Source organism: Microtus pennsylvanicus, chromosome 6, assembly GCF_037038515.1.
Source record: "Microtus pennsylvanicus isolate mMicPen1 chromosome 6, mMicPen1.hap1, whole genome shotgun sequence".
Lineage (NCBI taxonomy): Eukaryota > Metazoa > Chordata > Mammalia > Rodentia > Cricetidae > Microtus > Microtus pennsylvanicus.
In genome coordinates, this window is record NC_134584.1 from 88,640,104 (window position 1) to 88,772,410 (window position 132,307).

The window sequence follows — 132,307 nt, forward strand, 5'->3', positions numbered from 1 at the left end:
TTACAGGAACTGGCCATCACTGGTCATTAATATCCCTTAATATAAATGGATTCAACTCACCTACCAAAAAAAACCCACAAGCTAACAGATTGGATATGAAAACAATCCATCCTTCTGCTGCATACAAGAAAAATACCTCAACCTCAAAGATAGATATCACCTCAGGGTAAACGGTTTGGAAAAAAATTTCCAATCAGATGACCTAAGAAACAAGCTGGTGTAGCTATCCTAATATCTAACAAAATAGACTTCAAACTAAAATCAGTCAAAAGGGACAAAGAAGGACATTTCATATTAGTCGCAGGAAAAATCCATCAAGAGGAAATTTCAATACTGAACATCTATGCCCCAATACAAGTGGACCCTCATATGTAAAAGAAACACTTCTAAAACTTAAATCACATGTTAATCCCCACACACTAATAGTAAGAGACTTCAACACCTGACTCTCACCACTAAACAAGTCTTCCAGACAGAAAATTAACAGAGAAATAAGGGAACTAACAAATGTTATGACTCAAATGGACTTAACAGACATCTATAGATAATTCCATCCAAACATAAAAAATGACCACATACTAGGTAACAAAACAAACCTCAACATATACAAAAAAAATTGAAATGGCCCCATGTATCTTTTCAGATCACCATAACTTAAAATTAGAATTCAACAGCAATACCAATTCCAAACGCCCACAAACACATAGAAATTAAACAATGTTCACCTGAATCATTAATGGGTCAAGTAAGAAATAAAGAGAAATTAAAGAGTTCCTAAAATTCAATGAAAATGACCACACAACATACCCAACTTTATGAGACACAATGAAAGCAGTGTTAAAAGGAAAGTTCATAGCACTAAACACCCACATAAAGAAGCTGGAAAAATCCCACACTGAGTTAACAGAATATTTGAAAACTTTAGAACAAAAAGAAGCAAACTCACTTAAGAGAACTAGATGGCAGGAAATAACCAAATTGAGAGCTGAAATCAACAAAATAGAAACAAAAAAAATACAAAGAATCAATGAGACAAAGAGTTGGTTCTTCGAGAAAATCAACAAAATAGACAAACCTTTATCCAAACCAAAAGGCAGAGAGAGAATATTTAAATTAACAAAATCAGAACTGAAAAGGAGGACATAACAATAGACATGAAGGAATACAGAAAATCATTAGGTCAAAAAACCTATACTCCACAAAATTGGAAAACTTAAAGGAAATGGACAACTTACTGGATAAATATAACTTATTAAAATTAAATCAAGACCAGATAAGCAAATTAAATAGACCTATAACTCCTAAAGAAATAGAAACGGTCATCATCCCCACTCCTTCCCTCTGAAGCCACCATTGTAACAAAGGGAGATTTCCAAATATATATATATATATATATATATATATATATATATATGTGTGTGTGTGTGTGTGTGTGTGTGTGTGTGTGTGTGTGTGTGTGTGTGTGTATGTATGTATAAAACATGCTACAATTTACACTAAAATAAAATTTAAAAATTATTTCTCTATAGGGAAATATATATATGTATATATAATATATATATACATATATATATCTCCTGATTTCTAAGGCAAACTCTTAAAGATTTTTCATTTTTATGAAAACTCCCAAAGATTTCAGTTGGCAGGTACATGTTCCTTGCTTTTCGACATCAAGCTGAAGCCCCTCGGTTAACACCAGCCCTTTGGTGTCAGTCAGAACGGGCCTGGGTTTGCATGAATTCCGTATGAATGTGGGGAGTTGCAATTTGCTAGATCAATTAAAATTTAAACTGCCTGCTTTACAGAGGTTCTTCATTATTCATGTCGCCAGTGCCTTTACTTAGTTTTGTGTGGATTTCTACAGCGTAGCCTTTTCCAACACGCATTCGCTCTTAGCTCACAGTCCCTGAATTTAGAGCAGAAAAATTGCCACCCAGGGAAAAATAACCTGAACAAGAGAGCATCTTAAAGCATAGGGCTGTCCCTCCACCAAGGCCAAACTGGCAGCGGTGGCGGCATTAAACCGGGTCTTAAGCCACAATGTTAAGCTTGCTAATGCTGCAGCAGGGTCAGAGCCTTCCCTTTGGCTCTCCATTCTCATCACTCACTGACAGGGAAATCTCTTTTTGTCTTGCTCTGGAAGTACTGAGCGTAATAAATGCATTTGCCTGTAGCACAGCGTCCATTCTTCATCCTCTGCCCTGCCTTAACCTCAGGTCTGCCCAGAGTGTGGACCAACAAAGCCTGGATCTGTCTCAGGGATGATGTGGCCTTTCAATACCATGTGGGGAATTTTCCAGACAGAAATATTTTTAAACTGAAAAGAAGTATGGGTCTCCAGTGGTTTGAATGAAGAATGTCCCCCACAGCTTTGAGCTCTTAAATGCTTGGTCCCCAGGTGGTGGAGTTGTTTGGAAAGGCTTAATAGGTGTGGCCTTGTAGGAAGACGCGTGTCACTGGAAGCCAGCTTTGAAAGTTTAAAGAATGTCTGCTTTACTATCTTTACCCCAGGCTTGCAGTTCAAGATGTGAGCATTCAGCTTCCCGATGCTGTACCTGCCATCTTTGCCCCCGCCATTGAGGACACCAACCCTCCGGAAGTGTCAGCTGGTACAAACTCTTTCTTCTGTAAGTTATCTTGATCAAGGTGGTTTAGTCATAGCAATAGGAAAGTAACTGATTGCCTTAAATCAGCAGGACTTACAGACGGTCTATAAACACGAATGGTTTTTATGGGTGTTGTCTTGAGAATCCATGTTAAATGAGTCATTCCTGGGGCAGACTTTTCAAATGTCTCAAAATTCTATTTTTAGGCTTTTTTAAGGAGGGAGCAGTATAATTTTATTATATTTTTGAAGATAGGCTCTCAGCATAGCCCAGGCTGGTCTTGAACTCAAGCTCATCCTGTCTTAGCCTCCTGAGTGCCAGGATACAGGTATGTGTCAACATATCTGGCTATGGTTGTATTATTTTTTTAAAAGAGTCTGAGATTACTATAACTAAGTGGTATCAAATCTATAAAATAGAAAGAAAAAAAACAAAATCTAATCCCCAGCACTTATGATTAAAATAATAGAACTATTTTTGAAGCTTAAAGAATGCCATTCTAAATAGATCTTCCTCTTTTTTTATACATACAAATGGGAGGATAGAAGAACTGACTAAAATACACTTCAACAAAACAGTGGGTGACTTCAGTACCCAGCTCTCATACGTAGACAGATCATCCAGGCAAAACTAAACAAAGAAATGCTAGAGATTTAAAAAAAATCACAAATAAACAGACATAGCAAACATTCATGGAATATTCCAACAAAAACCAAACCATTACATGCTTTTCTCAGAAGCTCATGGAACGTTCTCTAAAATGGACCAAAATGGAAGCAAAGCAAGTGTCAATGGTTGGAAGAAAACTGAAATAACACCCTGTATCCTATCTGATCACCATGCGTTGAGGTTGGTTACCAATAACAACAGAAAGTATACAAACTCGTGGAAGTAGAACAGCTCACCACTGAATAAAAAAAAAATGGGTCAATACAGAGATCAAGGAGGAAATTAAAAAGTTGTTTTTAGAATTGAATGAAAATGAAAAGACAACATATCCAAACCCGTGGGACACTATAAAGGGAGGAGGCAAGTTTATGGCTCTAAAGGACTACATCACAGAGCAGCATACCTGGAGGCTCTGGACAACAGGAAGAAATAACACTCAAATGGGTAGGTATAAAAATGCAATCAAACACGGGGCTGAAATCAATGAATCAGAAACAGGAAAAAACAATACAAAGAACCAATGAGATGAAGAGCTGGTTGAGATATTGAGAAAATATCCAAGATTGACAAATCCTTAGTGAAATTAACTAAAAGATAGAGAAGATCCAAATTAACAAAATTGGTGATGAACAGAGGGACATAACAATGGATACTGAGGAAATCCAGAGAATCATGAGGACATATTTTCAAAATCAGTACTCCAGCGATCTCCGCAGGAACAGGCCTGAGCCAGTGACTTCTGTGGGACTGGGCCTGGTACAGTAGGGGGTGGGGGGAATAATGACATCTTGAAATTTGCAGGCAAATGGAAGGATCTAGAAAACACCATATTGACTTAGGTAACCCAGACCCAGAAAGACAAATATAATATGTACTCACTCATAAGTGGCTTTTAGACATAAAGCAAAGAAAACCAGCCTACAATTCTCAATCCCAGAGAACCTAGACAGCAAAGAGGACCCTAAAAGAGACATACATGGATCTAATCTACATGAGAAGTAGAAAAAGACAAGATCTCCTTAGTAAATTGGGAGCATGGGAATCATGGGAGAGATGAGGGGGTGGAAGGGAGGGGAGCAGAGAAAAATATATAACTCAACAAAAACAATAAAAAATACCAGTACTCCATCAAACTATAAAACATAAAAGAAATGGATGAATTTCATGATATATGTGACTCACCAGAGTTAAATCAAATAAGCAATTTATACAGACCAACAACCCCCAGCAAAATATAATTAGCAATTAAAAGTCACTCAACAAAAATGTCCAAACCCAGGTGGATTCAGTCCAGAATTCTACTAGACCTTCAAGGAAAAGGTAATACCAATACTTCTCAAATTACTCTGAATAACAGAAACTGAAGGAACATTGCCTAATTTTTTATATAAGGCCACAATTACCCTGATACCTGTACTACAAAAATACCCAACGAAAAGGAAGATTATAGACCATTATCACCTATAAACATAGATGCAAAAAATTCTCCATGAAGCACGTGTAAAGTGAATGCAAAACACAGCAAAAAGATTATCTACCATGATCAAGTTGACTTCTTCCTGGAGATGTAGGGATGACTTAATGTATGTAAATCAATAAACACAATCCACTACATATACAGACTGAAAGACATAAACCATATGGTTTTCTTATTAATTCTGAAAAGAAGTTTGACAAACTCCATCATCCCTTAATGATAAAAGTCCTGAAGAGACTAGAAATAAAAGGGACATTCTTCAGCATGATAAAGGCAATTTATAGCAAACCACATCATCAACATCAGCCTAAACAGAGAGAAACTCAAAGCATTTTGACTAAAATCAGGAATAAGACAAGGTTGTCCACTCTCTCCTTATGTATTCAATATAGTGCTTCAAGTCTTAGATAAAGCAATAAAACAACTGAAGACGATCAAGGGGATAAAAATAGGAAAGAAGGAAACTGAAGTGTCATTATTTGCAGATGATATGATTTTATACATGAAAGACTTTAAGAACTCCACCAGGAAATTTTTACAGCTGAAAAACACTTTTAGTAGTAGCAAGATGCATTATAAGATTAATACACAAAAAATCAGTAGTCTTCTTATATACAAATGACCAACAAACTGGGATAGAAATCAGAGAAGCAGTATCTTTCACAGTAACATTAAAAAAAAATCTTGGGGTAACCCTAACCCAGCAAGTGAAAGACTTTTATAATAAGAACCTTAAGAAATAGAAGAAAGAAAATGAAGACTCTAGAAGATTGAAAGATTGTCCATGCTGCTGGATTAATAGAATTAATATTGTGAAAATTACCATCCTACAAAAAGCAATCTGCAGATTCAGTGCAATCCCCATCAAATTAAAACATTATTCTTCACAGAAATTGAATAATAATTCTCAACTTCATAGAGAAACACAAAAACTCTAGGATAGCAACATATATATAATATAATATAATAATCTACCTGAATAATAAAAGAAGTACTGGCAGTATCACTATCCCTAATTTCAAGTTGTATTACAGCGCTGCAGTGATTTACAAAAAACAGCATGGTACTGACATAAAAACAGACGTGCTGATCAATGGAATTAAACTGAAGACCCAAACATAAGTCCATACACCTACAGACAATTGATTTTTGTCAAAGAATCCAAAAACACACACTGGAGAAAAGCAAGAAGCTTCATCTCAGAGATGCAAGGATGGTTCAACATATGAAAATCTGTCAATGTAAATTCACCATATAAACGAACTGAAAGAACAAGAAGCCTCATTATCATCACATTAGGTGCTGAAAAAGCCTTTGACAAAATCCAACACTCCTTCATGATAAAATTCTTGGAGAGATCAGGAATACAATGTATATATCTGAACATAATAAAAAGTAATATACACCAAGCCGATTGCCAACATCAAATTAAATGGCGAGAAACACAAAGTAATTCCACTACAATCAGGAACAAGACAAGACTGTTTGTTTACTCCGTGAGTATCTAGTCAGTATAGTACTTGAAGTTCTAGTTAGAACAATAAAACAAAGAAAATCAAGGGAATACAAATTAGAAAGAAAGGAGTCAAAGTATGATTATTCACAGATGATATGATAGCAAACATAAGTGACCCCAAAACCTCTTACCAGGGAACTCCTACGGATGGTAAATATATTTAGTCAAGTGACTGGATACAAAATTCACTCAAGAAAATGAGTAACCCTCCTGTATACAAATAACAAACATGCTGAGAAAGAAATCACGTAATAAACACCCTTGGCAAGAGCCTCAAATAATACATCTTAGTGTAACTCTAACCAAGCGAGTGAATGACACTTATATATAACACTTATAGTACAACAAGAACTTCAAGACTTTGAAGAAAGAAATTGGAGAAGATACCAGAAGATGGAAAGATCCCCCATGCTCATGGATCAGTAAAATTAACATAGTAAAAACGGCCATCTTACCCAAAGCAATCTGCAAATTCAATGCAAGATTTCCCATTAAAATCCCAATACAATTCTTTACAGACCTTTAACGAATACTCAACTTCATATGAAAAAACAAAAAATCCAGGATAGCTAAAACAGTTCCGTACAATAAAAGAACTTTAGCTATATCACCGTCCCTTTCAAGCTGTACTACAGAGCTATAGTAATAAAAATCACATGGAATTGCATAAAAACAGACAGATGGATCAATGGAATTGAATCAAAGACCCAGACATAAATTACTTTTTTATGGACACCTGGTTTTCAACAAAGAAGCCAAAATTGTACAATGGAAAAGAGAAAGCATCTTCAACAAATGATACTGGTCTAACTGAATGTCAACATGTAGGAAAATGCAAATCAATTCACATTTATCACCCTTCGTAAGCAAACTCAAATCCAAGTGGATCAAAGATCTCAACATAAATCCAGATACACTGAACCTGACAAAAAAGAAAGTGGGGAATAATCTCAAACGCATTGGCACAGGAGACAGCTTCCTGAACAGAACAATAACACAGGCACTAAGATCAGCAATTAATAAATGGGACCTCATGAAATTGAAAAGGTATTGTAAGGCAAAGGACACCATCAGTAGGGCAAAATGGCAGCCTACAGAATGGGAAAAGATCTTCCCCAGCCCCACATCCAACAGAAGGTTGATTTTCAAAATATATAAAGAACCCAAGAAGCTAGATATCAACAAACCAAATAATCCAGTTTTTTAAAAAAAAAAAATGGGGTACAGATCTAAACAGGGAATTCTCAACAGAAGAATCTCAAATGGCCTAGAAACAATTAGGGAGATGTTCAACATCCTTAGCCATCAAGAAAATGGCTCTGAGATTCCATCTTACACCTGTCAGGATGGCTAAAATCAAAAACACAAGTGACAGCTCATGCTGGTGAGGATGTGGAGCAAGGGGAACACTCCTCCACTGCTGGTGAGAGTGCCAGCTTATACAGCCGCTTTGGAAATCAGCATTGCGGGTTCTCAGAATACTGGGAATCTAGCTACCACAAGGCCCAGCTATATGACTCTTGGGCATATACCCAAAGGATGATCAATCATACCACAAGGACACTTGCTCAACTATGTTCATAGCAGCTATATTTGTATTAGCCAGAACCTGGAAACAACCTAGATGTCCCTCAACCAAGGAATGAATAAAGAAAACGTGGTACATTTACACAACCAACTCAGTTTACTCAGCTGTTAAAAACAAAGACATCAGAAAATTTGAAGCCAGATGGATAGAACTAGAAAAAAAAATCATCCTAAGTGAGGTAACCCAGACCTAGAAAGACAAGCATGGTATGTTCTCACTCATAAGTGGATATTAGTTGTAAAATAAAGAATAACTGTGCTACAATCCACAGGTGCAGAGAGACTAGGTAACAAGGAGAGTCCATGGGGGGGCACCCAGCTCTCCCTGGGAAGGGGCAATAGAAGAGATTTTGTGAGTGGACTGAGGGTGGGTGGGCATTAGAACATGAGCAATCAGGTTGTGGGGAGTGGGGTGCAAAGGAGGAGAGTACTGAAATAGACTATTGGGAAGGAGGCACACTTTGGGATCAAGTAAAAACCCGGCACAAGGAAATCTCCCAGAAATCTACAAGGAAGACCCCAGCTTAGACTCCTAGCAAAACAGATACATAGCCTGAACTGGCTGTCTTCTGTGATCAGATTGGTGCCTAACCCAACTGTCATCTGAGAAATATCATCCAGCAACTGATGGAAACAGATGCAGATCCACAGTCAGACAATGAGTCAGCAGGAGGAGAAAGAAATGTAAGAGCCAGAGGGGTCAGGGACACCGCAAGAAAACTCACAGAATCAACTAACCTGGCCTCATAGGGACTCGCAGAGACTGAACCGACAACCAGGGAGCCTGCATGGGACTGACCTAGGCACTTTGCAAGTAAGTTACAGTTGTGTAGCTTGGTCCTCTTATGGAACTCCTAACAGTGGGAACACGGGCTGTTTCGGACATTTACTGCTTTTCCAGACCCTGCTTCTCATACTGGGTTGTCTTGTCCAGCCGTAGTACATAGTCTTACTGCAACTTGGCATGCCATGTTTGGCTGATACTCATAGGAGACCTATCCTTTCTTAAACAGAAACAGAGAAGGAGTGGATTGGGGGTTGGAGTGGGAACAGAGGAGGGTTAGGGGAGGGACTAGGAGAAGAGGAGGGAGGGGAAACTGCAGCCAGGATGTAAAATAAATAAATAGATAATTTTTTAAAAATTCTGGAGTCCCATTCAACCCTCTATAACAATTTTACATAATACTTATACACTCTACTCTAAAGACCATGAGGAAATTGGCCCTACATCTCTCCTTATTCTGGTTAGGTCTTTTGAAAATTTCAAGTTTTATGACATTTGCAGTCTATTTTGTAATATAATTTCCAATTCATTGAGCCTTGTTTTGTTTTTTTTTTGTTTGCTTTTTTATGGAGACTCACTACCTAGCATTATCTGGTTTGGAATTCACTATGTAAACCAGGCTGGCCTCGAACTACCGAGCTCCAGGATTAAAGGAGTGTCATCAGACCTGCCTAGTTCTTGTTTATATCAAAATGACTTGATGAAAATACATAACATGCCATTCCTCATGACTGTTCTGTCTGTTCATATTTCAAATTCTCCCTTGTTTTGTATGGCTTTGGGGCTGGGTCTTCTCTTCAAGGGGACTTGGGAGTATTGTTTTGATGATGTATTTCCTTATCCAGAACCTTGTTGCTGTAGCTATAACTGAGTAGCATCTTGTTAAAGGACCATAGTGTGGGGAGGTGTGTTCTAGCTATACTCTGAAACCAGAGAGCAGAGATGCTGACAGCATCTCGCATCATCCCTAGCCTGTTGGACAGTAGTGGTCCATACTGCGGAGGGGGGGGGGATAGTCGAAGAGGAGAGGGGAGGGAAGAGGAAGAAGAGGGAGAAGGGGGAGGGGGAAAAACAAGAAGGAGGGGTCCTCCTAAAAGGGAAAGTTCCTTTGGCTCTTACTGAGTGCCATAGAAAGGCTGCCCTGCAAAGGGCTGGCCCCAACTTTTTCCAGCTCTTGGATGAGCCACGCTTGATATCTGGAGGACAATGGCTCAGGTGGGAATCAGAGGTCAGGATGTGAGCAAACACTGGCCTGACAGGATACTAGGGTGAAGCATTGCTACCTGAAGCCAGACCCTCCAGGGAACAAATCTGGTAAAACTAACTGAACAAACAAACCAGAGCAAGAGTTCCTGAAAAGGGGACAGTGAACAAGGAAAAGAGAATGGCAGCCGGGGAGGCACAGCTGGCCCGTTCAGAGTAGCTTAATCTCTCTCAGTCACAGGAGGACTGCGCTCTGCCCTTCAGGAACCCTCCCACCATCCCTCACCCACTCCTCACAGCCACCCTGAGGAGCTGGCAGCACCAACCGCACTCCACAGACGAGCTTGGAGATGGCAGGTTGCTGGTGGGTGATCCTGCAGCCTTGTCTAGGAGATGCTGCCTCTGGCATATCCAAAAGACAACACTAGAACAGACAAAGAAGACAGACAAACCGGGAAAGCTCAGACATCTCTTCTCTCGGTTGCTCTTTGCAAGGTGGAAGCTGGGGTCATGTAGCAGGTGGGCACCCATCATTTTAAGCGACCCAGAACCCGCTGTTAGGAAGCTGCCTGCCTTCTGACTCTCCACTCCGGTCAGGCCGTCTCACTGCGAAAGAAAGCTAAATGATTACCGTTTGCTATAGAGAAGGCACCAGGTAACCTGGAACGGGGACTTTGTTTCTAGACGTTGGGCATTGACAGAGTACTTCAGGCAAAGGGGCGAAAGGTTGGCAGCCATTCACTGTGGCAATAACAGAGGTGACACTGGCACACTTGCCAGGCAGAATAGCTCTCCACTCTTCCACCTTGCTCAGACACCTCCATTTGTATAGAGGCCAAAGGTGGCTTTTGCAGCATGCGCCGGAAGCCCTGACTGAGGCACACTTGGAAGGATTTCCAGCCTGTGCAAAGCCGCTAGCCTCTTGCTCACCTTGGGCCATGCAGCTACAAGGGAGCAGATCCTGATTCCCGGTTGCTCAACACTCATGACTAAATCACAGGGAAAAGCCCAAGCCCTCTCGGCGGCCTTATGGCTACTACAACTCACAGGTACTCATCCCTCTAAAACTCCAGGTGTTGGCAGTAAGATACAGGCCTTTGGGAGATAATCAGCCTGGGAGGGCCCCATCCTCATGAATGGAAAGCTGCCTGACCCTGAGGACATGGGTTCTATCCCCCTTGAAGGACACACACAGAAAGATACGGTCTTTGGAAAGAGAGTGAACCCTCTCCAGACACCTAATTCACCAGCGCTATTGTCTTGGGTTTGCTATCTGCCAGGGCTGTGAGAAATGCCATCCAATTCTTTGTGAATTACCCCGTTTGTGGGGTTCTGTTAAAGCGGTAGGACCAGGCTGAGAAAGTGATGAGGCGGAAGAGTTCCCATCCCCGGGAGTGTCTGGTCTAAAGCAGCATTAACTGCCGTTGCCTGGAGAGGGGGAGGCACAAGACTGAAGAGGAAGGTCCAGAGAACCTCCCCTGTTCTTTGTGGCAAAGTGATGCTTAAAAGAGCTTGGCTGGGCAATGGCTGGGCATCAAGACTGCAGCTGACCTCTGCGTAGGCACAGGCATCCATCCCTGGGCTACGTGTCCCCTGGCAGAGCATTCCTGGGAACAGGCCCGGCGCTCGGCCTCTGGAAATCACAGACTTACAGTTTACCTTCTGCTGAGAGTCTGACTCACCGTGGGGGTGAAGCGGGGCTACCTTCTTCTTTTCCTCTGCTTCCTCACTTGTTCTAAGGGGAAAGGAAAACAGTTGCCTGGTGTGGACGTTGGCGTTAAAGGAGTGCATCTGGCAGAAAACAGAGGTTTATTTTACTTCATTCATTCTCTCCTTTTAAGAAGAATTTCCTGGCAGAAACAGAGCTGAGAAAGATGCCGCCGTGGACAGGGTTACAGCAGGGGAGCAAAACAGAGCAGCAGCAGCTCTGGTTGATGCTAGGATGAACTCTGCTCGGGAGCTAACAGCCATGGCTGATATGGAGGTGGGAGGGCCAGGAGAGGGGGCTGCCAGTGTCTCTTCTTCCTCTAGTAGCATCAGATAAACTGTGGGACCGGGGGGCTCTTACTAATGTATGCCGATGGCCTCGTTTCATGCTGAACATCTAGGAAATGAAAGAAGCTGCCTGCTGCCTTGCCACCAGCTAGCTAGGCCAGAGTCAAGCCTAGAGACTCCTGGGCAAATACATTCAAACCACAGATGCGAGCGTCCCCTAAACTCGTAGTTTGTGAGATTGCTTTAGAAACAGACATTCTGCTTTTAAGAAATGTCCAAAAAAATCTGCTTGGCGTGAGTCAGCACTGAGAGCATTGCTCTGACAACTTGAGTTAGCTAAAGACAAGATGAAGGGGTCTGGAGGTCATGGCATTTTGAGAATCGTCTGCATTCCTGGTAGCATGGAGAAGGTGGTGAGGGGGACACAGAACGGCATCTTCACCCATAGGTAGAGTGGGTATACCATAAACATTTGTGGTAAGAATGAATTAATCACTGTGCTTAGAGTCCAGGGTCTTGCTTCCCACAGCACACAGCTTCAGAGGCTCGCTATCAGCTATGATGCTGCAAAGTCTCCGGCTGGCTTTGGGGGGATGCGACTGTAAGAACAAAGGACAATTCCTCTTGATTTATTTTATTTTACTGAGACAAGGTTTTGCCATCTAGTCAAGACTTCCCTGGAACTTTCATAATCTCCCACCTCAGGCTCTTGAGTGTTGGGGTTTTAGGCCAGTGCCACCATACCCAGACAGTTTTTATTCCACAGAGATCTGAATAAGAGGCAGATCCCAATCCTTTTGAGGCTTTGATCCATTGTGACCCATCACAGACTGGGTAATCTATAAAAATAAAGAGGTAATTAAATTTCTTACAGTTCTGGAAATCAGGAAGTCCAAGGTTGAGAGGCTACATCCGGTGAGGACTTTCTAGCTACACTGTAAAGGGGCAGAAGGCATCCCATGGGCAGGAGAACATTCACAATCCAGTTCCAAACCCAAGCTCTTCTGTGATCAGCATCAATCCATTCATGAGGGTCAGGCTACTGTGGCTGAAATCACACCACACTGGGCCTATCTCCCAATTCTGCTATACTGGGGACTAGGCTTCCCACTTGCATTTTGGGGGACAAGACTTTCAAGCCACAGCACGGGATCTCCCAGGGGTACTTATTGTTCATGGGCACCTCTTAGGCAAAGTGTTTTATGTAAAAAATTCTTGGAGAGGGTGGGGCTCATAGTCACTTTGGGTCACTTCCATAGACCAGCTGAGTGCTGAGCCTTCCACACACATGAAAAGCCATAACTGAGAAGTCTGGCAGGGTGTGATTTCCAGACCCACACATTCAGCTCATATTTACGTAAATCCGGAGATCTCTGTGCTGAGAGAGGAAGTGTGCGTCTGATTTCATGCATCTCTGGTGGCTGGGATCCACCGGAAGACCTCAATGTGCGTGTGTGTGTGTGTGTGTGTGTGTGTGTGTGTGTGTGTGTGCACTCCACAACAAACTTGCTCAATTCGATGCATTTAAAATCTGTCAGATGCTTTCAAGCAGAAAATCCATGACTCATGCAGAATCCACAACACTTAGAGCCCCACCATGCTTCTCAGCAGAATTCAGTCTTCCATCTGCCCGTTCTCCATGCAGCCTGTTTCCTGGAGTTTCCAGTTTCACATTCACCCTGGTTGCATTCCTGGAGAACCCAAGGAAATTGCATTCTGGCCCCAAGAGAGCCAGATAGCAAACTTGAGGCTCACAAGTCATGCCCCAAGCCAAGTCAAGTTACTCATCCTCTACAAGACAACTAAAAGAATCAAATTAATAATGGAAAGCAGAAAAAGAGATTTATTTAATGTGGCCACATTGGGAAGAAGAACAAAGAGATCCAGCGAGCCTCTCAAGTCTGTCTCCTGAGATCCTGAAGTGAGATTAAAGTTTAAACAGAAGGCCAAGAATATGCACACCTATGCAGTCCTGTCAAGGTGTGGTCCCATGTGGTGCCGGTATGACCTGGAACCATGATCGGTCAAGGGTCTGGGGAGTAAAGGACACATAGAGACACGGGTCACTCTTGAAGCAAGATTGCCAATTTTATTACGATCCCAGGCAGCTTATACAGTGCTCTCCTTGATTAGTGGCCACACCCTAGCTCTCAGGATTTTCTACTGCAAGCCCACCAGAAACCACTTCCTTGTTATCAGGAACTCATGAGGGTTTTGTGCTCAGAGCCACCCTAAGCATAGAAAAACAAGTTGTTTACTGGGTCAGGAAAGGGGTCATAGAAAGTTCAGGGTCTGAGGGTCTGCAGCTCCCAACAGTCCCACCCACCACTGGCCCATCCTTGCCTAGGCTTCAGTCTCATTTTATGAGGTGGTCTGACACTTTTTTTAGAAGTACATGAAATCTCTTTCTGGGAGACAATCTCCCCCTCTAGCTGGCACCTTTTCCTTCTCCTAGTATGAGATTCCACGGAAATACCCATGGGGAGGGGGAGCATTCATTGTTTCAGCAGTCAGACAGTCAAGTTAAAAACACAAGTGTCTCTTTAGAATACCTTCATTTCTTCCAGGCCTATTTTAGAAGCCGACCACACTATCTTTCCTAACCTTGGGCCGCAGCCCTGAGACAGGATGTAGCCCTTCCTCACCAGAGACCAGAGCTCTGGGTCAAGAGCTCTGGATAGTGGGGATATCTGTTTACAAGGATGAATACCTGTTCACAGGAATGAGGGGAGGGGGCACTGTATTAGCTGAGCATCTCCTATGAGCTAAATAGTGGTCCAGCCCCTTGCTCTGTTTGCCCTGATGTCCCCTATGCCAATAGAGAGGTTTGGAGGGTAGAAAAGGAGAAACTTCCATACACTTGGGCATAAGAGGACCAAAAGGTTTTCCCAGACTGCACATCCCTCACAACACAGGTTCTGACTGGCTCTGTGTCTTGAAATCCTGGGGGTCTAAGACAGATGACAAAGGCTTTCTGGCTGCACAAGGACCTAGGGACCGGATCCAAGTTGTTTTTCCTCCCCTGTACTGTTTACTGCTTCCAGGGGAGGACCACAGACAGTGTAGGGAGAAATCCTGCCTGGATTTCACCTCACGAAAATTACAGACCCACTGCAGAACCCTAAAGGGCTAAACTGCCAAAGTGCCCAAGTCCATACTGAAGTCTCTGGCACAGGGCTCCTGTGGTTAATATTGTTCCTTTTGGGTCTATTTTCAACTAGTCAACATAATTTTTGTTTTGTTTTGTTTTGCTGGCCTTTTTTTTCTCTTCAGATTGCAAAGGGCTAACTTGATAAGCACTAATGCATGTCCTTTGTGGTCAATTGCTCTCCCTAAGCAAACACTGCCCGAGATAAGAATGACAAAAATAATAACAACGCCACCGTAGCCTTTCGGCAATGCGGGGAAAATCAGACTTCGGCAGGGATCCATTTTCCACTTTCACGTCTTTAAGCCACAGGAAATAAAGAAAGCACTGCACCTCACCCTCTAAATCCACTGTTGCCCCGTCCAGTTTCTACTTCCGGGTGCATTAAATAGCTGCAATGTACTAGCGTCTCTCGCTTCGCTAGCTCCCCTCTTCCGCAGTCCTCCATCCAAATGTCCAACCCTGTTTTCCTAAAGAGATCTTACAGAGCACTGCTGAACTTGAAGAGCACATCCTGCACCCAATAGGCGCTAAATAAATGCTTGGGTAGGTTGAACAAGTGCCCTATCTTGATCTTAGTCTAGCAGGGAATTACAGAATCCGAAACATGCTGTCCACACCTAGCCTTCTCACTCCCGATTATTCTCTCCCACGCTTGCTGCCCAACACCCATCACTAGGAATCAGTTTTCCATCTGAATCAGTCGCCCCGAAGGAAGAGCTCTTTCTCCCTGGGTCTTGGACGGAGACGGAAGCACGGAGAACAGCTTGCATCAGCCACACAAAGTTGCCTGTACCTGTCAACCCAAGGCCTGCAGGGCAGACAGGGGAGACCTTCAGATAGAGCCGCTGTGGCAGAACGGAGCCGCGGACTTGCCAGATGAGGGCAGGGGCCAAGTACATTACCCAAATCCTAAACCACAGAATTAGTCATGAAATGATCTTAGCTTTGTCCTGTCTTCTCCTCTTTGTAAACACCTCTGCTTTGGGCTCTATACCCTGACCACAGCAGCCCCTAGTGGCAGCAATCGGGAACACACAGGACTGCAAAGGACCCCAGGATACTGCAAGGTCTCCTTCCATAAGCAAGCATACAGGTACGCTCATGCCAGCATTGCAGGAATGGGGGAGATGTCAGGTTTTCCCCGGGGTGGGGATGTTGAGTAGGGGTAAGTAAAACAGAGAATCTTAGCAGTCTCAAAGCCACTGGTCCCCTAGGTAGGAGCGGCAGCTGGGCCCTGAGTTGAGTGATTTCCACAAGAGTCAGCTGCCGGATAGAGGGTGGGCACCAGGTTTATGCCTCTGATTTTCCGTGCCCTCACAAATAGCTGTCAGCAGCCAAAGTAAAACAAACATGACAGCATCCTTGATCAAGCAGCGGAATTTTCTCTTCCTAGGGAGTGACGTAAAACCTCAGTATCGACTGGCTGACAGCTGAAGGAACTTTTCCTAGAGAAAGCTTAGCCGCAAAAGCTCACTGGAAACAGCATGCCAAAGAATGCTATTCTCGGCCCTGAATGGACGCTGAGCCTGATTCTCTCACAAGGAGGCTCTCAGTTAGCTTCAGCTGTCAACTTGACACAAACCTAGAGTCACCTGGGGAGAGGGAATCTTAACTGAAGACTTGTCTATAGGCATGTCTGGGGAGCATTGTCTTGATTGGTGATGCAGGAGGGCCCAGCCCACTGTGGGTGGTGCCATCCCTAGGTAGGTGAGCTCCCCTGGGCTCATTGCAGAGGAAGATGATCGCCCACCAAGGAAAGTCCTAGGTTTGGAACCTGGGAGAGAGATGTGAAGAGTCCCATAAAGGAGCAGAGGATCCTTCCAGTGATGTATGATCTTGGGCCTTGATGCTCCTCAGTCACTTGAACGGTGGATGCCAGAATGAACTAGATAAACCCTCAGGACCCAGCTTCTAGGCAAAGCACCCCATGGGCCTAGGCTTTTATAAACGCTGAGCCTCCACTGGTAGCAGCCTGTCCCCCTCCCTTGATTGCTAATCTGGATGTAAGAAAGGAATACCCCTTCCAGCTGGACTTCGGATTGCAGGGCATTTGCCTCTCCCCAGACAAAGTGGGCACCCGTCAGTTGTTCCCACACCTGATATTGGGAAGCTCAGTAATGTTGCCTCAACATCCAGATCCCAAACCCTCTTCTCAGGCCTCTGGCTGTAGCTGTCCCTGAGATGTGTGTCCTTCTGGAGTCCCTCTTCTGCTTTTCCATGAGTCTCGGAGGTTTATTCTGCAGTGGTTCATTCTGGCATCTAGTCTTTACAGCCAACTGCAGGCCACAGCCGCTACCTTCATTCATCCCGGAAGCACTCAGTGGAGACTTTCCACTCGCCAGGCACTAAGGGCATGGTGTCAGCTAGCATGTTGACGCCTTATTCTGTCAGTTAAAAAATTAGACAGGAAAACAGAAAAGAAAAGGCAAAGCTTATTGGCAAGTGTCTTAGACTTCTCCATAGAGAAAGGCTCCCAGGGCTAGAGAGACCACCAGCTCTTAGGTGCCTAGGGATTTAATTTTGGGTTAGGATTTCCTAACTGGTGGTTCCCACTTCCTCCCTTTTTCTGTGTGTCTAGTGATGGCTGTGTGCCCCTTCTGGCTTGGCTTTCTGTCTCTGGAATTGTTGGTTGACTAGGGTAAGAGTGTACACCCCAAGTCCTTCTGTTTTTTGTGGTATAACAGTTAAAGAGTCCTACCCCATGTGAGAAGAATTGGTCTGCATTTGGAAAAAAACAGAAGATCACTGCTTAGAGGGAAAACCATTAGAAAATCCTCAAGCTGAGGTTTCTATGTCCCCTTCTCCCACCCTAAGGGCATACGGCCCTAGGTATAGCTTGAAGCTTACAGACGAAGAGCCCTGCTCTTTGGAACTTAATTCCTAGTGCGGACGTTGGCAGACTTTCTCTGTAAAGGCCTAGATAGTAAATATTGTAGTCTGTGTAAGCCATATGGTCACTACAACTATAGCTCTGTAGCTGCAACTCAAATAGCCCAAAACAGCACTTATGTGGACAGCACTGTGTGTGTGTGTGCGTGCGTGCGTGCACGTGTGTGTGTGTGTGTGTGTGTGTGTGTGTGTGTGCATATAGGAAGTAGATTCTGGGAGGAAAAGATCTGGCCCACTAGAAAGACACATACTTTTTCTGCTTTGATTTCTGAGTGGATAGAAAGAAGCTTGGGGCCACCAGAGCCATAGCGCATGCCTGAGTGTGTAACCACAGGAGGATGGCGCTTCTTGTCATCCATGACATCTTTCAAGCAGCTGGACTCAGCTGTGTGACCACGTGTGAGGCCACACCCTACCCCGTGTTCTTGGTTATCCCAGTTCATAAACTTTATCCCCCCTTTCTTTTCTTTTTGGTATAGGGTCTTACTCTACAGTGCTGACTGGCCTGGAGCTCACTCTGTAGACCAGGCTGGCCTCAGACACACAGAGCTCTGCCTGTCCTGCTTCCTGAGTGCTGGGATAAAAGGTGTGTGCACCAGCAAACCCGGACTTCTTTCCACTTCTTTTTAAGCAGTTGATTTGATGTTCAGCCATTTGTAAGCAGAGTTCTACCTGATTCACCACCCACAAAACGAAACAAAATGAACCCAAACCCATTCTTGAACCTGCTTGCTTCTTATCCGGCCAATCTCACACACCTCCCAAAGTTTCTGCCGGTTCCACTAGGGCACATAATTCTCAGGTCTTTATTTGTTTAGAGTCTTAGCTCTGTGCCAGGCCCCATTTCCTATTGCTGCTATATTGCTTTTTGATTTTCATTGTGTATGTGTGCATGTGTGTGCATATGTGACTGAGTGTGTGTGTGATGTATGCATGTGTGTGCATATATATGACTGAATGTGTGTGTGCATGCATGTGTGTGTGATGTATGCGTGTGTGCATATATGACTGTGTGTGTGCATGCATGTGTGTGTGTGCATATGTGACTGTGTGTGTGTGATGTATGCATGTGTGTGCATATATGACTGAGAGTGTGTGCATGCGTGTGTGTGTGTGTGTGTGTGTGTGTGTGTGTGTGTGTGTGTGTGATGTGTGCATGTGAGTCCAAAGGTGGGCATGCCGCAGTGCATAAGTAAGGAGGTCAGAGGACAACTTTCTAAAGTCAGTTCTTACTTTGGTCGTGGGATCCAGGAATCGAATGCCTTGAACTGCTCACCCATCTATCTGCCTAGCTCTACATGGTTGTTTGTTTGATTGATTGATTGATTGATTACTGATTGATTGATTATTCAGACAAGCATTGCTCTGTGGTCCAAACTGGCCTGGAGCTTACTGGGTATAGCTTCATACTCATAGCAATTTTGAGTTTTGTGTGAGGATTACAGATATAAGGCACCACAATGCCGTCCTGTTAGACATATCATCCAAGATGTCTTGTAAGCATAATATATCTAAAACACAAGTCATACCTAACGTCCAATTTGCTCAGTATGTTCTGTGTGTTATAATACTAAAAATAATACTAATTGTTAATTACTCTGTGTCAGACCCCTGTGGTGGTTTGAAAGAAAAGTGTCCCCCCAGTGGGCTTGGTGTTATTAGGAAGTGGCTTTGTTGGAGTAGGTGTGGCCTTGTTGGAGGAAGTGTGTCACTATGGAGCTGGGCTTTGAGGTCTCATATGCTCAAACCATACCCAGTGAGACAGATCATTTCCTATTGCCTGGGAGTCAAGATACAGAACTCTCAGCTCTACTCCAGCACCACGTCTGCCTGCCTGCTGCTGCCATGCTTCCTGCCATAGTGATAATGGACTAAACCTCTGAACTTTAAGCAAGTCACCACTGTTTGGAAATATTATTTAAGGTATGTGACTTCTGTTTATGCTGCATTTGATTAACTCTGTGAAGCTGTGATTCTTTGCCTGTCTAAAGCACCTGATGGTCTAATAAAGAGATGAATAGACAATAGTGAGGCAGGAGCAAGGATAGGCAGGGCTGGCAGGCAGAGAGTTTAAATAGAAGGAGAAATCTGGAAGAGAGAAGGAGCAAGCGACAATAGAACAAGGAGAAGAGGACATTGGGGGCCAGCCACACAGCCACACAACCACACAACTACACAGCCACACAGCCACACAACCACACAGCCACACAGCTACCCATTCATCCAGCCACACAACCACACAACCACACAGCCACCCAGCTACCCAGCCATCCAGCCACACAACCACCCAACCACACAGCCACCCAGCTACCCAGCTACCCAGCCATCCAGCCACACAACCACACAACCACACAACCACACAGCTACCCAGCTACCCAGCTACCCAGCCATCCAGCCACACAACCACACAACCACACAACCACACAGCCACCCAGCTACCCAGCTACCCAGCCATCCAGCCACACAACCACACAACCACACAGCCACACAGCTACCCAGCTACCCAGCCATCCAGCCACACAACCACACAGCCACCCAGCCATCCAGCCACACAACCACACAACCACACAGCCACACAACCACACAGCTACCCAGCCACACAGCCACACAATCACCCAGCCATCCAGCCACACAGCCACACAACCACACAGCCACACAACCACACAGCTACCCAGCCATCTAGCCACACAGCCACATAGTCACCCAGCTACCCAGCCACACAGCCACATAGTCACCCAGCTACCCAGTCAGCTAGGGAGTAAGAAGGAAAGTAAGATATACAGAAGTAAAAAAGGAAAAAGGCCCAGGGACAAAAGGTAGATGGGCTAATTTAAGAAAAGCTGGCAAGAAACAAGCTCAAGCTTGTTTATGGGCATTCATAACTAAGAATAAGCGTCCATGTGTGATTTGTGAGCTGGGTGGTGGGCCCCCCCAAAAAGCCAAACGAGTAAAGGAGTCAAAAACAACATTTTGGCACTCCAACATGGGGCTAGAGTAAAAGAAAAATCAATAATATTCCACAATTAAATATTTTCCTTTATAAGAGTTGCTGTGACCATGGTGTCTCTTCACAGCGATAGAAACCTGAACTAAAACACCCTAAATAATTGATCCGATGTGAGGCCCAGACACTGCCACATTTCAAGCATGCCCAGTGCTTCTAGTGTACAGTGCTGCTGGGAACTAGTGGGTTAGCACCTCAGAGAGAGCCAACAGATGGTCGGTGGATAGCTAGTTGACTGACTTGTGTACCATCACAATTATCCCATTGGCTGTCCTTACAAGATACCTGTCCTGGCTGGTATCGGTGTGGAGCTACAGATAACAATGTCAGTGACGACATGGTGATGGTGAGAGGAATCTGAAGCAGGGCTGGGGCGCTGGCTGAGTCAGTGAAGTGCTTGCTGCGCAAACATGAAGACCTGAGTTCAACACACACTACTTCTGTGAAAGCCAGGCACAGTGGTCTACACTTGTTAACTCCAGCATTGCTGAGGCAGAGACAGGAGGATCCCAAGAGCTGGCTAAACAGCCTGGCTGAATGAGTGAGCTCTGGGTTCAGTGAGAGAAGATGTCTCCAAATTTAGGGGAAAAGTGATTGAGGAGCAAGTAATGCCTCATGTCAACCTCCTGTGTCCACATGCACACACACACACATGGACACATATACACATACACACACACACACACGGACACATATACACATGCACACACACACGGACACATATACACATGCACACACACACACACGGACACATATACACATGCACACACACACACACGGACACATATACACATGCACACACACACACACGGACACATATACACATGCACACAGAACCTAAAATAAATAACTATTCCTTGCACTGCTCCTCTCAAATCCATGAAAGAATCAGCCAGTGAGAAATCAGGTCAACTCCAGTTCTAGCTCTACATTCTTTTCTTTCCTAATGGGGACCTGTGCCGTTCTAACCACTCCATCTAGGGCTCTTTGCAAGACAGCAGGCTTCCTGCATCAATGGAGCAGGCTCACTGGGAATAGCCCAGTTCCTTCTCATCCCCAAAGCCACCGTTTATAAAAAGCTTAGTTAATTTGTCATTTCGGAGAACTTTTGGAGACAACTAAGTTCTTTTCTTAATGAGGTTTGGCTCCAGGGAATGGGTAGGCACACAGATTTTTTTAGTCTGTGTCCTAAAACATTCTTAGAAGAGAGTTTATGCCAATGGGTGTCACCAGTTGTTTAAAGACATTTATTAATGAGTCCCGGCCTTCTCCCTCATCAAATCATGCTCCATCTTGTGTGGCATCTTGCAAATGCTCCCAGGTGCAAATGGAGACTGTGCATTGATTTCCCAGCTGCCCGGGCCTGAATAATCACACAGAAACTATATTAATTACAACACTGTTTGGCCATATTTCTCACTAGCTCTTACATCTTAAATTAATAATTTTCTACTAATCTATGTATCACCATGAGGCTGTGGCCTACAGGTAAGGTTCTTGAGTCTTTTTCCTTCAGCAGTTGCGTGGCCTGACTCAGCCTTCTTTCTCCTTGCATTCACTTAGTTTTTCCACCTACCTATATTCTTGCCTTGCCATTGGCCAAAGTAGCTTCTTTATTAGCCAATGTCAATAAAACATATTTACAGCATACAAGGGGGAGTTCCACATCACTCAAGATACTCACACCAGTAGGAAGAGGCTTGGTGGCTTGGAGAAGACATCTTTATCCAGGGAAGTAAGCCCTCAGTTACAGCCTAACAGTGCAGAGCAGATCTGATTGTGACTTATCTTAGAAGCCAAATGAAATTTGAAATGTGAAATCTGTATGTTTTTTTCTTCTTCTTCTTCTTTCCTAGCTTTTCTACTTGAAGCCAGAAGAAAACAGAACAGATCTGAGAAGATTCAGAGCAGAGAAACCTGGTCAGCTTTGGGGACCAAGAAGAGAAAAGGCCATGGGAATAACAAATATCAGAGTCAGGGGCACATGCACAAGTTCCAACCCTGTACAAACACTGGCCTGTTGGTTAACCTTTGGGCTTTGGTTTTAGTGAAAATTGTGGAATGTTCTGCATGAAGACGGATTAATTGTAGGGACTATGACATTGAGTGTCCTCTGTGGCTTTTGTAATGATAACATTGACACTAATTGGGGAAATTGGTTTTTCACTGCATTGGCCCATTGAGAAAAAAAAGGGGTATTTTCTGTCCCCATTTTATAGGGCAGATTATCATGTTAAATAGAATTTAATCAGAAAGGGAAAACTCCTCCAGGTCTTCCAAATGAAAGCAGTTTAATATGGAGAATTGATGAAACAAAAAGCAAGAGCCACGCAGCCCAGGAGAGAATGGTGTTGAGACAGAAACTAGCAGCATCAAGAGGCCACTGTCACCAAGGGATGGAAGAAAGATAGAGAGGGGCCTACGCCAAGCACAGGTAGCCAGGTCCCAAGAGGGACCTGAAACATTGCAAGGACTGAAGCTGACGCCAGGGAGGCGACGTCTCCTTCTAGAGATACCACAGAAGCAGAAACAGGAAGAAACCCGCATTGCTCCTAGACTCTTCTCACCTGGGGAACGAGTCAGGACTGGAAGTGTAGCTTCCTGTGAGACTGTGTGAACGACGCAACGCAACCGTGTCATGTGTACCCTAGAAAAGTGTGAGCAAACATCTGTTCACTCTAGACAGGACCCCGACAACACGCCGAGGAAACATTTCCACCCACGTCTCACTCAGCAAACAGGTGAAGGCATTGGGATTGCCTTAGGAGTGTTACTGAGAAGTTACTGACAGGAACATGGATGATTCAAAGGCGATTGCATCCCCTGAAAGACCACCCCAGCATGGGTGCAGCTCACAGAAGCTGAACTCTCCAGAGTCCCCGCTGGGAAATCAGCCAGTTGGATCACCCTGGCAATTGCCGCTACTCTCATAACTTTGGAGACGGTCTTTATGGATTTTGCAACTTTCAGGATCTTCCTGAGCCTTGTCTTTTTCTTTTATTCCCTGGGCCTTGTCTGTTTCTTCTACTTCCTGAGTCTAATGACCCTCCCACCTTCCCGCAGGAGGGAACATTTCAATTGGAAGAACAGTCATACAGTGGTTACATTTGAACAGAAGACAAGTAGCCGACAAGCTCGCCTGTCCCACTTCCTAGGTAATATGTTTCCTCCAGAGCCAACCTGAGCATTGTCTCTTAAAAAAAAAAATACACACATACACACAACCTCTCTCCTTTGATATGCCATCAGGATCTAGTATAAAGGGTTAAATGACCTGAAAACCTCAGGTGAGCTGAGAAACTCTGGACAGGGAAGATGACTCCCTGATAACAACTTTAGGTTATTAGAATCTGGAAGTTTCAGATGAGAAAATATACCAGCTGAAGGGACACTGACCCACTCAAGCTTGTAGCTCTGGCAGGCTTTACCCTTCTCTCCCATCCCCTCTGCCTTGCTAAAAAACCATTAGATGACATTCCTAAAGCTAGCCACCAAGGTCTATTCCCTTATTTGACCACTCCTCCTGAGGCTGCCTACACAGGCCCAGCTACTGAAGTATTGAAGTCTAGCAATCAAAGGCCCCCTTTGGCTCACCTAATGAACATGCCCAATTAAAATTAAATACCTCTTCCTAACATAGGGTTTTTTTATTTCATCTTTATAAACTATCATTTGCCTGTGGGCCACATCTGCCCCCCCTCTGGCTAGAGGCAGTCCTTTGTCCCTGTGGGACAAACATCCCTGCCCCCTTCTCTTGTCCCCTTTCCCTTCTCCCTCATTCCCCATCTCCTTTACCATGGCATCCGAGCCCATTCCAGCACAGACCTCCCCTCTTCTCCTCTTATGAATGACCCCTGCAAGGCCATTGCTGCTGTTTTTCTGTCTGAGTCAGAAAGCAGCTACTTCAACTTTTCATCCCAGCTGAATAAAGCATCTGTGAAAATGGGTGTTTGGTTTGTGCCTAATCCAGGATCCAGGTGGGAGCCTCTGCTGTGTCTCCTTCACCAGCCTCGCATTGGTAGTTCCAGCTTTGAGACCGCCAGTGAACAGACCTGCAGATCAAATCTTCCACCCCCATGTTCCCCTTTCCTCCCTGTAAGGCCCCAAGCACCCTCCCTGGGCATGGACCACGGATTCCACCCCCGCAGAGAGACAGCTGCCCTTCATTGCTCTGATTAGAGGACCATCTGCGTATGAAAAGTAACTTAATAAAGGAATTTAAAAGAAGGAGGGTTCAGTGTGCAAAGTCAGGGTAAACTGAGACCCAAAGTCCTAGAGCTGCACCAAGGTCCCCATGGTCATTCTTTCAAGACGGAGCAGGGCAAAGCCCTCCTGGCTTTGAAGAACCACGTTTGCTTTTGTTATATCTTCCTGGCTAGTGCCCTAGTTCCTTATACTATTAATCTGGATTTTGTTTTGTTTTGCTTTCTTCACATTCTTAAAAAGTCATTAGAAGATTAAAGGAACCAAATCTGCGTGTTCCCAGGGGGCTAATCCATTTTTCTGACTTTTTGAACAAAGAACTTGTTACCGGGGAAAGCCGGAGTCGGCATGGCCAGTCTAAGAAGCTGTGTTTAGAAAAGCCTGACTCTCTGAGTTAAGACACCAGCAAGCGGTTGTCTCCTTAACACTCTAAAGGCTTGAATAGGGTTAGGAATTTCTTCTGGGATCTTCCACATGGTGGTAGAGGAAGAACTTTTCCTCTCTCATCTAGGTTTCCTTTAGACAAATGTTAGATGTTTTTATTAATTGAACTCATTCTTTGACAATTTCACCTGTTTATAGTGCATTCTGATTATTTTTACCTTCCTCACCTCTCTCCCACAGCTGTCAAATCTCCTCCCCATTACAGATCCCTTCCCATACTCGTGTAGCTTTGTTTGGTTTAACCAGGACTGCCTGAGTAACCGTGGGTATGGAACTATCCAATGCGGTCTGGTGAGCTAGACAGTTGAAGCTAAGACTTTCCCAGTTCTTATACACTGGAAGATAAGACTTCCCCCATGCCAGAGTTTTATCAATGGCCAATAATTTACCAGAAAGAGATAAGCCCTCATGATCCCCTCCCACGCCCCTGATTGGCTGTTCTTAGGTCCAGTCTCATGCAAGCTAGTGCAGCCAACCGCCAAGGCTATGCATGCGTGATTGTAGTGGTCAGAACATAGTATTTCACCTTGGTAGTCAGTCTCAGAAGGAAGAAGTGGCTAATAATGGAATAGACCTTGGTGGCTAGCTTTAGGAATATAATCTAGTGGTTTCTAGCAAGGCAGAGGGAATGTGAGAAGGGCAAGGCCTGCCAGAGCCACATGCCCACCATGCTCAAACTGGCCAGAGTCCTTTCACGGGTGAGCAGCTAAGAAGAATGGCAAGAGACTGTTATTGTTTTATAGACCTCTGGGGCCTCCCTGGCCAACAGCTCCTAAGAAAATAGCACAGAGCTCCCAACAGATGTTTTATTTAATAATCGATGACTTTTAGGAACACCGTTATCCAGCCAAGCAGGATCTCTACCTTCTAATTCTAATTTATTGTTTTAACATATTTTAGTTGGTTTATAAAATAGTAGATTGACATTTATAAGGGTTTAGTTAGAATTGCTCTGCATGGGGATATTGTTCCTTCCAGAACATTACACAACACAGACTATTGTTCTTGTTTGCTCCCAAGGGCTTGATGACAAGACCCTGCTGCTGAGGACATCACACACTTTGGTCACAGGACAGGCAAAAATCACACTGATGCTAGCAAGGGAGCTTCCTCCCTGTTGTCTGGCTTTCATACTAGAAGCGGCTAGGCAAGCTTTAATTATGGGAACTGCAATATCGACCAGCCTGGCGAGATGTACCATGAGTGTTATAGTGGCATGAATGTTATGGGGGTAACCAAATGTTTCTGGTTGGATTTAAGTCCCACTTCACAAGAGAAAACACATGTAAATGTGACCCAGAACCCAGAACTAGGAAGCTCATAGTCCCCAGGGGTGAACTTAATTACTATTATTTTGATAAAAGAACATAGTATCAAACTACCCTTTAAATATGTATCTCTATTCATAAATTAGTACATCTGATTGGTCCCTACTTCCCCTCCCTATCCCTTCAGCCCTTTTGGTGGGGTGACGGTACAGCACATATTCCCCCAGCAGGACTGTCTCTTCCCTGTGAGCAGCCCAGACTGGATGCTTACATTTCCTGTCACAGTTCTCTCATCTGTCAGGACACGGGCACTTCTGTCCCAGTCCACGTTCTTGAGATACTCAAATTAGTCAGTTTGTGCTATAAATCTCCAAGGAAGTCTGAGTCCTTTCCCAAATGCATTTAACTGGAGAACGCTGTTCTCACAGCCCACCTTGATGGACCAAAGTCCTAGAGAATACTCTTTGAGAATAATGGTCTCTTTTAATTTACAGAACTACAAATTGAACCCAGCACCAGGCTAGGAAAGAGTGGTACCAATGAGCTACACCTCCAGTCTTTGGTTTCTTGAGACCAGGTTTTACTATGTAGTCTAGTCTCCTGTTTCAGCCTTCTCAGCTTGCATTACAGGTATGTACACCAGGCCCAGCCAGGCAGCATGGCTTGGTGTTGTTGTAGCATTCCTGAGAGGGAAGAAGCCAAGAATGGAATAGATGATCAGGATGGACAGGTGGAAAGATATTGGTGGCTAAATACCAGGCTCTCTAGAAATATTCAGACTCGGAACTCTCAAAGTTTCGGCCTCCTGAGATGTGGCTGGGGTGGGCAGTTAACGGGTTTATTTGCTGTTACGGTTTCTGCTTTGAATTCTAGCCCTCATACTTCTATTGTGGTGTGGTAATAATACGAATTCTTGGTGAATTCATACTCCACACACAACTTGAGCTGCTGTGGCAGAAGGAACCCTCCCGCTCTGAGTCTGCTGTGAGGAAGTGGGAGCAGCCTCCTAACTCTCAGAGACTTACGGAAAAAGGTATTTTAGAATGGACCGATTACATCGGGAGCTCCGAAATATGAGATGAATGGAAGGTGGCAGGGGACCTTTTCTCAACCGCTTGGTTAGAGGAGGATTGATTCCAAGCCTGGGAAGTATTCAAGCGACACAGTAATGCCCGCAATATTTCAGAATAGGATGGAGTTCGTAGTGGGGAAATTTGAAATGTGTTCTGCTGTCAAATCATGGGCAATTATTAAAGTTGGTTAAGGATGCGAGCGGGGAAATCAGCCGTGAAACACTGGGTCAAACCCACCTCTGGATTCTAGTCACCAACAGCATATGACACCCTCTGAATTTCAACATAGGCTAAGAGTCTTTGCTTCTAGAAGGACATGGAAGGTGTCCCTTCCCTAGGAAACCTCTGTGATAGTCCATAACCGGTTCAGAGAATTCTGTCTAGACACACCATACACATGCTTGGGCCTCCCCTGGGTCTCTGCATCACGTCGTTTCATAGGTGATAGACTATGATGTTTCTAAGGAGAATATGCTCCCACTTCTCCAGTCCTCACTAGTGTTGAGCATCTGGGCTGGGCCAACCTCCACCCCTCCAAGGGAAGGCATTGTATACAGACCAGCCCTTCAAACTCAGAATCTAGAGAAAAAATGGAGGCAAGAGAAATAAAAGAAGTCAGAGGACAGGGCTTAGAATTATTCGGGGGCAGAAGGAGGAGTCAGAGATGCTTCAGGAACTAAGGAAAATGGATGGTGAAGGAAAGAGGAATGTGTTGAAATGGCTGAGGTCTATGTCCGTGCTTTTTGGGTTTGGGAAAATATATATCAAGGGCAGGCATGATGACCTTGAAATGACTTTCCATGCTGGACTGGATCCTCTTGGCCTCAGCTCACCTTAGGACTGATTTGGAGGATTAGAGTTTAAGCTACACAGAGGTATATCCCGACTCTCGGTCTGTAAGCAGCTCGCCCCACGCACACACAGTGTGGCTAACAGCCAGGACAAATGGGCGTGGGACTTCCACAACAACCTACTTCAGGCTGGCTTTCCTAATTCTTCACTGGCATCTCAGCTCCTGTCTTTTCTGACTCCTGACTTCTCAGTGCTCCTTCCCTACTCTCTGCAGCAAGGGCTTCTCCAGAAGCTGAAAAGTGTCAACAGAAATCCCAGAAGGCTAGAGACACTCATAGATAAGTTAAAAATGAGAGAAAAGAGAGATGCTGTCTTCTGGTCAACAGTCAGCCCACTGATGATCAGCAGTCCACAGCTGTGGGACTTCATGACCTCACCGCAGGAAAGAGCTTCTCCTCTCTGTGCTTTCAAGAGCAGTCCCCTCCTAGCTCAGCTGAGTTCTCCCAAATGGGCTAGGTCCCTGGGCATTGCCTGGGCAGCCCTTTCTTGCCTCTCCATTATTTTTAGAAACTGAAGCCAAAGAACCCAAAACTCTGGGATGAAATTTCAACTGCTTTTAGTTGGTTTGCTCCTCTTCTTTGTTACCTTTTCATATATATTTTAGTACCTCTTACAGGACAGCATCACTGCTGGGCTTGGAAATAGAGTGGCAGGGTCGGTTCTGGAAAGGCCCCAGTGCAGCGGGGAAGACAGGGAATGGTGAGAAAACGCTACTAGAACAGGGACTCAGGTGCCCCCAGAAGCAGAGATGAAGGGAGGAGGGGGTGAGAGGAGCAGAGGCAGAAAGGCTTCCAGGAAGGGTGCTGGCTAAGGTGACTTCATGCATATGTTGTAGCATGAATTCTAATTGGCCTTACTAATAAAAACTTGGAGTCCGCTATCATGGGATAAACGCTGATCAGAGAAACAGAACAGTCAGCCACTAGAGTTCTTACCTCTACCAAAGCTCAGACCAAAGGGGCGATCCTGCCTCTACAAATCCTCAGACTGTATCCTAGACTGAATCCTCGGACTGCATCTGAATGCCTGTCTCCTTCCGCCTTATCACTCTCTCTCTCTGCCCAGCTGTATCACTCCTGTCTCCACCTCCCTAGTGCTGGGATTGAAGGCATGGGATCCCAAGTGCTGGGATCACCTTTCTGTGAGCTCTGTTTCTCATATAGCCTAGGGTGGCCTTGAACTCACAGAGGTTCCTCTACCTTTGTCTCCCAAGTGCTGGTATTAAAGGTGTGTGCCACCACTGCTTGGCCTTTATGACTAACTTCTGGCTTAGCTCTGCACTCTGATCTTTAGGCAGGTTTTATTGATTAGATCACAAGCAAAATATCACTACCATCTGTAGGAGGTATTAGCACAGGAAAGACACATAGATAGTAGATAAATGTCCTGATCCTCTGCAATCCTAAAGTCTTGAATGTTCCCCAAGCCTTCTTTGCTTAGTAAATTGCCTCCAAAGCCCAGCTCGAAGGAGGCTGCTCTTCTGGGGTCTTCCTGAACCCTGCCCACCCTCCAGCATCTGTCACGAGACTCTCTGGCTCCTCTGAAAAGACTTCTCACTCAGCACCTTTGCTTTGTTTCTGTAAACCGCCTCCCAGGTGATGGGTGGCCATGGATCTAGTTCACCACGGCGACCTGGTAAACCACAAAGCCCAGCAATCAGTTGCTTCCCCATAAACACCTACTGGGTTTAAATAATCAAATCTTGAGAGAGCTTAATCGGTGTCGTGGTTGCTTTTCAGGTGTCAGCTTGGTTAGTGGCTGGCACTTGCCAGGTGGTATGTCTGACTAGAGTGTGTCAGGCCATGCTACTGAGACCCAGTCTCAACCCAGTGGAGGTTATTCTGGGGGAGCTGGAAATTCACTTGTCAGTAATATGTTTCTTACTCACTCCTCCTGTCAGGCAGCAGTAGGAGGAAGAAGGAGAAGAGAGAATTCTTCATGTGCCTACTCATGAACTCAGGAGATTGGGACACCACCATTTAAGATGTCATCTGTGGCCAGAGCGTAAAAGTCCTCTGGAAGGGTTCCAAATGGTTCTTCCTCATAACCACCCGTGCTGATATGTCATTAATTAAGCCTTACAAAAACTGCAAGAGAGTTGTAAAAGCCCCTCTCCTGCCAGCCAGGGGCTGGAGTGGTGGCAGAGAAGTAGTTGGAGTGTCTGGTGACCTGGGGACTCTGCCACAGGTAGGAATGTCAGTCCCTTCCCTTGTCTGTGAAGTGGTGGGGAAGGAGACACCAAACTGTGCTGTCTGGCTTAGGATCAAGTCCTCTGGCTGGAACGAACTCAGTTTCTTGTGAGGCCTGGAGTCTGGGAAGCACTCGTGATCCATTTCTTTCTCCATGGAAATGCTTCAAGGCCAGCCTGACTGGTCCTGGCTTTCTTCTCCGGTACAGTACCGTCTCCATAGCAAGCCAGGCGCTGCGGTGCCTGGGCAGCGCTTCCACACCCACGTGTGTCTCCGGAGGACACCTGACCCCAGAGACCCTGCTCAGAGGCGAGCAGAGAGGCACGATTATGCAGCATCGCGTTGGCTTTCCGTTCACATTTTCTTTTGTTCTCAGCCTTATTCTCTCTGGTGCCAATTCTTTGAATTACTGCCACGTTGTGTGTTTCCGTTTAATCAGCTAGCTCATCTCTGAGATTGCTGTCACCCTGGGCTTCAAATGAAGAGCTTTGGGTAATCATTTCTCAGTGTCTTCCCACCTCTCCTAACACCTCCTCCCACCCACCTATTATCCTATGCATCTCCTTTTTGCCCTTCGCTTCCACTCATTGTTGAAAGTCAATTTAGCTTGCTTTCTGCTTGGGGCTATTAATGCGGTGCATTTCAATGCTATTGCCTTCTTTAATTCTCTGTGTGCTGCAGACTGACTCAGGAGATGCCTGTCCACCCACGTGTGTTCACTGTTCAGAAGGGAGAGAGCAGTGCCTGCCTTAGACGCCAGCTTTGTGCAGCTTCTGCTGAGTTCCTTCCTCGTCATCTCCAGGGCACCGAGTTTCGTTTCTCTGGCTGACCTCTTCCCACCAGCTCACCCAGGCTACAGTCTCTATGGTTCTGCTTGCTAGCAATGGGGGGAGGTTCACACTCCAGCTCCCAGTCTGTCTGACTGAAGGAACCTTCCACTCAAATACCTTGTAAAGTCTCCCAGTCTGTAAAGGGCAGGGGAAGACAAGAGTCCTCAGGTCTCTTCTCTAAAAGTCTTATTGTTCCCTGGAGATGCTGATCTCTTGACCGTGCTCTTGCCTCCCTCCTTGGCTTTCTATTCCTTAAAATGTCAGGGAAACATAAAACTCCTTCTGACATTTCCGTTTGAGCTGTGTGTTGTTTAGTTTCTGTCCCTATAACCAAAATACCTGATGAAATTGCTCAAGATGGGAAGGGATTATTGTGGCTCGCAGTTTCAGAAGAGCTGGTCCATCATGGTGGGGAGGTAGTGGCAGAGCAGAACAGCTCACAGCATGGTAGGCCAGGAAGCAGAGAGAAGAAAATAGCAAACTAGCTTTCTTTTTCCTTTCCCTTATTCTGTACAAGCTTACAGCCCAGAGGATGATGCTGCCCACATTCAGAGTGGGCCTTCCCTCCTGAGTTAATCCCCTCTAGAAAAGCCCTTAGACATACACACAGAGGTTCTTCTACGTGGTTATGGATACAGGCAAGCTAACAATGAAAATTAATCATTACAAGCTGGCACTCACCTAATTCTTCAGAGGTGAGTGTAGCTACCATGGATCCTTGGTATCTTTGAATTCAGGAGAAAGTCGTTTTGAGGCAGGGAGTTGGGAATGAGTGGAGATGAAATTGAGATGGAAGAAGGGAGGGAGGGAGAGAGAGAGAGAGAGAGAGAGAGAGAGAGAGAGAGAGAGAGAGAGAGTCACAGAAACATAGTAGAACATGAGGAATGAGAAGATTAAGACTCCAGGCCTCAAACTGCTCAACTTCCTTCCATCCAAACGTCAATCTTCTTCTGTTAGGAGCTGTCTGTCGACTAGTTAATGATCAAAGAGGGAGCCAAATACTTTAAACATTCTTCACTTCTGCGCTTTTATTGCTTCTCAAATGAATGCTGACTAGGAGAAGTTTGGCTAAGGGCAGCTTATTTCAACTTTTTACGATTCACATTTTAAACATTAGCTGGAGGAAGATAATCCCAATTCAAGAGATTGTTGAGGTATAGGAAGAAGCTAAAGAAGTAAAAGCACTGAAAATACTTCACAGTATTTTAAAAATGTGAGCTCCTTAGGCAAGTTACTGAGCTTGCCTGTGCCTCCATGTTTGTCTGTCCAGGCCTATCATAAAATAAACAAGTCATGAAAACTATAAATTTATTGTCCATAGGTCCAGAGGCTGAACATCTAAGATCAAGACAAATCAGGCCTAGTGTCTGGTGAGGATGCTTCCTCATAGAATGCCCTCACGTGACAGAAGGGCAAACAAGCTTCTTTACAAGGGTTACTTTTGTATTGTAGTGTCAAAACTATCTGACATACAGAGCAGAAAGGCAGATTTATTTCAGCTCACTATTTCAGTGGCTTCAGTCCATCATGGTGAGCTCTATTGTGTATGGACCACGTGAGCATCATGATGTGAAGTGTACAAAGGAGAGTCCATCCGGGAAGCAGAGAGAATGGGACCAGAACTGGGTACAATCTTTAGGGCTGCCCCTCCCCCAACACTCTTCCCCACTGGCCTATTTCATCCAGCTATGCCATACCTCCAGAATTTCCTACCATCACCCAAAATAGTGCCACCTACTGGGGAACACATTTTCGTTGTGTAAGCCTGTGGGGGACATTTCATACTCAGACCATAATGGGACTTATCCCATAAGAGAGAGAAGACATGAATCTTGAACCCAACCAGATAGCTGCATACATAACATCCTCACTAATCAGTAAAGCCCACACACTTCCTGCACTGCTCTGGAATCAGTGATGGGGTCTTGTAAAACAGTGTCTGACAATGGCAAGACTCTAAGGACACTCTGACAGCCCCAGAGTGCCTCCAAGACTGATTTATGTAAGAGGATGAGCAGGGATAATCAGGGGAAGCCTGAACCTGAACCAGCACTTAGCTCCCACCCTGGCCCCATGGGCTAGCCTGGGCATCCAGAGAGGATCCTTTGTCCCATTCAGGGTACAAAATATCATGCTCTGCACAGTAAGGGGATGTGGTATGGGGGCATGGTGCCAGCAAGCTCTGAGGGTCACCATGAGTTAGCATCCTGGGGCAGACCAACGGCAGCATTGACCGTCTGGATCTCAAGTGTCTTCAGTGGGGCCAGTGTGTAAAAGGATTAGTTCTCAGAGTGTAAGTTTGAGAATGGTATAACCTTCAGAGTTAGAGCCCAAAGGAGGGCTTTAGGTCATTGAGGGTGTGCTCTTGAGGAGCCTGTGGATCTGTGATTCCTCTCTATTTGCCTTTTGTTTGTTTCCAGACCATTACATGAACAGTTTTGCTCTGTCTGACATCCCCAGTCATGACGTGCTATTGCTGTGCCAGCAGCCCAAAGCAGCGGAGCCAACCAATCACGGGCTGGATGCTCCAAGGTTAAAAGCCAAAGTCAACATTTTCTTTTCATTAATTGATTGCCTTGGGCATTTTGTTGTATTGATGGAAAGCTGGGTAGCAACCTACCAATAAGAAGAAGACTCTTTCGAGAGAGGAAGGAAGCCCACGCACATAGTAGCTCATTCTCTTTTTCTCCAGTGTGCTGTCTTCTGCATTGGCCTGTCTTTTAGACAGTGTCCCTGTGACATTAAAAATGGCATCTAAAATCTTAAAGCATCTAATTTATCCATTAAAGAGAGATAATACATCTCCTCCAGTTAGGGTCAGCTAAGGTCTTTTTTTTTTAAAGATAGCACAATTTGGATCATATGACCATGATGCCACAGAGATGGGATTTTCCAATTGGCCTGGTTCAGATCATGGGCCCACTCCGGGGAAAGTTGATAGTGTCAGCAACATAGCTTCAAGCTGGAGGATGGGGAGTGTAGTCTCCAAGGTCCTAGAAACTTGGAAATGGTGGACACGAATTGGAGCTCAGATTTCTGTCTTTGACCCAGTGACAAGTCCGAGTTTCCAGAAATACACTTGTTTAAATGCACACAATTTATCAAGGAGGTTTTCCCAGGGAAAATGTAAAAGGATCAGGGCACTGAAGGACAAGGATGAAGAAGATGGAAAGTCTAGAAGGAGAACAGTTTCCGGGGCTAACTAGCCTGAACCCACAGAGCAGTCTGAAGTGAAAAGCACATTTCACAGTGATCCCCAAACTCGGGCACCTAGCCAGTCTGCCAAGGTGCCCTGCAGAAACAGAAGTGTTTAGGACAGCTGCCTCCTCTTGACTCTGGGCAATCTGGCTCCAGCAGGCCACTGGGAAAACTTAAAAGGTCTCAACAGCAGGGAGCAGGAGTGCATTGAAGCGCACTACACTGGAGGACAAGGACCGAGGGCCTCTAGTGTGTTTGCTGGCATCATAGAGGCCTTCCGGTCCATGCCCTGCTTCCCAGGCTCCAGTGCATCAGTCCAGACTGATATGCTGCCTTTGCTTAGAATGAGGACACTTGGCTCGAAAATCCCTACATTGAAGAAAACAGAGGAATTTAATGAGGATTGCAGTGCTGTTATGACCACTTCAAAATAATCCGTTTGGTTGCCAAGCCAAATGTGCTCTCTGCAGAGAGCGGCCTGTGGATCCTGCTATGCAGATGATCTTTGATTCAGTCACAGCAGAATCGAGCAGCAGACAGTTTAGACGGCTGCATGCCCCACAAGCTCGACAAAGTGCTGCTTGCCCCGCAGGGGTCGCATGCACCATTAGGGGCTGGCAGGTGCAATTCAGATGTGTCCCTGCACATCCGGTCCTGAGACGTGTGACTGATCCTGCCAAAGCAGAACTTGCCTGGACCTTCACTGGGCCTGCTACAGGGGGATTGTCTGGATGTTTCCTTGGCTAGACTCTCTTTATTGCTAACGGGCTCTTATAAGCCACTGTGCTAATGATGCCCCAGCAAGCTGTCCTCCCACCACTGGCTGGATCTAAGTCGTGATGGCTACCAACTGTGTTTGGGGAAGCAGACAGTGGAATGCCTGACAGGTTTCCAAAAGTCCTCAACCTTTCTGGGGCAGTCACTGGCTCTCTTCCCCCACCAGGTTCCCTTCTAGAGAGCAGTCAGAGACCAAAGTATGTGGAAACAGGAACATGGAAGCTAAGATCCCCTTTCTCCCTGCCAGTCTTTGGATGAGTTTGGGACTGTTGTAAACTTTCTGAGCCCATTTCCAGGTTTGAGAACCATCTCTTGAGTAAGAATCCAATTTCCTCCGCCTGATGTTTGGACAAGCTGAGGCTGACATACCATCTCTCCCAGAGAAAAAAAATCACTGGTACCTCCATGAGGTTGTTTCCCATCGTGTATTGGTTTGTTTGGGCTTTCTTCTTTGTTTTTGGTGGTGGTGGTATTTTTGTTTTTCCTTTCTGAGGCAAGATATCATTCTATACCCTGGAATAGTCCAAACTTGTGGTTCCCCTTCCTCAGCTTCCTGAATGCTAGGATTGCATGCCTGCACTGCCATGCCTGGTGCTCATGAGCTGTTTAAAAAACTTAATAATAGGCCTCCCAGGTGCTTTGCCCACAGTTAATAATCACAGTCTCTAAGTCCTTATTCAAATTGACACCATGAAAATTCTCGTTCAAGAATGCTGCATGCAGTTTCTCTTTTAAAGAAATGCAAAACCAATAGACCCATGGGGGGAAATTTGTTCATTTCTTTTTTTGTTTTTGTCTTTCAAGACAGGGTTTCTCTGTAGCTTTGGTGCCTGTCCTGAAACTAGCTCTTGTAGACCAGGCTGGCCTCAAACTCACAGAGATCCGCCTGCCTCTGCCTCCTGAGTCCTTTGATTAAAGGCGTGCGCCATCACGGTCAGCCTGAAATTTGTGTATTTCTGCTAGTCATCGAGGAAATATAAGTCAAATTTATGGCTTCACTGACTGCTTGTTAGAGTAACCTGGGCAAAAGAGGAAATTCTAACACATGCTGAGTGAGCCTTAAAGACACTGTGCAAACCGAAACGCGCCAGGTAAAACAAACATTGTATGATTCTCCTTAGGTGAGCAACTAGACTTCAAGTTCATAGGGACAAGAATTACAAAACGCCCATGTGGGTTTCTCTGTCTATTGCTATTACTAAATGCCAAAAAAATAGAAAGAATAAATGTATATTCAGTGTAATCAGTTAATAATTGGGTCAGGGAGTCCAGGGCCAAGAGGCCACACCTATTAGAGGTTTCTTTGATGATGCGACCTTACAGTAATCTGTTGGATGATCAAAGAGCAGAGCTGTCCTGGCCACATGACCTCTGAAACCCACCCCCTCCACCACACACACATGAAAGCATGGGGTTAAGTTTCAACATAAAATCTGGTGCCAGCCTACAAAGTACAGCCTGAGGGGACATTTAGCCGGGGACAGGGTTTCGGTGTGGGAAGATTGAAAAGCCCTCAAGACGTCTGCACAATGAAGTGAACTTGCTGACAAGGAAGATGTATGGACTGTCTTAAAAACAGCTGCCATGGCCCACCTGAGCTTAGGTTTGTGCCACATGCCTCTAGCCAGACGAAGGAGACCAAACGTTCTAGGTGTACATGGAGTGGAGAGTCAGGACCAGTCCGGCCTCATCTTGTGCTAAAACTGCAGAAGCTAACTTGGCTTGGCCCTTTCATGCTGCTTCCTCCACAGCTCTTTATCAGGCGCCACGAGCGTACACACAGTGACATCATGCGGGGCCGCTCGGTGGAGATCGACATTCATTTGAAGATCTTAGTGCTCCATTTAGCCTCTCCCAGAGGTGACCTTCTGCACAGCGCCAAAAGAAAAGTGGTTTCTTTGTTCATCCATCTGACCCCAACTGACCTCTTGCATTTTTCAATTCTTTTTAAATCGTGCTGCACCAGCCAGTGTGATTCCAACTCTTAGCAAACAACAGCTCATGGCTTTCCCAATGATCCTGGGCCAGCTTCAGAATCGTTTACTTGATCAGAAGCAGAAAATCTGAGCTGTCTCTCTGGCTGGGAGCAACGAGGAGGGCAGAGCGGGGACAGTGGGGAGGGCGGTGGGGAGGGCAGAGCAGGGACAAGCTGATGACCCTTTAGACCACATCTAAGTTGGAGGAAGCCGGACTTGCGTGCAGAGTAGCGGCTGTGGTTTCCTCTGGTCACTATCAGCAGAGCCCCAGGAAGGACAGGCTGAGCCCTCTGCATTGTTTGTGATACTGGGAGCTGCAACCTAAGATGGCTTGAGCAATGGAGAAGCAATGGCTTCTCTCAACAAGGCTGGAGGCAAGGGGACTGTGTGGCTGGTAATCTGCACGTCAATGTCATAAGCAAGGGCCTGCCCCATTGCTCCATGTTCCCGAGATAGCTGCCAGAGCTTCAGAACCCCATGCAGACTGGGTGATGGAGGGCAAACTTTCCAGGACCCTCCACAACAGCCGGGACATTTTCCTCTCACATGCCCACACCAGGAGTCCGTGAACTGACTTTGTATAAAGCCATAACGGCAAACGTTTCTGCTTTGAGGTCATACATTTGGTCCAACCACCATACTCTGCCATTAGAATGTGGTAGCTGTTGCAGAGAGCCTATCTACAAATATGTTTGGGTGCTTTCCAGTTAATCTTCATGTCTATAAAATGTGACTGGATAGAGCTGGCCTGTGACTGTCACTCTGCATCCCTATTATATTCCAACTATTCTCAAACACAGGATACCATTGAATACAAATCATGTCGTGAGCGATTTGTTACTAATTTATGATGACAATGTAAGTGCCTCCCTCCATTCCCTGCTGGCATCGGTTGAGGCTATTCAAGAGGTTCTAATTCACAACACGGGGCAAAAGAGCGCCCAGTGGGCAGATGAATCATAGCATTGCAAGGCTGAAAGGCCAAGATAAATGGGAATAAAATCTCACAGAACTTCTTATTTCGTAGCGAGCCTCCAAACAGATGCCAGGGCAAGGTGAAGAACTTGGCTCAACTTTGTTCAACTTTACACATTTAACTTTTGAGAAACTAATAGATGGGGGGCCATGAGGAGTCCTCTGGATGTCTAAACTCTGTCAACACTCTAGAAATTGTCCTTATTTCTCCTAAATTGAAAGTCAAGACTGAAAAGACATCGCCACCCATCTAAAGCCCCAGTTCTTCAGACTAGGGGATGGAAGCCCAGAAGAGGACGGTGTCACGGTAGCAGGACAAAGATCCAAACCTAGGCTGAGGTAGGTTGTGATACTGTTTGGAACCTTTGCTCCCACTCCAAAGAAGACACCTGGGCTGTACAACCTCCTCCAAGGACAAGCTGGGCTTCTGTGCCCCTTCCTGCAGAGGGAGCATTGTTGAACATAGGAGTGGCCACATGACTTGTGTTGCCTGTGAAATGTAGGCTAAAGTGATAAGCATTGTCCCTGATTACCACACCCACCTGTCCTCTGGCACGAGACTGACGCTATTCCAGGCAGCCTGCCTCACAACAGCGAGGAGGATAAAGAACAACCATCTCTGACCTTCGATCAACTTGTCACAGGAACGAGAGGTCAGCCATTGGGATGTGGGGTCACTTGTTACTGCAGCGTAACTGAGTCTGACCAATACATGAGCTTTTCAACCCTGAACACTTATTTTGTCCCCTGAGGTGCCAGGTTGCCACCAATATTACATGGAATTTAGTAGTGCAGATGCTTCAGTGTGGCTAAGGAATGTCCCCCATAGGCTTGTGGCTTGACTGTTTGGTTCTCTCGGATGGTGAAATGAGTCTGGAAGGTTCTAGGGACTTGGAAAGCAAGGAAAAATCCACAGAAAGTAGGCCACTAGGATGGGTCTTTGGGGACATCTTATTCCTGGTCGTTCACTTCCTTTCCTGCCTTCTACTTCCTAGCCTGCCATGAGGTAAACTAAAATGGTCCACTGTGCCTTCCGTACAATGATGGACCCTCTGACACTGCCACCTCAAATAAGTCTTTCTTCCCGTCAACTATTTCTGCCATGTACTTTAAAGTAGCGATAAGAAAAGCAATTACTAAAACAGCCTGCTTGCTGTTCATGTTCCAACAGTGGGGTCACCCACCATCTCAGTTCCTCAGTTTCCCCATCACTCGTACAACACTAGTACTGCCTATGCCATTATAACAAAATGCCATAGACCAGGTAATCTGTAAACAGCAGAAATTGAATGTTCATAGTTCTGGAACTGGAAACCGTACCGGATGGGCCTGTCTACTTCATGAAAATGTGTCCTCCATGGTTAACGCAGTGAACAAACTCTGTCAACCCTTTCTCATAGAGACTCAAATCCCACTCATGAGGTCTCTGCCCTCATAACCTAATCTCTCTACAAGCCAACACTCTTATTATTATTATACTTCTGATTAGGTTTCAACATATAAGGGACATAAACTTCAGACCATGGTAGGTAGATATTCCTTGAAGACGTGGTAATAATTCAACAAGCCACACCTACTATGAAGACCCCAGGCCATTCAACATAGTCTGTGTGGCCCTGGATGACAATTCCAGTGACGCCAAGTGGTGGAGGTCAAGGGATTTCACTGAAACTATCCCATGTTCTATATGCCAACAACCACATTCCCAGAAGTTGCTCTCCCCCATGTGACACTGACAAGTGTCACTGCCTCTGTGCAGGCCCAGGAGCATGGGGAAGAGAGTTTAGGAGCAAAACCCCAGGCATCAGATTGGCTAGGGTTCAAATGCTTTCCCCTTCCTTTCTGTGTGCCTGTAGCTAAACCCGTATCCTCAGGAAGCCTCATCTTGCATTCCTCGGGGTGAGGTAAGGATTAGGTGAAATGATTCATGAAAAACTGCTTATCATGGTGTCTGGCACACTGCAAAGGCTCAGCAAACATCAGGATCAATATCAGTATTCTCTCCTGCCAGCACAGCCGGAAGAGCACGGGCAGAAAGGAGCCATGGAGGGTGAGTCATCTCTTTCAAAGTCTGAGAGAGCAGCCTGCCCTCGCCCTTGTGAAAGCCTTTCCTTGAAGCCACAGACTGTCAAGTCTGATTCCAAGTCAGTAGACAACCAGGCATCCTTCACCCACATCCCATAGCTGCCGTGGATTCCCAAGGCCACCAGGGATAGCCAAGTCAGGTTGTCACGTCAATGGAGTCATGGGGCATCTACCAAAGAGCTATGCAACCTGTCCAGAGCCCTGTGGCTAAGTCTGATGACAAAAGTGTCCCTTTGTAGGAAGCCCACAATTGCCAGAAAGTTACCCATGAAAGGAATCACCCGAATTTTGACTTTTTCAGCCACACCCTTTTGAGGGTACCCCCATCTGCTGATGGAAGGATCCAGTAGAAATGCTTGACCAAGGGCTTTAGCATACTTGACGAGGACCTCCTCCTGGGGCCAACCGCTCTGGTTCATCCTCTAGTCTAGCCTGGAGCCTGTTCAGACATTGGATGCAGGCTGTCTGGTTGGAGATAAACCTTACCAGCTCAGCCTTTGCCATGCTGACTGTTGGATAGGTTATTAATTACTTTTCTTATAGTAACCAAAATACCCAACAAGAAGTACCTTAAGGAGGAATGTGGTCCATTATGGTGGAGAACATATAGAAGAAGCAGAGTTAGAAAAGCCAGGAAGCAGAGAAATACTAAAATAGAGCTCATTTCATTTCTCCATTGTGTCCAGTCCAGGGTTCTACCCCATGGGTTGGTGCCACCTACATTAGGGTCTTCCCATCTTGATGAATTTGATCTAGAAACTCCCTCACTGCCGTGCCCAGAGGTTTGCTTTCTGTATGGTTCCAGATCCTGTCATATTAGCCATCATAAACCTATCCTGCCAACTTGATACTACTCTGGTCCCCTGGTCCCTACAGGCTCACAACCATTTCATTATGAGGGACACATTCATTTCATCTTCAATGGTCCCCATAATTTTTGACAATTACGATACAAAGTTCAACTCTTCAGAGACTCAAGGCCGAGCTCCTCCTGTAAAAGAAAAAAGCAAGTTACATAGCTTCAGAAAATACACAGTGGGTGCACTGGTTAATTTTTATGGTCAACTGGACACAAGTTGGGACCACCTGGAAGGGGGAAGCTGAGTTATGGAATTGCCTTGGTCAAACTGGCTAGAGACCACACCTGTGAAGAACTGTCTCGCCTGGTGATGACATAGAAGGGCCCAGCCCACTGTGGGACATCTTCCCTATGCACATGGCCTAGGCAATCTACAAAAGCTACAGAGAACAAGTCAACAAGCAGTGTTCCTCCCTGCTTACTGGAGATAAGCCAAGACCCCTGACTTCCACCAAAGATGGAAAACTGTACCATGTGAACAACACTGCCAACTTCTGCTACCTGCTCAAGATGCAGCCTGGCCCCTTTGGGAAACAGTTGCAGAGGCCTCTGTGTGCTGATCCCAGAGAGACACGTCCCTGGACAGTTGTTTGGGGGCAGGGAGCCCCTTTAAGATCATTTTCAATTCAGGCTTCTCAGTCCAGCCTGCATGCTATCCTTTCTTGAAATTCCTCCCACTAAACAAATCCATCCATTGCTTTCTGATCCAGCCTCTCTTGAGTTCTCAGGGCACAAGGAGAACGCAGTGACATGATCTGCCAAACACACGTGAAGAGCCTCTAGCCCGGCTCTCGTCTGCGCGTTCACAAGCAGGGCCTCTACTGTCCTCATTTCTGCTGGCGTTCTGCTCTTCCAGACTCCCACTAGGATGCCCCTTTAACTCTGCTTACGGTACTCTAGGGTTTCTCTGACCCAGATTCCAGACTCTTCCACATTCCTCCCACACACTAGCTCCAAAAACCTACAAACGACACGGTGGTCAGGCCTGTTAGAGCAACAGTACCACTCCTCGGTTCTGGCTGTCTGTGTGAATCACTTTTGTTACTGCTGTGAAAAAAAATACACCTGGCAAAGCAACTTGAAGAACCAAGGACTTATTCTGACCTATTAAGGGAGTGCATGATGTGGGAGTCCCCTCTGTGTGCTGTGATTATTATTAATGAATAAAGAAACTGCCTTGGCCTGTTGATAGGGCAGAACTTAGGTAGGTGAAGTAGACTGAACTGAACGCTGAGAGAAATAAGGGCGGAGTCAGAGAGACGCCATGGATCCACAGATGGAGGTAAACCTGCTAAGACTTTGCTGGTAGGCCACAACCTCGTGGTGATACACAGATTAATAAAAATGGGTTAAATTAAGATGTGAGAGTTCGCCAATAAAAAGCTAGCGCTAATGGGCCAAGCAGTGATTTAATTAATACAGTTTCTGTGTGGTTATGTTGGTTCTGGGCGGCCCTCCCTGCAAGCAAGTGCAGTTCGTCATGGCAGCGGCAAAAGCCCATGAAAGCTGCCATCCACATTTAGAGTAGATCTCACCCCGGCTGACCTAATCTAGAAACTCCCTCCCAGACATCCCCCAAGGTCTAGCTCCTGATAATTCTAGGTCCTGTCAAGTTGACAGTCAAGAACCATCATAGCTTGTCTGACAGAAATTCCCAGATTAATCTTCTGTCGTGCTGGTGACATAGGCAGACAGAATGGGCCTGCCATCAGCATTTCCTGAATGTTCCTAAGTGCCTTTCTCCGGGTTTGTGAGGAACAGGTAGGATGTGACCAAGACTCGGGAGGAGCTTTGTCGGCCACACAGCTGTATGTTGTACCTAGGACTGGAAAGAAAGTGCAGGGAACCTCATTCAAACGTCAAGACCTTTCACCCTCACCGGAAAGAGAAAGCGGGCCTTCACTCCCAAAGAGTGACAAATGCCATTATAAATTAGCAGTACTCACACTGGGGCTACTGGGCATGTCTTTTCTATGATCCTCACAGAAAACCTTGAGGTTGGTGAACAACTGTATAGATTCATTGCCAAGCCAGAGCTGGCAGCGAGGGTCTAAGAGAAGGAATAGTTCAAATAGAGACATCTTCAGGCACATGATTGCAAGGCAACATTTCAGGGTCATTTAGTTTCTTATTGCATTTTAATGACCGATAAAGAAGATATAAAAATGTCATTTATTCAGAAACCCCAGTGTTTTGCTTTCTGGTTATTTTAACAGATCAACTGCAACATACAATATGATTTCTTTGAAAAGTCTCATGCCAAACACTATCATCTGTCTTCTGTGCTGTGGACGCGCGCAGTTCCTGCATGTCACGTAGTCGGGACAAAAGTGAGATGAAGTTAAACGGAAAAAACAACTTTCTCTTTCCTTGTCTGGCAACAGAAATGAGGAATCCTGCAAATCCTGCGAACTCCAGCCTCGGGCATGTTCCCGTTGTTTGCCGTGACTAGTTTTTGCAGAAAGTTAGAATGTACCCATTCTCGGGCACTACTCAGTGTTGGTGGGAACACGTGAGGGACCTTTGGGGTTTTCAGAGGTGAGAGGCAGCTTCCCACCCACCAGTTTTGTCTGCACTCTTCACCATCCAGAACCAGCCCTGAGTCTGCCACAGGGGGTGACCAAAAGGGCTGGACAGAGCAAGGGACTCATCTCAGTCCCAGCTCACCCTGTGCGCCATGGTGGGAGGGACCGTGGCTAGGGCCTCAAGACTCCACCTTCAGGATTCTCCTCTCACCCATCCATTGCCTCCTCTCCAATAACTGTGGGATCATCACAGTCCGACTTCTGCGGCTAGTAACATCGCAAATGCAGAGTCAGGCTTCTCAGCAAGGACTTCGGGCTTGTCAAACTCAATCACCTGAAAAGCAGAGAAGAACTGAAATTTTCAGAAAAAAAAAAGTGACACACCATACAGCCCTAACCGGGGAAGCCTTTGAGGAGGTAACTCCAACCAGAACATCCTGCACCTTCCCATTTTCCATGACCAGAACAAGGTCACAGTTGAGAACCGTGTTTAGGCGATGGGCAATGGTCAACACCGTGCAGCTTTTGAAGGCCTCTTTTATAGTGCTCTGAACAAGGGTGTCCGTCTTGGAGTCCATGGAGGCGGTAGCTTCGTCAAGGAGAATGATCTGTTAAGGAAGAAGCACTGTAAAAAGCCAAAGCTGTGCAAAGAGGAAAAGGCATAGCCTCCGTTCTGTCCTAAAAGGCAAACACAATAAACGAAGCGCCCATCTTGAAAACCTGCAGAAAAGGCCAGAAATAAAGTCCAACCGCACCCGTCATCTTCCTCAGGGGAATGTGCCAGCAGAACAAGACTGTATTTTCTCCTCTCTTCGAGTAGTTTATTCAAACATTGCCAGGAGGAAGGAGGAAGCACCACACATTGCAAGTAGGAAGGAAGAGACGCGGTGAGGGCTTTCTGCAGTACAGTGTGCACACAGAATGAGCCAGCGTGGGCCTGGCCGCCGCACCTGTATTCCTTTGCTAGAGCTGCTGGGATAAATTACCTCTCCTGGAGACTTGCAGCAACCCAAATTTGCATCTTACATTTCCAGAACCTGGGAATCTGAAATCAAGACTGGGAACTGCCTTCCCTCCGCCTTTTCCAGCATCTGCGGGCTGCCTGTGTTCCTCAGCGCCCCGCCCTTTCCTGACATCACATCTGCCCTCTTTGATGCTCTTGCTTGCGTCTTATAGAGACACATGGGAACAGGACACACTAGACCCACCCAGATAATCCTCCTATTTCAAGATCTTTACTGTCCTAACCTAATAGCAAGGTCCCCTTTGCCACATGGGGGAGCATACGAATTCGGGGTACATGACAAGGACACCACTCTGGAGTTGAGAGGAGCATCCTTCTGACTGCCAAAGCACTGTGTGGAGTTTACAATTTGAAGGCTTAACCTCAACCCCTAAATATTCCTGACCTTGCCAAGTGACCTAATCTCCTCTTACGTGAAGAGTTCACGTCTTATTCACACAAAGCATGAAAACTCGTAGCTACCTCACAGTGAATGGTGCCACCAAGGGCATTAAACGGTCTCCTTTCCTTCTGTGAACACCTCCTGGGCACGTATGAAGTGGATTCACACTGATGAATACCCAACTAGCAGGATTTCTTTGTTTTTCTTTAATTGTTATGTGTACATGTCTGTGTGCGGGTGCATATACTTGTACATGCAAGTGCAGGCAGGGTCCAGAAGAGGGTGTAAGACCTCTTGGAGCTGGAGTTACAGGTTGCTATGAGCCACATGATCTGAGTACTGGGAATTGAAACCAGATCCTTTGGAAGAGCAGCAAACATTTTTTAACTACTGAGCATCTCTCCAGTCCCCAGAAAATAGGATTTATAAAAAAAATAATAATGACAATGATAACTGTCATTCTCTTTCTCAGAATCAGGAAGGCTGTAAGCCATTCTGAAAAGCAAATGCAAATTTTCTGAATCTTTTAAGCGAGCACTCTAAAGGCTTGAGTGTTCAGGTACTATGCCTGAGGACTCGGGATTATTCAGGGACAAAGAGAAAAAGTTGAGATCATACTTTCCAAACTCAAGCTTCCTAGGAGAATGGGGAGACCACATAAGCGAGACCTCCCATCGTGAAGCCCGGATAAGGAAGGTGGCGCTCCTGAAAACGGCTGTTATTTTTCAATTTTTTTTTTACCCCTCACAACTTTGTCTTAAGAGACAGTGATCGGCTTTTAAATTGCTGCCTTGCTCTGTCTTTGCCGGAAGACAGGCTTGCGTCTCTGCCTCCCGGGTGGAGCGGCACCACGGGGAAGATCCAGAATTTGACCAATCCATTTCCCATGCTGTTTCCTTACTTTTGAATTACGGAGAAGTGCTCGGGCCATACAAAGCAGCTGGCGTTCCCCTACTGAGAAGTTTTCCCCATTTTCTGTGACTTCTGCCTCTAATTTCTCCGGGAGTTTCATTATCTATAAAACACGGAAAATGACACATTTATGCTGATGATCTATAAAATTGTCCTGCACCGTCTTATTGATTGCCCCCTCCTCTCGCATTCGTCCGCTTGCTTTATCTTACAATGGAAAAGAAAGTGCAAAGCAGCAACCATTTCGACCCTGCAAACAGGCACTAGGGAGGGCCAGGGCGAGGGAGACTTTGATAATGTAAAGTCGGTGTGGTTCACCAGAAAGGACAAAACAGGCATGCGCTTCCCGAGAACGTCTAAGCAAATGGGCTTCGGGGTCGCAATTTTCATGGATAAAACAGATGGGACAGGAGAGTTTTTCAGAAGGCGGAGACAAAGTCTGCCTGCCCATCGCAACAAACTAAAGTGGCTTTGGGAGGTGCTTGCCTCGGCGCCCTGGTGCTACTGACCTCAGCTGGGGCTCCTAGCAGGACAAGGTCTTATGTCATGGACATCTCGAACCAGCCACCCTTGCAATCGCACAAGCTACACCCGTTCCTCACTCTGTTCTGATGAAGCTGGTGAGGCCACAGGCCAAGTAACATGGCCCTCCCTCACTCTGGACCCAGATGGACCCGGCATGGACACGTCACTTCTTTGAGCTTTAATTTTGTCATCTTGAAAATGAAGGATAACAGCACCAGCCACCGAGGGCTGTGCAGGGGACCATGAGAGATGATGTGTAGCGTTGCTGCCCGGATCAGCCAGAGAGCTAACAAATACCACTGTGCTTGTTTTTGCTAACCAGGAACAACTAAGGATTGAACTGAAGTGAACTGACATGTGTCACTCCTGCAAATAAGCCTGGCCAAGTGCTGGCCCAGGGACCAGGTGTCTGGGGCAGTGGAGTTGGGAATGGACTCATCGGGGCAGCCCCAGAAACCTACTGTGTCCCTCATGAATGTTCTCTCCAAAACATGCCAGAGCATCTCGTCGGTGTGACTGCCCAAGGGATCCAAGTTGAACCTGCGATGAAGCAAAGGAAAGCAAGCTGGATTCTCAAGGATGAGATGATGGTGAGCATGGTGAAGACGAGAGGATGGGGAGACGTGATGTCACGAAGGCCCATGGGTGGACAAGAAGAGTTGTGATGGGAGGAGCTTGCTCAGCCCAGGCCATAAGACCAAGGACCCATAACTCTCTGTGATGGAACAGAGACCTTGGAGGCAGGAAGGAGTGAGAGACCCCACCAGTAGGAGACAAAACACAACCACCCCAGGGTCCACAGCATCACCACACCACAAAACATGCTGGACCTTATACAAGTTCTTGGCAAAGAAGCGGGTACAAGAAACTTGGACCAGCACCCCTTTCAGCCTCCAGGACAAGAGGCGTGGCTTCAGATTCCAGGCCCCACCCAGGAATGCAAATCAAGTGTTTGGAGGTCCATATTGTAGCTCTCATATGACCAGCTCTATAGCATCTCCCTGTTTCATCCAGTGCCTGATGGGAGGACTTTTCCCTCTCCCTGGACCAGCTGAGATACTCGGGTCCCCCTGCGTTTTGACAGCAGGTCTTGAACCTGTGCAAGTCTCAACCTTGGTCTTCTTGTACTCGATCAGTTTCTGTGCTATGGCAGGAATGAACGAATGTGCTTGCCCAAAGCCTGCTGCACATGCAGACTCGGGAGTCAGTCCGCTGTGCACTCGGGGGCACTTCTGAGACTGGTCATTGCTGACTGTGATGCAATGCCAGAGCACAGGCATAAAATAGGGCTGTGTGGACCACCTGTGGTATCTGCTCAGTCAATGTGTAATAAAACCACCAATAATAGTATTGCTAATGTTATTAAAACTATTAATATCACTACTAATAATATGTTGATGTTAATGGTGTGATGATATAATATTATAATAATAGAGTTTCTGAAATACCAGCAAGACTCAGGACACCGTTCCTCAGCTCCTCCTAAAGCTTTAATCAAAACCCGACAGGGCTTCCGCGTGCCTGCGCAGGCCAGTTCCCTGAGCTAAGACTGCCAAGAACAGCCACAGCCCGGCAGTTTCTCAGCTGCTGGTTGGCCCAGTTTCACCGTCTCCAAACAGGAATGCACGATGATTGAAAACAGCTACCTTACTGTACCTACAAACAGGACAGGATCTTGGGGGATCATCGTCAGCTTGGTTCGGAGGTCCTCCAAACCCACGGTGCAGATATCCACCTCGTCAATGAAGATGGTCCCAGAGGCTGGCTCCACCAGACGAAACAGGGCCATGCCGAGTGATGATTTTCCTGGGGACAATGAGAGCAGGAACAACGACTCCAACAGCAGTTTCCACTTCCATCATGGCCAGGCATTTAATTAAGGGAATTTTTAATGCAATGAAACTGGCTCCATGTGGATGCCTTTGCAGGCAGACAACCCTCACTCTGGGGGACCAGGCTGCCCTAACACCATTAACCTGCCAGTCCCCGCAGAGGCCTTTAGCGTATAACTCATCTTCTGGGCCTCATTTCTCCAGAATTATTCTCACTTAATTAATTCAAAAACTACTATGTATTTGCTTCCAACTCTCCACACCCGATCAACCTGAAACCCTAATTTACAGTAAAGAGATTTGAGGGGGGAATAACGATGAATCCAGCACTCATGTTCCTTTCTCTGATGTGGCTTAAGCAGCTCAACCAGTACACATCCAAACCAACAACCCGGAAGAAATAAATTCAGAGTTTGTCCTCACCAGAACCTGTTCTTCCCACAATCCCAACCGTCTGCCCGCTCTGAATGTTCAAGTTCAGCCCATCAAGAACGAGAGGGGTGTTGTCTCGGTATCTCATGCGGTAGTCCTTGAAGGTTATCTCCCCACGGCTTGGCCAGTCTTTGGGACACGTCCCCACTTTGAAGGGGTGAGTGTGTTCAGGAACACAAGTCTGAAAAGCAGAAAAGCCATTGACCAACTCAACAGCCACGGGTTTCCGCTGACTTAGCTCACTCATTCCGCAGCAGGCAACGCTGGTGCCTGTGGCGGTGAGCGAGACCCATAATCCTGTACTCAAGGAACACACGTTCTGCCCAGTGTGGTGCTACAATTATAGCCTGTGATTATAGCATCCAGGATGCTGATGCAGGAAGATTGAGAGTTCCAGGACAGTGTGGGCTATGTGAGATACTCTACGTGAAAAAGCAGGTCACATTTTAATGGGGTACATTAGGTAATAAAAAAGAATATTGTAATAAAATGCAGAAAGGGACTTGTTTGGCAGGTGGGACAAGTGGAATAAAACTATGTGAGGGCTGAGGAAGACATCTCTGAGGATGTGGCACTAGAACCAAGGCCAGGAAGGTGGAAAGGATGACAGCTACAAGGGTTTCTGTCCAGGACCTTCTAGACAGGGCAGACAGGTACTGCAAGGCCTGGCAGCCAGAAGAACCTTGAGAAACTCCAGGAATAAAAAGAAAACTCGTGTAGGGCTGGAGCTTAGTGAAGGAAGGATGGATGACTTAGGAGGCTAAGCAGGAGACAGCTGACACCTGAGCCTCGTGGCCTGGGTTAGTGTCAACACGATGACCTTGAAGTTGTGGGACAAATCCACAGCAAACCATGAGATCTGCAGGACTCAATCTAATTTCAGTGTCTACAAAAGCCATTGTGGTGCTGGGATAGGAAGGGGCAAAGTGTGGGGAAGGTCAAGCTCAAAAATCTTTAGAGCTCAACAGAAAAAAAAATTGAACTTTTCTTCAAAGGCACCCAACCTCCCACTCGAATGAGCACAAAGCCGGCCCCATTAGGAGACCAGCCCCACGGCTCACTTTAGGACAGCTCTCTCAGCACAAGGAGGCCCTTGGCTTCCATCAGGCTAACTGGCCAGCCCAAGTCTAGTCAGTGAATGACTTCAATTAGCTGAGAAAACATTTGCCTTCTTAGAGGGGACTTTTTTTTTTCCGGGTATTTTGAAACCCTAGAAGATTCGGAATTAAAGATAAACGCATTTAAAGAGAAACAATACTGCACTAGCAATGCTTTTGGCTTAAAGAATCTGCTTATTTTATGCTCCAAATATTTCAGTATTTACAGAATTTGGGCTTGGGATTCTAACTTAAAATGTATACTTGGATAATTAATTGAAATGTGGTGTCCAGTCAAAAGCTTTCTGCTTACATGTGGAACTGTTGCAAGAACTGTGAGCCCACCGCATCCATAAGCTCAACTAGAATACGCACACCCAGGAAGGTTTGTATGTTAAAACAAATTATGAGGGCATTTTAAACAGGAAATTGAATGTTCTGAATTTTAAAATGTGTAGCAGTGTTGAATTAAGCTTGCGAAGGGGGCCAAACATTGTGCAAAGGCCCACGAAAGTGATGACTGGGTTCATGCAGACATCTTTCTCAGGACAGCTGTGTTCCTACATTACTTTCAAAGACGAGGTGGGCTGATCTTCTTTTGCTATTTATAACTCTAATCAAATATTAATTTTCAGGAACTGAAGTAAGGCTCTAAATTTTGGATTGGATTGTGAATACAGGTTTTAACAGGACGGGTCAGACACCAGTTACCATTCACACACCAGGCCCCCCCAAAAAAAAAGAGGGAAAGAACAAAACAGGGGCTGGAAAGATGGCCCAGATGTTAAGAGCGTGTGTGGTTAAGAGGACCAGACTTTGATTCCCAGCACCCACGCTGGTGGCTCACAATCACCTAGAACTCCAGCTCCCAACACATCTGGCCTCCATTCTCTCTCTCTCTCTCTCTCTCTCTCTCTCTCTCTCTCTCTCTCTCTCTCTCTCACACACACACACACACACACACACACACACACACACACACACACACACAATTAAAATTTATATAAATCCTTAAAGAAAAATCAAAACATGCTCAAAGGGAAGAGCCTGCCTGTTTTCCGCTGTTCACTCCTTACCGAAATGTACTCCCTCAGCAGCTCCGCAGAGGTGAGCTTGGCTTGGGTCTCTGTTCCTGTTCGCACACACACTTGAAGCAGTCCACTGAGCTGTTGGGAAGAAGCAGGTAGTTACTGAGGGTCCCCTACCCTCACTTGGTCCCCGCTGTTTTGTCTTGCTTTTGTTTGTTTGTTTGTTTTGAAGTCTGACACTTCAAATTACTACTTGGGCTGAAGCAACCTTCAAAAGAGGCTGGCAGGCCCAGCCAGGCACCAAGAAGGCCACATTTCCTGTTGGGATGTTTAGCATTTAAACACTTCCTTTGTATTTAAAAACAAATGGTATTTACAGTTTCTCTCTCCCTCCAGCTGGTGAGGAACAGCCCACCTTGGTCACGCCTGTAAGCCATTCCTACTGCCACAGGGAGGAGCTCATCCTGAGAGCCTAGTGGCTAGGGACTGGCTCCTTACTGCCACCTGGTGGGGCCCTGCATCCCACTCCCACTCCCTAACCCCAACATCAGGCACAAGAAAGTCACTGAAACAGAGAACCCTTGCACACAGCTGCTCCAGATGTAAAAAATCGGGATCCAGACGGAGGGAGACAGTTTGCCCCGGGGGACCCACGTTAGGTCAGGATCGCTCAGAATCTATCTTCAAGACGTGAGTACAAGTCATAACCTGGCAGGGTTGGAGAAGGCCTTCTCCCCTGCTGCACATGTCTGCATCCAGGTCTCTAGAACCCAAGGATGTCAACCCATGCAGAGAAGGACCTTCGCAGCTATGACTAAACACCCTGCGTCCCTGGTTGGGCCCGAAGACAATAACAAGCATTCTAACAGAAGAAACAGAAAAGAGCCAGAAGAGAAGGGGGAAAGAAGACAGATGCAAAAGTTAAGAGAGTGCCAGGAAATGCCACCAACCTCTGGAAGCTCCACAAACATGCAATAGTTCCCTGGAGCCTAAGGAGAAAAGCGGCTTTGCCAACCAACACTGCGCAGACTCTGGACCTCCAACATGCTGAGAGTTTAATTCCTCAAGCTCTTGGGGATCTGGTGCAATGTCTGAGCGAATGACTACAGACTGTTAGTCCAGAAAGTAAGGGAGCGGGAAGGAGAAATGAGAGGAGAGAAGGCCACTGAGGCATGCTTCTGAGACTCTAGCACTGCGGGCCACTGAGACCCGTCTAGACGGGGATTTCTGGGAGACTGTGCAGGTGCACCACGACAGGTCACAGACTGCGATCTTCCTAGCGGTCCCTTCATGTCTTGGGAATGGGATCCATGATATTTGGCACCACCCCCACCCCCTGCTGATACCCAATTCTACAGATGCTCAAGATTTGGATGTGAAATGACATCATGTTTTCAGGGAACCTAAGAAAGCTCTGGTAAGCGACTAGGCTTTCTCAGAAAAGGGCAGTGCGTCAGAACAGGTGGGGGCTGGGGGAGGAGTTTAAGATAATTGAGGAGGCCCCTCCAGGACCTTAGAGAGCTCTTCTCAGCAGGCCCTTGCAGCTTTCCCTGCTCTTAACACAGGTCCAGGGCTTCCCATTTCTCTTGGGCCTCAGTCTGAATGATTTTGCCCCCATCCCCTCCCTCAGGGCTAAACCTTGTTTGAGCTGTGTACTACTAGAACCTAAGGCCTGGTGGGTCAAACGTGCCCAGACTGCAAAATGTAGCAACCTGAATAAGCCCGTGCCTCATGACAGCTGCTCAGAAAGAGAGGGCACATTGCTCCCAAGAAGGGCACAGATACATTTTGCTGAATGCAAAAGTATCAGCTCCCAAATGCCCGGCAGCCCACCCCCATTCAGAGTCTCCACGTGGGCACAATGCAAACCCAAGTAAACACAAGGTCTCCGTTGTGCCGTATGACGCCATTAAGCCCTCGTATTCTGCCTTGTGGTGTTACACATCCATTTCTCGTCTCTCTAGGGAGTTTCTTCCATTCTCAAGTGAAGCTCTGCCACTTGGATTCTGGCAGGTGGTACCGTTGTCAAAAGGGCCCACAGCCAGCTGAAGAGCAGGCAACAGGCATTAGCACACCTCAGCACATGCAAATTCTTCTCTGGCCCTGCAGGAATGTTTGACAGCTGTCTCCTGGAAAACTGATAGTATTGCCCAAAAGCATGGGCTTAGTTGGTGAAAGCTGATTTACTTAGAACAAGTAAGGCAAACCTTTTATCTGCTTGATGCATTAAGAGGCAACAATGAAGACACCCACTTCCAGTGGGGAAAACTGGGCTGCCCAAACAAGAGTCATTTTTCCACCTCAGAGCACTGACGATGTCTCTGTTAGGTCGAAAAGCAACTCCAGTTCCCCAAATTCCAAAAGGCAGTCCAAATATGCAGAAACAGGCTCAACCTGGACTACAGGAGGCTTTCGGGCAGTTAGATAAAGCCAGCCTTCCTTGGGAACTACCAAAAGGAGTCCTTCCCTTACCTCTGGCAAAGGACACATCGTGGTGCCTATTAGCATACCAAAGCACATGCTGGCATCCAGGCTCCCTCAGTATGGCCTGTTGCAGATTTCCAAGTCTATCCTGGCATCCTAGCCCTTGGCACCTCCTTCCCTGCCATAAACATACTCTAGTTCATGTCTCCCTTATCTACAGTAAAAAAAAAAAAATCCCCTTAATCATACCGCGGAGTGGTCATGTCTTCCATTTTTACACTCTCTATAGCTTCCATCCCAACAAACTATTAAAATGATACCAGAGATGTTTTCAGAAAGAACACCTTCCACATCCAGACAATGGGAGAGATCTCAGTGTGTGAAAGTAATACGTTTCTACCAGAGGGCATTAGGTGAGACCCTCTGCTAGAATGGAAAGGTGTTTCTGAAGTTTAGAGCAGAGCCTCGGAGGCTCGCGATTTGAGATGAGGGCCACAAAGAGGTGGGCTGCTTGGTGGCCCTTCTAAAGGCAACTGCTCTTGGTGGACCCATTCATGCCTTTCCTCATCTTCCCCCCAACCACATGGACACATTTTCCCCTAAGTTCATGCACAAGAGCCTGTGCATATCTATACACACACACACACACACACACACACACACACACACACACACCCTTTCCTAAAGAAAGTGAGTTGACAACTTGGGAATATATGGGACTCTAAGAATATTACTCTAGGGAAAAACAGTGCCTGCAGGCCAACTCCTTGGCTGCTTTGGAAAAGAGAAGCAAATATATTAAAAAAAAAAATCCCACCCCAGCACCTGCAGAGATAGAGAATATCCCAGGAGGGAAGTCACAAGCCACAGTCTGAAAAGCCAAAATAATTCTCCCATCCTTAAATACAAACTAATGGAGAGATAGATAAAGACACCAAGGGGAGGAGAGAGAGTAGGAACGGGATAAACAAGAAGAAAAACTGACCCTGGAGAAAACATATAAATTAAAGAAGAGATGAAAGGGGGGTTAGTATTAATATTAGATTAATATCCTTAGAAAGCATCAAAACATATTTAAGTCACTTTAAGATAAGTCTTTTAAAGACTGAAAGAACGAGAAATCTTCTTTATGTGAAATCTGATGCGCGAATACAGGGTAACCACACTGAAAATTCAAAACTGGCTAGATCACAAAGCTGAGAAAAATTCCCAGAAAACAGAACAGGAAGAAACTGGGCAAACGAGGAAGCAGAGGGAGCACACTGGGGCCGGAGATAGCTCTGCTCTTTCAGAGGACCTGGGTTTGACCCCCAGCACCTGCTTGGTGGCTCACAACTTTCTGTAACTCTAATTCCAGGGATCCAGTGCTCTCTTCTGGCCTTTGCAGGTACCGGAATGAATGAGGTTCACGAAACAGCCATACATGTGACGCGGAAATAAACAAATAAAAAGGGCGGGAGAACATTTCCTGAGTGCAGAAGAGACTTGACTTTGACCTGAAAAGAGTCGGCGCGGTGCATTATGGGACAGGGAGGAGCGTGGTAACACAAGTCTGTGATCCCAGGACTGGGAGCCTGAGGCAGGAAGCTCTCAAGCTTGCCTCAAAAATATAATAAATACACAAGCCCACTACTGAACAGAGTATGTTTTAAGAGTCCCACACTCAGAATCTGTCCTGAAGTGAACTCAACAGAAAAGGTTGTTTAGAATCTGGCAGGGGAGGGGGGGAAGGTAGGGGGGACATTCCAGACCCTGCCCTCAGCACACCAAGCAGCATCTACCCTAGGCCACTCCCCTGGAGTTACTTCAGTCCACTCTGGCCCTGAGGAAACCTGCCCTTGGTGGCGCCACCCCTCCTCGGTGGTTCTCTCCTCTTCCCCTGGGGCCAACCGGGAATGCCTTGCTCAGATTAAACCTGGATTTATTAATTCAGTTTGATTGATTGGTTACATCAGCGGCGGTGGATATTCAATAACTTATCAAAGGTTCCAAACAGCACATTCCCAGGGACAAGGTTCAGGGACCAACCATCCTTAGCTTAAATCACAGGGCAGAAGTGAATCTCTCTGGATCTCATTTTTCTCATCTGCAAAGTGAGACTTATGGAAATATCACAGAGCTGTCGAGAGCCCCGAAGGAAGTCATTTACGGTACCTGAAGGGCAGGGAGTGCTATGTGTTCACCTCATGCGTTATTATTAAAAGAGAAAGGCACCCGAGCAGCCGAGAACCTGTTCCTAATCATTGCCAGAAGCCTCTTCCTAGTTAGTCCCACTGTGAAGCTGCGCGTGATTTGAGATGGAATGGAACTCCACACCTTGGCCTGAATCAATCATCCGACTCCCGCCAAACCACTACCTAGTCCCTGGCGTCCTGAATCAACGCAGTTAGAATAAAGCCCGGACTTTTGTTGAAAAAGTGGGAAATGTTCTGCTCTGTTTCCTACAGATCTCAGAGACTGTTTGTCACCCCACTGCACACCTGTGAGGGAGGCGTCACACAAGGGGACAAAACCAGGTTCCGGGATCCAACTGTGCCTGAAGCCCACACCATTGCTCCAAATGGCAATGACGCCTGTAGCTAAGCTCCGTTTTTTTTTTTAACCCTTTTGGAGTCTTCTGCTGCATCCACCTGAAAGCGTCCCTTCTGGTACACCATAGGCCACGTCCACCACATACCGGCTCTTACCTGGATGATGTAAGACAGCGACAAGCCTTTGGAGGAAGCACTGATTGAAGAGAAGCTCAGGGTCACCAACAAGGCCACAACAAAGGTGACGATGTTCATGAGGACGTCCATTCGGAGCGCAAACCACCTGAGCGCACAGTTGAAGTACAGGAGGTGGCTGGAGTTCTCATCGTTCAGTGTCTTAAACCTAAAGTTGAGAAATCAGAGGAAATAAGAGCTCACTCGGGTCCTGTTTGCCTTGATGGGAGATTCGGGCTCCTAATGGAACCGAGACTGGGTGTTTTGAACGCCTTCTTACAAGGTGACTGTTAGAAAAATGAGCATATATCCATGTTCCTGCTGCCACCACAGGCATCTTTGATTCGCACACATTCTGAGAAATTTCGTGTGGCAGTTGACAGGGTGCTAAGTGGGCTCTCTCTCTGTGTCTCTCCCAGAGCTAGCAGCTAGAGCCCACAGCTAAGCACAAAACTGTTGAAAACCTCGTTCATACTCTAGCCTCGTGGTATCCACAGGCCCTGAGAAATCTATAAATGGCTCCTTTGCTACTAAACACAGGGGTCAATGGTAGTGACAATAGGAAAGGAAGGTGTTTGCCCGCATGCCTCCCACCTCCCCTCACCAAGATCAAGATTATCATTTGAGCTGGCATAGTGGCACAGTCCTGTGATCCCAGCACTTGGGAGGGTAAGGGAGAAGGGTCAGAAGCCCAAGATCAGCATGGGCTACGTGGCAAGATCCCATCTCAAAACCAACCAATCAAATCACTACTTAAAAGGCTGGTGGGGTGGAGTGGGGTGGGGTGGGGTGGGGTGGGGGCTTCTCTTCAAGGATAGGAAACTGATTTCTGTGCCCCTGTTCCAGTGCCTCCTGGGTCCCAGGTCTTTGCATGGGGCAGAATGACAGAAAGACGGCATAGCCAGGAGATCCAAGAAAGGCCCACCCCGGAGACACTGGTTCCCACGCATGCCCCAGACATAAGCAGCATGCATCACAACAGTCAGTGTGGAGCTGCCAGAGTGAAAGTGACACTGGAGTGGCCTCTGTGACAGGAGCAGAGAGGCTGCCACAGCCGAGGAACGCGATGGGGTGAGGCCAGGCAGAGCTGCCTGTGGTTGGGTTGGGTTGAGGCCTCCACTGGGCCATACTACATCCACTTAGGGAGCTGGGTCAAAAGAAAGGAGCAACAGAAAGGGGAGACTGGATGAAGATGAGTAGTTACCTGGGGACTCCTTTCTGGTCCTTTCCCTAGCCTCCCCTGTGGGAGCGTCAGAGAAGAGAAGCAGGGCTTTAAAACACAGCGAGCTTCCCCACTGCAATCCTGTCTCTCCTCCCCAATGCTCACACACACATACACACATGCATGCACACACATGTGTACACAGGGCACAGCCTGCCTGCTTCACCAAGCCTCCAGGCAGAAAAACCTCTGTCAGAGCCTCAAGTTTTAGGTGAGCTGCCAGGGACATCTATTCCTTGGCACACTAATGGGCCCTCACCTAGTGGGAAGGGACTTTTATGAACAATTGGTGGGGATTGTGGGAAGAAAAGGAAAGTCTTCCAAGTGTAAATCCCCAGGCAACACAACTCTTCCACACACCATCCCACCTCCTATTTTGTCTCCTCTCTAATTTGCTTGCTTGTTTCTGCTTTGTTTTGTTTTGTTTTGTTTTTACCAGAGCTTGGTCAAAATACTTTCCCAAATACCACAATCTTTCTACTGGTCTGGTGGCAAGTGTAATCTACGTCAAAAGTCAGAGCTCTCCCAAAGGCGAGTGTCACACAAGGAGGGACCCTGTCAGATAGGAAGAAATATAAAAGTTTCTATCCCTTTGTCTGAAATGCTTAAGACCAGAAACGTTTCCAATTTGGGGTTTTTTAATCAAATGAATGAATGAATTTACTTAGTTATTTTATACGAAAGGGGACTTTGCCTGGCTGTATGTCTGGCACAATGTGCATGCATGGTGTCTATAGTGGCCACAGAGGAGGATCGTGTCCTCTAGAACTACAGCTCCTGACAGTCGTGAGTTTCCATGTGCTGGGAATCGGGACCAAAACCAGGTCCTCTGCAAGAACAGCCAGTGCTCTCGGGCCGTCTCTCCAGCCCCAGTCTGTGTTTATTTTTTTATCCTGGAATATTTGTGTATGCATAATGAGAAAGCTTGGATATGAGTATCAAGTTTATCTGCAAAGTGGCAGGTTATTTCCCTGATTGCTTTATTTTACCTTACAGTGCTGGGGATTCCAAGCAGGAACTTGCACAGGCTAAGCAATGCTTAAAGCTCAAAGCAACGAGCTGCACCCCAGGTCCTTTTCTTGACTTCTTGAGACACTAAGTCTCACTAAGGTCTCACTAAGATGTACAGCCTGGCTCTGAACTCGCTCTGTAGCCAAGGCTGGGTCCTCTTGCCTCAGCCTCCTTAGTAGCTGGGACCACAGATTTGGGCCTCCAGGACAGACACCTGCAGACAGTTTTCACACATATTTTTTTACTATGCCCATGTCTTCACTACAGCCTGCAACATGAGGCCAAGTGCAGCATGACAACAGTGTTCAGAGGGTTTGGGATTTCAGAGCTATTAACTCATGATTAGGCATATAACGTGTACATGAAAATATGAGCAAGACTGGAATTTGAGGCCTAGGAGTGATTTTGCCTACTTTCTGTTTTTCCCTATTTTCCTAAAATTGAACACACTTCAGCAAGAAATAAAATATATAAAGTTGTATATATACGGAACTGGAGATATAGTTCAATTGTGATGTGCTAATCTAACATTGCACAAGGCCCTGGGTTCATCCCCAGCATGGCTCAGGTATGTCTTCTCTCTGCCCCTCCCCTTTTCCTTCCCCCACCCCTGTCTACACACACACACACACACACACACACACACACACACACAGAGTCATTTATCTTTTGGGGCCCTAAATACTGGAAATAGAACTCCTGATTCTGCCAGCCCTTTACCTATCCCCAACATTTCTACGCTCAGTGCCGAAGAAGCCTGGGATCCCCCATTTGGGCCAGGGCATGTGATGGGGAGACCCTGGAGCAGGGGCCCATCAACTCACTTGCTAATGCAATCGTCCTTTTTGTCGTAGGCGTGGATGACACCCAGACCCTGCATGGAGGAGGTGATGTGGGAGAACCAAGGCGAGCGGCTGATGTTCTCCACCTGCTTGAGCTCCTGGACTCCTCGATGGAAAATGCTGCAGGGAGATTGAGAGGGTCCAAGCGGGTCACAAAGACTGGTCTCAGAGAGCTCTCCCTCAACACAGGCAATCCGACCATGCCTTCCATGTGACAGCTAAGTCAAAGTTGGTATAACTGGGAGAGAGGAGCCAGCTATTCCTCTCCAGGATGCCCTGTCTGGATGTCTAAGGCCTGGGCTGCTGAGCAGTATGAGCACACTGTTGCTTCAGACCCGAGTGCTTCCTGTCATGAGAACGGCAGGCAGTACAGGATGCTGTTCTAGTCTTTGAAGACCCAAAAATACAGCCATGAACACAAGCCAACCTGTTTGTGATGACCCATCAGAGAACAAGCTAAGAGGGTTGCCTTCCAGAGGCAATTTTGTACAAACATCATGATAGCCTTGGGAACTGAGTTCAGAGTACTGAACTGAACTCTCAGAGAACTGTCTTGTACCTTACAATGGGAGCCCCAAGTGCCCTGACAATGGGAGAACTATGTCTCTGAGCACTCAAGTTTGCTGGCTCGGAGACAGCCACACCTACCTCCAGACTCTCAGCTGAAATCAACCCCCAGAGTAAGGAAAGCGCAGAGCTCAGTGAATTCATTGCAAGCTTACAAATAACTACATCGGGGTTCCCTTTGGTCTTTCCTGTGCTTATAGCAAGGAAGAGGGTATGTAGGGCAGATTTCTTTTAAACTTTAACTTAGTCACTCAACAGCAACAGAGTAGATCAAGAGCCAACAAAGTAAACGGCCAACAAGAGTGTAGCAAACTAATCCACTTGAACTTCTGACCTCCGCGACGTGTTCCATCCTTGCGATGGATTTTCTGAAAACATTTTTTACTCATTGCTATTTTATCCGTTATCACGATGAAAGCCTGAACCTGGAAATGTGTACTTTTCCGGATTCCAAACTTCCAAAGGGTTCCTCAGTGAGAGCCTGGTTCTGCGGAACCCTGGGGCACCAGCCTTAATTCCCACGCTCTCACTGCTCTCATTGGGTACCCATGCCGGTCTCCAGCCCCAGCACATGCCTCATGCCTTTGCCATTACCACTGCCTCTGACTTAAGCAAACTGCACTTGTGACTGCAACCGCTTCTTCTCCCAGAACACCGTTCTCAGCGTATCCGTCCCCCACCTTAGGTTGTTCTTGCTTGTACCGATCTCCTTGACACCCCAAAGCCTCCCGCCTGTGAAACCCTAATGGCACTGCCTTGGAAATGTCCCTCACCCCACCCCGTCCTTGCCCTCACTACTGTCACTCATGTCGGACCCTCATCAGTCCTTGCCCACACTCTAAACCTCTCCAGTTTGCTCGCCATCTTATTCTGTTTCTAACGGGCACAGATTTAATCACCTCATCTCACTTGCTCTTCCGACACAGACAAAGCGTACACTTTAATGCTTAAGAAAGAACAGATCTGCAGCGTTTCAAGCTTCCCAGCTAGCTTCCTGGCAAAGCTGGACAGCTGGTACAGACCTTTCTGACTTACAGTTTTCCCCCCTCTCAATACTCCCCATAGTGACTGACGAGAAATCCCACCACCCCCAGTGCAGAACAAGCTAACTGTGTGCCCCGGAAGCTGGAAGCTCGCCACTTCCAGTTCCCCTCTAGATGGATGTGCACGACTTCAGGAGCTGTCCCCATTCCTTTCCATGCCTCTCTGTACACGTCAGTCTCTAGCTGCAGTGGAAGCTGTTGATCAAAATTCAAAGTGACGGCAGAGGGTGTCCATGGAGCCCAGTGGTTTTAAGAATGAATCAGGAGACAGATGGCAACCATGCTTACTAGCTTTCTGGCCTGGGGCCAGGGACTTAACCTCCTAATAACTTACCCACCTCCCAGCATTGCTCTGGGGCCAAAAAGCCAGATGTGTGCAAGGAACTTACCATAGCACATGGTATTTAACAAGTGTCAAAAATCTAGGATTCTCCCATCAAAGAAAAAGCAAGTGTTCAACATCATCATCTGACTTCCAAAATCACCTGCCTCCCACCACCACCTGTATCCCAGCATCACTGGCCTCCGAGCATCACCTGCCTGCCAGTATCACCTGTCTCCCAGCATCTTCTGCCTCCCAACATCACCTGTCTCCCAGCATCACCTGTGTCCCAGCATCACCTGCCTTCCAGCATCACCGGTCTCTGAGCATCACCTGCCTGCCAGCATCACCTGTCTCCCAGCATCACCTGCCTGACAGCATCACCTGCCTCCCAGCATCACCTGCCTCCCAGTATCACCTGCCTCCCAGCATCACCTGTCTCCCAGCATCACCTGCCTCCCAGCATCACTGGCCTCCCAGCATCACCTGTCTCCCAGCATCACTGGCCTCCCAGCATCACCTGCCTCCCAGCATCACCTGCCTCCCAGCATCACCTGCCTCCCAGCATCACCTGCCTCGCAGCATCACCTGTCTCCAAGCATCACCTGCCTCCCAGTATCACCTGCCTCCCAGCATCACCTGCCTGCCAGTATCACCTGCCTCCCAGCATCACCTGCCTGCCAGTATCACCTGCCTCCCAGCATCACCTGCCTCCCAGTATCACCTGCCTCCCAGCATCACCTGCCTCCCAGTATCACCTGCCTTCCAGCATCACCTGCCTCCCAGCATCACCTGCCTTCCAGCTGGTGTACATATTCATCCATATTCTCTCCCCACCCTCACTCCACGTGTGTGTCAGGGTGGAGTAGAGTTTTGCCCCCTTTTAGGTTGTGTATAGCCCTACCGTAAAAGAATGAGGAAGATTATTAACAAGCCAGCCAGAACCAGAAGGACCACGGGAAACACGGCAGCCATAATCACCAGAATAAACACCACCATGAAGAACTGCTGTAAAAAGTTCTCGGCGTGAAACGGCAGCCTCACATCCAGCTCATCCATATCCTTAGAGAAACGGTTCATCAGCCGGCCTGTGGGGGTTGTGTCAAAAAAGCTCATTGGGCTCCTGACGATCTGAGGAGAAAAGCAGAGAGATGGAACGGGGAGTGCTCCGTGGACTTCCAGCAGGATAGGAAGGTGATAGCAGGGGCCCTCTGCCTGCTACAGCAACGGGAAGCAGGAGTCCATCTCCGGGACCTCACTAGCTGGAACTCTTAGGAGTGAGACGAAATCTTCCCCCACCATCCTTCCAGCCTAAGAGCCAGGGATGTATTCCTAGTGCTCTCTGAAAGTGACTTTCCTATATGGTACTCAAACACGTGGAAGACACCTTCAGAACCAGATAGCAGACTCCAGGAAAGCTGTCCTGTCCCCAGAATCCAACACAGTGCATAGCACAGTGCAGGGCCTGCTTTGCCCTGCAGGCTGAGCAGTCAGGCAGGTAGGCCTGCAGCCCATTGTGGCACTACCTTGTTGAACACACGGTTGTGGAGTGAGGAAGATGCCATCAGGGTGGTGTTGGTGAAGGTAAAGCCTTTGATAATGCCAAATGCCAGCACAGACACCATACTTGCTATGTATACCAACTGGTACATGTGGTGTTCGGTGTCTTGCAGGGTCTGGTTCACATTGCAGGCAGTGTTGTTGCTCTGGGGTGGACAGATGACCTGCAGCGCGAAAGGAAAGAAGTATCAAGAGTCGATCTCCTAGTGGGAGAAGGGGGCTATTTCAGAGCATCTTCCTAAAGGGAAGAGACCGAAAAGAGGGGCATAGCCTCTTAAAGATGAGCCAGGTGGGATGGAAGAGATGGTTCGGGGGTAAATTATTGTCACACAAGTATGAGAACCTGTAAAATGTAAAAGCAAGGCATGGTGGCAGAGGCCTGAAACCCCAGTGCCAGGATTTGGGGGAAGATGGGCAGATCACTGGGGCTCGCTGACTGCCATCCTCGAAGAAACAGTGAGGTCTGGATTCAGTGAGAAACCAGACCTCAAAATTTAATGTAGAAAGTGATAGGGGGGACCCTCAAGGCCAGTCCTCAGCCTCCACACACTCCCATGAGGGCAATTGCCTGCATACAGACATAGCAACAAACGCAGTTTAGAAGAATAAAATTTAAATTCGAATCAAGACTGAGTCATGTAAGTAAAATCAAGTCAGGTCCCTCAGGGGCCGTCTGAGCTTTTCATGCCTCATCCACAAAGGGGCACCCGATGGTGGGGAGAACTTAGCAGATAAACAGGTGTAGGACAGCTGTTGCAGAAGCCACCTGTGCCTCAGGAGACCTGCAGTGATGCTAGGCCAAGAAGACCCAGAAGCAAACAAGACCTGGATTCTAAGAAGCTGACCTGGCTCCCCTTAGGCAACCCAGACAGGACATACCGGCAGGAGCCGTCCTCCCACCTGCTGAGCTGCCAGGCAACAGTCATGGGCTGGTGAGATTCAGGGGTCTCTATGTGGGCTGATCCAATTCCTCAACCCTCTCCCCTGGCCTGTCTCCACTGGCCAACTGTGAGGGTGCTGCTGCCCTTGCCCTGGAGTCCCTGGCAAGAGAGATGGAGCCTAGCAAAGCCCAGGGGCTCTCTGAGGATCCCAGCAACCTACGGCTCCGCCCCTCCCAGTGAGAGGAACACAACTTCGCCAGCCAGCCAGTGTTTCTAGAGAAGAGACTATCTTCGCCCACCCGTTGTTGAGGAATTGACAGTTTCATTTTTTTTTTCCTCTGGGCTGCGTGCTAAAAGTCAAGGATGCCTTTGGGGAGCAAACAAACATGTCTCTTCTAAATGCCATTCTGCTGATTACAGTAATGGGGAAAATGTAAGCCAGAGGGGGCTGATGGATGAGCATCTGCCCAGGCAAAGGCATCCCTGGGGGGTTGGCTGATGGAAGTCTCAGCCTGCTGCGGAGGAGGAGGGGTTTGCTGTGCTGTAGGTTGTGCCCACATCATCGGGGATCGGGAATAACCACAGGGGCATGGCACCGGTGCTGCATATTCAGTGGCCTACTCAAGAAGCCCTGAGTCTAGGGGATGGCTCCACTTGACCCTACATCTGAAGTCCTCTGGGGAACGGACAGAATCGTCATGAAGTGGGGACTTGGAAGAGTACACGTATTTGAAGACTGCTCTCGTTTTATCTGCACAGAGCAGGCTTCTCACTGCCCTATGCCTGTGGGAATAGCCTCCCCCCCACACACACACCCATGCATCCTTACTTTGATGCCATAGCAACAAAGTGGTACCATGTGTAATCTCAGAAGATGAGCAGGCACCACCACCACCACATACCCCCCCCCCCCATGGCATTCCCTGGAGCTCCAGGAAAAGCTTTGAAACCAACGGCCAACAAGTGGGGGAAGATTCCAGCAAGCTGGAGGAAGAAGAATATATCAGTCCTGCCCAGGAAGGGCCTGGCCAAGAGGGAAACCGTGGGAAAAATGGAAGGCCTTGGTGCACTTATAAAGGCTGCACCCTTTTTGGGTCAGTCTTCTTCCTGCCAAGGGACCTTTGGAGAACCGTGTAGAACCTTCTGGCACTAAGTGGTGTCTGTGTTAAGACACACTTCTTCTTCAGGGTCAGGAATACAACAGCTTTGTTCATCTTTCCAGGTCCCTCCCTGTCCCTCCGCAGAGGAAACTCCAGACTGATACTACCCTACCTGGACAAGTGTGACTCCACACATTGGAGCTATCATATTTCCACAAACCCTTTTAAATCTCAAATTGCACACGAAAACGTCCAGGTGCCTTGCTTATTTTGGGAACAGGAAAGGATCTCAAGAATTTGAGTTGTGTGACCCAGGAACTGGCCTTGGAGTCACCAAAAGGGGGGAGGGAACAAAGGGAACACACAGGGTATCACTATTTGACAACCATTTTGTTCCAAGGTGTGGACTCAGTATTGTCAAAGGAAACTCACCTGGGAGCCCCTGTCTAGCCAGAGTCCCAACCACCAGGTGCTGAAAGCAGAGCTGCCCATCATCAGGAAGAAGAGACACAGCACCAGGAAAGAGACCAGGTACCCTGCCAGAGGAGCAAGGGGGTGCAGATGTGAGGCCAGCGGCAGATTCCCCTACTCTGAGCCTCTCCCTTGGGATCTTGGGAAAGCCTACAGAGAAAAGATCCCTATCTGGGGGGTTCGTGTGCTACGTTGACTCAAGATGTCTTGATGTTGGGTCCCTGCACCCCAATAAAGACATCTGTTCCATTTGGTTGGAAATCGAACCATGTTAGTAAATGGAACATGTTAGTAAAACCTTCAATGTCCAGTTTGTTCATCTGTTTGAGATGGGCTCTTGTTATACAGCCGAAGATAACCTCAAACAATATAGCTGAGGCCGCCTTTGAAATTGTGATCCTCCTGCCTCAGCTTCCCCCAGGGCTGAGATTACAGGTATGTACGACTATGCCCATTCAATGTTCCATTTAACAAAAGAAATTTAGTGTGTATTAAAAGCAAGTCAAGAGTCCAGTTTGGTGGGACAAGTCTGTCGTTCCAGGCCAGGAACGTTTGGTTGGGTAGATCATAAGTTTGAGGCTGGCCTAGCTAGGCTATACATGAATTCTGTCTCTAAATAAATATCCAAATCCCCAATCTTTCTGGAAGAGACTTGCACATGCAGATAGTCTCTTGTGTGCTGAACTGATTGCAGCTGTGCTCAGCAATCAGTGTGTATGCACGCATGTGTGTGTGTGTGTGTGTGTGTGTGTGTGTAAGAACCATTGATGGCTTCTGGCTGCTGCCCACTCAGCTCCAATAAAACAGAACGTGGCAGTTTTAATGGCGATAAAAAATGACTCCATTTAAAGGGCTGTATTATCAGACTTTAGGTTTTAGGGGGGGGAATAAAAGCACTGATAAGCAGCGCTAGCATAAGCATAAAAAGAGTAATTGTGTGAAGGAAATCATAAAAACGTGAATCCAACAGTTTAAAAAACAGATTTTTAAAATGCAAATTAAATCAAGAAACCTGATGTTTTATACCAAACCTCCAGAAGCCTTAATATACGTGTGATATGTTTGCCAGGTCACGATTCCTTCGCGAGGAGACTCAATCTGGACAAGCTGGTGCACAGGAGCTACGGCGACAAACACAGGGCCATGAGCCTGATGGCCAGGCTGGGTACAGTGAGGCCAGCATGTCCCCTTTGCACCCTCCCCTCCACTACCAAGGGCACTTTCCTATTTTCCAAGTACTTTCAAATCTCTAATATACCTTTGCTCATTTTATATTATTTAATCCTCTTTCCAGCCCTGGGAGACAAGTGACTTGGAGTCTTTCAAGGACTCTACAGTGTTCTCTGCGTGTTTAGCCTGGGAGTCCAGGGCTGTGCTGGCTCCCAGAACTGAAGCTCAAGCAGAAGACACAAACGAGTATACAATTAGTCTGCACTCATTGAGAGCTCCCCAGCTCAGCTCAGCTCAGCTGGGCTGTGTGCGCTGCTGTGACAGGACAGGGGGACGGAGTGGGGGACTTTATACATGGTCTCTTTTCTACTTCTCGGGAGCCCGATGGACTGAGCCCCATCATGCTCCACCTGTGAGCCTGCAAACTTGTTTGGAATGTTCCACTCCCTTTGGGGCTGCAAAATGAGGAAAAAGGCAGCAGATGAGGGGACCCAAGGCACAAATGGTAAGAGTTCCTTCAACCTGCCAGCCCATCCAAGGGATGGACCGGCATCCTTCTGGACTTTTCCTGAGCTTTAAAAAAATACTTCAGCAGTGGGCGAGGAGAGGAGTGCAGCCTTCAGCATGTGCCCTGCCCTTCCAGCACCACTCAGAGCACTCTGCAGGTCAGTGGCTAACCGTGGGGGACAGGCTCTTGTCTCCTGTATTGTTCCACAGCCCACGTTCTTGTCTGGAGAAGGCTGGGTAGTAAGCACATAAGGAAAGGGGTCTCCATCCCCCACAGGATATCAGCAGCCTAGAGATCCCCCCAAGGCATGAGAAAGGTATCTTGGTGTTTCCCTTTGATCCAGGAAGACTTACAGGCCATAGAAACTAGTTGCCTTTCCAAATATGTGTGCATTTGTCATAAGCATATTAACAGTGCCGTATTCCAGTAACTCAAGGCTTTTTCTTCACATTTTAACATTTTGAAATCCAGATGTGCCTCCGTTCAATGGGTGCTGCCATTTAGTTGGCAGAGTTTTTGTTTTGTTTTGTTTTTCTTCCCCCTCTAAACTTGTATAAAATGATGGTGAGCTTGAGAGATGAATGTCCTCTTCGGTCTGCTGCTGTATGCTCTCGGCTTTTGATTGTTTCCTTGTTTTCTCAGAAACAGTATATGCTATGGTCACACAGGCAAACCTCAAACTCATGATCTTCGTGCCTCAGCTTTCCTCATTCTGGAATTACAGGCCTGTGTCACATCACCTGTCCAAAATGTGTGTGTGTGTGTGTGTGTGTGTGTGTGTGTCTTGCCACACAGGACTCTAGCAGAAAGCCACCCAACTGTGGGCACTTTGAAGACTCGTGATCCTTTTCCCTAAACATTCTGAGGTGCAGAGTTTGTCCCCTAGGGACAAGGGCTGGATAGCAACAGTCTAATGAAAAGAGGTACAGTTGACAGCTGGCCCTGGCCAGTCTCACCTCTACTTCCTCTTCCCCAGAAGTTTTTCATACCCTTGCTCTCAAGTTCCCCTTCACTACCTTCCCCCATCTCCTCATCCTGTACCACAAGGAAGGAAACTCCTACACATCTCTGAAGGACCAGTGCACATTCCTGAGGGACCAGTGCAAAGACCGCCCCCACTATGGAGCCTCCCACAGCCTGTTCCCACCATGCCAATTCCCCATTACCTTTACCCCAGTTTGCCACAGCTACCCATCTGCCTGAGACCTCTACCAGGCCATACAATGAGAACCATGAACACAGCCTTCTCTTCCAGACTCTTTCAGGACTTGGGACTCAACGCAATGCCTGGACCTATTTGTTGAGTGGGCGTGTAACCTGCTCCAGTCTCTATTCCCTCTGCTGCTAAACTACCTTTTCTCAAGGCTCCCTGTGGAAAGTGGGGGCTCGCAGGCTTTCTCTGGCCTCTAGATCATGTTCATGTGCTGCTTTGACCTCTGGGGGAGGAGGTAAAAGTGACCCATGGAAACAGCGTAGACCTGATTCTAGAAGTCATTTTCTTCCAGGCACTTTGCTAACCACTTCCTGGACAGTTTCTCATTTTAACTTTGCAAGACTCTCCGAAGTGGATTCTATTATTTCTCTGCATTGTAGATTAAGAAACGAAGTTTGAGAGTGTCGAGCTAAATGACCTGACCAAGGGTGATACCAACAGACATGCTATCACAAAAGAGGAGAGCTCAACCCTACACAAAGAACAGGCAGCTAGGAGTGCTGAGAGCAGGAGACACAGTCTTCCTCAGGCAAGAGCACACCAACTGGTTATTCACAGGGCCAGCCCTGAAAACAGGTAACGTGTACATACAAGTAGCATTATGTGGATTGAATGATTGTGTTTTTATATTTAGGAATACACACACACACACACACAGTAAAGAAAAAGAGGCCATGAATCTGAAAGAGAACAAGGGGGTGGGGTATATGGAAGGCTTGGGAGGAAGGAAATAGAAGTGGAAAGTGATATAATTGTGCTATAATCTCAAAAAATTAATGACAAGAGTGGTCAAATGTCTTGCTCACGGTGGCCAGGACACAGAAAGAAAGATGAATGCATTAATGAGCGTGTTCTCTCCTCCCTCTTTCATTCCATCTGGGTCACCGACCTAGGTGATGCTGCTGTCTTCATTCAGGGTGGGTTTTCCTTGTCTGCAACTGCCTCTGGGCATGTCCTCAGAAAGAACCCCGTGATGGCATTGACTAATCTTCAAGAAGCTTCACAACCCAGTCAAGCTGTCAGTGCTGACTGCAGAGCACGAGCTCACACCACAACATGCCACAACCCTAGCTTCCCAGAGCAAAAGCCACCGTGTTTCCTTTCTTCTCTCCCAATAGCGGCTGCCCAGCACCTGCTCCAGGGTATACAACTGAGGGATAGGATGCCAAATACCTTTTGTGTCTACAAATTCTTCCACTTCAGGTTCTTTTCCTTCGTCTTTCTCATCGCCTGAAGCCAAGACTAGGACAAGAAATTGCATAATAAATAAATAAATGAAAAGGTCTGTGTCCAGTCAGGACCCAGGGGGCAGTGAGAGAGGGGGACTGTCAACGGTACCAGCATCTTCGTCTCTCTGAGTGGGGCTCTCCTTCAGGGTCTCCACCATGGCTACATTGTAAATATGCTCTGGATCCTGGAGAGGAAATGAAATTACTTCTGAAGGTGCAATGTCAGATTTCTCCCAGGCGGGAAGCCATGAGGCAAGGCTCTGTATCCCACTCACCCTGGTAGGCAGGCACGTAGTTACCTTGAATTGCAGTCCTCGGAGGTTGTGGATCAGCTTCGCATAGCGCCCTCGCTCTTCCATCAACTCCTTGTGGGTGCCCTTCTCACAAATCTCCCCATCTTCTAGCAAAATGACCTCATCGCAAGACTCCAGGAACTGCAAGGACAGCACAGTGACCCACAATGGCACTGCCTTGGAAAGAGCAGAAAGATGGCGTGCCAGACACCCAGCCAGCTCTCCCAGGTGCACTGAGCTGTTTGGGTTTCAATCCTGGCACTACTTACTGGCATTAGAGGACAAATAATTCCTTGTCTTTGGGCTGTCCTGTGTATTGTAGGCTATTTCACAGACTCTCTGGTCTCTACCCACCAGTAGAACGCCTTTCCCTAGTGTAACAAGCAAAAATGTCTACAAGTACGGCCAAATGCCCCAGAGGGCCCCAGCTGAGAAGCGCTGAGCTAGTCCCCAGTCTCTTGAGTACAGAAGCTGGACTCTGGCTGCCACAAGGAAGCAACTAACCTTCCTTTGTGTCTTCTCTGAAGGAGCTACCCTACTCAGAAAACTGATTGACCACTATAGAGGCCTTGGTTTGGTAAAGAAAAGACAGACTGTATTCTGAGTTCAGGGTATAGAAACCATATAACAGGCCACACCCCCATCAGTTTTAACATTACAATAACTATTGTAATGAACAGTACCACACACCCCATTGTACCCAAAGCACTTCTGATTCCGAGACCCTTCTTGGCCACAGCCATGGTAGTCCGTGATTAAGGAATTCTGCTAAGAGGAACTCTCTTTTATTTTGGAGCTCTACCCAGAATGCGATGATTGTATCCACCCATCAAAAAGCAAAAAAACTCCTCCTAGAGGCAGGCAAGATGCTGTAAGACTGGGAACAGTTCCGTCTAAAGATGCCAGGGCCAGAGTTCTGCTTTGCCCTTCCCTTCCATACAAGGCCAAGTCCCACTTGATTCGAATCCTGCAAGCATGGGCTATCACTGATGCCTGTACACCTGATGGAGTGGGTATACACATGCTTCAACCAGAGTGGTCCCAACAGCGTGGATAGTTCTAGCCTCTGTGTGTCCCCTATCTAAGACTTGTCTCCTTCCCCAGGCAGCCCGAGCAGGAACCCGGCCCTTGGCGCCCCGTGGAGACACCTTCTGACAGAACTCCCCCCACCAAAGACAAACTTGGTACTTCACCCTCCAACATTTCACAGTCTGCTCTCACATCTTATCTCTCGACCTCCCGCAGCCCCCAGCTCAAGAAAGCAGGCAGCTTGGCTGAGCCATCGATTTTTCCAGATAAGAAAAGGAAGCACTTCGGGCCTGATACAATCTACAGGTTTTTCTGCCTGTACATGGTCCACAGCCCAGCAAGCCCTCAGTTCACACCAGCGATAGCAGGTAGCTTTGTGTGGCCACAGTCTGCAGACCCTTCGGAAGCCGAGCCCTGGGTAGTACCAACAACTGACGGCTGGCCTGGCTCTGTTTCCCCACGTAAATAGATGAGTGACTCTCCTGACCAGCTACTCCAAAGCATCCGAGGTCAGAGCTGCTAAGAAATGTTCTCACAAGCCCCAGGGCTGCAGTTTGAGGCTTCCTCCCCTCCCCCACAAAGACCGGGATGAAGAGCGCACCAAGATGATGGTGCCACCTGGTGGACTCTTCGTTTTCCAACAAGCAAAAATAAGGTGAGCTAAAGTGACCTTGGCAAGGTGTGCTGCTGGGGAATCTGGGGAAATACAGGCTTGCCTAAGATCATAGCACCGGCTAGTGAGTGTCGGAGATGGCTGTGATTTGCCCTCCGTGAGGGTTCCTGGAGGGAGAGCTCCATCTCATACCTTCAGGACCAAGGCATCCTCCTGGACCCAGGACTCCTCAGGAAGACAGCCTTCCCAAGACAGGCTGTTGCTAGAGACAATGCTCACAAGCCAGAGTGATGGTACCCACACTTATGGCTCTGGCTAGGCCAGAGATCCCTTCTAGACTGAACCCAGGCAGCCTTCTCCTCTGTCTTGGCTCTGACCTGCAGAGGATCTAGGAGTTCTTGTCCAACCAGCCTGACTCAGTGTTTACTAGAGTGGTGGCTGGCACACCTGCTGAAGAAGCCAGACACCCACGTGTGCAAAACTGGAATGCTTAAAGCTCATTCTGGGGAGGCTCTGGAGCAGCTGGGTTTCCTGGGTCCTTGAGAAGGCCCTCTCTCTTTGGGGTGGTCCTCCTAGGTTCAGTCAGAAAGTTCAAAGCACTATAGCTATGGCAAGTTTATTTGCTGCTTGCTTAACCCTCCCAGCTTCACCAGCTATACTTCCCCTTCACTGAAAAGCAATGAGACCTGCCTCCTGCCCCCAGGTCAGGCCTGAGGGACAAGCAGATGGGACTTTTACACCACTGCCCCATGCGCCATCTCCCAATGCCTGTGGGAGGCTTCCTATATTGGGGCATGTTTGCACACACGTGTGTGTTTGCTCACATATGCATGTTTGCACACACTGTGTATCTCTAGGACCTGCCACAGAGAGAGTAGAGCGAGACAGCATGAGAGAGAAGGAATCCTAGATTGCCATCAAGTATTCAGAACCCGTATGTGGGACAGATGCAACAAGGTTCATAACCACGCAGCCAAATTCTCCATTTTCACCCAATGTAAGTCCCATCAATTGGCCCCTAGTCCTGGCCTCCAGAGTCTTTTGGGGTCAGAGGAAGACTGGGGCACCTGGGCCCCTCGTCAGAGGAGTCCAGGGCTATCCGGGTGAGGAAAGAAAGCAGAGAGTCTATCATCCCCAGACAAGAATCCTCTGATCTCAGGTCCATCCAGTCCCCATTGGACAAAGGGTGGGGCATGAACTGTCCCGGCCTGGGTCCCCATTTCCTTGGTACCAGGAGTCAACTGATCCTGGAGAATCTACTCTGAGGTAGAGGAAAGGTCATGTCCCTACTGACCCCAAAGAGTAGGCCAATGGAGGTCATACAAAGAGAAAAACAGGCAGGGGCGGCCGGAAGTCAGGGTGGCTGCAGGACTCACCAGTGTCCCCTCCATTCCCTTCCCTCTTATCCCTTGTCCAGGTAAGGCCAGTTTCAAGTGGGGAAGGCCTATTTAGGCAGAATAGGGGTCTCCGTGAACATCAAGCCTCATGGACCGTCCATGTCCCTGTCACCTGCAACTGGTGGGTAACCAGGACAACAGTCTTCCCCTTGAGTGTCTTCTTAATGCACTCCTCGAAGACATGCTTCCCCACATGGGCATCCACAGCCGAAAGCGGGTCGTCCAGCAGGTAGAGTTGGCGGTTGGCATACACAGCACGGGCCAGGCTGATCCTCTGTCTCTGTCCGCCAGAGAGGTTGACACCCCGCTCCCCAATCTACAGACAGGGATAACGGCACAGCTCATCACTAAGTCCACCTGCCACCCTCTAGCTCTTGTTCACCAGGTGCTTCCGAAAGTTTCCCAGGTCTTCAGGGAGGAGACATGCCCGTTGATTGCCTCTGCACACAAGCTCCCCCCCCCACACACACACACACACTAGACAGGGTTGACTGGAAGAACTCCATCTCCCTCACTTCGCTGAAGCGCAGTGCCAACTGTGATGGGACCCATCTGAGTAAGGGGTGCCTATTGCATGGCTCCAGCTTCCCAGCCCACTGTGTGTTGACTGTGTATTGACACAACGAAGATTCTTTAAAACCAGGGAATTCTAGAGGAGTGAATAGTGAAAAGGAGGGAAAGAGCCTGGGGGACGGACCAGGGACCAGGGACCCCTCTGTTCACTTCCTTGTATGTAACATGCTGTCTTGCTCACCATAAGATCCCTAAGACCCAGCACCTTATCTGAGGCATGGATTAGATGCTCTGTAAACATTTACTGCAAGATGAAAAGCCTAGGTTATGTTTTTCTGGAAATCCCATCCTCCTAAGCCCAGAGTGAAGTCCATTGTACTCAGATTGTACCAAGCTGGGTGCTGAGTGCTGAGTGCTGGACAAGAAAAGTAACCAATGAATCAGGAGCTCACATCTTAGCAGCGGGCACTAGACACACAAAAGCAGCAGCCCGCATGTTCACCGAGCGCTAACCAAGAAGCGTTAATTTCAGTGCTTGGTGGCAAACTGCTGCTGACGGTGGAACTCCAGAGTCTTCCTGCGTGGAGCTGGGCCAGACCCTGAAAGGCTAGGGGGTGGCTGGACACCTTGGTTGGCTGACAGGGGTGCAGAGACACAACTCGGAAGGGGAAGCCAGAGCCGCCTGTGCATTCGGAAAAGCCAGTCACTCACTCCTGACAAGCGGAGTGCGAGACCAGAAGCTCAGGTTCTCTGAGCTAGCACTGTGGGAAAGCTGGTCCTAGAGACCTGGTGTGCTGGGGAGAAAAGGGAGGGCAGCACAATGGCTCTGGGTAGCCTGAGTCAGCAGGCTCAACTCTGAGGGGTGGGGTCTGAAGGTGACTCAGCATTCCTGGGCTGCACGGAGCCAGGGAGGAAGGGGAACCCTGACACTCTGGAGCACTCTGGACCACTGATTTAAGGATGGAGCTGGACCTTGAGTTTAGGAAGCAGGTGTTCAGGAACCCTTTCTGAAATGGTGGGAAGGTTGGAAGTGGGCTGTGGAAGCAACCACGATGAGTCAAACGCAAGCAGGCTTGGGTTCACCTCCATTTGGTGGACCACAAAGAAGAATTTTTGACAGGTGGAAACTGGACTTTGCCAGCATTTCCTTGGGGCTTTCTGCCTCTGGGACATGTAGATATAGATTCAGGGTCAACTGGGCAAATGGGACTCATCTCTGCTCACCTCAGTCAGGTCTCCATAAGGGAGGCTGTTCAAGTCCTTCTGAAGACCACAGACGTGAACTGTGTGCTGATACCTGGGGGCATAGAGATCAGAATGGTCAGAAGTAGCACACGGCACTGCTGCCTGGGCTGTTTTTGAAGGAACCACTGTTGCTGAGGGGACAAAGTGAGACTCTTGCTGCTGCTATGCTCGAGGCTCACAGGCAAGTTGTCCTGAGAGCAGTGTCTCCTCGACCCCTGGGGTCTCTCCTTGCCTCAGAGTTGACTCCCCTTACAGGGTTCCTGTCATGTAGGGGAAAAAATGTTCCCACGGTCTATGAAATACTAGAGGTGCCAACTGCTATCATTGCTCTTTTGAGTCAAAGAAAGGGATCGAGATATGGGCTGTTGTTGACAACAGCATCTAGGAGAACACGGGGCAGAATCAAGGTCGTGATGAAAGACGGCATGTATGTGGTGGAGCGGCATAGGGTTACGTGACTGCAAGGGCCAGCCCTGACACCCTTGATGAACTCCTTCTGCTCCATAATGCTACTCTGTTCACCCATCACCCACCATGTTGGAGAAAACAAGGCATAGGCACAAAAGACATCACTTCACAGGAAAGAAGAAGAGCCGGAAATGGTCCCTACCTCTGGGGCTTCCGGGACTGTAGTGTTCCTCAGTATCACCCATTCTCAAGCCTTGGAGTTCAGACTTAGGAGGAATTAGCTAGCTCTGCACAGTCTGACTGCTGGGCAAATACCTCGTCTTACTGGGCACAAGCGCACACAGCCCCGGTAGAACACCACCTCTCAGAGCTTCTGGCTCCATACAATCCAGTGGGGTGTGCGGTCCCATAGCAAGGGAGAAGCTGACACTCCACTGCTCCGCTCTGTCTTAACAGAACTGTCCCCAAGGCACCACGATGACCCAGAGCCTCAGAATCTGGCCGTTCCCTCGCACAGCTGGCATTCCTAATGGCATTCTCATTTGCACACATCCAAGCAGCTGCTGGATCCCACACTGAGCCTGAGACTTCTGTCCCACTGGCAAGCTGCGGACCTCTACTAAGGATGGTTGGTAAGTTCATTATTGATTGATAACAGCCTTAGCCACAAACAGAGCTGTCCCACCATGCCTCCTTTGCCTTGGTGGACTGAAACTTTCTGGAACCATGAGCCAAAGAAGCCTTTCCTCTATTAAGTTGCTTCTGTCAGGCCGTCTGTCACACGATGCTAAAGTAACTCATATAAGCACGTGAGGAGCAATGTCCATGTTCCCTATGGTGCCCTGCACACGACAGACATTCGGCTAATATTTTCTACCTTCACCTCTTTATTGATCTTCTAAGTAATTGTTCTTCCAGCCTGCTTCTGTGGAAAGCAAAAGCATTCCAGGGAGGGACAGTGTAGACATAGGCAAAGGGGTGTGGCCATGAGGCACTGAGCAGAACTGTTTGGTTCATACCAAGGACTCCCACCACTGATCAGAATCTCCTGTCATATGTGAGCCTTCTGTTGATGACATCACATCCAGGGAAAGAGGAGGAAGAGCCACAGACTTCCCGCTGGGAAGACACCTGCTGACCAATGCCACCCTATAGCTTAATGGAGTCTGTGGGCTCAGATAATAAGGGAAGTCCAAACCACAACTGGGCTCTTGAACCTGACTCTTCCTCCTTCAGTCCTGTGGTGTTTGGGGATGTTTTTGAGTGACCCTGCTATAAGCAGCCTCAACGGAAACAAGTGATGCCTGCACAGGTCCAAGACTCAGGCTTTGTGGGCAGTCAACTCAGCTCTCTGGACTTCAGCTTCCCCATCAGGGAAATGGGGTCTACTGCCTGGCTCTCCCTAAAGAAAATTGGGATGGGACTTATCTGAGGCAAGGAGACCTAAGAAGACATTACTTCCCAGAGCTTAGAGATAATGGCCCAACATGTATCAAAGATTTATAACCGGAAGTTTCCATTTCATTTCATCAGACCATCTGAGGACACTAACAACAATATACCTGGCTGGTGCCCACGTGAATTAATCATGTGAGCAATGACTAATCGCACGCCTTCTGCTCGTGATCCCAAGCAAAGTTTTAGTTACTTAGCCTAAATCAAAATTGCAAGGCTCATTTTTCTCCAGTCAGACAACATATGCCCCTGTTACAGAGAACCTCAGAGCATATGGTACTCTGCCCTGGGAATGAACTGACAACTACATCCTCTTCCCGGCAGGCCATGTGGTCGCAGGTCTGCAGAACAGCATGCTTCTCCTGAACTCCTGGGTCAGACAAAGAAGATCCTGCTCAGGGGAAGATCCCATGAATGTTTCATCAAAACTTAAGTGGGAAGAAACCCACTTAAGTAAACCATTGCTAGTGGCATCCGCAGCCGAAGCTGGGTGGACCAGCTACCACAGTGCCGGACACAGCCCACGTTAGTAATACCTTTGGTGATTGTACTTCTCTCCAAACAGTATGTTCTCCCTCACGTTCCCGTGAAAGATCCACGCTTGCTGAGACACATAAGCCAAAGGTCCGTTGACAGCCACGACCCCTTTCTGTAACTGCATCTAGAACAACAGTCATGGGGGAGCCTTAGAAGACACATCCCAGAGTCCCTCCCAAATGCCACCCTCTTACCGTATGAGCATTCGTCACGTGGATATAAGGGGATTGGTGGGTGTCTCATCCGCACCCTGTAAGCCCAACTGTGCCGTCGAGGGTCTATTAGGCGGGACACGTGCAAGGGCGAGGCAGGATATTCAGGGAACAGGCAGTAAGTAAAGAGTCTTACTGCCAACTGGAGGATACAGGCTACACTCATCTCACCCCTGGGCCAGCTACAGCAAGATGCCTTAAGGAAGAGCAAGGAGATCCCCTTCCCCCGGGTGTGCCGAATGGATCCAACTCTCCTAGCCTGGTTCCTGGGAGCAGAGCACAGCCTATACCCCTGGGGTGGAGACTCCGGGATGGCCCACTTCAAAGAAGTAGCTCTGACTCAGTTACATGGATGCAACCATGCAAGAATTCAGATCTTATGGGACCAGAACTCTCTTTTTACCCCCCATGAAAAGAGTGGGAAACCCTGTTTCATGAGGAACTTTGGGACCTTGATAACACTGAGCGACCCCATTAGAAAGCATGAGAGGCCCTGCTTGTGATGCTGAGTAAATATAGGCGGTTAACCTGACCCCACGCGATGTGCTTCTGATAGACAACGGCAGGCAGCAGTGGCAATGAACAACCAACCCTCTCCATAGAGAAGATTCATAGGGAAAAGCATGACACTTGGGGCGGATGACCGTTGGGTGGTGGCAGCGTGGCTGAGCAGGGACAGTGTCACATGGTGCAGTACTATTTTGAACCCCCTGGGAGTGGTTGAAGGGGCCTGGAGTTAGACTTGGAAAAGAGATGATGTCGTTAGCAAGAGCAGATCTAAAATTGTAGGTGCCTTCCAGGCGCTGTGCTGAGCCGGCTGAAGCTGTGACTGGGCTCAAGGACTCAGCTCTGGCTGGCATGTCCACTCCCTTTGCTAACCCTCGCCGCAGCCCTCCTTGGCCATTTTGTAGACGGCACGGTCCTCTTTGTCCAAAGGGAACTGGTGAGCATGCAACTGAGGCAAAGTGGCGTGACCCCGCAATCTAGAACATACTAGCTTAGACCCTCATCCCCCGCCTGCCGCCACTCTACCGCTCCCTTGGTCACGGAAAAGCACTGGATTCCCTCATGATAGGCTCTATCTTCTCTGAGATGCTCCCAAGGGATAAATCAGAGGTTAGACATTAAAAGGAGGCCAGTTTCCTTGCAATAGATATCGACACACTGCAGAAGGGACTGGCTGCGAATGGATGAGCTGCCAATGCCGAAGTCTGAGTGTAGTTCGGCTAAGTCAGTTCCTGCATTGCTGGAAGACCCGCGCTGATGGGTGGAGAGTGAGGCTGGTTTCCAGTGTATCACTGACTCTGAGGTCCTCACAGAAGCACACACACCTAGCAGCCAGAGCCTACCCGACCCAGGCCCTGCCTCACCTCCAGGAAGGGACATAATCACAGTCATCTCCCTGCCGAGTCAAGGGACGGCAAAGAAGCCAATCACACTGGCACTTAGAAGACTCACGCTCCCATTCAGGTGGGGCCCTGCTAAGCCTCTTTATTCCTTCAGAAGTCCCCTCAGTTCTTTAAGCAATGGGAGGCAACCCCCAGCTCAATCAGTCTTCCCTTTAGGAACAACAGTAGGCAGAAGGGAGAGTTAATTCCCCAACCTCCTCAGAACATGTCTTACTCATTTAGGGTGACGATTGTAAACCATGACAATCATGAAGGCCACCTGTGACTACAGTAAGTTGCCGTACCACCTTCTTAGGCTCTCACAGTGAGAAGTGGCAGAAACAGGTCAAGATCTAGGAACCTCCCTCTTCCGATACAAAGTGTTCAGAGCAGCTAGGGTCACACTGCTGCCTCTAGGCATTCAGTGAGTCACCCTTACTCAAGGCTCTCAAGCAGGAATCAAGGTTTTAAAAGCAAGCAATCAAAAAATCATCGAAAGTTCCCATGAGTCCCAGTTCCTTCATTCCCCACCAAGCTGCTTTTCCGGGTTTTATAAGCCAGGACAGCCATGGGAGAAGCCACAGATTTAATAATCCATCTCTTGGTTGGGCCAACATGGAGCTGAAGGCAAGGAAGCAATCGCTGTTTAACTCCTGTCCTCGGGAGGTAAAGCTAAAGATGTGAGAAAATCCTGGCCCGTGTTTAGCCAAGCACGGAGCTGTCAAATGCATCAACCCAAGGGAATCAACAGCACTCACGTTAACCATGTGCAGCCAAACCTGACCACTGTTCTACAGGCTCGTTAAGTCCCCTGAGTCTACAGCAAGGAAATCCTTCCAGTCTCCTGTCAATGTAGTCTTCCCAGCTCTCACCACACACTTACCTGTCCTAGGAGAGCCGAGATGAGGGAGCTCTTCCCACTTCCAACATTGCCGCATATCCCCAAGACCTTCCCCTGTCACAGAAGAGAGATAAGACAGTTACCCCCACACACCCACACACACCCACACACATTGTCAGGGGTCTTGGGCTGCATGCTGACCGGGCCAGGCAGGACAAGGTGGCAGCTGCAGCCTGAGCCTTTGTGCCTGTGCACAGCTTGGAAGGACGCAGAGAAGAGAGTTTTAATTAAGAGCCGTCCCTCGGGCTGCAGAGTACCCAGAGGGCTTCCGGAAATCCCTTTCACACATTGATGTGAAACAGCCTTGTGCCACTTCAGGAGGCACGGGCCTGGCTATGAGGGCTGTCCTGTGCCCAGGGGCCGAGGGCGTGAGTCTAATGACAGGGAAAGGGGCATGTGATCCAGGGAGACACAGGACATCTTTGAAATACAGAAAGCTGGGAGATTTCAGAAGTCATTTTTTAAGTAATCTTTTATCATAACAACTCAATTTAGAACTCCAAGTTTTCCCCACTATTTCCACAGTATGGCTTCATAGCTGTCGATGTGCCAGCTCAGCCATTAAATTGTCACTGAGTACCCGTGGCACACCAGGCGCTGCACTGAGCACCAGTGGTCACCCTGGTCACTATAGAGGACATTGTAGATCCCACTGAAATCACAGCCGTCCAGAGGATGAACATAACAGGTGGGTCCTGTGTTGGCCCCACAGGGCTTGGGGTTCAGTTGGAGATGGACAAAGGGGAGGACTGAAATGTGGAGCGTGTCAAATGTGTGTCCTGGAAAGGGTGATGAGAGGGTGGGACCGGAGGATCAAGGGACAGTTCCTAGAAAGCTGACCCATTCCTTTGTGCTGGCCCAGCAGCGCCTGCTGCGTGAGCCTTGGAGTGGAAGCAGCTTGTCTGGGAGGTGCAGGCAGCACCGGGAGAGAGAAGGATGATTCAGGCGAAGAATGACACCCGTAAACCATGCTCTGTTAAATTAGCCCAGACAGGAGGCAAATGAAGCTCCAGGCTGCAGAGAAGCTCCAGCAACTCTGGGAAAGTGAGCAAAGATTCGGATGACACCCAACACCCCTCCACTGCCTGTCAAAGTCTTAGACTCTGTGGGTGGAAGGTGGACATGGACACTTAAAGGTCCCAAGCATGGACATGAGCCATGGACAACACTTGTCACAGGTGACATTTGAGCAAGACCTGAAAGAGGCAAGGCAGGGGTCACATAGCCCCAGGGGGAAAGAGGCAGATAGCCTGTCTGCTTCTGTGTCTGAACAGAGGTTGCACATGGAACATTCTAGAACATTTATAAACAGACCTACTGCAACCCTTTAAAACTGAGAGGCATTCAGTATGGAGCCAAATATGACTCCTTTCCCACCCCAAACTAGATTAGACAAGCTCACCATCTTCTGTCACATCTGGCATGGTGTCTGTCATCAATAACTTCTTTAACTCATCTTTATGGAATCTCACACACCATGATCAGGACAGATGAAGTCCCTGTCCCACGGAACCCATGGTGTCAAAGCTGCAAGTATGTGAAGCTGGCCCTGTAAATCACAGTATCTCTTCAAGATGATGAGGCCAGTTATGGAGCCTTGGCGGAGGTCAGCTTCATGAAGGCTTCCATATAAGACTCTATTGGGTCCTGACCTTTCTTTGGGGAAAGGCAAGAGCCTCCAAGGCACATTTTTTTTTTCAGAATGAGCCCCAGGAGGCCTGCATCTTCTGGGTGTCTCATTATTTCCTTCTCAGCCACCAAACATTATTAAGAACCTTGCACCAGGTGTGGGCTCGGGGCTAAGGGTGTAACTCGGAATAGCATGCCTTGATCTCATCCTGGAGGACAGCGACTAATGGAATCATGGAGCTAAATTTGGAGCCACGCAGAGGGCCTGAATTTAGAACTTGTAAGGGCAACACTTAGGCTCGCTGTGATTGTTAAAGGGAAGGAGGGCAGCGGTTGCTAACGGCAGCCGGAGCTCACCGTGAGCTAAGCATTTTGAATGCAGCTTCTCTGCTCTCACAACCAACGTGTGAAGAGGACAGGCAAAGAGACAGACTCTTCAGAGCTGAGGCTACACGCCCAAGGTAAAGTAGCTGTAAGTGGCTGGGGCCGGGAACTACTTCACAAAATGCTGCCTGGGACTTTGATGCATGTTGTGAAAAATGTATTGCTGAGATTGGTGTAATAAAAAGAAACTGACCGACCAATAGGCAGGAGGTATAGGTGAGACTTCTGGGCACAGAGAGAGACAGAGACAGAGAGAGAGAGAGACAGCGAGAGAGAACTGGAGGAAGCAGCAGGGGCAGGTATGGAGAGATGAGGTAATGAGCCACATGACAGAACATAGATTAAAATAAATGGGTTAATTCAAGATATAAGAACCAGCAGGAAAAGCCTAAGCTAAGGCCACCAAGATTTCGTAACTAATAATAAGTCTCCATGTCATTTCTTGTGAGCTGGTGACCCAGAGAAAACCGCAGATGCACAAATCCAGACACTACCATCTATGGAAGATAGAACAGTGCACAGCAGTTAGAGGACTACAAAGAGTTTCCTCAGGTGACAGCAGTTTTCTGAGCTGTCTCAAGAAATTCGGGTGCTGCCCCCAGAGGCAGGGGAGAGCTACAAGAAAGTAGTGCTTTATCTGGAGCAAAACACAACCGAGATCCGAGCTCCATGGCACTGGGCCCACCAAACATTAGATACCATTTCCAGGAAGTATGTAGCAGATGGTCTTGCTAGTTGCAAGAGGGGCCAGTCTTTGGCTACGGAGCTTCTCCTTCTGCAGTATTTGCGTGGGGAAAAGCGGTCAACGAGATGGCAGATTATACATCACTAGGCACAAGATTAATGCTGAGTCTGCCGCAGCAAAATCAACACCACCTTCTCAATGCCATTGTCAGGTTCCCAGTGTAACAAGATGCAGACAGGAGGAGCCAAAGGAGGCCAAGTGCTCCCTTGGACTACAATGCTCACTCTTTGGTTTTGTTTTTTGAGACAGAGTTTCGCTATAGTTTTGGAGCCTGTTCTGGAACTAGCTCTTGTATACCAGGTTGGCCTTGAACTCACAGAAATCCACCCGCCTCTGCCTCCCAAGTACTGGGATTAAAGGCAATGTGCCACCACCACCCAGCCCAATGCTCACTCTTGAGGGAAGAAAGAACCATGGTGCCTGGCTGGCTTGGCTCAGTGGCTCAGTCCCACCCCCTTGCCGGACTGGTTAAACAAACAAACAAAAAACGTTGCACTGTATTTTGTACAAAAGCAGGATTTTGTGGTGAGCAAGAGTAGGGTTGGGGGAAGAGGGGGAGCTGAGTTCAGACTAGAGGCTGAGGCAGGACAAAGATGAGGACCTGAATAACCTGGACCTTACAGTGAGATCCTTCCTGTCTTGAAACAAACGAACAAACAAAGAACACAGATTGAGTTAGAAGCCACAAGGGTGCAGTCTTCCTTCAGTTGCTGGCTGGTCCTTGTTATTTAGCTGTCTTGTGCCTCAGTTTCCTCAGTCATAAGATAGAGCAGTGGTTGGACTGCCTTCACTAGAGGCCCACAGCCTGATCTTGAACTGTACTCTCCAAAACTGAGTCAAAAGTCTCTCTCCTCTCTCTCTCTCCCCTCCTCTCTGTTTCCCTCTTACCCCATTCCCAGTGTAAACCAGAAGAGACATGGTGTTTTTTTCCTCTATCACCTTTCACCTTATATTTTGATGTAAAGTCTCTCACTGACCCTGATTTGGTTATATGAACCCAGGGATCCCCGTGTCCCTGCCTCTCCAGTGCTGGGATTTCAGGCATGCGCGGCTGTACCTAGCTTTTTATATAGGTACTGGGGCTCCCAACTCAAGTCCTTAGGTTCGCACGGCAAGCACTTTACCAATGAGCCATCTCCCCAGACTCCCAAAGCTTAGCCCGTCATTAATTACCGTGATACAAAACTGACCGACACACCCACCTTTCTCACCACAAAGCTGATGTTGTGTAGAACTGACTTGGGGCCACCACTTTGCCACTCGGGGCTAGCAACCCCCTGAGCTGACGGACTTGGCTCACTGTACAGCTCTTGCCTCTGTTTCTTGAAAATAGACCTTTTCTGGTCTTGGGCCTTGGGCGAGTCACTTCTCCTATTGACTTCTTGCTCCCATGTCAGGGTGGCATTTGCTAAAAGCAGGATAGTGTCCGGGTCTTCCGGTTGGGTGATGTAAGATGGGGGACTTTTGGCTATGAGAATTTTCTAAGATGAAAGAGACAACAGTAAATGGGCAGATGTCATGCATTTGTCATCCGTCCTCCCAATACATCTTCTAATGACCCCAAATTATACTCTTGACATTTCTACCTAGGACATTCAGGGCTGACCCGAAGTTATTCCCCCAGGAGTACTGAAGCAGAAATAGTCCACCGACTCAAACTATCTGGGACAGGTGTCTTTTAACCCCGAGACCTATGTGGGTCACCCACATTGGAGAATGCTGATCGAGCTATATTTCATCCTCATCTGCCCGTGGGGGATGGGCTTCACTGTTTGACACTGAAACATAAGAAACCAGGGTCCCTGTTCGGTCTCTTTGTTCTCTTCCCCATTCCACTCAACAAAACATTTGCGAGTTACTAAATGGTCTGTGTCAGCCTGTGGGGTAGAAGTAGAAACACACTCATCAATAAGGAAGAACTCCCGACCTTGGAAAACTTGTTTGTGAGAAGGGGACATGAAGGATCAGTGCAGTGCAGTGTCATGGCCAGAGAAGGGACACACGATTCCCCTCTTTGGAGGTCCATGTGTTTGGTGCCCGAGCTGAGTCTGTGCAGGCACCGTACAGGCAGAGAAGAGGCAGAGGAGAAAGCAGGAAGCGTGAGTCGAGGCCAGACGGCACACAAGGAAGCTTGCAAAGCATGGTCCGGGTAGGTGGGCAGGTCAGGAAATAAGCCATGGACTTGATGGGATTGGTGACTCACAGAGCTCAAGGCAGAAACAGAATTGGAAACAAAGGTGGAGAAACTGCGGAGCCAGAGATAAGGGCTCAGGTGCAGTCCGGGAAGAGACCAGAGTTCACAGATTCCATGCGGCTGAGTGCTGGCTGGTACACCAGTAATTCAATGGCTCTTTGGGAGCTGAGCATAATGATAATTTGAGGAAGGCAGCTTTGGAAATGGAGGACTGGTCTATAAGTCACTGTGAGCTCAGAGGGCAAAGGATGGAGACTTTAATGAAGGCGGTGGGACAGTGCGAAGGTAGAGGATTGAAGAAATAGCACCCTTCCTTGAATCTAAACCACCTTTCCTTGTCTTCCAGAATGGGCATACAGAGTGAAGGAAGCACTGTTGATTCTTGTACCTATAGGGGCAACAGAGAGTCTGCCGGTCCCGTCTTACAAGAGTGCCTCTCTCCTCATCGCCTGGACAGTCTCTACAGGACTCTAGACCATTGAGAAGCAAAAAAAAAGTGGGTGCAGGGACCCAGGATGCTTGAGATAACTCCAGATTTCACAGACAACTGTCATTCCATGGGCAAGATTGTCCTTCTCCTTGTTCTGCCTATACCTCAAGCCATGAAAAGCTATTCTTGCTTCTCACTTTCACCTTACCATGTACGTAACATACTAGAGCAGTTGGTCCTGTACCAGAACGAGAGCTCCTAAGGATAAAGACTATCTCTCTCTTCCCTCTTTTCATTGCTTACATGCCTCAGATTGTCTTTGATGGGTAGATAGATAGAGTGCCTAAACGATGACCCTGAGGAGTGGTGCATGTCCCCACACTCGTCACAGGACAAACAGGGGCTGACTCGGTGCAAAGGCCATTCGCACTGCTGGAGCGAATTAGAATCACGCCTCGCACGAGCTGGGGAGGTTAGCAGCACTCCCCCCGTGGATGTTTTGTCATCTCCCCCACCATCAGACCTCCTTCGAAACTGTCAACACTCATTCTCCCGTCTGCACACTGACTATTCCGGCGTCATGTCCACGCAGCCACAGGCCTGACCAAGCCCCCCAGCAGACCTGAACAGCATCCCCCCTTCCAAGCATCACCCGCCCCTCCCAGAAACGAGATCTCTTCCCTACTCACCCAGTGTTAGTTATACCTTCATTCTCTTTAGAGAGACACTGGCTTCGGCCACTGCTTTGACCGAGAAAGGCAAGATTGCAATGGAAAACTTCATTACATTAAACATGGCAATCACACTAAAGGCCTGAAGAAGGAAAGAGAGGATCGCGGGTTTAGGACTGCAAGTTACTTTGGCTCCAAGCTGTTCTATCCATGGGGGTCTGTACTTACTAACCTAAGAAACAGTGGCACAGTTGGGATTCACAGAGGAACGCTTTTTCATTTCATGGCTCAGAAACCATGAGCTGGCAATGTGGGGGCGGGCAGTGATTTTGTAATCTATCTCGCTTTGGGAATTTTCACAAGAATGGTGGGAAATGTACCCCCTTGTCAATTCATAAGGAAGACTATCCCCTAGCTAGCTTCATGCATATCCATCCATAGTATGTCTTTCTTCAAACCAAGACCACTCATTCAAAGCCCTGCGTAGATTTGACTAACTCACTTCCTCCCTTAAGTCAGTCAGCAGCATCTGACCCTCTGGGGCCACAGCATCTTTCTCCAGAGTGCACAGCTCCAAAGTTGAGGACTGTAGGGGTTTTCCCTCAGAGCTCTATGCAGTATCTCTGGGTATTGGAGCGCCTCACTGAAGCTTTCCGTGGCTGCGCCGGGATGCATAATTTCATCTCTCTCTCAAATGCCATCTTCTCATGTGTCTGACTTCAACTATTAGCTTCTTTCCACCCCATTTAAGAAATTAATAACATTCTCGCCAGGCACTGGTGGCTCATGCCTTTAATCCCAGCATCCAGGAGGCAGAGATAGGTGGCTCTCTGTGAGTTTGAGGCCAATTTGATCTATAAAGGGAGTTCCAGGACAGTCAAGCTACACAGAGAAACCCTGTCTTGAAAAACCAAAAAAGATAGAAAGAAAGAAAGAAAGAAAGAAAGAAAGAAAGAAAGAAAGAAAGAAAGAAAGAAAATACAGCTTCCTCTAGCAAATCTCAAGTGATGTCTGCTGCCAAACAAACCCTGTGGACAGGCAGCATGTTAAAGCAAATTCCACATTGCTAAGAGGATAACAATGGATACTCCCATGACATCATTACATCTCGTCCTAACTCCCTAAATCAAAAAGTACCCCCTTGACACATACACACACACACACACCAAAACAAAAACCTAGATCTCAAAAGACATAGCTAACAGGCTACCTGATAGACCTGGGAGCCAATCTCGGGTGCCATGACCCTAGCAGAGGGGGGGAACAAAAAAGATTCTGAATCCAGAGATCTGTTTTCGATCTTGTTTTCTTCTAAACTATCATGTCAGAAAAATTAACATCGATTGGTTTCAGCTTCATTTGTTTGATGTAATAGAACTAGAGGAGAAAGTGTGTGTGTGTGTGTGTGTGTGTGTGTGTGTGTGTGTGTGTGTGTGATCATCAAAAGCAGTCACAATAACTGAGCAGTGTTCTACTCAGGCAGAACACTCTTGCCACTCATCCTGGCTTTGAGTTCACAACTGGGTCCGAAGCCTTACAGTCCAAAGAGCCTGAAAATGAAACCACTCCTTTCACATACAAAAAATAATGCGCGTGTTGATGGAGTTAGCAGAGGATGGCCCAGCAAAAGCATCTGCTTTGCATCATGACCCCCCTGAAGTCCCTGATTTGGGTGCTGTGTATGAACTTAGCTATGCTTGATCCTTGACAACTGGGAGCTGTAATGCCACGCATGACCAAGTTGGAAAGGGGCTTCTCACCGGGGCCTCGCCAAGGATAGGGGTGAGTTTGGGAGTTGTGGTTTCGGGGAGCTGGCTTTGTAGAGCACGGCCCTCAGCTGAGACTGAGCTGTCTGGAAGCAGAGCATCTGCCGGGGGAGCTCTTACCACAGGGGCAGTGAGCGTGCGCTTCAGGAAGATGTGGCAGGTGAAGGTCGACACGATGGCTATGGTGGACACGATGGGAGCCAGGGCCGAGTTTCCACTTTGGACATAGCCAGCCTTTTTCAGTAGATTTTTCTCTCTCTTTCTTATATCTGCAAAAGAGAAGGCAATCGGGGGTGATTTTATTTCGCATGCCAAATCCTAATATTAAGAAACGCATCCCTCCCAGGCTGCGGAAAAGGCTCAACAGGCAAAAATGTGTTGCCATGTGAGTGTTATGACCAGAATTTGGGTCCTGAGATCCCACCTAAAATCTGTACGGGAAGGGTTACTGCCTGACATCCTGGCACTCAGAAGACAGGGCAGTGAGTCTCTGGAACAAGCTGGTTAGCTAGACTAGCCAGGATAGTAGGTTCCAGGTTCAGTGCGAGACCCTGCCTCTATGGATATGGTGAAGAGAGATCAAGGAAGACATCACCAAATGTCAGCTTCAGGCTTCCACATACATGCACTCATGCATACATACTGCAAACTACATACACACACACGCATGCGCACAAGCAAAAAGAAAGACAGATATGCAGGCTTGAATGAGAAAGGCGCCTATACGTGTGTATGGTTGAATGCTTGGTCCCAGTTAGTGGAACAGTTTGAGAAGGATTAGGAGGTGTGGCCTTGCTGGAGTAGATGGGGGCCTTATTGAAGCAGGTGTGTCACTGCAGGTTGGCTCTGAGGTTTCAAAAACCCATGCCAGGCCCAGTCTTGTCCATCCCCTCCCTGCTGCCCACAGATCAGGATGTAAACTCTCAGCTACTGCCCCAGCACCATACCTGCCTACCTGCCATGATTCTCCCTGCCATAACGATCGTGGACTAACACTTTGAAACTGTAAACAAGTTCCTAGTTAAATTATCTCTCCTAAGAGCTGCCTTAGCAGCAATAGAATAGTTAACAATACAATGAAAAGACACAAATTATTTTTGCCTGATTCTCCTCCAAATGAGGGTGAAATGTAAAATGCCAAAACCCCAGGACAAAAACCCAGCAGCAGCAGGCTCTCAGCGCTCCTGCAAGCTGGTGGTTTCCGAGATCCCTTCCTCCATAGACTGAGCCATAAACCAGATGTCTACAGGGGTCAGACCAGGACTACACATGATAAGAGTGAGCATAGCTGAGCCCAGAGCAAGAGGGTAGAGCATGAAGAATGGAAAGTTCTGTCTGGGCCCAGGGAGCCTCACATGGCTTGCTCTTCAACTGTTCATACTCCATGGTTGAATTTTTACATGCTAGCTCCCTAAGTTTAGATGCAGGGAAGGAGTTTAAAAAGGATGTCTGTAAGTATTGCAGAGTCACAGGCACCTCTAGTTGCCTAGAGACATCCAAGGTGGGGCCCCTGCCAGGTGTCCCAGGACTCTGCACTACTCCCCTGGGTTTTATAGGAATCAACCTAATGCTAGGCAAAAGCACTTTCACACAAGCGCTGTGGCCGCCACGTATTGTCCTTACCTCACCAGGTCCCAAATTCTTCTAACTACTAGGACAAGGAGAAGCCAGTTCTGGACACAACAGGACCTGCTCAGCAGGGGAAGTTGTTTTCCATTTCAATATTGAATCCGAGGCTCTACTGTTCAGGAGCCTTTCACCTCAAGAACCCACAGCGTTCGCACCTTGGCTTCTACCAGGGGGCTTCCCATCAGCCTTCACTGCCAAGCTTCTCTCGGGTTATTGGTGGTACTCTCCCCACTTTACCTTACAGAATGATCTGTCAAACATATTTTCAACCATTCAGGGAGTTTGCATTTGGTGTCTACTATACGACAGGTGCTATGCCTTGGGCTGGGGACACAGAGGAAGCAGAGTCACAGCCCTCTCCCAGTGAGGAAGATGGGCAATAAGGAAAAATAGAAGTAAATGTGTGCAATTCCACCATTTGGGAAGCTGAGGTAAAAGGATCTGGGCGTGGAGGCCAGCATGGGCTGGGCAGCCCTAAAACACTGTTGTAAAGGGAAAACAACAGTGATAATAAAACCAAAGTGTGTTGGGTGGCCAGAAAGAAATAGCCAGAGCTAAGTGATGATAAAGGGACACTGGCAGGATGCTTTGGAACCCTGGTCCAGGTGGTCTCTGGAAGCCAGCAATTGGGGGGAGACCCAAGGTAAACACAAAGCCTAAAGGAACACCTAACGGAGGAAACGGCAGAGCAAGGAGCTTGAAACATGAAGGAGTATGGTGTGATGCTCCTGAGACAAACAGAGGTCCTCTTGACTGGAGTAAAGTCACCAAAGGTAACGTAACGGGAAAATGAGGTCCCCAGATGCCAGATCTACCGAGCCAAGGAAGGAGTTGGATTTCACTAGAAGGATCTAAATTTGAATGCTCTGAGTGAGTTAAGAAATTAAGGAATTTTAGCAGGGGAGAGGCAGTGACTGGTACTTTAAAATGTCACTCTGGAGGAAGAAGGGTGGCTTCTGGGAAGTGAGAGGTGGCTGCTGGGAAGTGAGAGGTAGCTGCTGGGTGGCTTCTGAGTGGCTGCTGGGGGCGAGAGGTGGGCTGCTGCTGCTGCTTCTGCATGACCTCTGGCTTGGCCCAGGACAGTCATGGGATGGAGAGAAGCAGATGGGTTCTGGATATGTCTGGAGCCAACAAACTTAGGGGCTATTTTCGAGCTAAACTCTGCACTTCCCCCTGAACCTTAACCGTGGAAACCCCTCTCCCAGCCATTTGGGCAGCTCCAGGGGTCTGCAAATGGTAGGAATTTGATCTATAGTCATTGAAACACTCTGACTTGAGCTACACTGAATTAAGTCCAATGGAATCAGAATGAAATGAAATGAAATGAAATGAAATGAAATTGAATTAAATTTAGAGTGTGAAGGAAATATTTCTGCACCTTCAAAGAAGGGCTATTGAGTGGCTGCTGTTCCAGCCAGGGGATCTGCATCAATGAAGGACAGGTTTTCTCCTGTCTTAGGGGCAAAGTTTGTTTATTTGACATTATCTCTGGGGGTTGTTTTGTTTTGTTTTGCTCAGGGTGAAGGGACCCAATGTCTCACTGTGCAGTCCAAGCCACTACAGGCCTTGCAATCCTCCTGTCTCCTAAGAACTGAAGTATAAGCCTGCACCACCACGCGAGCCGAAGCAGGTTTTCCAGAACCAGTCCCCAAAACACAAGTACAGCTTCACCCCAATTTTACGCTGATGCCTAGACATGAGGGCAGATCCTAGAGCTGACAGGAGCAGTGACTCTGGCCCTGGAGTGACATCGGCAACTCTGTAATTGTCCCCGCAGTTAAGGGGTCCACTTAGTGGTATAACCCCTGCAGCTGCTGAAGGACAGCCGGGAGAGCCTCCTGCCTCCTCACAGAGAAGGTTGGGGATTGCCTGCTACAGCCTGGCTGCCCTTCTCAAGGGATCCAGAGTGCATCTCGGAGCTGGGTATTTTGGGGGTCCGTGTCAGTTAGGGAAGGACACTTGTGATGGACAAGCCTGTAGGGCATCGGCTTCAAAGCAAAGGACACATGCAGGAGGGGGTGTGAGAGCTGGTGCGGCAGGCCTGGACAGCCCCACCCTGTGTGAGCGTCACTCAAGAGACCTTCTATCCCCTGCTAACTCTCCTGAGGGGAGCCTGTCTGCCCTTCCATGGACCTCCAGGGTCTACAGGGAAGGGAGAATCCTGGGTTCCATCTGAGAGCCAGAAAAGCTGTGCTTCCGTTAGAAGAGATCTGGAGTCCCTGGGTCTTTGGAGTGTGGGGAGTGAAAGCGCTTGAGGCAAAGGCCATAAACCCTGCAGCTCTCCAGTGCCCACCTGCCAGTGGGTTCTCCAGCCTGGCCTGGTGTGGGACTGAGTGACAGGAGGAAGGGAAGAAGGGCATAGACTCTCCCCAGCTCTGCCTTAAGTAAAACAATGCTGGGGAGGGAGGGAAAGTTTACATTTAGATTTGTCTGAAAAAAGCTTAATATCACCTGGAACAAAAAGTCTACAAATGCATCCTCATAGCTGCTCAAGAAACACTGTGTCAGTGGGCCATTTAAGGACAAAAAGTCACTGGGATCAAGGAGAGATTGTGTGTGTGTATGTGTGTGTGTGTGTGTGTGTGTGTGTGTGTGTGTGTGATGTGGGTGGGTGGGTGTGTGTGCTGTGTGTGTATGTGTGTGTGGTATGTATGTGAGTGTGGTGTGTGAGAGGTATAGTGTGTGTATATTTGTGTGTGATGTGTAATTTGTGTGTGGAGTGGAGGTGTATTGTGGTGTGTGTATGTGGTAATTTGTGTATGTGTGTATGTGAGTGTGGTGTGTGAGGGGTGTAGTTGTGTATATTTGTATGTAGTGTGTGATTTGTGTGATGTGTGTGGTGTGTGTGTATATGAGTGTGGTGTGTGAGGGGTGTAGCGTGTGTATATTTGTGTGTGTTGTGTGATTTGTGTGTGATGTGGGGGGGTGTATGTGTGGTGTGTGTATGTGTGGGGGGTGTTTGTGTGTGGTGGTATGTGTATGTGTGTGTGGTGTGTGTATATGTGTGTATGGTGTGTGAAGGGTGTAGTGTGTGTATGTTTGTGTGTAGTGTGTGATTTGTGTGGTATGTGATTTGTGTAGTGTGTGATTTGTGTGGTATGTGATGTGTGTTGTGTGGTGTGTGTGTGTGTGTGTCTGTGTGTGTCTGTGTCTGTGTAAACATCTTCTAAGTCAAGGCAATAGCCTGACACAGCTCCTTTACCACTCCAATATGTTTGTGGATTATTTTTGTAAGGGCAACTGGCCAACACTACACTTTCTGTGCCCTAGAAAACGTGAAACCATATGCTACTCACCCTTGGGTTCATTAGAACAGATGTCTGGATCTATTAAAAAATTGCTACAATCCTTGAAAATAATCCTGTGACCTACAAGAGTACCTTCAGCGCCCTGCCCCTGCCCCTGGCTGCAATGCCTGGTCCTGCAGAGCCTTAGGAACCCCTTAAAAGAGCACATTCTACCCATGTAAGTGCTTCGCGAAGCAGCTGCTCATCTTACCGTGAATCGTGTTTATAAATGATTTCTCCCAGGCGTACATTTTAATCAGCTTGATGCAGGTTAGAAACTCATTCATCGTCTGAACTCGCTTGTCCGTCACTGAAATTGCGGATCTTCGGAAAGCTGAATTGAGCTTGGCCATAAACATCTGAAATCAAGGTACAAGCAACTGTGTTCAGGGAGAACTGCTGAATTGCATTTGGCCTAAAAATGCAGGGATCAGAGGATAGCGCCAAGCCGAGCTCTAAGGGGCCTTGGCTGGGAGGCTCAGGCTGGTTCTGCCTCTGCCCTGTGGCAGCTGCCTTGGCCTGGAGGCAACCACTGGGCATCTGCCACGTGATAGAATGAAGGGCAGGAGAATGGGAACTTTGGCAAACGGCATGAGCATCCCTCCTCCCCCAGGGCACTCAAATTCAAGTTCTTAGAGAATGACACAGGGCCAGCCGAAGATGAACACCTGTGCTCAAAGGTTTGGGCTTTGGGTGTGTGTTGCAGAAATGAAGCCCTCCACTCAACTCAGCAAAAGCGTGCAGGCCAATTACAAACGCCAAGTATTTTACACTGCGCAACCTTGACTTACCTGGACGGGGATGAATATGATATACACGCATATCCCGACAAGAGCTGTGGACCCCAGAATGAAAAAGGCATACACCGCACAAACGACCATTAAGATGGGGATGGTGGCTGGCAAGGGACAAAACAAGGCAGCCTCAAACAAGGAATAACTATCACTTGATAGTATATTGAGCACCTAGAAAGAAAGCACATAGGTTCAGGCTTGGAACCCTCTGGAAGCTAGAAGGAGGTGGGGCACATCAAGGGACCAATGAGATGAGTTGTGTGGTCTCCCTCTGCCATGACTTCGAATGGCCAGTTTCTTAGAACTGAAGATCCCAAAGAGGAGAACTACAAAGAGATACGATGGGGTTCGGTAGCACTCTGGGCCCTATTTATATCTTGATTAACACAGTTCTGCTTTACTCGAGGTGCCAACATGCCCAACTAAAAGACTACTCCCTTATGGGTATGGTGGCCCATGCACGTGATTCCAACACCTGGGAGGATCTTGAGTCAGGGCCAGCTTGGACTCCATAGTGAGACCATGTCTCTAAACAGTCAAGGAAGAAAAGGGAGAGAGATGAAGGGAGGGGAGGGGAGGAAAAAGGGAGGGAGGAACAGACCTTTCTGCCTCCTTTGTGCAGAGTGTGGCCATGTGACTGTGGGGTTGAAAAGTGACGGGTGAGCCAAAGAATAGAATGGGACCTGGGGAAGAGATTTTAAAGGAAGACCCGTTGTTTGTGTTTTTCTCTCCCTCCTGCTGACCTTCTGAAAAGGTTGGTGTGGCTGGATTTCTTGCAACCATCCTGAGCCATTAGGAGAGACAAGCAACAAGAAAATGATGAAGGAGGGGTCGCAAAGCATCCCCCATCCCTGAATTGCCTTCTTCTAAACTCCTTTTAGATAAAGTGAGATAAATCCTTTTATTTTATTTTATGAAAACAGGGTCTTGTGTATCCCAGGCCGACCTCAGATTTGCAGTACAGCTCAGCATGACCTTGAATTTCTGATCCTCCTGCCTCCACCTTTTAACTGCTGGAGTTGCTGGCACAAACCACCACACCTGGTCTGTGTGGTGCTGGCGATGGAACCCAGAGCTCTGTACAGCATTCTGCTGAGTCCTGTCCCCAGCCTGGGTTTCATTCCATACGCAATCTACTCGTAATTGACATAAGATGGTTTGAATACTCTCAAGGAAAAACTGGGAAAGAGAAGCAAGTCCTTTCTCCAAATACCACGTGGGGTTTCCTTGACTAGGGAGTTTTTCTTGAGTAAGCAGCAAGGACTTCATTACTAAAGATTAAGGGCTTGAGAAAATGTCAACTCTGAAGGACAGTGCACATGGTTCTATAGTATATCTTTGGCACCAGAGATCTTACATGATTGGAATATTTTTTCCAGAAAGAAACAAGTTCTCACTAATAGCCTCTTCCTCCATCTCCTGAGTACTGGGATTACATGCATGCACTCTTCTTAGCTTGTCCGGCAGTTTCCCCAAATTCCTATAGTGTGTTCTATAAAGTTTTATTGTCCTCACTGTGATCAAAGGGGTTGAATGGTCTCACCCTCGACCTCTGCACCAGCTTTCCAAGTTCTGCAGCTCAGACGCGAGCCCTCCTCTGTCTGACAGCCTCTTGTGTTTTGAGTCTCCACCGCCTCACTTGGGCAGGTGACGGGCAGGATATGAACAGGCGAAAAGGAGGCAGGTGCTCCATCCAGGCAGCACAGCCCACACACTCACAGGAACTGGAGCAGTGTTTCATGGGTATGCCCGTTCCAGCCCTGCTTACCTCACCTGCAGAGATGTGCGTCAAGGTCTTGAAAGACAGCAGGTTTTCGAAAACCAGCGTGGAGAGGGCCACCTTCAACCGGATGGCTGTGCGGTAGTTTATGGCCCAGGCAAGGGCCCAGAAGAGGACTTTGGTAAACTCGGTGGCGAAAAGGGCCAGACACAAGCAGATGCCAATCCCGACGTGTCCGGAGGAAATGCTGGTGATATGCTGAAGGATTTGGTGAATGAGAACGGTCTGTAAAATAGTGCGGTGGAGAGAAGGGAGCGCCGCTGGATGGAGCCCCACACGGGAGCCTTGAATGACAGCAAGCTGACTTTACAGGCAGACTTTTTCATTACTTAAAGTGGGGCTGGCTGCACTTGACGAGGAACTGGCTTTATGAAAACTCGCCCCCAAGGAACACAGAGATAAAGGCAAGGCACTAAAGCCACCAGCTCTCAGAGAGAGAGTGACTAAGGACATGCTTTCCCCCAGCTGGGGACCTGGGAGACAGTTCAGAAGAGCCAGCCCGACTCACCGGCCCTAAAGCTGCCATGATGATACACAAGACATTGGCCACAACATCCATCAGCACCCGGGTCCTCTGGAATTTCCAGACCACACGGCCCAGAGAGGCCTGCTCCGGCCCCACCCTCTCTATTTCTTCATCCCAAAGGATCTGAAATCTGCAGTGAAAGAAAGGGAAAAGGATGGGCAGGCCATGTCGCCTATCACCTGGGACTGCTTTGATGGGCAAACACTTGCGAAGGTGCATGGCACAGCCCTCGTCCTGGTACCTGGTGTCTTTGGGCATGCAGCCTTCCTTCATTCTCTTTCTCCTTCCTCAGGGCAGGTAAAGAGTGGACAGAGGAAGGGGGCGATGCCCAGACAGAGCTTCTGATAATATCTGCACTAGGCACCACCCAGGTCTTTCCCATCTTAGTCTGTGGCTACCTCATAATGAAGAAGATGGTAGCCATAGAGAGTTAAAAGTCCTCCTTGGGAAAAAACTGACCTTTTAGCAAGGTACAGTGTTACATACCTATAATCCAAGTACTCTGAAACCTGAGGTAGGAGAATTTGAAGTTTTAAACCAGACTAGGCTATGTAGCAGGACCTTGTCTCAAGGAAACAAAAAGGACTGTCCGTTTCAAAGGTTTGAAAGGAGTCCCACACAACAGGTCTATGGCACATGAGCAAAGGATGCTAGGAGGCCCAGCCGAGCAGACGCTTATGGGACTTCACGGGTCTCAGGAGGCACTTAGGTGGCACCATGCTCTAAATGCAAGGAAAGCATCTGCAGGTCTTTAGGTCAATGTGGTGAAATAATGGGCATATTTGACAGATTACTTGGTGGCTGGCAGTGTGATTGGCTGTGGGTACTCACAGCAAAAGAAAAAATCACACAGGACCTGAGGGGCATCAGGCCAGAGACACAGTGCTGACAAGTTAAGGGGGGGGGGGGGATTCGAGGACAGGTTGCTAGGGGATGACAACAGGACTTGCTGGCAGATTAGATGTGGGAGGAAAGGAGAATGGGAACCAAGGGTAGAACCCAGTTTCCCAGTCTTAGCGACTATGAGAATGGAGAGGGGGAGAGGAGAGAGTATCATGAGGTTGGGGCTGAGGGTCAAGACCGCAACTTTACACTTGCCTAGCGTGTGTGAAGATCCGTTCAACCCATAGGCAAAGAAAATGCTACATCCATACAAACCCAAATGAAATACCCTGCACTTTAGATATTGAAATTCGTGAGGCCTCCAAGTGCTGCTGATGCTGGGCCTACGGAATTCAGATTCTAGAAGAGAGGCCTGGGGTGAAGCTGGACACATCATTGAGCAGTCAGAATTTATTTGGTGCTTAATCTCCCGGCCTGAGTGAAATCGGCTGAGAAAAAAGCAGCAGTTGATGCTGGGCAGGAAACGATTTTTAAAAAAAAAAAAAATCCCTAATGGGAAACACTAGCTGGAAAGCTGGAAGGACAATCCAGCAGCACACAGACACTGTTATGGCCCCTTAGAGCTCTCTAGAAACCTCCTCAAGACTGTAGAGAAAGTATCAGCAGCTGAGATTCCTTCAGGGAAGGGATGATGGGCAGGGCAATTCTTCCCCTAGAAGCAACTTCGAGACGAAAACTTGCGCTCATCCCCTTTATTATATATTCCAGGATGTGTCGTACTTTAGACCACGTGGCCAAAGTTAGGGCAATCTCCAGGACAAAGAAAGGTAGCAGTTTTGAGGACCTTGCCTTGGTCAAGACATTCCGGGTCCTCAGCACCAATTTCAATGCAAGTATCAGAGCGACTGAAGCCTGGCTCTGGAGAGATGGTTGTAGCTAAGGGCACCTGTGGCTCTTGCAGAGGACTCGGGTTTGCTTCTCAGCATCCATATGGCAGCTCACAACAGTTTGTAACCCCACTTCCAGGGGATCTGACACTCCCTTCTGACCTCTCTGGCAGCAAGTACATGTATGGTCCCCATACATACATACAGGCCAAACTCTCATGCACATAAAATGCAAAGAATGAAGGAGATCGGTGTCTTGGTGCAGACGTGAACAAGTCTTTATAAATTTTCACCTGAAAAGAGCAAGGTGGCAGCCACACAGTATGTTAAATTTTTTAAGAGATTTATTTATTTTATGTATGTGGGTGTTTGGTTATATATATAGCTGCACACCTGAAGAGGGAATTGGATCCCATACAGTTATAGATAGTTCTGGGTGCTGGGAATCCAATCCTGGGTCTCGGTGTTCTTAAACACTGAGCCATCTCTCCATCCTCAGATTCTATGTTTTAACTTCAACATAGAAAGCATTGCCTGGACTGGGCAGTGGTGGCGCATGCCTTTAATCCCACCACTTGGAAGGCAGAGGCAAGTGAAGCTCTCTGAGTTCTAGGTCAGCCTGGTCTACAGAGTGAGTCCTAAGCCAGCCAAGACTACACAGTAAGAGACTGTCTCACAAAAACAAAACAAACAAACAAACAAAAAACCATCATGGCCTGTGTGTGGGAAAGCAAATGAGGCATTTTCTGCAAACAATGGCAGAACAGGTTCTGGTTGCAGAGTAGAAAACAATCTGAGCAGGGTCACCAGCATGTTAATGGTGTCGGCCTCTGTAGGGGAACAGGAATATGGTGTAGAATAGTTGTACTGCTTAAACATTACTAAACTACAACTAAATCAATTAGTTTGGACCAGCGGTACATTTTCACAAGTCAAAATTGGCTAATATAGGCAGTTTGTAATACAGATATATAATAATGATATTTAAAAAAAAATAAAGCCAGAAATGATGCCTAGAGCTGTATGCAGCATCCAAGGCGAGCTCCAAACAGCACAGAGTAAAGCAAGTCCCCCAACTAACTGTCCACAGTGCTGCTCCTACAGCCCCCAGCCTCACACTACGGTCCCCTGTGTCCTTTCTACCCAGCCACACTTTCCCCAGAGACCGGGCCAAGAAGTGCAGGCAGTTCAGCTCACATCTCAATGAGCAGCTACTGAGAAGGTGTCAGTTTCCACAGGGGACACAGAACCCTTGGGACCCCTTGCTTACAATGCCACCCCTTGGGGACCCTCGTACCTCTTGGCGTTGATGTCAGATGCGTCATATGGTGAGAGTGGGGGCAGGGTGTCCACAGTCAGCGTGTGCTTGTAACTCTGAATCATCACTGGTGTGAGCCAGGAAAACGTGGCAAAGGACAGCAGGCCAGCATCATCCACGGGATTGGGTGCCAACCTAGAGCAAATGGTATTCTCGTGTTCCTGGGTGCCTGGGCTCACTGCTCTAATACCCATCACAGTCATGTGTGGACCCTGGGGCTTGCATTCATCAACCCTTTGGGTAGTTCTTGGTCTAGCTTACCCAGCTCAGGAGTACAGATGGTGAAAGCTGTAGAAAGATGCAGGCCAGCCAAAATTCAAACTTGAGTAGCATACATTTAACTATATTATCATGAAATCAAAGGTAACCATGCCCAAACTGAACACTACCTAACTATTTTACTACTTTTGGTTATAATTCTTAATACACTTATTAGATTATATGTCAAAAACTACAGAATGTTGTATTAATTTGCACGTCATCCTGCATGGGGTCCACACTGATTGTTCCAGTTTTAACCACCATGCTGTTGAAGTGAGCATTTCCATCACTGTCCTTATCTTCTTAGGCCTTCCTCACATTCTTTGGGTGGGAATATCCAGGAGTGGGGAGCCCCTGTATGTCTCTCCAGCTTCACCTGCAGCAATGTCATGTTGGTGACCAGGGTATCTAAAATACTCACACAATAAAAAATGAAAAATATGTGCCAGGCGGTGGTGAGGCACGCCTTTAATCCCAGCACTCGGGAGGCAGAGGCAGGAGGATCTCTGTGAGTTCGAGGCCAGCCTGGTCTACAAGAGCTAGTTCCGGGACAGACTCCAAAAACCACAGAGAAACCCTGTCTCGAAAAACTAAAAAAAAAAAATGAAAAAATATGTAGAATAAATATGGTCAAATGTAGTGTGTGTGTGTGTGTGTGTGTATGTGTGTGTGTGTGTGTGTGTGTGAGGGGGGTGTCAAAACTAAATAAAATTTGAGACATGCTGCAAGCCAGAGAGATGTCACTTGAACCTCTGTACTCAGAAAAGGCAGCAATTTCTAATGTTGTAGTTAATGATATATAAAATATACCAAACTACTGAGCATGCGTGCTTGGAAGTCAGGCTACCTGAGACTATCCTAGGCTTTAAAAATGACCCACTCCATGGCTCTCTCATCCTCCGTGTGCTCTTGCAGCTCATGTCAGCAAAAGGTGGAGTCTACTTCCCTTGCCCAGAATCTGAGACGCCCTGCAGCTCACTTTGGTGGACAGAACACGGCAAAAGTAGTGTGCTGGTCTCAATAAGAGTCTGAAGCTGCCCTGCCTGCATCCACCTGTTTTGGAATAGTCATTTTGTACACTGTGAAGATGTGTCTTTGCCAAGGTACCTTCTTATTGGTTTAATAAGAAGCTAAATGCCCATTCGATAGATAGGGGTATAGGTAGGACTGCCAGACACAGGGATGCTGGGTCACCAGGAGATGCAGAGGGAGCAAGACATGCTGGAGGACCGGTAAAGCCATGAGTCACATGGCAATACATAGATTAAAAGATATGGGTTAATTTAAGTTGTAAGAGCTAGTTAGTAACAAGCCTAAGCTATGCCCTAGCTTTTATAATTAATAAGTCTCTGTGTCATTACTGGGGAGCTGGCGGTCCTACCGCAAAGGTCCAGCTACATCCACCCATTCCCTTGGAAGTCCACTGGAGGCTGAGTGACCTCATGGCCCAGTTGTCTCTATTGTCCCAGTTAACCAACTGTTGGTCACCCCTCATAAACACAGGCACCTTGCCCACCAGATGCCTGAGTAAACCTGGTCAAGACCAGATGACCCTACCCAAACCATCTCTCAGCCCAGGTTGCATTAGTTTATGAGTTACCCATATAATTGTAAGCTGCAAAAAAGGCCTTCATCTGCTGACTGGTGGGGCAGTTTGCTAAGAATAAAGGCTGGGCTGCCAGAGCCATCAAAACCTGAGTGGCCAGTGCTCCCACCTGGAGCCAGGGATGCCATTATGGCCAAATTGCTGCCAAAGGCCATTCATGTCTGGATCCATAGTCCAGCTGCAGCTGAGGGCTGTGTTGATGTCTGTGGCCCATGTCACCTCAGGGGCCATAGGAACCATGCATGATGAAATCAGAGGGACATACTGAACAGGCCCCACCCTTCACTGGCCCAGAGAAAGCTGGTCATGCCTCTCGCTGGACACCATCGCAAGAGAGCTGGCCCTGACCTTCATGGGAAAGCTGATCCCTACTCTGTGGAGAGATGGTCCCACCCCACAGATGACAGAGAACCAACCATGATGGCATGGGCATAGGAGAGCTGGCTCTACCCCTCACCTGAGGTGGGTGGCTCCAGTGGCCAGGGCTGACCAGCTAGGCAACCACCCAGGCCCACAGCCAGGCCTGGAGTTGACCCACCCTAACATCTACCCCATCTAGGACCTGCTGGAGCTCCTGAAGAGACTGGACCTATGGAACAATACTAACAGGGCCTCCATGACTCAGGGAGGCCACAGGTTATTCCATAAGATTCCAGGTGAGGACCCAGTGATGATGGTGCACCAGAAACCAGGGGCCTTGAACCAGACCAGGGACTCATTGCAATGAGCATTGCTCATAAAGGTGACTGGACAAAAGGGTGTACTATGTGGTACACCACTCCCAATGCCACCAGGATAAATGAAGAGGCGTTGGAGAAGCAGGAAAGAAGGAGAAATGAAGAGATTGATGGTTTTTGTTTTCGTTTGAGTTGTTCTTGCTTTTGTTGATTTGTTTGTTTTGCTTTTTTAAAAATTTCTTTTGAGGGCTGGAGAGGTGGCTCGGCGGTTAAGAGCACTGGCTGCTCTTCCAGAGGTCCTGAGTTCAATTCCCAGCAACCACATGGTGTTCACAACCATCTGTAATGAGATCTGGCTCCCTCCTCTGGTGTGTGGGCATACATGGAGACAGAATGTTGTATACATAATAAATAAATAAATCTAAAAATATTTTTAAAAAATTTCTTTTGAGGGGGCACTGCAGGGTTCAAGGGAGGACATGGGGGGACCAGGAAGTGAGCAGAATTAGAGTGCATGATATGAAATTACCAAAGAATCAATAAAGAAATTATGTTAAATAAGTAAAAATAAAAAATATCAATATCCTGGCCCACAACAGAAGACTACTATTCTACCTGAGGCCCCATTTGTACTAAAAAACCCAGTCCCCAGCAGCACTCTCTACCCTGGGTTCCATATCCCAGCCCACAACACCAATAGAAGACTCCCACCCTGGAGCCCACACCATTACTAGGAAACCAAAAAGCCCAGGTACTTGGAACCCTAGAGGCCACACCACTATCCAGAACTCCAGAGGCCATGCCAGTTCCCAGAACTCCAGAACCCCAGAGGCAATGTGAGCATTCAAAACCTTAGAGGTCACGCAGGCTGACAAAACTCCAGTGGAGAGGCTACTGGAGCTAAAGACCTGCTGGTCACCAAAACTACAAGCCACTCAGACCAGAGAGGAAACAGAAAGCAAGGGAGGAAAATTCATCCAACAAAGATAAACTCAGAAACTAGCTCCTAATCCTATAACAACCCCAAACCCAGAAGACTAGTGGCCAGTGTAAGAACACAATATCACAAAGGGCAATGTGGTACCACCAGAGCCGAACCATCCTGATATAGCAAGCCCTGAATATTTCAACACAGATGAAGTACAAGAAAAGAACCTTAAATCCAAGCTTAGGAAGATGGTAGAGGCCCTTACAGAAGAAATGTACAAATCACTTAAAGAAATCTAAAAAAAAAAAAAAAAAAAACACTAACAGGTGAAGGAAATGAATAAAATTGTTCAAGCCCTGAAAATGGAAATAGAAGCAATAAAGAAAGGACAAACTGAGGGAAGTCTGGAGATGGAAAATCAAGGTAAGTGAACAGGAACTACAAATGCAAACATAACCAACAGGATACAAGAGATGGAGGAGAAAAATCTCAGGTGTAGAAGATAAAAGAAAAGAAATAAATACAGTGGTCAATGAAAATTGTCAAATCTAAAAAAGTTCCTGACACAACAGATTCAACACAATGCCCAGCAAAATTCTGCAAAGACCTCGAAAGAACGGCACTCAGCTTCACATGGAAAAGCAAAAAAACCCAGGATAGCCAAAACGATCCTATACAATAAAAGAACTTCTGGAGGTATCACAATCCCTGACCTAGGCCCTCTGCATAAATGTTACAGATGCATAGCTTAGTCCACTTATGGAACTCCTAACAGTTAGGGCAAGGACTCTGACTCTTGCTGGCTTTTGAAACCCTGTTCCTCATACTTGCTTTGTCCAGCCTTAATACAAGGGGAGGTAACTAGTCTTACTGCAACTTGATATGCCATGTTTGGTTGATTTCCATGGGAGGCCTGCCCTTTTCTGAAGATAAACGGAGGAGTGGATGGAGAAGGCAGAGAGACAGTGTGTGGGAGGGATTGGGAAGAGAGGATGGAGGGGAAAAAGAAACTGCAGTTGAGATGCAATAAAAATAATAAAGAAAATTAAATTTAAAATTTTTTAAGGGAAAAAAATGAAGGCTGCCTGTTGAATTTCAGGCAAGTGATTTAATCTCTTCCAGTAGTCTTCCCATCAGCTAGAGATGGTGACAGAGGGACTGGAGAGACGGCTCAGCGGTTAAGAGCACCTCTGCTCATCCAGAGGACTCGGGTTCAATTCCCAGCACCCAGATGGCAACTCACAAGGGAAGAAAGGAAGGAAGGAAAGAGGGAGGGAAGAAAGGGAGGGAAGAAAGGGAGGGAAGGAAGGAAGGAAGGAAGGAAGGAAGGAAGGAAGGAAGGAAGGAAGGAAGGAAGGAAGGAAGGAAGGAAGGGCAAAGATAAAACTGAAAAACTGAATGAAAAGTTTATAAACTTTGTGGGCCATCTCAGCACAGGAAAAGCTCCTCTAACATGGTCTGTCTTCATCTCTCCACAGGAAGAGGCAAGAAGTTAGTGACCCAGAAGTGAGCAGATGTGTGGCTGACTGGGTGAATAAAGGACAGACGGGAGGGCACAGACGGGAGGGCACATGGAAAGCAGAGGCTGGGACCCCTGGGGCCCTGCCCACCTCCGTCCCCCTCCTGCCTCACCTTGCACGGGGCCGCACTGGGATCATGGTTTTCAGGCTGGGATCATATCTCTCAGAAAAGGATCTCCGCTGGCCTCGCCGATACAGGTCTGAGATGAGGTAGGGGCCTTCACCCACCATCCTGATGGCGTTCGGGAGCCCTAGACTCTTGGCTTTGGGACCGTTTCACTCTGCGGACAAAGATGGAGAAAGTATACTGAGAAATGGGGATATTGAGGGTAGAGCCAAAAATCACTGTTGGGCCCAGACCTCTTCGCTTGCTTTGAGCCTCGGATGTGCTTTTACCCACTAGTCTCAATATCTAGAAAGGACTGTGGCTCAACTACTAATGCCCCTTAACTTACATTTTGAGTAAGCGTATCTCATTCCTCTTCTGTTCCCATCTTGAGTTAGCTGGGAGCCATAGATTCTCCTGGGAAGTTTCAATAAGGGTCAACCCATAGGCAAGGCTGGTTCTCAGCCCAGCAAAGCAACCTCAAAAAAAAAATACATATATATGGTTTTTCCTTTTCAGTGTGGGTGACTTCTGTCACACATGTGTACCTTCATTTGTCCAGATCCTTCCAGGAGCTCATACATCCACATCCCCTCCACCCAGTGGGCAAAAGAACTTCATCAAGGCCACGCCTCAGGACCAGCCACGACTTGGCAAGTCCGTGTTTCTATAGATTCCATAGCCAATGCCACCAGTAAAAACCCAGAACCCAGGGCAAGAGAAATTATTCTGTCTGCCTGGCCTACAGATCTACGGCCCCATTTGTGGCGTTCCCACAGCAGGTTCTTCTTATTTTAAGGTCCGGTCCTTTTCTGGGGCCTACCCCTATGCTTGCCTGAGTTACAATGGCACCCCTCTCCCCAGGTACAAGAATAATGTTCCTTTATTGCTAGGCTGTGTTGAAATGATTTCGGTCTCTCTTTAGTAGAGGTCATATCCATATTGTTATGTATACACAGGGCTCAGTTTCCTGTGAGTTCTCTCTGGAAGTTCTCACGGTTAGCAAGAGGGATGAAAACAATTCTCATTGAGGCATTGATGACTGATAAACCACAGAACAGTCCACGCTGGAAGCGACCCTTACGTGGACTCAGATCCCTCACTATCATGAAGAGGAAACTGAGGCTAGGGAAAGGGAAGGACTTCCTTACTCTGAGGATGGTAGTCTCATCTGTGGCAGATCCAAACTTGGGGAAACTGGAGCTTGCTCCTCTTCCCCGGGGATCCTTGGGAAAACTCCTTGCACGTCCTATATTACAAGAGGCATGCCTCTGGAATGAGATGCCTTTCTCTCCCCTCCCAACAAAATCCGAAAACAAAAACTCCTTTACTGAAACAGGAAGAATCTTCCCAAGTAGAAGCTGAAACATGAAACCGGATGGGAGAGGCACGTTTTTTTGTGCAGCAGATCTGCTCAAAGTCTTTTCATTCGGTTAATGAATATTAATGACCAGAATACCACAGACACAGCTCTAGAATCCTAATTCAATCAGAAAATAGAAATTTCCAAAGTTGCTAACCCTTTTACTGATGTGGGCCCTGCTCTCTCCATAGATACAATCTCACACTCCTCTCCAGCCAGGCTTAATGTATTAATGTCCCCTGAACAGAATGCCAATCCCTCCTGCTGTTGCTGGGTCTTCACGCACACAGCTGGAGCAAGCTGCCCCTCCTTCACTTGCCCAGTTCCTGTTCAGACTCTGAGGCTCAAATCACACCTCTCCTTGGCTGAGAAAATTTCCTTTCTACACAAACGACTGGGGATTTCATGTCTCTCTCGCTAACAGCCCTACTTTAATCCTTAGCCCCGCCCCGTAAATGCTACCTATTTGGTGCATACGTGTCAGCTGGGATTGAGAGTGACAAGTTCCTGAGAAGGCTGAAACAGAAATGCTCCCCTCAAAGAAAGAAGAAACGAGCACACAACAGGACCATTATACTACAAATCACAGGACAGCATACGTTCTAGAAAAAGACACCAAAGTAAGGGTGAGCTAAGAAACTGGGGGCGGGGGAGGAGAGAACATTACATAGCAGAAGATCCCACAAATGCCTAAAATGCAGACATTAAGGAACAGAAAAATGTTAAAAACAAAACAACAGCAACCATAAGAAATAAATGGAAGACAAAAAGCAAGCTAATGGACTTAAACTGAATCAGCGACAATTACATTAGATATACATGAGCTAAGCATTTCAACGTTTCAAAACAGAGATTGTCAGACGGTAGAAAAACAAGATTCCATGACATGCTGTCTACAAGAGACATGTTTTAAATGTGAAGGTATAACTAGTTGCGGCGGCAAATGCCTGCAAGCGCAGCTATTCAGAGGGTGGGGGTAGAGGGATCATAGATTCAAGTCCTCCCTGGTCAACTTAGCACAACCCTATCTCACAGTAAAAGTAACAACATCAGCAAAGAACTGGACCTAGCGCTCAGTGTTAGAGGTTCCTGCCACGCCCTAAGTCAGAAGTAGCACTGATATAAACAAAGACATAGGCAAAGTGGCTCAGAAAGGAAAACCCCAGTGAGAAGGCATAAGTATAGAGAAAGACAAGAACGGGCTTTGGAGAGGGAAGTGTTTCTTAAAGCAAATTTAAAAGCATAATTAAAGTCTTGACTAAGGCCACCACACTGAAATCTCAAACTTGTCAATCAGTTTAGCCATCAGAGAAATGCAAATCAAAACAACTCTGAGATTCCATCTTACACCTGTAAAAATGGCCAAGATCAAAATCACGGATAACAACTTATGCTAGAGAGGATGCGGGGTAAAGGGAAATACTCCTGCATTGCTGTGGGAATGCAAGCTGGTACAGCCCCTTTGGATGTCAGTGTGGCGATTTCTCAGAAAATTAGGAAACAACCCTCCTCAAGACCCAGTAATACCACTTTTGGGTATATATACAAAGGATACTCAATCATACCACAAGGACATGTGCTCAACTATGTTCATAGCAGCATTGTTTGTCATAGCCAGAACCTAGAAACAACCTAAATGCCCCTCGACCGAAGAATGGATAAGGAAAATGTGGTATATTTACACAATTGAGTCTACACAGAAGAAAAAAAAATGACATCTTGAAATTTGCAGGCAAATGGATGGAGCTAGAAAACATCATTTTGAGTGAGGTATCCCAGACCCAGAAAGACAAATATCATATGTACTCACTCATTAGTGGCTTTTAGACATGAAGCAAAGAAAAACCAGTTTCTACACTTCACAATCCCAGAGAACCTAAACACCTAAGAGAGGTATACAGGATCTAATCTACATGGAAAGTAGAAAAAAAAAAAACAGGATCTCCTGATTAAATTGTGAGTTTGGGGACCATGGGAGAGAGTAGAAGGGAAGGGGAGAAGAAGGGAAGGGAGCAGAGAAAAATATATAGCTCAATAAAACAATTTAAAAAGCCTTGTAAAAATACAATGTACCTAAAGAAAAGGAAAAAAAGACCACCAATGCCAGCCCATACTACTATATACAGCAAAACTGTCAATCACAACTATTGAGGAAAGAAAAACATTGCACAATAAAATGAAGTCTAACTAATTTCTATAAGTCCAGATCTAAGAAGGCACTAGAAGGAACAATTTAGTCCAAAGATGTTGACTAACAAAATAATAATCACAGAATGGTAAATCATCAAAATCCACATCACAGCAACAAATTAGCAGGAATCAACGAATACCGTTCATTAACAACACTCTACATTAATAACCTCATATCCCCAATAAAAGACACAGACTAGCAGATTGGATTAGAAACCAGTGTCCACCTTTCTGCTGCTTCCAAGAAACACATCTCATTATTCGGATAGGCATTTCCTTGATACAAGCTAGAATATCTGCAAAGAAGAATCGCAGTTGAGCATAGGCCTCCATCATTCTGCTTGCAGGCAAGTCTGCGGTGCATTTTTCTTTAATTAATGATTGATGTGGGAGAACCCAGCTCGCTGTGAGCAGGGTCATCCCTGGGCTGGTGTTCCCGGATATAGAAGAAAATGAGATGAGCAAGGCATGCAGAGCAATGCAGTGCACCTTGTTCCTGCAGGTTCAATGCAGTACATAGCCCCGGCTTCAGTTCCTGCCTCCAGGTTCCTGGGGTGAGTTCCCGTATTGATTCCCCTTCACGATGGACTGTGTTGTGGAGGCAAAAGTTTAAGTAAACCCTTTCCTCCCCAGGCTGCCTTTTCTCTTGGTGTTTCATCACAGCAAAATAAACCCTTACTAAGACAAAAATCATATAAAAAAACTTGTCAATCAGAAGGTATTCTTAAAATATTAAGCAATGTACTGATGTAAATATAATCCTTTAACTGTAAAGAATTAGTGTGTGCAATATATAACAGTTTTCAATAGACCAATAATGAATAAATACTCAATTTGGAAGTTAAACAAAAGTTGTAGCTAAGCAATTGACAGAGGAGCTCACGGAGCACACGAAGCCGGGTGTGGTGGCACAGAGCTGTGGTCCCAGCACCGAGAGGACAAGTCGGGAGTGAGTTTAACAGTAAGAGCCTGTCACAACAAAACAACAATGCTTTTTTAAACCCACAGGAAAACATGCTCAGCCTCTATCTAAGCCGCAGTGATGTCATCAAACCACAATAACCTCTCCCTCGGATTCTTCAAATAGGTAATATTATAAAGCCTGGAAGTTGTAGGTGTTGGCACAGCTAAAGAGCATAGCCACTCTTAAATCCTGTTGGTGAGGAAGTAAGTTGTGCCAATAATTTATAAATCAATGTGTCATCAGCTGGTCAAGTTCAAGATTCTCTTATCAATATAGAGAGCAATCAGGCAGGCACATGGCAGATGATGCGGTCTCCATGCTTAAGCAATTGCGCATAAAGTAGCCCAAAGTTTGCAAGCTCGTTTTCACTCCCCTCTCAGATTCTCTCCGGCCTCTGTTTTCTTCCTTCTCTCATGCTTATTGGTATGAAGACCAGAATACAACATAAAGCACACACACCAGCAAACAGCCCACAGACAATGGAATCTCATGAAAACATGCTTTAGAGATGTCCCCAAGAATGTGTCTAGCGACTGTTTGCCCTGTCTTCAACACGCACAGTCAGGAAAACGGCTTAACAAACTGTATACTACCAACACAGTGTGTTACTATTTACAACTAAGGGCAAGTGAGCAAGGCCCTCATATCAGCCTATGTGAGTAGCACATGCCATAAGCAGGGTGGGGCGGTAAGGAACAAGACAAAGGAAACAGTCTGAGCAAGCGAGTTAGCGAGCTGACCAATGTTAAAGGTCTGAGACCTGTCCCTACTCTGCAGACAGTCGAGGGTGTCAGGGCCCCTGAGCAAAGGTCACAGGAAGTTTTTCCTACAAAGCTTCCCCGGTGCTTGTCAGAAATCCTTTCTCAGCCTTCTCTACTGAAGGCTCCATCTCTGTAGCCCTCTCCTGACTTTTCTGCCTTCACCGCAAGCCTCTCACCTTGGTCTCTTCAGCCTAAATGTGATTCAGCTGCAACCATCGAGGGACGCAGAGCCCCAGGCCTGGTTCAGTCGCTGTTCTCAGTCTTGCTCCTGCGGCCATGCCCTAGCTACTGCCACAGCAAGAGTGATAATCACACTGGGGTCCCTGACCTGCTACCTCCATGGCCTCTCTCTAGCTGGGGGCCTTTTCCACGTCCACTCCCTGCTCACTACGACAGGCTCAGAGGGAGGAGAGCAAGTCAGGTAAAGAAGACAAGGGATCTCAGGAGAATTACAGCATCTAGAAAATGAAAGAACCAAGAAGACTTGGCACAGCAAAGAGCCTCTGTGTGCGAGCCTCCCCCTGGCCAAGACAACATGCTTCAGCCAGCCTGGCCACAGGCTCCAGTCGTCGCTCAACACAGCCCTCACGTTGCATTTGTGTAGAAAATGTATAATCTCATCTAAAGGGAAGCCCAGGCACACAGGAGCTCCCTGCAAAATAGCCTGAGCTCTTGAGAACCTTAGCATCATAGAAGACAAAGAAAGCAAGGAAATGTTCCTGCTTTAGAGGAAACCAAAGACAGGACAGCTAAAAGCAATGAACAACAGTCCTGTGTGTTATGCTGAACAAGAAAAAAACAAATTAAAGGCCATGAACGGAACAACCGGAGAAGCTTGCGTGGGGGCTGTGGGTTGTGCACAGTGTTAAAAGTTAAAGTCCAATGTCCTGCTTTTGATTGCTGAATGGTTGAAGATACTTATCCTTTTGATGATTCTGGTTATATAAGAATCCACGTTCCTGAGAAATAAGCAATCAGAGGAAGTGCAGCAAATTATCTGAGACTTTCAAATGTGTCAACAAAAATAGTAAGAGTCAAGCATGAGGACGCACACCTGCAGTTGAGGCCCAGAGCTCGGGCACAGGGGTCTGGAGGTCACAGACGGTGCTAATAAATAATGCATGCAGAGAATATTAAAGTCATCCCCGCAGCTTGTTATTTTGTCTGAGTATAGCTGAAATTTCTTATCATCATTCTTTCCACCTTTCTGTGAATTTGAAATCTTTTAAAAATGATAAGTTAGACATTTGAAGAAGAAAGAACCCTACAGGGAATGTGTTGTTTTCCTTCTGTAAACCGGTTGCCATTTCCCTGTGATCCCTGCTTGAGTCCCGGGGACCAAAGAAAACACACACATGCCTTTGCCATTTCAAGGCAATCACTGTGTTTCGTTTTAGCTCGCAGCCAGCCTCCAGCCTCTATTCCTTCTTGTCCGGTCTCAGCTTCTGTTCCTCCACCCTGACAAACCCAATCTGCCTTCTATGTGACTTCTGGTCTCTTGTTCACCTCTTAAGTGATGAAGGATCCTGTCAACAGCTTCTCGAAGTTGTCAAATAGCCCAAGATTCCCCGCAGGAAAAAAAAAAAAGCCAGCCTCCGTGCTGGCCAGCACAGAAGGCCGTACCTAGGAAGCTGGTGCTGGGAGCTGATTTCCTTCCACACTCCACAGAGACAGCCGAGCAGAGACGTCCTAAGATGGTGTGGAAGCTCTGCAGCTGGATCGGCATTTTACTAAAATTGGCAGCTGAGGCGGGGTGGGGTGGAGTGAGACTCTTTAAATCAGGAAGTATGCTTTGGGTAACGTCTCTCTCCCGTCTGGCGTGCCATCCTTTGCCAGGAGCAGTGCCAGGAGCAGGAAGCTGCCTAGAGTGAGGAAGCTGCTTGCCAGCAGCCCCAGAGAAGCAGGAGCAGAAGGGCGGAGGAGGAGGCACAGTGACAGGCAGCGCTAGGCAGGGGACCCTGCAGCCATCATTCATGACGGCGCACCTTAGGACTGGCAGGAGATTGCCAACCATCCCTGGAGCCCCTTGCTGTTTGCAGGTGGGGGTTCCTAACCTATCCTCAATCTACTGGGCAGGCAGAAGCAGAGAAGGATCTACTTAGAACAAAGAGCACAAACATACACAATTTAGAAGTCCATTTTATATGGTCTGCATGGTTTTGGGTTTTTTTCCGTTTTAGAAAACATATTAAGAGCAGCACATTTTCTTTAAAGGATTTCTTGCTTGGTGAAAAAAAAAATCTTGACAGGTCCTATGGTTATAATCAGATACTGCAAGAGCAGGCACCCATGCTCCTCTGAGTCACAGCCTGCAACACCACTGCTGGCCCCTGGCTCTGAGCTTCTGGGCTCCCAACCTTTATCGTCACATGGGCACTGTGGTTCACCTCATTCTGTATTTGTTTTTCTCTGCCTGTGACTGTGTTCACAGTAAGAGGAGAAAAGATGTCTAGAGGGCAGCTTTATGAGAAACACCCTCTATGCCTGTTCCTGTGCTCTTATGCTCTTTGTGCCTCTCTGACTCAGAACATTTACAAGGGCACATTGCAGATCAGACTTCTGACGTCACTTCATGTCTGCAAGGTTGTCTCTTCCTCAAGACCCCATTGAACCTTTGTGGCTGCATCTTTCACCAGAAAACCCATCCAGAGAAGAGGCTAGGGTTTCCACCTCCCCATAAAACTTCTCTCTCCCGCGTCTCCCTCTGTCCCTCCCCTTCCCTTTCCCTCCATCCCTCCCTCCCCACTCCATGCCTCTCTCTCACACTCTCATTCTTTGCTGCTAGGGACTGAATCCAAGGCTTCACGCACGCTGCTGAGCTACATCCCAGCCCAGCAAATCCATTTTTAATGTAAAGTATCCAAAGCCTCATACCCTCTTCTCAACTTCTTTCAAGACCTGAGTTGCCTGCAGTTCAGAGGAGAAGCTTTAGGTGATTTTTCCTCTGGCCTCTCACTTCTACCACTCAGCCATACTGACTGATCCCAGTACCCTACGGTCAGTCAGCCGAAAACGTTAATCTTGAGTGATGAGGAGTTGGTGTCAGAGTTGGAAGGGGATGAGGGGAGGACACAGATAAGCATCAGAAAGGCCAAGGACTGTCTGCTCAAGTCCTCTCATGCCTACAGAGCCTAAAATGGTAGCTTGTGGAGGTGTTTCCAAATGACGTCACCCATTTAGGACAGAGATGGTCTACCATGACTGAAGAAAGATAAGAACTCTCATTTTAAAGCCGTGAGAACCACATAGTAATACAGCATGGATTCAAGATCTTTCTTGGAAGAATTAATCTCTCAAAGAAACTGAGCAGTACCCTGCGAGCATGCATGTGTGCGCGCGCGCGTGAAGATGACCGAAGGACCTCACTTACTCAATGCAGGCTTCTATACATCACAGTTGTTCAAATCCTGTCTCATTTCTATTTTTTTTCTTTCACATACCACAAGCCTCCAAAACTATAGAATTGTCCCGGCCTCTTCCAGCTCTGGGAACCCCAAGCCAAGGCTTCCTCCTACAGGGGCAGATAAGGTCGTACATGTCCCCCAACCCCTAGGTGACCTGTACCTAGGGAGGAGTGACAGAGGCCCCTCAGAACTAACTGGGGCCACTAATTGCAACAGAGATGAGTTTTGCCTGGGCAGGGGATGAGGTGATGAGGGAGAATGGCCGGAAGCCATGGCCGCGGCCCTTCTTACCTAGCCTCCTCCGCTACAGACAGCAGGTTTAGTTTCCCTGGTCCCACCTGCCAGGAGCCCTCCTCTCCAACTGCCCCATTCAACTGCCACTCCCACCACACCTGAGGAGGGAACTCTGGGGCAGCCAACATTCCCTCGGGCCCACATCAAAGGGCACTGCCCCATCCCAGGATTGATCTGCAGGACACCGGGCTCTTGCAGTGGGCATCAGAGCTCACAACAGAGCAAGCTGGCCTGGCCTTTCCTCCAGTCTCTCCCAGCATGCCTTTGTCTCTGAGGAGATGAATCATCCTCCAACCCCCATCCCATTGCGTGAGGAAACCAAGGAGCAGAGCCTCCTACAGCTGACTCCAGCACAGGTCAGCAGAGCTGAGGTCATTGCCCACACTTCCTGACTGCTACTCCAGGCTATACTCATTTCTGGTCCTGTGTTCCTTCTGAAGATGCCAACTGTAGGGACTGGAAGGTGGTAGGAAACTAACCTTCAAAATAGAAAATCCCATTCATGCATTCATTCATTCATTCATTAACAGAAATCAAGGGGCAATTTGAGTTCTGTTTTTCCCCTTGCATTGAACAAATGCTCAGCCTGAGACTAGAACTCACTCTTGTGTACAGGACTCTACAGTGAGCACTGTAGGGGGCAGAGGGCTTGGCTGATTCCTTAGTGGCTTCTGTACCTTGCCCAGAGTAGGCTGCCAATCACAAAGTTGTAGAAGGGTGCCACTGTGGCCATGAATGGGTGCAGAAGGAGCAGGACCTCTGATCTCAGAAACAGCAAACCATGACTGGCTTCAAGGTGCTGTTGAACCCCCAGAAGACTTCTGCCGAGTATACTTGGCCTGAAGGACTCCTTTTGCTGTGGTCCAGTTGGAGGTTTGCTTTCCCGAGTTTTAGTCACCTGCAGTCAACTGAAAATATTAAATGGAAGAATCTAGAAGCAAACCCTTCCGAAGGTTTTATTTCGTTGGAGCCCATTGGGAGGAGTCTGACAAAACTTGGACAACCCTGAGTCTGGACATCGCTGCTGTCAGTCACTTGGGAGCTGACTAGGTTATCAGATCCACTGTCAACAGAACCACAGTGTTCAAGGGACCCTAAAGCACCAGAGCTGTGCTGCTGGTGATTTTATTACAGTGCATGAATTGTTCTACTTTATTATTATTTATTGCAGTTATTCTCTTTCTGCACCTGACATTGAATTTTAGCACACGTAGGTAGCAGGGAAAGCATCATATGACAGAGGGCTCAGGGCCAGGTGCTGTCTCAGGCTTCCACTGGGGGGTCTTGGAACACATTCTCCACAGACCACAGGGACCTGCTCTATTTTAGACCTGCCGGGTCTCAGCTTTGCCAATTCCTCCCTCTGCTGGTTGTTTCTGGCTTCTACATTTGCTGTAGGAATTTGGATGTATTTGCCTGCCTGCAATAAACCCGATGTTTTTCTCTCTGCCCTGCAGGGAAGTAGAAACATGGTCACTGGACAATTGGATAGTAAAATGGATGCTTCAAGGGGAGTGGGATGGACCCTGGGAAGGTTCTCTTTGCATATGCCTGGAGTGCCCCCTCCCTCCTCTATGGATGCAAGTTGCTGCTAATAATATCACTTGACATTTATAAAGCCCTTTGCTTGATCTTCTCAACAGCCTCAGGATACCTCTGAAGCCCAGCCAGACTCCCTTTCAAAGTCTTCCGAATAGATCCAGATATGGCATGCTTACCAAAGGAGGATGCTGGATTTACCTCCATCTTCATGCGAGGCAGAGCAGAGATGAATATCTACTAAGACGGTATTCTGGTGATATCCCAAATGGTACCAAAGATGGGATCTTGAGGTCAGATTCTGGAGCAGAATGACACAGAGGGGCCATAGGTCTCTGCATAAAGGAATCTTCCAGAAGAGATGAGCTCCCACCTCACACAGCACGGGGACTCATCCTAGATCAGGGAGCAGAAACTCAGCTGAATGAACATGCCTGGGAGGGTGTGAGGAGCACAAGAATGTATTGTAGGATGAGAAGAAAAGTCGGGCATCCTTGCTGTAGCCTGGCACAGCGGCACACCCCTATCTCAGCCCTTGGCAGCAAGAGGGACTGAACCAGAAGGGTCAGTAGTTTCAGGTTAGCTGCCTGTTACATGCTGGGATGAAAGAGGAGGAAGGGAGGGAAGAGGAAAGGAGAGACAGAGGGATGGAGGGAGAGAGGAAGGAAGGGAAGAAAACTTGCTATATTTTCTCACCCTTTGAAAAATTCTAAACGTATACTGTTAAACTGAAGATCACAAGCCTAAGGGTGTCTAAAACAAAATGATTTGTCAACTGCTAGACACACCATCCAGAAAAGGGACCAGGTCCTAGGCCAAGTGTATGCAAATTCCCCACAGCAAGCTAAGGAGCCCCTGAAAAATGTCCTCCGTGAAGTGGAGTTGAGAGCTTGATTTTATGCCTTGGGGAAGGGAAGCCTGTGGGATGCCCACCCCACCCCACAACCACCCCAAACTCATCCCACCCCACCCCCACATCCACCACATACTTATCCCACCCCCGCTACAGACAGGGACAGAGGGCTCAGAGAGGAAGCTTGGACCAGGACATGAGCCTTTAGAGTCACCATGTCCCCATTTCTTGCTGTTTGCCTATCCCTCCTGTCTTTCCCCCCTCTGTCTTATAACCAGAGAGCAAGGAAACCTGTTCAAATCCAGTGCTGAGCTTCAGAGGAAGCAAGTCAGGGTCCCTCTATCAGACCAAAGGGATGAATTAGATGAATGTTGGTATTAATCTTTTCCATGCCATGGGCCTCTTTGATACTCCAGTGTATTTTCAGGATAGTTTTTCAAATATCGAAGACAAGATATACAGAACTACAGATAACCAATTATATTACAAAGGGTTATGATTAAAAACACAAGGCTGTATATTATGAAACATAGTCTGCTGTGTAACACCCTAAGGAACGCAATCTAGATCCTGATTTGATTACGATTTTGATCCTGATCAAAAGTCGGAAGCATCGATACACGTGAGGCTTGTGAAAACTGGGCAGCTAAAGGAGGCTTTGAGAACACCCACCGGGGGCATGTCCACACGAGGAGCACAGATGTGTTATGTTTGGTTGCCTCTGTTATAATAAAGAAAAATGCTAAATTACAATTAGTAAAACTGATGATATATATATATATATATATATATATATCTGCTCTGGCCCACGGCCCCATGGACCACAGAGCAACTTCCAGATTGGCAATCTGTGAGGTTGCTTCTAACACGGACCTGGCTGGAGTCCACAGAATTATCAGATGAAGCACAGGGACAGAATGAGGCTGTATAGGGAAAGGGGTTAGGATTTCTTTTTTCTGAGATAGAGCTTTACTCTGTAGTCCCAGATGTCCTTACTGTGTAGACCAGGTTGGCCTCAGACTCAGAGAGATCTGTCTACCTCTGCCTCTCAAATGCTGGTGCCGCCAAAGTCTGCCACCTAACCCTGGGTTAGAATTTGACAGTCTTGAGAACTGGCACGGGAATATCTCGTGCGTGGAAGCAGTTTTTGTTTTGAGAACTACCTGCTAGACATAGTGGCCCACACCTGTAACCCCAGGCACGTGGAAGGTTGAGAGTGCAAGGCTACAGGTTCAAGGCCAGCTTGGACCATGTAGTGAGTTTGAAGCCAGTTTGGACAACAGAGTGAATACAAGGCCAACCAGGGCCACAGAGTGAGACCCTGCTATAATTCATTAAAATAAATGACCTAGCTGCTGTTGACTTTGAGAATGGGTCCGGAAAGGGAGGCTGCTGAAAGAGGTGGGGACAGGGAGGGGGTAGGGGCCCTGTGGATCGGGGGCAGTGGCCTCTCTCCTGTCCTCTGACTCAGGTCTGGGTTTTCTGTGCTGGATTCTCTGTAGATTATTATAGTTCTGAGTCAGGTTAACCTTCCAGCAATTATTGGGAAGAAGCTGCCATCTGCTGACCAACTTGAGGAAAATGTGGCCGCTTAGGTGAGTGCCTAGGAAGAAGGGTTATGGGGAGATTGCTGTTCCGGGAGGGCATCCTGGTGGTACAGCAAGTGTGGGAGGGGCAGGGCCCGGTAAGTGGAGGAATTTTCAACTGGCAAACTCTGGCCTGGCAGAAACCTGGCAGATGGCACTAGCTGCTTCGGTTGCTCTTCGGGAGTCAGAAAGCAAAGAAAGGAGCCAAGGGGAGCAGAGGGAGAAAATAACCCGGCAAAGGGCTGTCAGGAGAGAAGAGGCATTCACTGTTAGGGAGAAACAGGTGCCACTAGGGACGCCTTGAGGAAAAGGGGAAGAGAACCTTTCCCCATCCTCAGGGGAGATGGTGTTCTTTGGTCCCAAGATCGCTTCACACTTCTCAAAGCTGGTCCTTCTGCCTTGAATATTCCTTCTTACCTAAGTAAATGTTTGCTGCAGGCCTAGGAACCTGCTGCAGCACATCCCCCGGGGAAGCAAGCTCTAGGGAACCTCAGCTCAGCTCTTTGTTGACACCTCCTGGCACCATTCTGGAATAGCTTGCTGACTTGTTTACTGTTCTTAGTGTAACAAGAGTCCAAAACCACAAGGAGATATTATTCATCCCCAACTCTATCCCAGTGTAGAAAACCATGGGGCCTATTGGCTTACTATTTGTTTTTCTTGTGGAATTTCGAGGAACTTGTGAGCATAATTTGAAAACAATTTATAATATGCTTTGAAACATGTCTCCCTAGGGATCTGTCTAGAAGCTGAAAATCATGTCTTTTTCTATTTTAGTATCTATAAACACACTTGCAGGGCCTGTCCATAGCCATTCAGCCTCAATTTAGAAAGACAACGCCTCCATCCAGGCCCTATGACTTGGAGAAACTGACCCTGTGCTGTGAAGGAATTGAGATGTGACATGGGCCTGGCAAATTCAAATTCTAGTCACTTAACACGATTGGTTCAGAGATGAGCACATGACTGAGCTGACCCACTTGGAACCTTGACTAGGAATTGCTAACCTGGGTAGTCATGAGGCTAGAGTCTGGTCACTACAATGCCACCAGGAAGTGGAAGGTGGCCAGAAGTAAAAGCCATTGTCTTCAAGATCAAGATCCTGGCTACACTGGCCCCGGCCCAGAACTTTTTCTGGACTTTCCTGTTACACGAGCGCCAATACAGTGTCTTTGTGGGAGCTGGCCTGAAGGAGTCCCTGAGCGGAGCTAACTGACACACAAAGCAGAACGTGAGGCTTTTCCTTCTTGGCCTGATTGCTTCCAAACCGGACACGTCAGTCACTGCAGCCCTTCTGGCGCAGCCAGGACGCTGTGAGCGCGTACGTTATTGTGAAGAACGCCATGTCAGAAAGGGTTGGGGTCCTAAGATGTAGAAACCCCACAGTGATCTGCTCGTACCTTGCTGCCCGCTTCTCCCTTTTCACCCCAGCTCCCTCGCTGCCTTTCAGCCCCGGTGCGTTTCGTCTCTAGACAGGAAGCCATGGATCCACCGCCAGCCCCTATGAGGTTTCCGTGTCTCCTAAGGTGAGGAAATAGCTGGGGACATGCAGTCTCCGTCTCCGTTTACAGAGCTGGCTATTGCCAGGAGGGTTGCAAGCAGTGGCGCGGGTGCTTCTGCGGGACGTTGGGCCTGTCAGACTCTGCGAGCTGACAAATGAAGCAAGCACAATGCCTTATTCTTGTGATGTTTTATTTATATTCTCTGGGGGTTTTTTTATGGGCATCCCTCCTCGAGATGAAGATGACCCTTTCATCTCTTTGATGAGGAAATGATGGATTTTGTGTGCTAAATGGCTTGCTCGAGGTCACAGAAGCATAATCCACGGGAATGCCAGGCTGGAATAAAAAAACCAAGTCAGTAAGAGGGAGTCTAGATTTGGCTCTACCTTCCTGCCACAAGGGGGCGCGTCACAGCTGACTCAATGTGCTAGGACGTCAATAATCTTTTACTGTGTCACCTTCCAGAATCCTTTCCTTCAACAGCAATGTGAACGAAATGAAACAGCTTCCTGTGGCAGTAAACAGTATATTAAAGCATGAATATGGCACACATAGTTGCTCAATAATGGGTCGTTTTTACCACCCTTTATACCAAATCACAATAGGGTTGGCCAAGTTCTACTTTGATGTAACTAATTCCCAGACAGTTTGTGCACACAATGTTCGTGCCCTACAAAGACTTTCTCTCTTTTACTGTCAGGCAAGGTACTACTTTTTCTTTCAGACCTTACTTAAATAACCCCTCATCCATGACAATTTAACTCAGGCAGCACCGTTCTCCCACCCTAATTCTCTAAGCAAAGACTCCTAGAGCTGACCTAAGAGTTGCCATCTTACATTGTAATCCATCAGATCTTATACCTATACAGAACCGCACACCCAGACCGTGGTGCAAGTTCCCAAGGAAGCACCTCCTCCCCTAGCCTCCCCATGGCACAGAGGATTGAACCTAGGGCATCATGTATGACAGGCAAGTGCCACAAAGCTATGTCCCCAGCCTTCTGCTTCGTGTTGCCAAGATTAACCTTGAATTTGCTATCCTCCTGCCTCAGCTTCCCAAAGAACTAGAATTACAGGTCTGTGCCACCAGGTTCGGTACAGAAAATGTTCTTCATAAAAGTGTCCCCAGTAGGTATCACAGTGTCTGGACCTGGTAGCAGCTCAGAAAAGGCCAGGTAACTAACTAGGCTGGATGAAGAAAGAGACAGATGCTGGGGGTCAGTTTAACATTTCACCTCTAAGGATATCTCTCTCTTTTCCTCTCTTTCTCTCTCTCCCTCTCCCTCTCCCTTTCTCCCTCCCTTCCCTTCTCTCCCCTCCATCTCTCTGTCTCTGTCTCTCCCTCTCCCTTCTCTCAGATTCATTTATTTATTCTATGTGTATGGATTTTTACCCGCATGTATGTCTGCACCAGAGGCATGCCTGCTGCCTGCAGAGGTCAGAAGAGGGCATGGGATCACCTAGAACTGGAACAACCGATGGTTGTTAGCTGCCATGTGAGTGCTGGACGTTGAACCCAGGTTCTCTGGAAGAGCAGCCGGTGCTCTTAACAACTAAGGCATCCCTCAAAATCAGAGCAGGTTTAATGCGGCAGTCCTCTTTGCACGGCCACCCCTTTGCCCCTTACAGTAACTGCACCATCAGCAGTGGCGCTCAGCTGGAATAGCTCAGTCCCTGAACTGAGCGCCAAGGAAGTAGATGCTACGGTGTTCATCTGGGGTGTTCAGTGCCAGCTGCTCCAGTGGCTGCCCTTCCCCCTGCCCTGGATACATCTCTGCAGAAAGTTCTATGTCCCAGCTCCTGACCAGTGAGAAGAGAGTGAGTCATGTGGGGGACACTAAAGAAGATGGTGCCCCAGGGCACTGCTTTCTTGCAGCCCAGCTCAGCAGTCACCAAAGCCCACCACTTCTCAGCTGTGAATGAATAGATCCTATGCAGACCATTGATGGCGCCGTCATGGACGTGACATCCTCCTGCTGTGACCACCTGGGTGAGTAACTTGTCCTTCTTGTATAAAGGAGCCACAAAGACACACATCTTGTTTTTAAAGAAAGAAAAGGAAATCAATAGTTACATAAACCTCTGCCCAGGCCCTGTGGATCTGCCAGCTCTCAGCCCCTGGTTGTGGAACAAACCCGAGCCAAAGCTATTCATGGCCAAGCTGCTGATTGTGTGGTCAGAGGGACATCACACAACAAGTAGCTTTTCACCCCATAATCACTGAAAATACACATTGTAGGATTCCCTGTTAATGACACAGAGTACTTTGCTAACTTAATGTGAAGCTCGAAGAGCTAGAATCCTCGGGACTGGACAGACGGCCTGCTGGTTAAGAGCTCTAGATGCTCTTGCCGAGGACCTGAGTGTGATTCCCAGCACCCACATGGCAGACTACAACCATCTGTAACTCTAGTTCCAGGAGTTAAACACCCTCTTCTGGCCTCAGTGGACACCAGACATACACATAGTTCACAGACTACATGTAGGCTAAATATCCACATACATAAAATAAAAATAGCTAAATATTAAAAACTGTCTAAAAAAAATAAAGAACTATCAGAACCAGAACCTGGAACCAACCTAAATGTCCCTCGACTGAGGAATAGATAAGGAAAATGTGGTACATTGACACCTTGGAGTACTACATAGCAGAAAAAAATAATGACAGCGTGAATTTTGCAGGAAAACGGATGGAGCTGGAAAACATTATTTGAGTGAGGTAACCGAGACACAGAAAGACAATTATCACATGTACTCACTCATAGGTGGTTTTTAAACATAAAGCAAAGAAAGCCAGCCTACAAACCACAATCCTAGAGAACTTAGACAACAATGTAGAAACTAAGAGAGACTTACATAGATATAATCTACATGGGAAGTAGAAAGTAGAAAAAGACAAGATCTCCTGAGTAAATTGGGAGCATGGGGTCCTTGGGGGAGGATTGAAATAGGGAGGGGAAAGGCAGGGAGGGGAGCAGAGAAAAATGTAGAGCTCAATAAATAGCAACAAAAATGTTTAAAAAAATAAAATAAATAACTAGAATCCATTAGACTGATATATAGGTAGCAAAGAAATGAGCCCCCATGTTTGTAGCTTAGAACCCTTGGGCCTGCCGGGCGGTGGTGGCACACGCCTTTAACCCCAGCACTCGGGAGGCAGAGGCAGGTGGATCTTTGTGAGTTCGAGGCTAACCTGATCTATAAGAGCTAGTTCCAGGAGAGGTTCCAAAACTACCGAGAAACCATTTCTCGAAACCTCCCCCTCCAAAAAAAGAACCCTTGGGCCGCCTCGCCCACTTCCCTTCTCTCTTTCATCCTTCACCTTGTGTGATAGGCCTTCTTAGATGCATTTCACAGATGTGATGATGAATCTTCACTGTCAACTTCACTGGATTTAGAGTTACCTAGGAGAACAGAAAGCAAACAAACAAAAAACTCCTACCCTCTTTAGAATGTTCAGTGTGCTTGCTAAGAATGCCATTCAGAGCTGGGCGGTGGTGGCGCACGCCTTTAATCCCAGCACTTGGAAGGCAGAGGTAGGCAGATCTCTATGAGTTTAAGGTCAGCCTGGTCTACAAGAGTTAGTTCCAGGACAGGCTCCAAACCTACAGTGAAACCCTGTTATGAAAAATTTTTTAAAAAGCCATTCAGTGGCTACGGTCTAGGGCCCTAGGTGGCTTCAAGATGGGAGAGCTCACCGGAAATCGCAGGCAAGATTAGAGGGTTGGGGCTTCCCACTGCACTCTGCCGCCTCCTGGTAAAGGAGACAAACTTGAGGCTGAGCTGATCACCAGGAGCTAAGGACAGAATCGACTATGATACACAATAAAGCATCTACGGAAATCCAAAAGGCTTGGACTACCAGGGAAAGGTGGATCTTGGGCAGCTTCTAGAGCATGGTCTGTCCCAAAGAGGGTGTAGGAGCCGCTGATTTCTGCATGTATTCCTTACAAGTCTATGATTTCAGAACCTGAGCTACCAACCTCATATGTCCTGGCACAGAGTGGCTGCAGACTTACTCTGAGTCACACACCTGGCAATGTGGATGGAGCCTGGGCTAATATGTGCTTTACAGACAACACAGCCTCAGGAGACTTGCTGAAGGTCCTGCAGAATGGTTAGTATTAACTGCACCAGGCCAAGCCCTGGTTGGACAGCTTCTGGGCACCTTCAGGCAACTCACTGTTCTTGTGTGGATCTGTGGCCTTTGATCTAGTTGGCTTGGAATCAGATGTCTCCACAGTGGAGGAGTGATTTCGTGTGTGCCGAGGACTCTACCTCACTTGTCCGGCTCCTGAACTTTGCCCTCCTGGGCAGTGTCCCACCAGGACCCAGGCAGCAGACAAAGCTAAGTGCTCCTGGTAAATACAGACGTGTCCCTACTCAGATCTGAGTGTGAACACAGCACAGAAATCTATGCAGCTGAATTCTGCATGTCCAGGCATGTGTTACAAGATGTGACCAGTGCATGCATAGTTCGCTGCATGGGGGTCCTGAAGAGCAAGGACACTTCTTTGGCACACCCCAATAATTTCTCCATGCTGAGGAGAAGCCAAGTAGAGGGAAGGCCACAAACTAGAAGTTAATGAGTAAGCCTGACAGGGAGGATGCCCGGAGAAAACCACAGCGCTCTGCCCCCAGCCCTCCTGTGGGACTCGGCGGACAATGACCCTTGACTGGGCACTCTGATCTACGCCACCTCTCATCCACCTAGTGCTCGGGCATGGAGAGACTCGGGCCCCAAGGCACAGAGTTAACTAACTCCCCATCTCTTAGAGAAACATAGGCAAAACTTCATTCCCAATCTAACCTGGGAATCTCTGACTGTTCTTCCCAAGTGCGGTGTCAGTAAATGCCAGGATTTGTGTGTGAGCGGCACGGAGGGAAGGGATCCCTCATAGTGGAAGCATAAGTCTGAGATTGCCATTTTGCTCCCACAAGGGAACCCTGAGCCTGCCTGGGAGTCTCCAAGGTAAAGAAGATAAAGTAACATGACTGGGCAAAGAGGGGTGGTCCACCAGCACATCTGGGGACACTGGCTGAGCCCAAGGCCAGTCCTCACTGTGTGTCCCCTCACGATGTTCCATATCTCCCAGCAAGGCATTCTACCCGTATCTCTCCAATCTCTGCTTATACACATTGTTAAGCTCAGAGGAGTTAAAATGCTGATCTAATGAGCATCCTTAGGTCCTCTGTCTAATTTAGCAAGTGCTAATGTGTTTGCTGTTTTTGAAGTCTCTTCTAAGCTCATGTGAACAGTCTTCTCCTGACCCTTCTACCTGGAAGAGACCTACCCATGTCCAGTTTTCACATGCCACCCTCACAACTTTCCAGATCAAAACACACGTGCCAGGAGCTCACTGTGTAGCCCAATCTAACTGTGAACCCATAATTCTCCTGCCTCAGCCAAGTTCTGTCATGATGGGCATGCAGATACCGTGCCTGGCTCCTATATATGGAATAATGTGTTTCCTTTTGGGTCACCATATTCTATAATTAACATTAAAAATGAAGCCTATATCTTTCCCCCAGATTATAAAAATGAGTCTGATGTATCAGTTATATATTTCCTACTGAAATAGAAAGTGTGGGTCTACAACCCAAACAAAACCACCTCATTTATCACTGGAGTGGGCACTGGCCACAGGCATGGTGTTTATACAGCACACTGCCACACCCCGAGCTCCTCCACAAACCTCTTCACATTCCGTCCCTCAGAGCCTTCCATGGCGATGAATCACCCTCATCTTGAGGCCTTCCTATGCTTAAAACAACACACTTGTCCACAGTGTGGTTTCTGCGTCAAGCCGCTTGGCTGGCCTTCAGGTCTACATCCCCACATAAGTCTTGGCATCTCCAGTTCTCTCGGCTTGACAGACATCTCTCTGTAGCTCATGCTCACTTGATCACAATCTCAACCAGGTGTCCTGTCCCATAGAGCAACTCCAGTTCCCATCTCCAGCCTCTCTCTGCTCCTCATCCTGCTCTGTGCCTCAGGCCAAGCAAGGAGTGTGCTTTTTTGCTTGTTTGTTTGATTGTTTTTGAAGCAAGGTCTCAGTACTCTGTAGCCCCAGCTGGCCTGAAAGGCAATATGTAGATAAGGCTGGATTCAAACTCTGTGTCTGCCTCCTGAGTGCCTGGATCAAAGACCAATGCCTGGTCTATGTCTTCCTAATTGCCTATCCTATTGGCAGGGCCCCTGTGTAAGACTTTAAGACAATTCTGAAGCCATTTCTGACAATTCTGAATCCTCTCAGCCTCCGTGCCATAATGCTTCCCCTCCTCCCCTGGGAACCAAGGACCTAACTGCTACACATGCACTTACTCAGTTCCTGAACAATTACCCATATACGTATGTTTTGATTCAGTCCCCTGGGAAACAGGGTCAAAATGACCTCTTATCTCATCTGATCTGGCAACAGCTCTACAGCCAATTATTGGTAATAGCCCTTTTGAATAAGCCAATCACAACCCTCCTTGATTCTGTGGCCTTCTCCTTTAAAAGTAGCCTGTGCCAGCTATTCGAGGTCTCTCGGCTTCTGGAATGCTGAGGGACCCTGTCATGACAGAATTAATAAAATCCTCATGCTTTTACATCAGCTGTGATGTGTGAGGTGGTCTCTGGGGGCAACTCCTCCTCAGTGTTTGGACGCTAGAGTCCAACACCTGTAGACAGAATGAATAAATCTCTTCTGTCTGTCCCACCCTGGTTTCTCTCCTATGCCAAAGGAGCCAGGATTACAGTTAGCTGAGATTCACTGGCTCCCAGGCTCAACTATTTTTTTAATTAAAAGAAAATCGGGCTGGAGAGATGGCTCAGCGGTTAAGAGCATTGCCTGCTCTAACAAAGGTCCTAAGTTCAATTCCCAGCAACCACATGGTGGCTCACAACCATCTGTAATGAGGTCTGGTGCCCTCTTCTGGCCTGCAGGCATACACACAGAACGTTGTATACATAATAAATAAATAAATATTTTAAAAAAAGAAAATCTGATTTCATTTTATCAACTGTCATTCTTGAATATGCACATAGAACATTCTATGCATACACCACAAGATTTTTTATCAACAGAGTTCCCATTTTTACTGTGCATACTCATAAACAGAATTCATTATAAAAACAGAGTTTACAATACGCAAAGTAATCTGGTTCACTACCAATGCTATAAACATTTTCTCCTTTTTATAACAGTTAATACAGTTGTATAGCATAGAGGAAACCTTCAACAATTTTGTAGAAGAGATTCATTTAGCTTTTTGGAGGTTTTTGTGACATAGTCTTGCCATTTAGCATGTGCTGACCTGGTACTCAGTATAAAGCCCAGGTTGGCATGAGCTCTTGGCTAGTCCTGCCACAGCCTCCAGAGTGCTGCAATTACAATGCACCGCTGTGCTTGGCTGAATGATTTATGAGGTTTTTTTTTAACTTGCCTATTGGCACCCACATAAGCATCAGTCAAACAACCCATCCTATGTCTCCCAATCTATCTCTCTCAGATGCTCCCTCTTCTCTCCGGTCCCTCTGCACAGACCCCTCTGCCTCTCCTCTCTACCAATTTCCCTGTAAGATGCTTTCTTTTCTTTCTTTTCTAAAATAGTGTTTCTCTGTGTAACTCTGGCTGTCCTAGAACTCACTAGTAGACCAGGCTGGCCTTGAACTTACAGAAATCCACCTAGATTTACTTCACTGAGTTCTGATCTATCAGGGTTATTGTCAACAGGTGTGGCTAATAGCCAGACCTCCTATTTCAAGACTAGAGAAGTACATATGTTTCTGCCTCAAATAAAAGTCTACAGATCCAACTAAGTTCCAGTTCCCTTAAGGAGATAACTTTGGATTCCACCAATGGAGTGGTTTTCCTATAGACTGTTTTGGTGTAGGGCGTGAGGAGCCTGACTTGTTTTGTTCTAGCAACAGAAGGTTTAAAAGGGGCATAGCCCATGACCTTCAACTGGCCTGTTCATTTCCTTGTATCACGTTAATGACATTAATGTCTGTTTCTCCATTTATTATTTTCATTAGCGTCTTCATATTCTTTACTAAAATCCCCATGCCTCTACCCTGGCAAGAGATATTTTTGTTGAGGCTGTGTCCTACACCTACACTTGTTTTTCTGGAAAAAGACAAATGCCAACTAGCATAAAAGTGGTGAGTTCAGGTGGTGCTAGTCCTCAGTCCTGAACTGTAAGATCCCGGTCCATCACATGACCACCACTGCCAGGTAGCTAGACTCTACGCAGGGAACGCTTCTCAGGTAGCCTGGTGACACAGGAAGAGACCCACAGCTCTTTGCACACTTTATATTCACAGCTGTGTCCATAAAAGGAAGACAGACAGGCACAGGAGGACCCCAGGATGCAGGTCCCTCCTGGTTCTAAATGCTGTCATCTCCGACAGCCCGGTCTCCCAGCGATGGAATGGCTAGCTCACAGTGGCCCATCCCTAAGATCTCAGCACTCAGGAGGAAAAGGAGAAGTGGGGGAAGGATCCAGAGTAAGAAGAGGTCAGCCTGAGATACATGAAGACACCCTGTCTCAAAACACTGAAGGCTGAGGATATAGACCAACAGCAAATTACACTGCAGTATTTAACATTAGTTAATGATGGTTAAACATCAATATACATTCTTATGAAAAAAAGTCAAAATGCAACTTAAAACAAATGTCTTACTAATTTTAAAAAAGTTTGTGTTGGGTGCCATTTGTACAACACACTTCTTTTAAACCATTTTTACTTTGTGCGTACTTGAAAAAGTCACACACACAAAAAAAATAAAGTCAATGGGGTTTTCTTAATAGCAGAATAGGCCATTCTCCATACAGGAGAAGCAATATCAAATATTCATTTGTTGTTGCTGGTGGTGGTGGTTTTAAGTCCACACATGGGAATATTTAATTCAAGTCACGGAATTTTTCCCAATAGGCAGCTCAATGCAGTGTAATTAGCTGCTTTAACTTTAAAAGACATTATTCTTTTCAGGTACAACTTTACTGCATTTGAGCAGAGAAAAGAAGTCTTAAGAACAAGACCATGATCTAAAAATGAAAAGCAGAACCGAGAGAAACGTTAATATCGTCTGGTAGCATCAATCAGCAGGTGCTGGCTCGGTTCAGCCAGGTCCCCACCAAGCAAGGCTGGTGTGCTGATTTGGGTCCCAGGTGGCTTGTCCCTTAAAGCGACAGGGAAGCACAACACCAGTAGCTGATGGGACAATGTGGGAAACCTGGAGGGACAGAGCCCAGTAGGACTGTGAGCTTGGCGACAGATTTGATTTGACGCTGGACAAATACTTCTTGCTCTGTCAGGCTCTGAAGAGGTGCAAGATAAAAATCTAAAGGTTGTAGACCAAGAGTGGAGCCATGGAAAGGCAGGCTCTGGAGCCCTTTTCCAGCCTCTCACTTTCTGCCTGAGTCACAGCGGCCTCTTCTTTGGCCAGTTATGTGTTCCCTGAGAGTCTCCAGGTGCCCCCCCCCCTACTTTTTTTGGTTTTTCAAGACAGGGTTTCTCTGTAGCTTTGAAGTCTGTCACCAAACACATAACAAGAAGGAACTTAAGGGAGGGATATTCTGGCTTACAGTGTGAGGAGACACAACCACAAAGGTGGGGAAGATGAAGCAGGAGAAACGTGAGACTCGGCCACACTGTGTCCTCCGGAGCAGAGGGAGATGAACACCCAGAATTCTCAGAGATGGCACTGCTCACACGCAAGGTGGATCTTTCCACCTCAGCCCAGTCCTGAGACTCTCCTGTAGATCTGCCCAAGGGTTGTCTCCTAGGTGAGTCTGGATTAGTCAGTCTGAGAATAGTAGCCGTTATAGGCAAATAGATCGATGTGATCATCAAGGCCCAAGTTGCTACGCTGGTAATGATTTTACAGATATGTGTTATAAGCAGACAAATAAATAAACAGAATAGATGGCTTATGCATAGATACAGAATAAAAGAGGGTCAGATAGTCAGACACGCACAAAACACGGAAATGTATCATAAGAAGGCATTATGATTCATTTACTCATGAAAACCTACATGTCATTGCCATAGCGTCATCTACTCCTCTCTACTGGGAATGTGCTTGGCCTTGGTGACTGCCTCAAGGGGCAGTCACTTAGCTTTCTTTAGTTACTCTCGCCACTTTGCTCCCAGTCTTCAATCTTTTGTGTCACCTTTGACTCACCATAGGCCTATTCAGAAAGCCATCTTCTCCGCCAGGCCTGGTGGAAAATCTGCTGTGGTGATATTTTACTTGTGCTTTAACAAATAAAGTTTGCCTGAAGATCAGAGTGCTTCACTAGCCATACTAGTTAGCCATAGAGGCCAGGCAGTGGTGGTACACACCTCTAGTCCCTGGAAACCGGGGGCAAAGGGATCTCTGTGAGTTCAAGGCCACCGTAGGCTGCACTAGTTGACTCGGTCTAAAAGAGAGGCAGAACCAAGGGGTGGGGACTCACACCTTTAACCCCAGAATTTAGGAGGTGGGAAAGGGAAGTGGTATGACTGGACAGAGGGAGGAAAATAAGGTGGGAGGAGACAGGAGCTCAGGATTCGGACTGAGGTTTCATAGAGACAGGAACACCAATTTGGTCTGATGATTTCGGAGAGGTAAGAACTAGTAGCTGGCTGTTCTGCTTCTCCGATCGTTCAGCTTTAATCCCCTAATATCTGACCTGGGTTTTTATTATTAAGACCAACTAGAATTTGTGCTACAGACTGCTGTCCCAGAACTAGGGAGGATGAGGCAGGAGGCTTGCCTAGGCTACAAGGAATCTGCTATTTTCACCTGCCATTGGAGCCTTTGCAATTATGAGTTAAGTCCTGGAATCCAGATATAGGTTTTGACATTCAGATTGGGTTATGCTGCAAGTAAAAACTCACACACTGCTTTGAGAGAAGATTCTCTAACTTTATCTCTTCCTCTTTCCTTCAACAGCTGACAAAAACTCTAGTAGACTTTGCTTGTGGAAGATGGACTTCCCTGCTGTATCACTAGGCTACATTTACTTGCTGCATAAAGGTGGAATGTGGCCCAAAAGGGCATGGTGGGAAAAGACTGTTTTGGGTAAGAGAGGGTGTTGTTCACTCTGATTAAGATTCGGAGCAGGGGGCGCAGTTTTCCGGTTACATGCGAAGCCTGGGTCATGAACACACTGAGACAAATACTGACATGCTGCAACCCACTGAGACCCTGCTGCCATATTCCTGTGAGGTTTAGTCACAAAGACTCTCACAGGCCAGAAAGAGGTGAGGGATGAAGGCAGAAAAAGCCCAGATTGCAAGTCATGCACCCTGGCAAGTTGCTGCATCCTTGGCATTGACCAAGGTGTAACTAATCTACAAGCCACGGGTCAGTGCCCTAGTTTGCTTCTTTGTTGCTGTAATAAAAGGCTGACCAAAAACAATTTTGAGGAGACCAGGTTTATTTGGCCTCAAGGTTGAAGTGGTGGTTGAGGGAAGCCAACGCAGAAGCGCAAGGCAAAAAGCTGGAGGCAGGAACTGAGGCAGAGGTCATGGAGGAACCCTGCTTACTGACTTGTTTTTCCTGGCTTGCTCAGCCACCTTCCTTGTATCAGGTCCACCCGCCCAGAGGTGGCACCACCTACAGTGTGCTGGGCCCTCCTCCACCAATCAGCGATGGAGAAAATGCCCCACAGACATGTTCAAAGGCCAATCTGATAGAGACAATTCCTCAGCCGAGTTTTTCTCTTCTCAAGAACAGCACGTTGACAATTGAGACTATTTCTCACAGTCAGTGTGTGCAGTCAAATTTCAGGGCTGCTTGAAATTTTGCTTTCCATTAATAATTAAAGAGAAAAGCGAAATGCCAAAGACACACGCTGGCTGTATTTGAACTTGTTTGTCAATAACCCTAGGAATTGCAGAATAGTTCCTGAGCCTGGAACTCACCCCGCAGCTACTCACCGTGTGGCAGCTATAGACAACAAGTTTGTGAATTTAATTCATATTAACATTTCCTCTAATTCCTGTTTAAACCCACATAATTAACAAAATAATAATCAAGCCTTTGTGTGTCCTTTCCATATTTCCACCACGTGCATATTCCCACAGTGGCTGATTTCAAGGGCGCAATGAAACTCCTACAGGCAGAACTAGGAAGAGCAGCACATGATACCTCCCCCATACGGTTACCACCCTACAGCGGTGAGCTTCAAAACTACAAATCATAGCTGGGCATGGCGGCGCATGCCTTCAATTCCCAGCACTCGGGAGGCACAGGAGGGCAGATCTCTAAGTTCAAGGTCAGCCTGGTCTACAAAGTGAGTTCCAGGACATCCAGAGCTGTAACACAGAGAAACCCTGCCTCAAAAAACAAAAACAAAACAAGAAAACAAAAGCCCTAACTAAGACACTTTTGTTCTTGTTATAATTTGTTTAACTCTAAGTTATTAAAACACTACAGTTTATTTAAAAATAGTATTTGCATTGTAAAACTAAACGTTTCAAAATTTCTTGTTTGGGCCATCAGTTTCCACGAGTCATTGTGAGCAGGCTCCACAAGCACCCCGTTTAGTCGGGTGGCCACTTGGTGCTGCTAAGATGGCTTAGCCAAGGAAAGCACTTGCTGTGTAAGCCGGAAGACCTGAGCAAGTCAAGAAACCATGGAGGAGCATGCATCTGTAATCCATCACTCCTGCTTCTGGACGGGAACCAGAGACTGGAGAGTCACCCAGAAGTTTGCAGGCTGGCTAACCTGCAGGATGTGTCGCCATGACAGAAACCAGAGACACGTCTGAGCCAAGTGGAAGGCGAAAGCTGACTCCTAAAATTTACCTTCTGACCTCTGCATGAGTGTGGCATGCTGCAGACATCAATCACATCACACACACAGGCGCGCGCGCGCGCACACACACACACACACACACACACACACACACACACAAAAAGCAATTTTTAAAAAAAAAAATCAAAAAGAATGGGGGGAAAAATGTGAGTTCGAGACCAGCCTGGTCTACAGAGCTAGTTCCAGGTCAGGCTCCAAAGCCACAGAGAAACCCTGTCTCGAAAAACCAAAAAAAAAAAAAGAAAGTAATGGTGATTTTTTCCTAAGTGTTCCTTCCACTAAGACATCTTTCACAATTTGCTCTTAAGGACTCTGTGCACTGATACTGTTCTGCCTGTGTGACTGTTAACTTTCCCGTGGTGTAGATAGAAATAAGTCACTAGCCGCGGTGGTACATTCCAGCACTCCGGAGATGGAAGCAGGATTATTGGGAGTTCAAGGCCATCCTAGCCTACACAGCAAGTTTGAAGTCAGCTGGGATCACAGGAGACCCTGTCTCAAACAACCAGAAAAGAATGAAAGAATTTAAAAGTGTGGGTGAGCCTAATGGTGACCCAGGTTGTGAACACCTGGGAAGCATGGCAAGGTCTTGGAGAGGATAAATTACCAGCAGAGGTGGGAGAGGAGAGGCCCATCAGGGATCAGGTGAGTGATTACTACACAAGACCCTCCAGCAAAAGTGAAGGCAGTAGCCAGGGGACAAAATCACGGCAGGCAAAAGCCTAGGACCACAGGAAAAGCCCAGGATCCTGATTGATCTGAGCCAGAACCTTGGCTCATTATTTAACAAGGCTGAACCAGAAAAGATCCTAGAGTGGCAAGCTTGAACATTTATCTTCCTTGTATCAATCAGCACGTGACAGATCATAAAAAGGACAGAGTCTTAGAAAGTAAACTAAGAGTTTCTTTTGCTTTTTAGCTGAAATATAATTTTTGTTTGCCTCTTTTTTTCTTTCTTTCGTTTTGGTATTTTGAGACAGGGTTTCTCTGTAGCTTTGGTGCCTGTCCTGGAACTAGCTCTTGTAAACATAGACGAGGCTGGCCTTGAACTCACAGAGATCCACCTGCCTCTGCCTCCGAGTGCTAGTGCTGGGATTAAAGGCGTGCGCCACCACCACACAGATATACGTATAGATATAGATAGATAGATAGATAGATAGATAGATAGATAGATAGATAGATAGATAGATAGATAGATATAGATAGATATTTGCTTTAGTAGCATGCCAATTTGTCTTCCATATAGCCTTAGTACAGTCTTGGTCTCTCCATGCCAGAGTCCCACCAACAGCAGGGAGACAGCACCCCTTGGGGCTTCCCTCAGGCTGCTCTTTCTCCTTTCTGTGCCTCCACCTATTCTTTATCTCAGAGCTGTGAAGGTTGCAGCCCCCAAGGTTGGCACCTCCCAGCTGACCACCTCGGGCCATCTGTTAGCAACTTAACTTGA

At 47.3% G+C, this 132,307-nt stretch overlaps 1 protein-coding gene and 1 long non-coding RNA gene across 3 annotated transcripts; one reads left to right on the plus strand and one right to left on the minus strand.

Annotated features, from left to right (window-relative positions):
* Positions 1-43,732: 43,732 nt before the first annotated feature.
* On the minus strand, positions 43,733-110,598 carry LOC142852227 (ATP-binding cassette sub-family C member 12). Of its 2 annotated transcripts, XM_075976782.1 has the most exons (31): positions 110,509-110,598; positions 103,957-104,086; positions 103,614-103,782; positions 98,489-98,644; positions 95,444-95,591; positions 94,924-95,160; positions 93,153-93,326; positions 92,573-92,720; positions 87,566-87,714; positions 85,714-85,821; positions 83,587-83,865; positions 79,609-79,680; positions 77,125-77,249; positions 74,705-74,777; positions 73,080-73,283; positions 69,935-70,069; positions 69,745-69,820; positions 69,580-69,648; positions 66,547-66,636; positions 65,477-65,580; positions 63,030-63,227; positions 62,408-62,634; positions 59,554-59,691; positions 56,479-56,665; positions 51,416-51,505; positions 49,234-49,423; positions 48,625-48,784; positions 47,440-47,518; positions 46,443-46,556; positions 44,579-44,743; positions 43,777-44,469 (listed from the first exon to the last, which is right to left on the minus strand). In XM_075976782.1, the coding sequence occupies exons 3-31, from the start codon at positions 103,730-103,732 to the stop codon at positions 44,383-44,385; spliced, it is 4,101 nt and encodes a 1,366-aa protein (XP_075832897.1). In that variant the 5' UTR covers positions 103,733-103,782; positions 103,957-104,086; positions 110,509-110,598; the 3' UTR covers positions 43,777-44,382. The 2 variants fall into 2 exon arrangements, with proteins under 2 accessions (XP_075832896.1, XP_075832897.1); XM_075976781.1 differs by lacking the exons at positions 83,587-83,865; positions 85,714-85,821; positions 87,566-87,714; ... (6 more) ...; positions 103,957-104,086; positions 110,509-110,598 and adding an exon at positions 79,768-79,815 and having other exon boundaries at positions 43,733-44,469.
* On the plus strand, positions 81,553-87,016 carry LOC142852228 (uncharacterized). The gene is made up of 2 exons (XR_012910944.1): positions 81,553-81,716; positions 84,925-87,016. It is a non-coding gene; the product is annotated as an uncharacterized LOC142852228 (long non-coding RNA).
* Positions 110,599-132,307: the final 21,709 nt, after the last annotated feature.

Excerpts from the sequence above, each read along its gene's own strand:
- LOC142852227 (XM_075976782.1), bottom strand. The coding sequence starts at position 103,732 with ATGGTGGGTGAAGGCCCCTACCTCATCTCAGACCTGTATCGGCGAGGC. Across the intron at positions 59,692-62,407 it reads ATCTTCCTCATTCTTTTACG|CATTTTCCATCGAGGAGTCC; the intron begins GTAGGGCTATAC and ends ATCTCCCTGCAG. Across the intron at positions 51,506-56,478 it reads CGCTGTCTTACATCATCCAG|CTCAGTGGACTGCTTCAAGT; the intron begins GTAAGAGCCGGT and ends TCTTCCCAACAG.